The sequence below is a fragment of the Anopheles coustani genome, chromosome 3 (assembly GCF_943734705.1).
Source record: "Anopheles coustani chromosome 3, idAnoCousDA_361_x.2, whole genome shotgun sequence".
Taxonomy (NCBI): domain Eukaryota; kingdom Metazoa; phylum Arthropoda; class Insecta; order Diptera; family Culicidae; genus Anopheles; species Anopheles coustani.
Window position 1 is genome coordinate 46,234,074 of NC_071288.1, and position 144,179 is coordinate 46,378,252.

Genomic DNA, 144,179 nt, shown 5'->3' on the forward strand with positions numbered 1-144,179 from the left:
TCCTCGACGTTCAAATTTGCACAGCGTGAAGCATGTGTTCAAACGCAAGCTGACTTCCTGCTTGTGGAACCCGTTCTACACACCTGCAAACCACGAGGCCAAATGTCTCGAAGCTACCTCGCCAGTAACGTTGAGCGTTAAATGGCAAGAAAACAAAACAACCGGCACCAACCATTCCAACAACGACCGGAAAAACGGAACGGTTGTGTGTTCGAAAACCAAACCGAAGATATATGATACTTTTTTCGCAACTTTACAGCCATTCTTTCACGGCTATGTTTTTTTTTCTTGTTTGTGTACACGGTGCTCCTGAGTTCTGGGCTCAGATCGCTCACGGCGTACCCGCAGTTCTGGCCGCGCCAGAATGGTGTTAACGAATGTGTATTTTCACTTTTCCATCCGTACATTGTTTCACGACCGGAAAAAGGGCATTAAAATGTATTTGCTTTGCAATCAATTAAACCTCTTTAGTGGGGGAAGTTTTGTGGCTTTTAACGTTTCCTTTGCTGTGCCTGGTTCTCTGCATTAAACATTAGTGCTTGATGGATCAAACGTAGCTGAGGGCAGGGTTTTGCATCGTGGCATAGGAACGGTAAAACTCCTGCTTAAAAGACCATGGATGTCATTATTTTGTATACGTACGTCACGTTTGAGTGAACTGTTGTCTTACAACCTTTAAATGTATGCATACCGATCGTTTGTTGTTTTAGAGAATGAAGTTTGAAATAAAACTAATAATGAAAAAAACTTAATTATTTCCATTATTTCAAAACTATTTCATCAATTCTGATATGACATTTTTACTCACACATAAGATCCAAGTGTTTTCAAAAACAAACATTAAATAAAACAATGACGACAAACTAAGAGAAAAACATTAAAAAAATACAAACAAATGAGAAAAACCAGCCGTTGACTATTTCTTTTCAAAGTTCTAGGAAGTTGCTAGAAGTTGAAATAACAGAAAGCATCACAAAAGTGTTAGAACTTACCAACTTTCTTTTCGTGTCGAAAGCACACTCGAAGCTGCCACAGATGCGGGCAGGGCGTGTTTTCATGCAACAGGTTTTGGAAAGGATATTTTCACAGCCAAAAGTTGCAATGCAGTTCAGTTGAAGTGTTTTCGTTTGCAGTAAACCTAGTGCACATTGCTGTACATTGTCAAACATAAATTATGTATGTTTCCAGTCGTTCGTGTCGGACGTTGTGAGGAAGGTCCGGAAAATGATGAAAATCGTTCTACATGAAAATGAACTCAGGAGACTGTATGTTGGATAACTGATTGGCTTAAACGGAAACAATTGTTCGATTATGCAGGCCATAAGACACCGATTTCCAGTCTACTTCCCATTCGGTACAGGGGATTGTACTAATTGATGTTGGCTCTACCAAATAAGGCGAACAGGATGCGTTATTGTTGAAGCGCATTGGATGTAATATCGCACTCCATGATACGGAAGAAATCGAAGAAAAATGTTACTCAACTCGATACCTTGCTTTTAACTTAAAATTAGCCAACCTTCGTTAGCCATAAAAAGACAACAATGTGTATTTAATATTTGTACCTTTAAAACTGGTATTTTGCCTGTGAAACCTCAGCAGCTTGGAATGCAATCCTCAATCTGGCGTTGGCAGGCTACGAGTGTTTTTGATACTGTTAATTAAGCCAAGCATGTCGGTGTTGGGAAGGTACTTAGCCGATCCGACCCTCTGCTGGTTTATGCGGCTTCTTGCCCAAAACATACGGCAGTCTCTTTTCCTGCGTGCTGGCAGGTTCGTTCCTATCAGGCAAAGCCCCACCGTAGTCATCGAGAACATCCGGGCGTGTCGTACGAGATTGAACGTGTTGCTGCGGTCTGTTACCTCCGGCTTCCCTTTTCCAAACAACCGCGTCTCGTGAGGCTAAGCGCAGCTTTTGCAGGATAAGTTCTTTTCAAAATATCCTCTCATCTTCCCACCCGAAGCCTATCTCACAGCCCGTAACTGGTCCGCTAGACGGAATTAGTCTTCAAAGTTGGTGGTTTAAGCTACGGGAAACCAGAAATGCTGCATACGGGATGACAGAAAATGCTGCAAAAAAGCTTCCGATAAGTACCAAATATAACCACACAGAAACACAGAAAGGTTCCAGGTTGTTTACCCTATAGGTGAAGTGAACGATAAGTTTTAGATAACACTAAACCACTAAGACGATGCAAGAAGCAGAATTTGATTATTCGTACCACCAATCAGAGACTATAACGGTCTTTGATCTTTGATTTTACAGGTGGAATCTATTTGTTTTTTTTATGTGGCACGACATCCCCTAGTGGGATAAGGCCTCTCTCCGAAGAGAGTTTGTGTGACCGAAAGACGGTATATTATAGATCGGTGGTCAGCCGTTCGTAATACCGGAGGGTGGCAGACTCGAGATTCGATCCCACAACTGTGGTGTGGTGTTTCCTCGCGCTACCGCTGCGCCATGGACACCCCCAAATGGGTGGAATCTATAGTGTATCATATTCCCAGCCATTGTAGCAAATATGTGGATTCGAAGTTTTTTGAGAGATGGCTAAACCAATCCCAACATATTAGTACATTTTATCATATTAAAATCTTATAGTTGTTAACCTTAGAATACATTATTTTTTATTGCATGAGTTCTATTTGGTGTAAGTCACGCAGAACTATGATAAGTTGGTTGCACAAGTTACTACTTACTGTACCCCTTTCCATTCTCAACCATGTTTTAGGATTTACAAGTACATTTTTGAATTTCCCATGGGAGGAACAAAATGGAAAATGTGGTTGGAAATATTAAATTTTTCCTGGCTCACTTGCTGGATAAAACCGAACGAACAGTAGTTAACCCTTATTTTCTAGTACAAGCTAATCTGTTCCCAGCGGATGTGCAAAGGCTTCATTTTGGAAGGATAAACTAAACTGAAAAAAGAAGCGAAAAAACCTGTAACCAAAGTGTTTATTTCGCAAGCATTCCGTATTGAAAACGTTGCACAGTTTTCCCCAACGCGTTGAGGCTGTTCTAGATTTATTTGAAGCAACCTGTGCAACCTGATCTAGTCTCAAACGGAGAGTCAGTTCTAATAAAATCACCCCAGATAAGGCATCATTATTCATCCAGACGAGAGTTGCTAGGTGGCAGTCCTCCACCAAAACGGGCTGGGATGGGGATGGAAAATAAAAACCTCAAGCCTCACCCCACCACCACGCTGGGAGGGCCGGCTTGCGTAGAGCTGACGGTCTCATTTATCACGTTCTGTCGCGTGGATACCTTGTACCTGTCCAGTTTTGGAGCTTCGAAAGCGGTCGGCCCAAGACAGTTTAGTTCTGGCTGTCTGCCTCTGTGGCCGGCTTCGGTGCCAGAGCGGAAAAGTGAAACCCTTATCAAAACATCCGACCGAAACTGCGTCCTACCGCTGTAACACACGCACGCAAGCATGCACACACTTACATACGGCCCGTCCGGTTCGTGCTGTGAGGGCGTTTTGACGGGTGCCTTCCAACCCCATCTGCCGAGCTGTCCAAAAATCAGATATTCAAAAGTAAAAGCTCCACTTCATTGTACATAAAACTTCACCGCTTCACCCGACCCCGCCGTACCTGTCGTACCCAAATCCGCCGTGTAAATCCCTTGGAACAATAGCAACAAATTCATCCGCTCTAGAAAACCCACCCATATACACACACACACGTTGTGTCGGGGAGTCGTTGCAATGCCGACGAACGTTCGCTGAAATTGTCGTCGTTTGTTCCACCGTCGTCCGTTTGCCGGTGGAAGTGCGGGCCCGCCGTCGAATTCGTGCCCTTCGAATTGGCATCCCTGTTTTGGGGCTAATCTGTTTCACTTGTTTCGCGTTGGAGAGGGAAAGGAAGGTGCATCGGTAAGATGGAAATGGAAAAAAGGTAAAAATGGCGGGGAATGGTAGCCCTTGTTGGTAGAACGAATGCGATGAGCCTCACGTACTCGCCGTTCGTTTTCGCAAGGAATAGGTCGGCTGCACAGCGATCCGTGTTATTAACATTGTGTGCATATTAAAAATTAAGAACATTGAACATTGTTTGTTTGTAAGACCAATAACATAGAAATCCTTTTCATAATTTATCATCTAATTTTTCATGAAGTATTGTTTCACTTACAATCATAAGTAACCACATTTATTTCGTCCTAGTGTGCAAATTTTATGTTTATCAGCTTACTTATAATCATTAATTTATTTAGAAATTTAGGGGAAAAACAACTTCGAAAACCTGCTAAGCCCAATGTGCTACCGAAGTTGTGAAGCTTCCTCAGATTTGCTTTTCCTTGACTGGCATGGCTTCTATTTTCATTTCCCATCATTTTTACACTTTCAACCGTGACAAGGATGCTCGCTTGCTTCCATGCCGGGAGTCTGCCCCGTCGCCATCGCTAGCTCTTCCCGCCACGGATGCCCGTTTTCCTGCTTTCCATACTCGGAGCGCCTCTGGGCCATACCTTTTGGGCCGGTTAGAATTGCTTTGTTTTGGCGTCGATTCGGTTTGTGTGCGTTTTTCTTCTTCTTCTTCTTCTTCTTCTTCTTCTATGAATGCGAAATCGGACTTCACCGGGCTGAAAAGGCAGAATTAAATTCAAGTCTGCTTGCACAATGAACCCCGCGCGGTGGAGGAAAACCCCCGTGGAGGCTACCGGAATCGCATCAAGGACGACTGTAAGGAAGCCGGCCCACTTTTTTCGTCTGCGGTGGTGGTGGTGGTGGTGTAGGACAGCGTGCTGTGTGGGCTCGAAGGGACGGGAGGCAGACACGATAAGGATGCTGGGACCGGAGCCGGATAAATATTTCATTGAAATCTTCTTAGTGCGCAACGATTCCGGTCGGCTCGGCTTTTGTGCGATCTAAGGTTTTTCGTTCGCTCCCGCTCTCTGTTTCTCTTTGGGTCTGTTCCATTTCACCATGCACGCGGACGATGGTGGACTGGCGTTGGTGCTGCGGTGGAGGTGTATTTTCAAGGATGAAATGCTACCGAAACGAATGCCCGCACCACAAGTGACACAGTTGCTCGAGGCTTTAGGGAAAGGCTCAGCGAGAGATCGCCCGCGACGATGGGCCAAGAGTATGAAAGAGCATAATTCGTAATCCGATAATCTTCACACTGGGTGCGGGTGGATTAGTGAATATTGAATGTGGCCCGCTGGCAAAAGTGGACCGTAGTCGGTTTAGGGGAAGGTTGGGGAGGGGAGGCGGAGTGTCTAGTGGCTCCGAAGATCTTTGCTAGCGCCCCCGGGGCTGAGCCCACTTGTCATATCCCGTCCGCCCAGTTGCTCCCTTTCTCTTTTGCTCAGCTTCTAATCGCCTCAAACGATAGTTCCACAAGCTAGCATGAACCGAAAAGGCTGCGAATGTATTTCTGCTGGCATTTTCTGGCTTTTCCTGCGTTTCGCTTTTTTTTTACACAAGTTCGGTTCTGCTTTCCGGTGTATCGAACCACGTATTCACGACGACTCATGCAGCAATCGGATAGCTCTGAGTTTTGTACCCTGAAGCAGGGTGCGCACATTGTTTAAAATTAGTATTAAGGATATTCAAATCCGCCTGTTACGCTCTAGCTGATCGGTTTATCTTAAACGCGTTGTTTTTCGGTTTGTTTGTGAGAAGACATTCAGCTCGAAGTGTTTTTTTTTTAAATTCATCGGTTTGTCAACAAAATAAGAATTGATATTCCTAAAAAATAATCAAATAGTAAACATACATGATGAAATATAATTCAACACAGAAGTTAACAGTGTTTAAATGTTTTCCTATTCCTTGCCGCGTCAAATAGTAAAGTTTCCCAATCTTATTATCACCAATAAATCGGGCTCATTTCGGGCGCAATTGAAAATATTACTCTCATTCTGCCCGATTCCCATCGTCGATCGGTAAATCAGTGGAGATTTCTCAAACTATCGGCCGTACATGGTGCCGTAATGTTGTTGCCAGAAAATTGATGGCACATGGATAAGCATCTCCCTCGGAGCGGGCAGGATCCGATGCTGGAGTTGTTTGAGTTTTATTTTTGCTGCCCGCTAGCGCAGGAGTAAAAATAAATTAAGGTATTTTTCTTCCCCTCGCTGGCATATCCATTAGATTGGGGTCGATAGCACGACGGGGTTGACCTGCGTCGTTCCTTCCGTTCTGCTGGTCGAGCGTAACTTAAAGCTCACCGAAATTCGGAACCACCGGTCAGCTGTTTTCCGTGCTTTGTGTGTCCTAGTCCCATTCGTGCTAGCGTGTGTTGCAGAGGTGGAAATTTTTCTTTTGCTGGATCCTGCTGTACAACACTATAGCCTTCCACTTCTAGGGAATACATGGAGCCAGGGCAAAATCTCATTAACAAGCAAATAGTATCGGCTAGGGAGCAGTCAGTGCCTGTGCAAATCGTCTCTGGCGTCGATTGGCAAAAAGCAGTATCCGAACAGAGCCACCATTTTCCATCTCGTCCCTCAGCGACGGGCAATCGGTACGAGATGGAGCCGTGGGTCACGGAATCGACGTGAGAGTTCGATACGTATCAATTTTCCTTCCACAAATTCTCGTTACATGTATCCTGGAAGGTTCAAACGATCAACGTCGGTCCTTACTTCCAAAAATCGATGGACTTGAATGCCTGTATGTGTGTGAGTGAGTTTGCGGGCACTACCCCCAGGTGTGACTGTGTGAGTGGGACGCTCCTGGTAAGTTGAGTGCGAATTAAGTGAGTTGAAGTGCAGTTGATGATAGTAATTTATTTCATTAATTAAGATTTCATCGACCGTTCGGTGGCGTTTCGAGAATACGAGGGACGTAAAAACTAGTGGTTGGAAGTAGTTTTCGGTTGCTTTTTCCCATCCGAAGCAGACATTTGTCCAGCAGTCGACTTGCAAAACAGGGGGAGGTTTTCGGGATTAGAAGATTAAATTTGAGTACGAAACACGAGAAGAGAACTTTCTGGAACCGTTCCAAAAACTTTCTGGAAGCAGGAGAAAATAGGGACGAAGAAGCTTTGTGGAAAATAAGTATTGTTTGAAAACTTGTCTTCCTCCACAGAGATCTAATATTTATTAGATGTAACAACTTCAATAGCTTAACAACTCATAATAGTAATACTTTTTTGTGTTTATTTGAAGACACACATTGATTATTTGAACAGATTATAAGTCGTAAATGTGCTACGTCTTTTATTCGTTTCTGTTCATCAGATTAAAAGCAATATGAAAAAAAAACTATGGCGTCGTAAAAGTTCATAGCTTATGTCACGAGTTTTGCCCCCATATACCGCAATGAACTTAAATGAACCTGAGATAAGCTAAGCGTATCAAGAGCGGTAATTGGAAAAAGATGCCGTATCGATTGAGAATGATTCTTTCAATTCTTTTCCATCGATTGCATTTCCTAGGAATGACTAGACCATCTTCTACGTTTGGATTCGGAGTATAGGACATATTTTCTCACAGCAAATTGACACCTCGTAGCTCGAACCGAAGAAGGAAAGCGTCAAATTGTTGAGGATTTAAAACTGATACAGCCAGCAAGGGAAGGTGCGACCATAAACCATCTCGAAAAACCAATGCTAATCCCTGGCCTTCCACGCTACATTATTCATGAGGACATGGAAAGTTAATTATACTGCTCTTTCTTACTCCTCCCATTGAAGCACCGATACAAGGGGGCACCATCAGGGTTGATGTGGACGTTTTTCACGGTGTTGCAATGAACGGTGTATGAATAATTCAGCGTACTTTTCCCAGCTTAGATGCTGTCCTAGCGTATCCTGACGAATCGCCGTGATGGTAAACAGGTTTATTTTTTCATCGGTTAAGTTGCTGTTTTGATCGAAATCATTTCAATTACCGTCCGAATATTGAGTACCATGCAATTGATTGCTAACAGGGGTCATTTCTTCAAAACAGAAGTTACTAAACGGAGTGAAAAAATAAAGCAATTTACTTAAAACATAAGACTGCATTTATCAGAAATAAAGATTTTCTGCATTAGAATCTCAATCTACAAAAAATACTGGGAAGCTATTCACTAAGATCCCTAGAAATAAATGAACGCACATTTTTCAATTATAATGTTTATTTTCAATGTTAAATCTCATATTTGAATGAAACAAAATTGTATTAAAAATAAACTCTATGGCCCCTTGCGAACTGGAGTGCGTCAGCGCCCTTATCACGTTACTTTGCAGCGAGCACATGTAGAAAATGGATCGAAAACTCATTCTCTTCTATATTTATCCTCACGTGCTCTCACTCGTGGGGAGTCCATGCTGGCAGTCACTCAGAAGTGTCGGGCACGGAAAACCATTTATTCACATATTCTTCTGAACATCCATTTCCTTCGGCGCTGCGGAAAACAACAACAGCACGGGTATCCCCACATACGCACACTTGCACACTCATGCGAAAAAGAAAAACATTTCCCGCACAGCAGTTTCCATCTTCCAATATACGAACGTACGTAAAACTTTTCCGTTACTTGCTCGCGCGCGACGCTTATTGGTTGAAAATCGGTTTTCTCATCCCGTTCCGTGCCGGAACTTTGCTCGGCTACCGGAGCAATGTGGCCGCGTTGTGTTGTCTTGTAAAAGTTGAAAGGAAGATAAACTTTTCCTTTCGAAATCACTTTTCTAACCCAAACGCCCACACACATACCCATGCGCCGACAAAAAAGCACAACAATGAAGGAAAAAAACAAAAACCGAAAACTTTTCCCCGACAAGGAAAAAAAAAGAAAACTTCTCTGTTGCTCGAAGAGAAATGTTGTTTGGAATTGGCACCTACTCCAACCGATAGATGGGGTGTGTTGGCTTTCCCGCTGACTTACCACCAGCAAGCGGGTAGAACTTTGGCCGAGGACCGTGGCATCGTAAGCTGGCAGTAATACGGCACAGGAAAAGCTCAGGAAATGCGCGCAAGGAAATTTTGCCATGTTTTTCGCTAATGTTTCGTTCGAGATTAGAGAATGTTTGGTTTTTGCACAGTGCTAGCTTAAAGCACGGAGCAGGAAATAAGCAGGCAGTTGATGGAAAGTAAGCAAGATGAGAAATAATTTAACAAAAATAGTTTCACTGCAATAGAGTGCGCGAATTATATCCCAATAAATTTTAAATGATGGATTTTGTATATTCATTCTTTCGCAGTGTTTTTACTGTTAATTTCCACGACCAACTTTCTCTGTACCTTTTGACTTTTTATCGAGCGGCAGGCAGCTTTAGAAGAAAGTGCTTCGTTGAGCGTAAAAGTTTTCCACCGCTTTCGCGTTCTCGTCTCGTTCGCCCGCGGGATGAAAGTGAATGTGCAGAACGGTATAACCACAGTGCATCCCCGTTCGCTATTGAAATTCAACCCCCTATTCGCGCCACCCATCTTCTCCCCGTGGCCAATCGATGGAGATAGTGCAGGGGATCGCACCACATACCGAACACATCAGCTAGCCCAGGGCATTTTTCCGGCCCCGGTACGAACGCTTCGGGGTGAACGTTGAATGTCAAAATAAGCGCATAAATCATTCGATGGCCCATAATATTTCCTTATTGCTGCCAGTTCATGTAATAATAAATTTTTAATAAATTTATATGCGTTTCCCGCCAGGCGTGCGCGGGGAAAACCCAATGATCCGTGCCCACAGCCAGGGCACCCTCCCAACCGTCGATCTGCCTACCTTCCACCCTTCGTTCACAACCCCTTTTCGGTTCGGCGTGCATTTCAATCCCTCCCGGTTATCAACACATTTCTCTTGCATAAACTAAAAAAAAACAGTACATACAGTGGCAATGGTTGATTGATGAGCGCCGTAAACGGAGTGAAAATGATTTACTACGAGGGAATGGAATTTCAATTTGAAAAGGAAAAACATCACCCCTAAACGACCCTTTCGAGCGCTAGCAAGGCCGTTCGGGCGTATCGCTTAGCTTTGTTTGTTGACTTGATTGCTGTCACATTCAATTTTATTTGCGGGTGGACTGTTTCCAGCCCTTTTTTTCCATCGGCGCTGTTTTGAAGGGATTGAGCGACTGCGGCTGAGCGTGCTCCGTTTCTCACAAACTTTCCTTATCGCGCGGAAGTCAACGCTGCCTGTGGGATGTTTGTGTAGCTTTTCATTTTTTTTAACTTCCATTGAGGTATGTGTAGAATGTGTGCGTGCGTGGGTTCTACTTTTGTTTTGTTTCCTGCCTCCCTGCCATGGTCAGTGGAAAAACAATATTTTTCCATTCATTCCATAGTTTCTTACCGAACGCGCACTGCCAGCAAGTTTCCGCCATCGCTACTCATAAATCTCACCGTTATGCCACCTCATCATATCGTCCTGAGTGGGCAGTATATATCTTTTCTGTTTTTTTCGCCTTTCCTCCGCTTTTCCCCCTTCTTTGCGTTACCCTTCCTAATGCCCGACCAAAGAAGCCGACCCAGCGCTGTAACGAGCGAACGGAATACAAGTGGAAGTTAAATGGAAGTTCGAATATACCGATGGAAACACGTTCAACATAAACCAGGGGGAAAGTTGAGAGAAGTTGGTAGGGGAAAGACTTAAAAAAATAGTAAAAACATACGTGAGTGAGGGCGAGTAGACGAAATATGCTACTGTCAAGGCTAGCAACCGTGTCCTGTTTGGGGAAGTTTTTCCGTCCGGGTTTCGGCTGAAGATTGATATTTTTCCGTTCATGGATTACTTTTTCTCTGCACTTTTCCTGCCGTTGGGCCCTTTCGGCTGGTCAGTTATTGCACGTTTCACGTTCTCTTTTCCGGTGCCTTCCGGTGGCAGGAGCCGGAGGCAAACGATAACACCCGCCACGATGATGATGGCGGTGGCATTTGTAGCCGAGGATCGTGAAGAAAGTGAGCGCACCAAACCGGCAGGGATGTGGACCGGACGGAGATGATAAGTGTCACAAATGACTGTGGCCACCAGAGTCCCGGTGGGGACCGGCGCAAGATGGTGGCCGCTTGGTTGTGTTTGTGTGAGCTGGAAGAAGAAGAGAATGAGAAAATGTTCGCAAAACTGACCAAGGGTCATAAATTATCGGAAAATTTAATAAAATTAAAAGAAGTGAGTTATGTTCCCGTCAGACCACCGGGAGCCATAGACTAGGAACCGGACGTTTGGCTGGAGGGTGGGTTGATCGGTTGTTGGCCATTTAGAGGCTAGTCGAGACTAAGTGAGTGTGACCGAAGTATCTACATTTTTTTCTCTTTTCTATGTTCTATTCCTTTAGTCCACATTGTTTCTGGTTATAAGTTGATCAATAATGGCATGGCAGAGTTTTATTTTAGCAAACTTCACATGAAAAAGATTTATTTTAATAAACCACAAAGTTGAATTGATTAAAATCAGGTTGAAACTTGAAATAAAATTCGATTAGCCTACTTTGTACATGGAATCAATAACTGCAAATTTACCTCTTAATTTGTTAAAGTCTTTTTTACTACTAGTTTACACCCAGTTATGTTTAATGTTGATAAGTAATTCACACAATTTAAATCTTTCAAAACATGCGCAAATTTACACACACCATCAGTGCTCGGGAAATAATTCTTTGGGTCGAACAATTGTCACCGAGTAAGTAATTACATTCCAATAATACCAACCGGAAGTCTTACAAGTATTGTGTTCATGATCAATGGACACAATGTAACATCGAAAACTGGTGGTGTGAATTATTTCTCACAGCCTTTGTCGTGCCTTGTGACACGACATATACGATAAATTTCTGCCACAGTAACAATCCCGTCACATAAATCAATACGCCACAAACAAAATGGTGACAAGTTTATCATTTCCGCGAATGCTGCAGACGCTCACACACACACGTATATATCCCGCACCGATAAGCATTCAACCGTCTTTGTCTTATCGATTCGCATAAATTCCTTTCTTCTGTTTTAGGCACGTACAAGATCGTTTGTTAGGTAGGAAGCTATGTTCCCGGTAGGAGGGTTCCTGTGAGACACGCTTAAAGTAACGTAGAAAAGGAAATTCCAGTTGTTCACCTTTAAGCTGTTGAACGTTAAATTTATGATATAGATTGACTTCAAGTTAAGAAAATCTAGTCAAAGATATTAAAAATACCGTTATTTGTACGGTTAGCTTTAAGCAACGTGTATATACTTATTTTCATCTCGACACAAAATACAAATAATGTCGCTTTTAAATTATTCAAAGAAAATAGATTTGTTTACACTGGTTCTCTGAGGAGTATGTTTTCTTTTGCCACTTCATTTGCTTTTTTTTGCCCCTCCAAAACCCGGGCAATCAGGTCTGACGCGACGGCTCGGTACAATTTTCCAGCACGTCTCGTGAACCACCAGGCGCCTCCATGGCCGGGAAACGCCACGCCAAAATCAATCGATTGATCAATTTCACGCGCGGATCGAAATTCATTTTTAATCTCATTTGTCAATATTTACTCGTCTGTTGATGATCAGCTTCTATTTTGCTTCACGCTTGCTGTTTTGTTTGACTCGGCGCCCTGTGCTACGTACCAAGCACTTGTGCGCCAGCGGTAGTAGGGAGAAAGAAAATGCAAAGCCATTGGAAAAAGTCCAAAAAAAGAAAACAAAAAGCAAAACCTTCCAAAAGTTGGCAAAGCAACTCAGTTAGCTTGCTCGGAAGCCAGCAGCACCATGAGCTACCGTAACGGATCCAGCGACGTGATGCATTGAAATCAATCGACTCATCTTCATCTTTTCCAGCGCCGAAGCGCACGGTTTAATGCAAATAAAAAGAAATCCTATTATTATCCGTTGCTCCACCGGGTGATACGGTTGGGAAATATTGTTTTCTTTCACTTTACTCCACAGGATTTCGGAGCAGTACTGGCTCTCGGGTAGCGAAGGTTTCGGAATCATCGAGGATAAAAGAGGGATAGCGATGCACACATTGCTAACCTTATCCGCTTGTTGGGCATGTTTCGTTTGACTTTCACTCGTAACGCTTCAGCTCGACGGCAACGATCCCGTCTGTCTTTAACGGTTTCTCTTTGTACCAGTTTCATACCCATGCCAAAGGATATGTCCGAAAAAACTAGAGCAGAGCAAGTTGAAAAGAAATTGAGCCAACTGGAAGCAGGAGAAAAACGTTAGCAGGTTTAGGAACTCCTGGGAGTTGGCTTTTCGAGACCAAAGACGACATATGGCATAACGATGGTATGAACCTTTTATTGACCACGTGTGCTCGACGGTTCGGTTGAACCCGAACGTTATTGAATCTGTTTTCGATTCGACAATATGCATATTATTATATGAACGATACTTTTTTCTGCTTTGCATGTTGCTTAAGAATTCAAACAATAGACCATGAGGAAGAACATTTAAGAATATTCATAAAACCACAGAACTGCTAACGATACTAAAACTGTTGAAAGGTGAATAAACATATGTTTGAAAGATGATGATATGATTTGAAAGTAAGATGAGTGCATTTTACGTATGAATATGTTTATAATACTTTATTTCAGAATGCTGCTTACTGTTCAAAAACGAAACATTTAAAATTGCTATTGTAAATTCAGTTAATGATTAAATTAATCAGCTAACAGTTATGAATTAAAATCATAACAAAAACAATGTAAATTCTAAAGATGTTCTGAATCCTTAAGAAGAATGAAACCAAGTTCTGAACGCTAAATTGATTTTGTTATTTTTCCCAAAATGACGTTTATGTTTTTATGTCGTACAAGTTTGTAGTATTCATCAAATTGATGTCGTACAAGTTTTGAAGCAAATTATTTATACTCCGAGATAACTCCACAGATAAAAGAGAACATTTCTTTAGTTTTAATAAATGTTTAATTTTTTTGTTTATTGTTCTTTTGTTCACTTACTATTCCTATAATGTGAAATTTAAAAATAAAAATGCTTGTCATAACATATGGCGTGATACATAAACAAGTAGTTTTATTCCAAAACAAAAATTCACAATGCCATGGAAATATGCGACAATTGTTCAATTTGTCAACAATTCATGGAATGTGCATTACTAAAGACGTTATTACAATGAAATAAATATGGTTTTATGAATTTTCGATTTTCTGCTCGCACCTTGCGGTGCCTTGTAGTCCAAAGAAAGCGCTGGAATTTGTTCCGTACCTCAAGGAAAACCATTTTGAAGATACGGAACACTTGCCCAGGAATAGCTGAGTATCTTGCATTCTTCGGTAGGAGAGTTTTATGCCTTGTACATTCAAGTAATAGCGGCGCGTGGTGCGATAGGGACTGAAAGCCAGGTATCGAAACGATATCAATGCCTGAAAGTAAAAAAAAGCACTACAATGGTTTTTTGATTTTCCGTCCACCTCACGACGGATGCGCCAGATTTTTACCGTTCTCCTTCCCTTCGTCGATTGTGTCGCCTGCAACCAAAGCCATAGCGACTCCAGACACCCGCCGGGGCAATTTGTACGGGTTGGCATTGGCACAGATACCCGATTTTCCGGGAACTTCTTCGGCAACCGTCGCGAATCCACTGCCAATGGAAAGCCCTGCAAACTCCCGAAAATGGAGGACCAATTTCTTTGGATTGGATTTTTATTCTCTCGGCTGGCAGTTTTATTAACATAGTGAAAGCTATTGCGCTGGCTTTCCTTTATGCTTTTTTATGTATACGTCTCTCCGTTCCACTCTATCGTTGGATGTTTTTCCTCCCACATTCTAAAACGGAAGATGTTCGATAAGCCTCTCGAAAAGAATTCCGGTTCCGATGTTGGCGCTGCTTTCCGAGAGGGTTTGATCTTCGTGAAGGACCTACGTTCGACGTTTGGCGATGCGTGATCAATTGATTTGCATACTTTATGACTTTGATAGAGCCATTCTCGCAGCCTGTGCCGTTCTTTATGTGTCCAGTGTGTTCCACCCGAGTACGCTGCGTTTTCACATTAACTTTTTTCATCGTTCGCTGGCTAGCGTGGTTTTTGCGATTTTTTTTATATCGCAGCTATACTCCTCACACACCCATGCAACACTTCTCGGCACTATAATCGATCGGTGAATTTTACGATCGAAAACGCGATATTGAAGGGCTCTGCAGTTCCACTTTTTTCTCCACGGCTCCGACCAAAAAACCCTCCAAAACGAGTTCTTAGCGTGCTGTAAAAGGGCTTTGTCGCCACCCGGGCTTCCGCCGGTGATGGTTGGTGGACCTTCTAGGGTTTCCAGAATCCGTGACCGTGATCTCACGCCAGCACGTGCCCCCAATGAACAACCCTTTTTATGAATCACTTTGCGACCGTACCGTTTACGGCCGTTACATGCCGCCCCATCGATTTGTGTGTGTGTTTATGCGGAACGGGCTGTACGGTACACACACGCACACGTACACCGAAAGTCGAGTGTTTCCTCTTGCACGACCCTCGCCAATTTTCTACCGCAGTGCCCCAACGTTTGAAAAGGTTAAGGAGGGAAGAAAAAGTTCTGGCAAGGATTTTCCTATTAAAAATCGAATTTAATGGCAATGAAGTCACCATTTGCACGGTATAGAGCCACGGTAATGGCTTGCTTTCGGTTCGAGTGGCAATTGTACGACGGATGCTGTTGGCAGTTGGTTGGGATAAATGGCTTAATTCAGATCAAAATACTACGTTTATCTGGGAACAATCAAGACAAACTTCTTGTTTCATCAAGAATTCGATTATGTTCTGATATTTACCTTTTCATCATTGCTAGTTTAAAACATATTGAATCTTTTAATTTCTGTACAAATTTTTTGAATTTGAAATTGTTTCTGAAGAACGTTTTACGCTTGGTACGTAAACATTTGTATGAAACTTGTATTTAAAATGTTCGTGTTTATTTAAAATCAAACCAACAAATTTTCGCCGTTTAATCGAAATAAATTCATCAAAAGTGTTATTGAGACATTGCATTTTTATTTTTTCACCCATGTTTCGACGAGCTTCAAAATTTTGCAGTTATATAAATCGGCGTTTATTAATGTTTTACGTCAATTTCGTCTATTTTAAATTGTATGGTTGTACCACTATAGTGTACATACACTATAGTGTATGTACATACACTGTATACAAAATGATATTTAATATCATTCTTCTTCTTCTTCTTGGCGTAACGACCTCTTGGTCATGCCTGCCCGTTAAGGGCTTACGAGACTTGTTTCCCTGTCGTACGTGGATAGTCAGTCCTCTCGTACAGGGGGAGGTCCGGTCTCGGTTGGGATTCGAACCCACGCCGTCGAGGTGGTGAGCCCCGGCGCTCATGGGACGATTTTCTAACCGGCGCTACCGCTCGGCTGTCGCGGACCCCCAACATTTAATATCATTAAAAGATACAAAATACAAAATGATATTTAATTTTGCCAATTAGAAATTATTTTGAAAAAAATTACATGCATTCATTTGCCCTTTTTTTACTACTAAGTATTGAATAAACACAAAAATCATAAAATTATTCTTGATAGAAAATATCATTATTTTGCTACTAGGTTTAAGATCTGCACATACTCAAAGAACAGAAAATCTAAATGCAATAGCTAGAAGATAGCCTGTTCTACCACACTCGCAATATGGACGAGTGCGGGATAATGGTCACGTGTTCTTTTTAGATTTCCCATGGGCCATGTGAGAGGAAAATCATCCCGGAAGCGAACGGATAGCTGCAAACTTTTACGTACAATGTTCGCTCCAAGCCCAACTCCGACCGCCGAAGATCCACTTCTTGTAATGGAACTTGTAACAAAATCCTAAAACGAAAAGAAAGTAATAATCCTCCCACATGCTGCGTCACACCGAGGCCACTGAACCGGAAGAAAATGGATGTTCCTTTCCGGATGCCACGAGGTGGTATTGATTAAGGAGTGATGTGTGTAGTTGTGAACCGACAGCGATGGGGCTCAACAGGGCCGAGTGTGGCGCTTAAAGGGTGGGCGGGTTGGACATCCATATCCACAATTGGGTTCAGCAATATCGAGTGTCCATACTTTCCCATCGGACAAGCTGGACAAGCTGGTTCGTTTGTTCTCGGGCACACGTGCTACGCTCTAGGACAATAAAATTAGTATAAATATTGAAAAACTTTTGCTCGACCAGCTACCAGGTGCCATCCTGTTCGCATTCCATGCCACTCTGGTATGATCGTGTGGGGTGGGGGGGTTGTTCTTAGGTGACATCGGTATGAGATGGTTTGAGTGCACGTATCCAACGACGCGAACGAATGTATGAGTTCGAACGAACTTCTGAACCGGAAAAAGGTACTCAACCAAACGAACGAACACGTACTAATCCTTTCCGTTTGTTTTTCTCGCTTTTTTCTCTATCTTCCGTTGCAGAATAAACGTGTTGTCCAGCCGAAGGGAAGCACGGGGAACAATGTTACCCCGATGGAAAACCTTGCTGTTGGTCCTGACGATTGGCCTCCTGCTCGAACCATGTAAGTAATAAATTCTGCTTCCGTTTTCTCATCGTCATATCGTCCGCCGGTCGGGGCCGGAGACAATCTTCGAATCCGGCGTAGGTGGTCGACCTTCGCAGTCCTGCCGATGATGTGGGCTGCGGGGCAGCGAAGGTGGCCCGGCCGCAGAGAAAAATAGCATCCACGCTCGTTTGTTTCGCTCGTGACCAGTCTGCCAAGTGTCAAGTGGCAAACCACCACCTCCGTGAAACGTTCGTCGCCACCAACGCGCACCGCCACCCGAAGCGAGATGTTGCGGGCAAATGAAGTGACAGGTTTATTATTGCCATTGTTGCAGATCCTGAGCGGATCCCGAAGACGCTGCGTATGCTTCGACCACGAACAGCGGCTTAACCTTTCGCTGACAGATGCTGCAGGATGGGCGGGTGGTGGACGAACATTTTCTTCCCTTTGTCCAAAAATTGCCCAACAACTCGACAACCGGAACTGACACCGCAAGTTGTCTGGCGCGTTGGTTTGGCAGCTCGTCGGTTGCGCGGGCCGCAAACAGCGAACGCGCACCGGAGGTCAAAAGTCGTGTTTATTTGTTATGCTTTACTCAAGTCAAACTTGTTGTTGTTGGAGAGGAACGCCAAAGACGCTGGTGGGAGGGTGTGTTTGTCAGTATGTCATGGGGCTGCGGTTTCATTTTATTGTACGCCACCATCCCCGCCGCGCCGTTTTGGCATGACGAAAAGGGTCGTTCGCCGCAAACCCGGACCGTAACGGGGGCGGGGAAGAACCGAACCTGTTAAGAACGGGAAAAGGTGCATGTCATTCACGTGCTTGAATTATTTACTTTAGCTTCTTCGCTTCGCGCGCGTCCTCCCCGTAGCTGACGTCGGTCGCTTCCGAATGGGAGTGTATGTCACCTTTTTCATTTTTCCTCGGCCGTTAACGTGACGGGTGGCTCGGAAAACGAGTGGCTCCGGAGAATGGCTTCATGGTGGTCCTTAAAAGGAAAACCGTGGCGCTGGGACGGTGTGATTTGTGTGGCGTTGTTTGCACGAAGACTTCTTCCAACATTTCGAAGGAGCATCTTGGCTGTTCTTTCGACCTTGCCTCACCGCCGGTTGGCTTGTGAGGATATGAAGGTGTGTACAATGCGATTAGCTGAAGAGATTACTCGGTCATGACCTGGATGGCCAATGCAAGACTCACTGTTGAAGGTTTTTGATCGCAAGCATGAAATATAATAATAACTATTATTTGCTTGGATTTTGAAAAAGGATAGGATTGGGAAAAAATGAAGAAACATTTGATTTTAAAATGAGAACATAGTTATTTTAATTATTCAAATTGCTCAGTTGCTATCAAGTTGAAGATTTAAGGTTGTGTTAAACATCCTTTTATATCAAAATTGCAAAAATTGTTTTGTAAAATTTTTGATTAAAACCTTGTTATGCTCTTCTAAACCACCTTGTTTGCAATAAAACCAAACCTACAGCAAACATCCCTCGCAATAAAGCATTCATTTTCATTTGCATGCTACAGACAAATGCGGAGGCTAATAAAAATCCTCCATAAATTGACACCTAGCTCACGACGGGGTAGCTCCCGGGCACACGAGCCGTCGGCTGTTGGCAAACGGCAGAAAGTATTTCCCATTGTCACCGTTGCGCGAAATATTACCTCGTCGGTTTCTTCTTACCTAATGCGTCGTTTTGCTTTTCTGTAGCTTCTGTAGCCCGACCCAAAAGAGTTTCCGTAGATTGAAGGATCGCGCGTATTGCGTATGCCGCTCGAGATCCGCATCGTTTGTCGGCTGTTTCGGCAAATCCAATTTGTGAAAAAGTTGCTCCATCCTTCACGGTAGGCCACGGTCGGTGAAATCGGCCGTAGAGGGAAAGCGGTGGCTTTCCGTAGGACGAAGTTAGCCCCGGAAACATCCGCTGCACCCGTGGATTCTGATCTTCAGATTCTAGGCTCCGTTGGTTTCCGGTTAAAGGAATTTACATCGTTGAGCTCGGTGGTGTAATGTGAACTGTACGGACTCGAAGCTGCTCGAGAGGCATAATTCGATGGAACCGGTAAGTCTGCCCCGCTCTAGTTGGTCCTATTTCATCTTCAATGTATTACCGGCTTTCTGCGAGTTTCAGACTTTTTTGCTGAAATTTAATTTAACTTCTCTCCCGGATTCAAAAGTTACGTAAGCGCACTTTAATTTGTAAGAACATCGAAACACAAAACTACCTCATGTCACTCTCGTTCAGAGGTAAATTTACCTCGAAGTCGTACCTTTTAAGGCCCACCTCGACCCGAATAATTTTTCATGCGAAAGCACCTGCATTGGTTGGCTGAACTTTGCGAAACATTTTTCATACCATTGACAAACCGTAGAGAAAGTTTCATCATGGGTGAAATCTGTTTTTAAAAAATGGTTTTGAAAAAGAGTAAGGACATTATCGTTACACTTTTTGATGTATAATTTGTTCTACAGCTTCAACCAAAAATTATTCTGTTATAACAACGAAACATACGTGTTTTTAAATTTTATATAAAAACGAATGAATTATTCCAATCAGTTAAGGGTTGTATTTGTTTATGAAAAAGAAAAGAAATTTTTAAACATTCATGATTTAATGAAAACTCTAACAAAAGATAGTTTATCTTAAAATCTGGCTAAGAGTGGTTTGATTACAAGTATAGTTAGTGTGATAAAACAAACACATCTCTGTTTGAGATTTGGTATGTTGTTGAGCGCACGACAAAATTTGAAAAAAAAATCTCATATACCAGATTTTATCTTCCTTTAAATTCATTTAACTGTACTCCCTACAGAATTTGTGAAACAACCCAATGCTTATAAAAAGACAATCTGTGTTCGATGTTACCACTATGTTCCGCAGTATGATGTGGTATAAAAAAGTGGTATCACGAAACCAGGGGACCACAAGTCATGATCGAAGGAATAATCGAAACAGAAAACTTTCGATCGAATAGTCTAGCAGCCATCTGTCAAATCGGTTTTTCTTTTCAGGTTGTGGTTGCTGTGTTTTGTAAAATTGGTGTGTGCAGTAGCGTAAAAGTTAAACAAGATTTCTTCGACGTTCGTGATTATCAATGCTCAATTTTCAAAAGTAAATTCCATCGATCCATGGGGCAACATCGCAGAAATTTATGCAATTAAGTTTTAAGATTAAACAATTGATAATGGAACATATCCTATAAAACATGAAATAAATGTTTATACGCCTTCGTTGAATCACTTTACAAAAGGAAACATTTTTGCAAATGCACTTGCAATCGCTCTCGTTAAGCCCGGACCTGTCGAGATCATTTTGATCGAGAAAACGCTGTCGATGGTTTGACAACTTTTATACAACATGCTTTAGGATTTCTATCGCGATAGGCAGAAGGAAATGAAGGAAATAAACTTCAAATGAACACTTTTCGACAAGTTCATGCTTACGATTGAAATCGAAACCATTCACGATAGCAGCAAATGTTTCGCTTAACACGAACAAACAAATTCAACAGTCTGTAAATAATATGACCATGTTAAACGTCATATACAATAAATCACATCATATCGATTCAGTTCGTTCGACATGTATTGCGTTGCAGAACATTTGTTAACATTTTATTTTTATCAACAACCATTTTGAGCTCAGTCCGGTTTCCTGGTTGCTTCTTTATTTTCACTCCCCTCATGAGATTTCACTCTCCAACGTACCAAATTGGCACTGGTTCAAGTGACGCTACAGTAAGCCTGCGAATAGACGAAAAGAATTTTCCTCAGGCGAAAAACGATGGACATGACACGTCAACCGACAGCATCGTGCGGTGACGATGAAAATGATGTTGATGATGATAACCAGCATCGTGTAGATGGTCGTTCCAGTCCCGATGGGCTATCGCTGTGTGAACGCGTAACCGCTCTTTTTTCGGGTTTTTGAGGTTTTGGGTGTTTGTATCACTCTTCCTTTGTCCCGCTGTTCGCACTCTATTTAACGTCCAGTGGACACATGGAAAATGAGCATTCACTTTTGGTTGTACGTTTCCGGTAATGGGGGTAGAATTTCTTTAGTGTTATGTTGTTACCGGTTCATCTGAAATTGAGTCAAATTCGATGCAAAATGTGTTAGGTGGTGGAAGAAGTTTTTATTAATTTAAAAATATTTTTTTCAGCATTGAAAAATATATCCAACCAACCAGCTAAATCAAGTGTTTCACACCTACCTCCGGTTGGGAAAGCCATAAACTAAGTACCCAACTTTTGAAATATGATACCGAATTCTCAAGAAAAACCATATGTCAAAATGGTGCATCCACGGCCACGCGCTTGCTAGAGCTAAACAAAGCAAACAATAACAGTGACACAAATTGCAGAATTAAATTTAATTAAATCCCGCAACTTGCACCAACTGCTTCCGCCAACTTCATACTCTCCCACAAACACACACTCACATGGTGCTGAAAATATGAGAAATGCGCGTGGTTTTATGAACCCTACGTCATGCCAACGGTAGCCAGAGCATCCGGTACCGAGCAGCCAGCTGCCAGCCAAAATAATGTACCATTCGAAGGCACTGATGCATTTCGCCGTCCCACTACAATGCATGGGTAAGCGTATGTGGGTCCTGTAACAGTCGCTTTTAGTGGTTCCCCGGGTTTTTGACGTCCACCAGCCAACATCGCTTTCGCGGTGGGAATGTCGGCGCAATTTCGGCACTGAAAACGAAATGAAATACCCTCACTGTCCTGCCCGTGGTAGATCTCGCCATGAGAACGCAGTCATAAGCTGCCCGCTATCAGCTTTGTTGTTGGTTAGCGGGGCCATTTTAGCATTGGCTTACTCTTTGGCAACTCCATGGCAGCCAAATGGTGATTCCGCACGAACACACACGCTATGGCCCGGTTTTGAATGGGCAAACGATGGGCTTATACGTGTTTCTGCACCAAGTAGGAATGTAAATTTCAATTTCAATTTCAATTTCAATTTATTTTACATTGTTTGCCACGCGGGCTATACAAAGTATTTCTTAAACTATAGATACACTTAAAACAAGAAGACCAAGCACAAGAGGAGGAGAGGGATAGATTACATGAGGGAGTTGTTAAGACGTGAACGAAAGGAAGGGATGGAGACGTTGTAGTCAAACAGGTGACTAAAGCTATTGAAGGAAGACATGGCGCGGATAAAAGGATCATTTTGGGAGAAACGCGTACGGCGCGTGGGAATAAGGAGAGGAGGCCTTTCCCGAAGGTTATGGGAAGGGACATATAGAGGGATATGAGAGAGGAGTTCCGGAGCGTCAGTGGAGTGTAGGAGAAGTTGGGCGATGAAAATAGCCTGAGCGTTCCGGTGGCGAGTCTGAATCGTGGATAGCCCCAACAATTGACACCGCGACTCGTAAGGCGGGAGGGAGGAGGCATTGTAGCCGAGAAGACGCCTCACCGCCAGGCGCGTGAAGCGTCTCTGCACCCCCTCCAACCTTCCCAAGGCGGTGACACCTGCTGGGGTCCATACCACGGAAGCATACTCGAGGATCGGTCTGACCCAGCAGCAGTAAAGCGCCATCAAGCAGCGCGGGTCCCGCACTTCCGATGCCAGGCGAGAAATAATCCCTAACAAACGGTTGGCCTTGCACACCACCTGGTCAATCTGTACATGGAAGGACAAGGCAGCGTCAAGCCATACCCCGAGGTCCCTGACAACCGACACTCGCGACAACGCAACGCTACTAATGCAGTAGTCGAAGTGGGTCACCCCAGCGGAGCGACTGAAGGATATGACACAGCACTTGGATGTGCAGAGAGTCAATCCATTCGCGGAGCACCATTCAGAGAAGCGGTGGAGGGATTCTTGCAGGAGTAAGGAGTCGGAAGGAGAGGATATGGGAAGGAATAATTTGACATCGTCAGCATACAGCAAGTGCCCATTAGGAGGCAGCACACTGACACAGTCATTAAGGAAGAGAGAGAACAGGAGAGGGCTGAGGATGCTGCCCTGCGGAACACCAGACACCCCGATGTACGGATCAGAGAAGGTACCCTCCACTCGCACAGAGTAAGACCGTCCGCTAAGGAACGATCTGATCCAGGAGTAAAGAGGCTCCCCAATCCCCAGCCGCTCGAGTTTTGCCAGCAGTAAGCCATGAGGCAGGCTGTCAAATGCGGCCTTCAGATCGGTGTAAATGACGTCAACCTGACGCCCAGAGTCCAGATTGGGGTAAACCACGGACAGTAAGGTCATCAAATTGGTCACAGTCGAACGGCGAGGCATGAACCCGTGTTGATTCGGAGAAATGTACGGGCGCACGCAGGGGAGGATGGAGGAGTGTAGGATGGATTCGAGGACTTTGGAGGTGGCACAGAGGAGGGAGACGCCTCGATAGTTGGCGGGGGATAAGTGGCATCCCTTCTTGTGAATCGGGACAACCCAGGCCGATTTCCACAGCCCTGGAACCTCCCCTTCGCGGAGGCTGCGCGAAAATAGACGCGCCAGGATAGGGGCTAGGGAAGCCCCGCATCTGCGTAAAACAGACGCAGGGATGCCGTCAGGGCCAGGAGAGAAGGAAGGCTTCAACCTTGCTAGCGCGCCACAAACATCACCCTCGCTGATCTCCACCAGGTCGCAAGTGAGGACGTCAAGGGGGGTATGAGCAAGGCCCTCGGAGCCAGAGGCAGCCGACTGAGCCGGGTCAACGAAAACGCTCGAGAATTGCTTTGCAAAAAGTTTACAGATGCCATTAGGGGAGGAAGCTGTCTCTCCATTAAGAGACATGGAATGGGGAATGCGGGAGAAACCGCGCCGGGCGTTCATCAATCGCCAAAAAGATCTGGGATTAGTAGACAGTCGCGACTGAATACGTAGAACGTATGCCTGGTAACGAGCCCGATTGTATCCTCTGTAGGCAGAGGCTGCGAGCTTGTAGATATGCCTCCAGAAAGGAGAGCGATACCGACCATACATACGGATTGCGCGTTTCATGTCCGCCTTCAACACGCGAAGATGCCTGTCTGACCAAACGGGGATAGGAGGAGGGCGAGCAGGAGGACAACATAAAGGGAACATTGAACATAAAACGCTAGTAAACTTAATGACCGCTTCACTGCATGAGTCCTCCGAATCAATCACCGACCAGTCGTAGTCGATGATTAACCTATTTAACCTAACGAAATCCATTTTTAGGAAATTTAGCCTACGCGGCCGTGACGTTACCCTAACACCCTCATGAGGCTGAACACTCGAGATCATAACGGTCAGGGTGAGCTCAAGAGGGGGATGGTATGAATCAGCAGGGACTAGCGGAATCGGCGCCAAACCTACATGCGCACACGAATCTAATGCGGCCGAATTCACGAAAACTAAATCTAACTGTCGATTCAGCGAGTTAACCACCCCTGAAATTTGACGCATACCATTAAATGCCATACCATCGGTGAAGGAGATAGCATGCGACGGAACTCCTGCAGCGTTGTATGGATCAAAGTAATTAGGTACCGATGAGGGTACAGGGCGCCACGACAATCCTGGGAGATTGAAGTCACCGAAGAGAGCTAGTTGGTCGTCGGGCCTCATCTGCTCGGAGATCCGAGAGACGCTCTCGATCACTTCCTCCAGACAACGCACCGACGAGCTACGATCAGGGGGCAAGTAGCACACACCGATGTAGAAAGAGGGCCGTTGATGATGCACCCTAATCCATAGGAGCTCCAGCGATGGGAATGCGTGTGGAATACGGGACGACACCAGCTGGCTTGCGCAAGCGACGAGGACGCCGCCGCCACGAGAGTGCGTACTGTTGATCGAGCTGCGGTCGCAGCGATACACCTCGAAGCTATCCTCGAACAGCAATGAAGAGGGCAATGAGTCATCCAGCCTGGTTTCAGTGGCGATGATGACGTCATACAGCGAACCGGAGACTGCCTGACGAAAGTCGCTAATGGACGAAATGGGTTAGAAAAAACTTTAATGAATTAACTTCAGGTAGCAGAGTTTTGCAGATATACATTCAAAATTTGAATTGAAAATTCCGCAGTGGTAATTTTTGTCTCTGCAATGATGATCGGAAAATTTATCTAACGTATTTTCGAACCATTATTCCATTTAATGCTCTGTGAAAGAAAATTTATTGATTTTTTTTCAATTTTTTTTAGCAATAAATCAACAAACTTTCGTTCCAACATTATCATATAATTTGATTTGATTTGAAAATTTGGATTTTCTTAGAAAAGTATCCCTACATTGCTAAATTGTATCGAACGATCAGAATGGATAAAAAATCCAGTTTTGTCATCGCTTCCGTTGCGGGTATGTGTCACCCTTTCTTTACGTCCTTCACCTTGTACCGCTTAAACTAACTGAGTGGTTTCTAGGTTTCTCTGGTCTGGTAGCAGTCTGGCAATGAACTCATCCAAAAATGACCATAAAAAGGGAATGAAAACGGAGAAAGTTGGACGTTTTATTTATTCCCCCCTTTTCTATCCGGATTTTGGAATTTTCTCTTTTCCAAAAGTCCACGTTCCACCTCCGAAGTGGCCACTGATGCATGAGTAAAATTGCAAGGAACTTTCTCCTGCATCGAGTCCACCACCGAGACGCCGAAGAACGATCCAATTGAACGAAAGGTTCGGATTCTAATTTCCTGTCCTTCCGTTGCAGACATTCTCGGAGACCGATGAAGCAACGAAAGGGAGACGGATCAATTCTTTGAACTTTCCCACTGGCTAATGTCTGTGGCAGCTGCTTCGACATCGTTTGCTATCGATGGAAAATTTAAACTACATCTGAGTCGATAGCCGAGATGGAGGAAGAAAATGGAAATGTTAAAGTTTTCTTCATGATACAATTAGAGCAAACGGAACGAGCATTTAAAATTGCGTGCAATGAACCGTCCAACCGTGGGCCAATGTTTGCAGATTCCAGATGCACACAAATGATTAGTTAGAAGGTCATGTTTTGCAATTTCTACAACCAACTGTCAAAAAACAAAACGAATGAACCAAGCGGAGGGACAACTTGCAATCACTCGGAATTCATAGCATGCGTAACCTTCTATTACTGATTCATCGATCGTTTAATCTGGAGGCCGTAAATAATGTTCATCAATATTCATTAGGATTCGACTCGACGGAATTGCCCCAAGCAACTGACTACGTATGTGCCCAAGGTGGAACGTTTCATCCATTTCACGAACCCTCTTCCCTCACACGTCACGCATCGTCGAAATCGTTGCTTTAATTTGACCCAAACTCAGACACCCGATAAAGGAAGCTGACAACCTCGAATCGAACCATTGTGCGCGAATCCTTTCTTCTCAATGCCGACCTCGCTGACGAGTTGAGGTTTTTCATGGGAAACTTCAATCACTTCAGTGCTTTCACGAAATGTTTCAAGCATGGGCGAACGAGTTTTTTAAACGGAGAGAAAATGGAAGAAAAAGCACATCATTAGCACAATCCGAAGACAAACAGCAAACGGTGCGTAACGCACCGAACACCTTCGCAAAAGGTCCTGGAAGGCTCAAGGTAAACCTCCCCTCCACCCCCAGCCCCCACACCACCATACGCACCCCTAACGCATTGTTCATAGCTTAGCACGCCGTGGCTAATGGTTTCGCATGGGTTCCGGAAAATGGCAATCGTGACAGTAAAGTAAATAGAACGAAGACAAACGGAATCCATCTTGTCTCGAAGCCGTCGCACATGATGGCGCGCGCAGCAGAGGCAGCTTTGGGGGGGATGTCGAAAAAAACAACCGAAGCGAACAGACAAAACAACACGCTTTCGTAGATTTGAAACGTGTCATTCCGAATCGACAGACAGAAGATAAAAAGGCCAACCGTGTCATCGACGTATGGAAGGCCGAAAAATAAGAGAGCCCATCTTTTTGTTGCTTCACTCGCACACACGGTTTACCAGCAACCGAAAGGAACATCGTTCGAAACAAAGGATCGAGCAGAAAAGGAACAACAGATGGTTTTCCATCTTTTTTTAAGCACGTTTTCGCAAGGTCCTGATTTATCGATTAACTTCCCTTCTAGACTGTGCGAAACAGGATTTTTCCAGGTAACATTCTATTTTGTTTTGCTTAAAATGAAGAGTGTTCAACAAAAGGTTGTGAAAGTGTATGCATATGCCATAGTTAATTGATTAAAAATGATTTATTTACTATCATTTCAAGTATATGCTATGCACTCTCATTAAAATAAAAGCCGCAAGAGTGCAACACATCAACACATCAGCGCATCTCCTACGTGATAGCTCAACTATTTCATGCAGTTCTCAACAACAAACTACCAGTTACGACTTCGTAAAGGCAAGACAACAAACATCAGAAGTTCACACTAATCAGCTAAAAGGTGTACCAACTCTGTGCTACCCTGTAGTCCAAACTTTTCTTCGGTTCCGCTAAGCCGCTATTCTACCTTCACCGGCACTCCAGGTCACATTCAATTATCACCCGAGCCGTAAATTGGTGCGACGTTTTGTTTTTACGACAGCGCGAATGCCAACTCCCCTGAAACGATAAATTCTCACCAGCCTTTCCCAAGCGTGCGGGTCGGTACGGCGCGGTACGGGTGAAATGAGCCACCCGGACTGATTGGTTTTCCAGATCGATGTGTTGGTTCTGCCATAAAAGGGAGACTAGTCTCCGGGTAGGCGCAAGGTGCGCAAAAGTTATGGTCATGATTTGGTGAAGTTTATCCAGAAAATAATAACACGCTTCCTCCGGTCGCTCCTCGACGGCGGGAGACCAAACAAATGTGAACGGTGGGGAAAACCTTACCATGGGGAAAAATATGTTCTTCCGTTCCGTTTGCACGTTGGCTCGGGCTTCGAAAAAGTCTGGCCAGAGTCGCGAGGACGCCAGCCAACGTCAAATAATGTCACCCGCATGCCGGCAATCTGTCGCCGATCGTACACCGAAACTTTTGGCAGTAAACTTTTGCCATTAAACCCGACTCAGTGGCTCGTCATTGGGAAACATTTCGAGCCACCCTCGGAGGGTGTATTGATGCTCGGGTTGGAGCGTTGTATCGTGAGTGGCTCTTTTTCTCTGCGTGTTCGGTTCAATCATAAATATGTTAACAAACGTATGGCACAGGTGTCTGCGAGTCACCGTAAAACGTATGGTTCGTTTATTAGCGACATTACGGCCGGGTAATAGTTATTGTGGTGCTTGCCCGTGTCGTGTAGGTCGTTAGATAATGCCACAGTTGTCGTTATCATTAGCCCTTTTATTATTTATCTGTTTACTGCGGGGTTAACGATCAAACGTAGAGTAGCACTGGGTGGCACTGGAGAGGCTATTTTTACGGTAAGCTGAGAAGGGTAAAATTAATTCTCTCACAATAACACGTCATATTGGAAATTTTTTTTAGAAAAATACCATGCGCCTCCATGTCACAAGAAAACCACCGAGCGCCTCCATGTCGGAAGAAAACCACCGAGCGCCTCCATATGTCTAAAACAACTTAAATAGGCGCCAAACTTCTTTTGTTGGAACTAACTGAAAAATAAGAAAGTTTATGCATTGCCAATTATTCAATCAATTGTAGACAAATCTAACAATGCAAGAACCTTTTTTTGGTACACATCAATCATCATAACACCCATTCTCTTTCCCTCATCACTGGTATTCTGCACACAGATTGAATTTTTCCGCTTTCATAACGCATAGGTCAATTACACTCTATGCTTTAAACGGTTGGGGTTTTCTTACGATATCGTAACTGTTAGCAAAAAAGAGCATCAGCAGAGTTGCAATCGTCTATTTTTACCTTCCAAATCCCGTTTGCTCCGTAAAAGGATACCGCTTGATAGCGTTCCTGTGCGGTCCTTGGCATACATGGTATTTTAGCAGGGAACCCTACTTCGGTACGTTTGCTTCCGACGCCATGCCAGTCGGATGTGTTTATTCCGCATATTTACTCCAAATTTCCGGCCACACCCTGTCGATTCGCCGTCCGATCTTTTGGCAGGCAGGCAGCACCACTGCGAGGCACCCAATCTGGGGACGCTCTATTTCTTGTTTGGGAGGCCGACAAAGCGGGTACAATGGAAGCTGTTAGTGTTTGCCCCCTGCCAATTTCACAGGGCCCTCCATTGCGAAGAAGCCGGTGTATAGTGCTCTGCGGGAGAGCATTATACATTCGAGCTAATTCATTTGCATGCGAATGTTGTTCGAGCAGGGGTAACCGTTTTCCCGCCCAACCGGTGCTTCCGTCTGCGCTCAAATGGGCACACTGAGGCACGGGTTCCGGAGAAGACCATTTGTGCGGTTGGCTGAACGGTGCTAATGTGGTCACAGAGAGACGCTTATCATTGCAGCGGTGTATGGTTAATTTATTGGGATGTAAGGAAGGTGAATTGAATTAACTTTACAACGAAAATACTTTTCCTTGACTGAAAACATGTTGTTGCGTATTCAAATTGGGTTGCGCCGAAATGTAGGCAATCCCAGAATTAGTTAGATTAGTTTCGAAGTTCGAATTGGCACTTCGAAGTTCGAAGTGGCATTGATCCACGTACGTATGAATGGCAACGATACATGAATGGGACAGAACGAATGGCGAAGAGGTATAGCAAAAAAAGTATTGAATTGAACGGAGTAGTCCATTCAGGCCTTTTGCCAAGGGAACCGCAGTTAGACATCACTAATGCAACTCGTCGCCGATTAGGGTCGTTTCATTCAGAAATTTGAAAATAGATGGATTACTTGGAAAAGAAAAACATAAGTTTGTGTTATACTTTAAAAGCTTTAAGATCCTGTAAAGAGACCGACCCACGGTATCTCTTGTAGGACACCTTCTGGCACGCCAAGTTTTCTATCGTATAAGTTTTGGAGATTATTGGGAGACTGTGACCTGTTGGCATGCCCATCGGTCCCAGTCTGGCTAATACTCCACACTGAGTGTTGGTACCGTGCGTACCATCTCAGACGCGCACACTCCGGTCACAAGCGGTTGCGACCGACCTGACGGCAAGCTCGATCACATGTTATAAAAACAAAAACAAACTTTGATAAGCTCAAAATGAATCGAAAAGGCTTTTTTATATTCAAATCTTTAATTTTAAGAAGGGAAATTATCAGGAAATTACAGCAGCTAATAGGAAAAACAACACCCTCTAAGAAAACTCCTGCCTCGTATAAACTGGAATGTTTTCTTATTGTGTTATCTTCTCCCTTTGCAGCTTTACAACCTTTTCATGCTTATTTCAGTTTCAGGGAAACTTTTTTTGTACAACCTCATAAGAAATATTGGCAGGAAGAGCCGAAGAAAACTGAAAATAAAAAAAACAACCTCTTTAAAGGAAAACTTTTCCATTCAATTTGACGTCACGTCTTGCCTGTAACATGCATAGACCCTTATATACGGACCACCGTTATAGAGCGCTGGATTTTCCGACAACCAAACATCAAAAAACCTGGCGGGTTGAAGGTTGAAGAAAGTCTGCAGAGTAAAGCCGTTTTTGCTTGCTCGGAGGTTTGAGGAAGAAAACGGCTCTACTAACATTACTGTACGGTGTGGGTCGCCTCGCGATTGCTAGTAATAACATCCAGCCGTGGAAGTGAAAAATTCCTTCGCATAAATTGTTCGGTATGCGAAATATGGCTTTCTACATTCCTCCCGTCCCACTCGCATGTGTCATGCTCATACGTGTACGTATGTTTCTAATGGGACCCACTCAAGAAGGAGCTCCACAATCAAGCGTCAGTGTTCGTACTCCTGCCGAGAAGGAGTGCTACTTCGACATTTTTTTTCTGCTTCCCACTTGCGGATGTTTTCCGCGGCATCATTTACATGGGATCAAAGTTGGGCGCAAAAAATACTATGCGCCGTTGCAAATTACCTTCCGGCAAGGTGACCTTTTTTCACCAGGAACGACTCACCGTTTTTATGGTATTTTCAACTTGGAACGTTTGGCTCTCCGTGAAGTACCACTCCGTAGCAGAGCTAATTGTGTGCTTCGACGCACATTGGAGGATGCGCCATGCTCGACGTGCTACACAAATGTTCTTGAAGATGGTTTAGTACAGCCATCAGAAACTATATGGGACTGACTGGGAATTCTTTATCCTATTACGAGTCAGCATTCTTCGACTTAAATGTTTGCTATAACCGACGAGCATTCCATCTTCACATGCATAATTTTACCGCTTGGGCAGGTACATGAATCGTGTCACAAAATGAAAATGTGGAAAAATAATAAAGAGTGTTTTTTGTTTTACATTGAAAAACACTATTCCCAACTAGCACTGGCGTATCATAAAGTGTAATGTTGTTAACATGTGCAACGGAAAAATGAAACATAAATCATACCAAAGATTATTCCTGCATCACCCCGAGCGCCCTCTAAAGCTAAGTGGCACCGAAATAAACTGCATACAAAGTGATAAACGAAAGTAGAAAAGAACTCTACAGTGTCTACATCACGCCAAGCACTATCGAGCACAAGTGCAAACAAGTGGAATAAAATGGCAAGAAACAATACGCTTAAACACACGTTTTCTGTGCAGAGGATGTTTTTTCTGGACATAAAAATGGATGGAAAAAAAGGAAATAAAATATCGTACACACATGAGAGTGTGAAAAATGTTCAACCCCGTTACGTGCCACCTACGTGCCTGCGTTGAACTGCCAAACACCTCCAAACACTTCCGATGGAGGCGCCCAGTCATGGGTGGAGAGTTTCTTTTGAAGCGCTTCTTCTTTAATTTTGCCAGCCAACTGTTGAGAGTGGGGGAAAAAAAGAATTTAACACGTGGAAAATGCATACTTCCTCAAACTCTCACATGTCGGTAACGGCTGTGGCATATGGGAAATTTGTTCCTGTTTCACATGTCCGTTGGTCCGAATATTTCGAATACACTTACATTTTAAGTTCTTGTTGCGAAAAGATGGTGTCTTCAGGAAAATGTTTTTCTTTCTGATTTATAGTTGAAGTTAGTTTTTTGCACTTTCTGTTTCTGCGATAATGTCTCAACATGCGAAACAGTGCCAGCGACATGCGCTTAAAACTAATAAAAAAATATAAAATATCCATGAGCTCCAGCTCATTGTTTTTCACCGAGCGTGAAAGAAAATTAAAACCCGAGACAAAAGAACGTTACAGTAGAAGAAAATTGAAATACAGTGAAAACGAGGTGCAGTAAAGTTGGCATGACAACGAAGCATGAAATAAATAATATCCTTCGTTCAGTTTACGTTCATTATTTTGAAAGCAGATAAGTGAGAACTGCTGAGTCGATTTGTGTTGCATTGCAATATTTGTTATTTTTCTCTAGCATAATGTAGGTGCAATATGTTTTTCACACTGTGCCACTGTTGCAGGTTCTGCTTGTAGGTGTTGAAATAAAAAAAAGATAATTTTGCATTCCAAAAAGTTTATTTTCACAACAGTGTAAAACTTCAAAACAAAAGATCTAAGCTAAACTCCTCATTGTTTTGTCTCCAACCATTTAAAGGGTACAGGGTAGTCAATAACAAAAAAGTCATAAAAGAAGAAGAGATAGCTAGCGTAACCTTATTGGTACACAGCTAGCGTAACCTTATTGGTTAACAGAGCACAAAGTGGGGGTTTGGTTTTGAATATTGAAAAAGAAGTCAAGGAGTATACAATTCCGAGTTTATAATTTGTGCAAAGATTGTAGGGCATCGGTCTGCTAATAATTAGAAATTGTCTTTTTAATGCATACTAACGTTAAAAATGAAGATTTTGCTTTTAATATAAGATTGTATATGATTTTTGAAAAAATCATCAGTGAAGTATTGCATAGGTTACGCCTACACGAGACAACCTGAAGAATAAAAGTCATCTACGAATATCCACAGCGCAGACCAAAATTCTTTCCTCCTCGTTTGCTATCCCACTCGTATCGGGCAGCTTCACATGGTATTGATACAAATGATAATACTTTCCGCTTACACGAGCAAACCTCATTCCGAGCGCGGAAAGGATGGTAGCGACATTTATAAATGAGCTTGGATTTGATTTAGTTCGAACAAGGCCCACCTTTTTCGGCAATCCGTTCTCATATCCCTTCTAGTTCTCCACCATCCGTCCCATCAATTGGGTCGTTTCGCTAAAGAAGCGAACAAAGTACGAAGAACAGAAAGTGAGCTTTTGCATGGCCGCCATCACGATCCGCCCTCGGATTGATTCATGTGAGTCAGCCGGTGGAAAAATCATCCTCCCTTCCGCGCGACCCGTTCGACCGCGATCGTGGTGGAGAAAAATCGTCGGCCACCGGATGAATCGGCTAAAGCCAAACCGAAACATTAGGCCCGTTACGTTTCCCGGCCTGGTGCAAGATGAGGGCAAGATTTATAGCTTTTCGCTGCCACCGCCGTAGTGTGCCGTGAGGGTTGTGAATTGATTTAGGCAATGACTCTTCCGTAAGACGGAAGCGTGTAGGAACAAATTTTTGCACTCCCTTTTTCACCATCCGTCGTCGGCAGGAAGGATTCATATTAACGTGCAGTGAAACCCGTGTAACTTTCTTGCCGACATGGGTTTTCCTTTATCTCATAATGCTATTCATTTGTGTGTGTGCGTGTGTGTGTGCCCTTAAAATGGAGTTCTTACCGCTGTTTTGCGTGGCGGTATGTTTGGCGTAAAACCATAGACTGCACGTCTCTTTACAGCGTGTTCGTGCGAGAGTGGTTTTCTTTTTTCATTAAGAAAAAACATAAGCAGCTGCCATTTATGGCCTATAACGACTCAAAGTTACACCAAATTTTTATCACATTACCACCCCCTCGCCGGTTCAAGCTGGCGGCACCGGCCGATCCTAATATCGTTATGTCGCTCGAGCGTGCACGTGTCACATACAAATTGAACGTTGTTTTCGCTCCCGTTGGCACCGTTTACCACCTCGGGGTGCCGTGCACCCGGTAGCAGGTTTTCCACCATCCACGCGTCTAAACGGAACGCCCAACACCTTCCACATGCTCGAACGCCCGTGCCAACGTTCTGTAAATCAAATTCCGATTGGCCCAGTTGAAGTTGAGCGGGGCGCCGAAAAGAATCATTGCAAGAGGAACACCAACACAGACCAAACGTAGTAAAATAAAATAAAACCAATCTCGCCAGGTTCCCGCACCGTGGTGAGGGTGGCCACTTTCGTGCCCGAATGGGAACCAAAACTGCAATAACCATCTGTCATAATTTGGCTGAAATTAATTCTTCCCGCCTCCGGCTGAAGGGATTTTTGGCTCCCCCTCTTTATTTTTTCCTTCTCATTCAACCGTTTCGATGTTCTCGAGCCATTCACATGGTTTTGGCTTCGCTCTCGATGTTATCGTCAACATCATCATCATCATCATCATCATCGTCGGCATCGTGATCAGCACGATGATGAACCTTTTTTGGCACCGACGACTAGGACAGCGAAGGAATGTGTTCCCTTTTCGAGCACCTTTGCTTGGCTGAAAAAAGATTTGTGTTTTTCTTTTCACTTGGCTTTTTCTCTCACACAATTCCGCCCGCTGAAACCATATAGGGTAATAATAATACGATAATAATAATTGGCACCGGCACAGAACTAACCTCTTTCGCTCCTTCACCTTATCGTAATGTCTCCGTATTGAGCGCACACAGTCAACGATGAAACCGTACACGAACAGCATGCCAACCATCCTTGGTATCGTTTTTCGCAATCGCTACCATTCTCAACCACCTTCAGCATGATTTTGGCAAAGAATGGAGCCAATTCTCGCCCACTTCTTCGGCGGGGGAGATTGGAAGAATCCTGACTGTTCGTAGAGTTTGGTCGGTGGAGGGTTTGGAGAAGAATGTACCGAACGGTAACGTACATCGGAATCTACATGGAAATTGCTGCAAACACGTGGAGCGAAAAGATCCGAAGGTTGCAACACTCTAGTGATTTCAAACCACATTTATTTTTATTTTATTTCCACCCCCTTCCTCCGCCCCCTCTACCCTCGAGGGTCTTCGTACGGTGGTCTGAATAACATCCTGCGGCCTGAGGGTAGTGTGTGGAACACGTTGATCGCATACCAACTATCGGGTATTCGTGTAGGAAGTGTTTTCCATCCTAACCGACCCGTGTGCGGAGGGAACACAGGGAAATGTACACCATTTTTCACAAACAAAGCATACGGACGATCGATAACATTGTATACCTTTTGTGGGCAGAAGTGGAGGATGAAATCTCGACGAAAACGGTCGTCGGAAAGAGTGATACACCATTTATTTTTTGTACAGTGTGTTTTAGAATATTAATAATCATCGCTCAGTGCAACCACAACAAGGACGCATGACCGAACAGAGAACATTTTTCTTGAAATATTTTATTTCTTCTCTTTCTCAACGTGTACCACTGTTGTGACACATGTTTTTGATGTTTACTACTTGTTTTCAAAATAATTAATGATTTCATATGTAATATGATACTACAAAGGACAGTTACTCTTTGTACTGCTCAGTTCAAAATACAATGAGTTCAATAATTGAGCTCATTTCTGACCAATGATTTTGATTGAGTTGTTATCTTGAAGCGTTCACTACATCAAAGTAATAATTTATTCACAATATTTCATTTTTAATCATCAAACGTGAACGATTCATTGTTATACAAATTAATTGAATCCATCTCCTTGGAAGCGGTAAGCTTCTGGTTGCCGAACGTTGATTGGCAATAACACGAATATCGGTGTGCGCTAAAGCGGGAAATATTCACAATAAATGTATGCATTGACTTTTATTTGCCAATGAATTTCCTAGAATCAACTGAATAAGTATCGATCCAGCATCACAGGTATCGAGGCGCACACGAGCGGCAAAGCAAATCGTTTGATCTGCCAGTGACGCTTGTGGCCGAACGTGAGCATTTTGCGTGTAAAAAAAGTACCCAAGAAACATTTTCATTGGCATTCGGTGCGTGATGGCTCATCGGTTTGCAACGAACGTTCCTGGGAAAGCAACAAGCTTTCCTAGAACTGCAAGAAGCTTTCCTAGAATCTCCAACTTGTGAGAACGGAATTTTGTAGCCTATTAAAATGGACGATTGCAGAGGGGAATTCGTTTCCGGTTGGAATGTTTTGGAATATGTTATTCCTTACGTACCGCAATGTTATCGCAGGAATGTGGCAGGACAAACATGTTATCTGTGCCGAGTAAGCGGGCTGTCGTTTCTCCCTCCACAAAGCGAAGTTATCTTTTACGTAACCAGAATTTGCACCACTGCTTACCTGTCAGATGGTGGAACCGTAAATGCAAAATTATGGTGTCCTGCATATCCCGGGTCCCGGCTAGCTTCCGGTTGCGAAAGCGGACCAAGTCCACTTCCGATGGTGTCCTAATGAACGCCAGCCCTCTCTTCCGACCCACCCTAAACCCAACCAGTCACCTTTGGTCTGTCCATGGTTCTAGTTTAGTTGCAGTGAAAGATAAACCTGTTCCGAGGCGAAAAACTTACAAGACCTCGGGCAAAGTTTTGCTCGCACAACCGGCTCTCGAACACCGGCGTTAACTTTGATGAAGATTCTGTACACCCTTCCGCGCCTTCAAGAACCCAAATTTCACCCTCTTAGGTCGGTCTTGTAACCGGATGACGACCGAAGTAACAGCATCGCTCCGGCAAACTGTGAGTGAAGCAAGGAAAACTCTTCCTCAACCGGGACGTAGCTGACCGAGCGGGTGGGTCTAGTGTTTCATTCGGCTGGCAGCGTTTTCCTCAACCTGTTCTTGGCCGAATGTCGCCCAGCTGATACTCCCACCGGGGAACTCATGCACCGCTCATTCCACGCTGGAAAAAAAGCACACGGTGCACCGATGTGAGGCAGCTGGAGGAAAATTGCCATAATAAAAACATTCTACCCTCATCGTCGCCGACCGCTTGCATCTCCACCCGCTTTCAGCAGAGGATACCGTTTTTATTTCAGCTCGCAACCACCGAACAGGCTGCCAGCAAAACTCGTGCAATAGTGCCGCATAAAAGTTGTATTCTTTTTTTTCAATTTATTTTTCCATTACAAGCCGCACCAAACGAGAAGCAACATTTCGCCCAAAGTAATGTGCGCCCAAACTTCAAGGGCATAGTTTTTCGTGCAGCGGTGCTGAAGCCGAAGGAAAGAAATGTGTGAAGAAAAGTTCTGCCCTCTCACATATGGGCGCCGCGTAATGGGAGAGAAAATGGAAGGAAAACCTACCGCAATGCCGGATTGCTGGAAGCAATCAGAAAAGTTGCGGCATCGCTAATGTTGCAACAGCATTCGTCGGCGTCTTTCCATCCCCACGGGGCCATTATCGTTGTTGCATAGTTTTTGCAATGGATTCAGACGTACGAAAAAAAACTAGCATAAATGGCATGTAATCTGTTGAGGAAAACTGTCGTTTCTGGTGTAGTGAAAATAAATTCGCAGGGATTAAGCGCATCAGTCGAACGAGTGTGGAAATGAGAATCTTAAGTAAAATTCTTGCCATTAGTTGATACACGAAAAACATTTAATGTGCGATGTGCAACATAAGACGAATTGCGTAAGAAACTCGAATGACTTGAAAGCATTGAAATAGTTTGTTATGCTACGGGTAAGTTTGAAAGATATTCAGAGGGTGCAAATGCGCTATCTTCATGTTTAGTTTGCGCAAGCAATTTTATGATGCCATAAAGTATACGACCCACTAGCAAGGCCTTGGGCACGAACACATCTTCTCTCGCCTTCGGCTTCTTAAGCTATTCAATTGATTCACCGGCCGGCTGTGTTCGAGCGAAATTTAAACGATGCGTCGGCTTAGAACTTTCCAACAATCGACCAGATAAAGTTTATCGCCTTTTACCGGGCGTCATAAATAATAGAGCAAATTAGATTAGCCATAAAACACGTGTTAATACACACTCACGCGCACCGTTTGCGCTTTCCTTTTCCCCTCTGCTTTTCCAGGTCAGTGCAACCTGCCACCGATTTTCACCCAGGACATGAACAACCTGGCCCTGCCGGAGACGACGCCGGTCGGGTCGGTCGTGTACCGGCTCGAAGGCTACGACCCGGAAGGCGGTAACGTTTCGTTCGGTCTGATCGGTTCGGATAACTTCATCGCCGATCCCGTCTCCGGCGACGTGCAGGTGATCAAGGAGCTCGATCGTGAGGTAAGTAAGCGTGGCGGCCCATAAATAGTACCGTTTGCCAAGTGTTCTGCATGACTGGTAGAGATAGTGTGCCTGTGTATGTGTATGTGCGGAAGAGAGAGGGAGCTACCCTCGCAAATCGTTTTCTCCCGGAGGAAAATTGCCCGATTCACGCCATTGTAGTTGGCTCTCTCGGGCCAAACGCAGGGGTGACTTTTGCGCCAAGCAAAATGACGCCCAAACGCCGGCTAGCTAATGGCAAAAGACATAAATCTTGCGAGGACCCGTTTGACCCGTTGGCTTTTCTAGCGATGGTAGCTAGTTTGTCTCGTTCCCCGACAAACCCGCCCCCCAAACCGTTGGTAAGCTTTAGTGAAAATGATGCAAACATATGTCAACTCGTACACTTTCGAGCTCGTCTGTGAGGTGACGTGATAACAGTGTGAGTGGTTGCTGCCTACCGGTCGGTCGGACGATCTGTGCATGTTCAGGAGATAAATTTCCATCTACCACACGATTTCCACTTTATGTGTGTTTCTGTGTGACTTTTCGGAGGGCACGAGAGGGACATGACTTTTTTTTACACTTAAAAACACTTTTTATCATTTTCATAACAGTTTAAAAACCAAACAGAAGCATACTTTGGCTTGAATGAGGGAACATATTTATTTCCCTTCTTATAATTATGTTAATCACAACAAGTCCTGATTTTACACCTCATTCGACACTCTTTTATTCAAATGGTATAGTTCATGGTGATATAACATGGAGTTTATATTTACTTGTTGCCATAAAGCCGAGATAGATAAAATCACACGGTTGAATTTTCAAGCATGCAGCAGTTTATTAAAAACATTTGAAGAATGGAATGAAAGAAAGAGAGACTGTTTCGTATACATTTTTTTTTATAACTTTAAGACACTCCCAAAATAGAATAATCCCAAAGACATAACTGAATGTTATTATTGTTATTAAGCATCACTTTTAATTTAATTGCTTAGTGTTTACTAGCATCTCATTAATCGTGAACTAACACACACACTTAATACAAGAGACGTAATGTGCACTATTAAAATAGATCGTTTTGGCAATAACTCATGCCAATAAGTAATTAAAGCTAGCTCAAATATTATTTTAATAGAATTTATAAGAGGCTTAAACATAGATATTAAACTGTCATGAAAGCAGACATTTATTGCTCTTATTTTCTTATGACATTATATCCACAATAATCTTCAACTAATCAAAAATGTGAATGATATTTCATATTAATATAAAATTTTCTGGCGTTACAATTTCTATTCTGTTCACGTCCAAATTAATGATTTTATAGTAGGAATCATTTTTATAAGAAACTATTTCCCCCTATGAATGCTCGTTTTGAGAAACTTACTTTAAACTAAATCCTCCCCAATTATACTGTTCAATAATCCCACGCGTCTGCTGAAGCATAACTTAAAGAGTGCTCACGTGGAAGGGGTAAAACATCGTTCCTCTTCCGGTGCACAATCTCTTAAGACAGGAGAAATTCGCTTTTCACATGCCCTCCGACCGCACCGCTCCCATCGCCCATCGTCGCCCCTCCCGAGGTTGGCAAGCATGACGACGCAACCGCACAACATCGGCACACATGTGATTGCCTGTGTGATAACAATAATAATGGTAATTATATTCGCCAGCAAGTCCTGCACGCCCGAACGATTCCGCGCCGTCAAATCGCTTGCCCTATTGATGGGGCACTGGTGGTGCACAATACGGAACCGATGGGCTTATTCCTTCCACACACAGTGAAATGGAAAATCTGCCAAAAGCCATGGCCGTATCTACGCTGGCAGCTTTTCACTGTGCTCAACCCACCTACACACACACACACACACACCCACACACACATCGACGGTGAAATGCTTTTCCTGGGAGCTTAACGACTATCCAGCTCTCCGTGGTGCGTGTACACACGAATGGGCCACCGGAGATACGGGGCAACGAAAGGCTGGCTTAGGAATTTATTCCACCAGCAAGGGAGGAAGCAACAGCCAAGAAGTCAAGCTGCTGGAGGCAGGAAAAGTCAGCCCCGGAAAAGCTTACCCTAAGCGAACGCGAAGACGAAGCATCGTTGGCGGTCGGCTGGAAACAATCGGGAATTGAACCGGTGCAAAATACGCACGGGTTGGAGCTGTGTGCGAGATTGGAAGGCGAAGGAACAACCGGCCGGGCACCTGCTCCGGAAGCCCGCTAGGGCCCGGGTATGTTGAGCCATGGCACAATTTACGATTCAATTGTGCCCTGTTGAGTAGAACCGACCCCGTGCCATATCTTTGGCGCTGCTGTGTCTGCGTCCAACTTCTTCGACCCCTTTCGAAAGGCAAGGAAAAGAACTCTCGTTGATCCTTTGGCTTGAAATAACTTCTTATACAAACACTCACACACACACACAGACAGTACTGCTGGTCTCGTCAGGAGGGTGGGATTGGCCGTAGGATATTTTATGAATTCAAAATGGTTCATTAATTACGCTTCGGTCCGGGTACGACTTCAAGTGCAAAAATGGCAACAAGGCAGTCGTCAGCATACTCGCACACTGGTTTGCATTCGTTCCGCTTTTCATTCTCCCGCCTTAAGCCGGCACCGACATCTTGCTTCTCGCCTTACCGGGCGGGGTAAGCGGGGCAGCAGTTCCAGGCGATAAGAGCTATCAGATTGACAATAAAATGTAATCCTTATGGAAGTCTGCACTGATCCCAGCTTCCCATCCCCGGAACGTCGAGCGAGGCGAATGCCGCAAAGCGCAGACTGTCTTGGGTGGCCTTCGGAAACGGAAGTCCTCCGGTGGATAAACACACTCCCCATGCAGGCACGCACTCTGTCGGAATTTTCCCTTTCTTGCCGTATTCTTTTCCTCCGCCGTGGGGGGGAAATGGAAAGCGTTTAAGTATGGGACAATCAGCTGCGTTTTCAGCCGCCCACCCTGGGGCCGGGGTTAATGGCCGCTGGGATGGGAACCGTGGAGTGACGCCGTTGGCTATTGAGCGATCAAATCGGATTTTCTTTTGCGTAGCGATGTTTCCTCCGTCGTGCCGTAAACCATCTTAAATCCCTTTCGACGTAAGCGGGCTGGAATGGAGCTAATTGCGTTTGAGGAGCGTTTGCTTAAAATGATGGCAGGCTTTCTTTTTCCCCTTTTGCCCGAAACGCTTTTATCACTTCCATTCCGCTTGCGTGCGCTTTCGCAAATTAGCAGAAATAATATTCATCGTACGGCTCAAGGGAGCGCTTTCATCGCAGCTGGGGAAAGTGCATATATTTTCTTTCTCATGTAACAATGTTGCAATCTACGAAACAGCTTTTACTCGCACGGTAGAACAAATCAGAACACCATGTACGCGCTCGGAGCTAAGTAACTACCCATGTCGAATATCTCGTTTGTTGACGGAAAGGAGAGATAATATTGCAAAGCGGAATGCGTTACAAGTGCCGTCCAGGGCAAACATTAACCTTTGGCGCTCCCTCACATCCGTCCATCCGTCCTGCCCGTACACTTGGGGCCAGGTTGCCTTTCGTTATCATGTTTCTCCTCGGGAGCATCGGACGAGATTCGCAAATATGCTCCCGGGTTGACTTTGTGCAAACAGAACAACAAACAACGGCTGCATCCTTCGCCGGTGCTTAATGGCAATGCTGGCCGGCTAGCAGTTATGGCTTGCTTGGTGTGTAATTTCTAGAAACTTTCCAGGAGCCAGGGATGGCACACTACTACCTGTTAAACACTGTAAAAGTCATATCTTTTTGGAAGCAATCTTTCAGTTTGCTTTCAAAATGTAATGCATATTGCACCACAAACCATTGGTTTGAAACGGATGCTATTAAATGTTCTTCAAACATAATAATAATTTTATCCTGAAAGCTTCCTCGCTTCTCCAATGATGTAACATCTTTTTGTTATTTTTTTGTTTTATTTTAGTATTCTTCATTTCTCATGCATAATGATGTTTTGATTGAACTAAATTTACTCACTTTATCTAATTAATTTTTATTTAATTTAAATTTAAGTCAACCTTGAATGAAGAATAATGTGTAAACAGAGAAATATTTTATGGAGTAAGAGAACACTTTTTTTTTAATTAACTTGATGCGACAATCAAAAGTGCGCTCATTGACTGTAAATATTGGCAAATTCTTGTGCATAGTCTATGGATAGAAAAACTTATAATATAATAAGATTTTCTACAAAGCATTCGCCATCATTTGTTGAGGGTTTTTGGTACAATAGAGTATGCGCAAAGTGTTCAAGGATAATTTGGCTTATTGATACTAGTACATATTTTATACCAGGTGGTTCTTAATTACGTTCAAATATAGCCTGACAAGCCGTTCGGAAAAGGTTTTCCATCACTGTGCAGTTTAAAGATTGTTTTCAAGTCACTAAGACCTACCTTCGTCAACACCGTCTGCATTATACCCGCTGGCAAAACCGGCAAGACGACACTGGAAACATAAGATCGTCTTGTCGCAGCAGTCTCCAAGCTACACTTAGTCCTACACGGTTACCGACTATCGGAGTTGGCACACCTAGCGCAAAGTATGCCCCCTGCAGTTCTGCAGACAGAATGCAAACACAAACAGCACCGCATAAAATATTCATTATAATTTGCTTCGCCTGAAATGCGATGATAATATGCGTACTTTGAGTGTGGGTGAGCTCGAGCTCCCGTGTCGAGCGACTGCAAATGCTGCTCCGGAAGCGAAATGCGCAATCGGAACGATCTGCCGGCACATGTGCCTGGTTTGTGGAAGAAACCTACCATCACCGCCTGGCAGGAAGATGTAGCTTCGACTAACGTCAACAAACCTAGAATGCATTAAACGATTTTGCATGGCTGGACAAGTAACGTCTAAGGTGGTGTAAATACTAATGACTACAAGCTGTCGTTAGGAACGGAATGGATAGTGGTCGATGAATTTATTACTATTCTAGATATCTAGTACAAGGATGCGTTAGTATCAATAAGCAATGCCTCGTTCGTGCATGGAAAATATCGTCACAAACTCGAAGCCTTTCAGTGATATTAAACGATGTTTAATTATTGCTGCAAACGTTACCATACCACAGAATGCATTTATAGCTGTGTCAAGCAGTATCCTTTGAAATCTTTTCCATGAAATATACGAATGATTCTGGGAACTGTGCTGGCCAGAAGTAAACAAGCGTCCTCAATAATATTATGATTAAGTTGGTCAATATTCAGTAGCCAAAACCTTACAGTGAAGTTGACTTAAATTGCAATTATGCGGCCTGTATGTTGCATCTATTCGGTCTGACGTCATATTTGCTGGAACCTTTGACAACCCTTGATGGTGTAATACTTCCCGAAGGAACTTATCGTCCTGCATTCAATCGGAGAATGTTTCATCCCCAAAGACGTAACCGATCCCATTCCATTGAGCTTCTTCGAGGCAGAACTTTCATCTCCGTTGGATGAATCAGACCCTTCAACTAGAGTTGGTGAAATATCTCCTCTTTCCCCGAACCGCACATGGAACTTTCGATTCGTCGACGGTAAGATTCAAATTCAATTGTGAGAAAACTTTTGGGGCTTGATTATGGATCCGGAAGGAAGGGACTCACCATTCGTCGGTCGTTCCTTTGGGCTAACCTGCCAGTAGATGATTTAAATTCCCAACTGTGCCCCAAGGGTAGGTCGCTCCGAGTAAGCGTGGTCCGTGATCCTGATAGCCGGACGTCTGCCGGCGATAGGGAAAATGAGCGACGGAAGTGCATTTACCAGTTTCGTTTGACGCTTGATCTATATGCTAATTTTCGGTTTCCCATCACATGCTATAGGAGGCTCCCCCTTTACTCGTATGTGTATGTGTGCTGCTCGGCTGTAAAATACCTTCGGCAAAAACAGAGTATATACGAATGTGCCGATGTGACCTTACCAGCATGTGAATCCCGTGGGCTACCGGTTTGCAAATTAGGAATCCATTGAGAAGCAGAATCACCGTACATCCTGACAATCCTTCCCGGTTTGTGGTGGTTGATAGAAAAAAAAATCAAAGTTTTCCAAGCCATAACCGGGAAACTGCCATTGGTAGACCTCAGAAACCGGATAAGGAACTTTTGGGCGTAAAATGTTGTTACGCTCACGCAAACGGCTACGATTGAACCCATTTTAATGAGAAAGCCATGCGTATATGATATTCTACTGATAAAGGAATATTGAAAAACTTTCTTTTCACATGTTTAGCTCAACTCTTATTTCTATAGTTTGACTGATAAGAATGCCAAAACTAAATGCCAAACTGAATTTATTGTACACATTTCTCCATTCAACTAGAAAATATTAAATACATTCATCATTGAACATAAGATTTGCTACTTAAACTGGTTTTTAATTTTTCTACACGTATAAATTGTTATGTACGTATAAGACGTATAAATCGTATAATATCGTTATGTAAAAAAAAGTTATGTAATTTATGTTTATCCTATCATTTCTATTACACACATAAGCCACTCAACACAAAACGTTCGGTTCCACTGTTAACAGTGTTTTCTTTGCAATCGGCTTATCTATTATTTTCTCTCACACAAAATGAAACTTCCAACGTCTAAGAAAAATAAAGAATAACATTGAGAAAAACAAAGACTCGGCAATGTCGGATCCTAATCCTCGTCAGTGCTCTAGACGTAACACCTAATTACTCAACCGCAAATAACAAGCAGGATCATCATTCAAGGAAGGGAATCATTTAGAGCGGAAGTTAATCCTTCAATCCACTACAAGCGATCTCGGTCATCGATTGGCCACAATGGAAACCCTCGGGTCGTCTGCTGCGATGGTACGGCGGGAAAACGAAACACTACGGCTGGGACCAAGGGATGCGACCGAATGGTAGAATAATTGCCCTGCGTTAGTCCTTCGAGCCAACCATGCTTTTTTGATTCCCTAATGGAGCAAACGTTTTGCGGCTTGGGTACAGAGTTGTTCTAACAACGTTCGCTCTCCCATTCTCTTCGCGCCGTTGTTTACCATCCACACGCGCTCGCAGCAGTGTGCCAGACAAAGCACTAGTGCAACAATGATGAAAAAAGCTCCAAAATGGTGAAATATTTGCATACAAAAAAACAGAATTGCTGCCTTTTCCGCCGTTCCATGAAACGCTTCAGTATGCTCAATGTCGGATCTCTTAAGAGCCTCCCCGTCTCACCATCTTCTTAACGACGATAATCCCCAGCAAAGTGCATCTCGACGTATTTCGTTTTTCATCAGCGCTGACCAAGTGTGCGAAACAAAAGCTGCAACACGGAAGCGGAAAAAGCTTCCGAGAAACAATGGCAAATGGTTGGATGGTACACAGAAAACTCAAAATAGAACAAAACAGACTACCCGGGGGGTGAGTTGAAATAGCTCGCTTGATGCAACGAGCAGTGAGGAAAAAAACTTTTTTCCCAATCCGTTCGACTGAGGCTGCATTCCATTTGGAAGGGAAAAATTCTGAGAATCGATTGGAGGTGGGTAACAAGCAAATCTATTAAAAGAAGACGTTAAGAATAATTGCAGAAAGGCTGTGGACATTTGCCTCATATTTGAAATTAAAAAAAAAATACTTTATCTTAAAAGAATTTTTATAATTGATTTTCATTGCGTTTTATAACACGTCATGTTTTAAGCAAATGTTAAAGTATCCATTAAATAAATCAAATTGATCGTAGATTGATAAAATAAGCAAATGGGGCTAATTTCAAGTATCTATTTTCGATCAAATTCAATTTTAAACTTACATCAAGATGACAAAAATTTGATTAAAATAGGCATGAATTTTATGAAGTTAAAAAAAATGCTTTTTAAATTTAACAAAATAAGAGAAAATTTATTCGTAGCGAGAATGAAAATTAATATTTAAGGATGCTACTTAAATTTACTTTCAAAGCATAACATTGCTGAAAATTTGATATATGATGCTCATTTTCTGGCATAAACCATTCAAAATTAAATCTTTACTGAACAACACCATCTTTGTAAAATTATTCTATGGTGGCTGATTAAATCAGAGTAATAAAAATATCATCCTTTCCATCGATTTAACTTATGCTTTCGATTGCTCCAGCAATTCATCGTATGAATATTATCCATAGCAATCCCGTCATTTTCAACCACCGTCTTAAAGTTCCCTGCTTCCGTTCACTTACAACCAGATGAAGATAAAAACTAATACAAATGGGCCCCGAGGCTTGTGGTCGTCCAGCGCGCCACTCGTCGTGAATGTAGAACGAGGCTTACCTACGAACGGGGGCGACAGGAGCACATTCCGATGCACGATCCGCCCCGCTCCGAGAAGAAGAAAAATAACATGGATCTTCTCGTGCGTGACCGTGTGTATGTGTGTATGGGTGCGGCCGGGTACCGGGTGGGTTGTGTTGCCGAAAACGAGATTCTTGTAGGATGAAAACGAGATTTACGTGGTAATTCTTCTTCCCGAATCACGAACGGAATGTTGTCGATCCTTTTTTTTTCCTTCTTCGTCCTTTTTTCTTCTGCGCTTCTTTGACGTATCTAGAATTGCTTTTCATCGTTCAGACCCGAGTACCCGGAATTCTTGCAGGAACCTTGCCAGCGACCCGGTGGACACGGGGACACGGGGAATCGTTTACAAAGAAAATTGGAGGAAGTCTCAACCACTAAGCACACGGACAGCCTCGGGTGGCACATACCGAAGCGACCATCCCCGTAACCTCTTCCCTCTTTACCGCAGATCCACGGCTGAATGGAATGGAGAGGGAACTGAGAAAAAGTAGTTCATCGGCACGGATGAATTCGATTTCGGCTATCGACAAAAAAGCGGGATCAATAAATTGGAAAATAAAATTAATATCGACAACTCAACAGCGCTCGTTCTACCCCCGAGCTGTTCTAGGCTGCGCTGGAATCATGCGAGGGCATGCCAGTGCGCTGTGCTATCGTCTGACATGTGTAGTTTTTTTCCACCCCGTGAACTCCCCCATCCGGAAGCTTGAAGCAGAATGGTAGTATCAGAAGCGTCGGAGAAATCGGTCGATTTTTTCTTTGAAATCGGGATGGCAAAAATCCACATACATGACCAACTCTACATTCCTCTTTCGCCATACGCTGCTCTCGAGTCTAGAACAAGTTTTTCTTCGGCTTGGCCTGCGTTCTTGCCCATCCGGATGGCATGACAGATCGGAGAATTCTATTCCGAGCCGTTGGCCAAATTAGATCACCATGACGCGCATCGCCATAGGTGGTAGAGAGGTGTGTGTGTTTGATGTAAGTTTATAAAATTGATTAAATGGCTCACGGCTTAGAATTCTGTTCATATCGTTTTTATGTTTTCAAAGCCCTTTCGGTGGGTATTCTACTCAAAAAGACACGAAAGATCGAGAAACTAATTTGACACTAGCGCTATTTCGGACGGTTGTTCGGTGGTAGTACATCCTTCCGTTTGGCAAGTTACGGCGTCTGCCAAGCGTATACGAACATATAATCGAGTGATTGAGCGAAGGTAATTAAGTTATTGGTCGGACCAGCACCGTCGCCGCGCGTCCTGTTGAGCGTAGCTTTCATGTTCATCGTTCGATCGATACGTAGTTGGTTTATAACCGGGGAGTATGCTGTCAAAAATCGACCGGAGGTCGAGCTGGTAGATGTTTTTTTTTTGTAGAAAAGGAAACGCCAACCAGGATACCGAGACCGTACCACCTTCTATTTGGGAGCGTTGCGGAGTCGTGGTTTGTTTGTTCGTAGCCAATGGACCGCCACGCTAAGTCGTAAAGTTGAGTGGAAATTCAATATTAGAGAGGGATAAATTTATTTAACACCGTAACGATTGACGCCATCCATGATCGGGCGCTTCCGAGGGTTTTCCAAAACTTTCTATGGTGCGAAATCGAACCACTATCGCTGGAACACCTTCGTTAATATTCTACGAATTCTAGTGTGCTATAAAAAATGTCATCTAAAGGACGATGTTGTGCATATTTGGGTACAGTTCTTCATGCACACGTACACGCACATAAAGTGAAAAAGCAAAAACGTCATCGGAACACGAGCTCGTCGGTATCATCTCGTGCTCGACGGGAACGCACCGTGCGCTTTCAACCCAAACTAAGCTAAATTTGATTTTTCAAACCGACAAGCACCGATACTGGCCGGAACATCGAACACGGAAAGGGAAACATCGAATGTCCTGCGTAAGTCAACATGCACGCGGAAAAAAAAATCTAATAAGAGCAGGTGCATCACCAAAATCAAAACAGCGGAACAGGGCATATCGGAGATAAGGGAGGCCGAACATCCCCTACGAGTTCCATTAACGTGCTCTGGGCTGCCTCTTTTGCGTGTTTGGCGGATGCAAACGCCAGCGAATTCAATTGCACTTCGCAAATGCATTCACACACAGTACACTGTCCCGTGTGATATCCTTGCATCCCTCACACATGTATGGAATGATATAGGGTAGGTGTCCTTTTTCCGGTTGTTTTTTTTATAAACCTATTCCCTGTTTTTGTTTGAGCGCTCCGCTCGAACGATATGATTATTTTTTCCACTTTCCTTTCTTAATGTCACGTCCTTCCTGTCGGCAAATGTGAATAAAGTTGCCACGGCTCGTCGCGGACGGGGACAGACTGCCAAGCCATCAAGCCGAATCGATTTTCCTGACGGTGCACGGGAGGCTCCCTAGGCTGCGGACCGGTGGCATCGTGCGTGACTTCCACAACAAGCTGGCTACGGTGGCATAATGATGCGCTTTATTTTTCATCATCCAGCCCTGACCTATCCCGATGCTCTCTCGGTAGGATGTGAATTTCTTTCTCGGACGCCGACAACGCGAACGACGCAGGATGGAAAAACAACCACGTCCCTGCACGGGGATTGGTGTGGGAACATTATGGAAAACCCTATCGAAGGCAATACGCCCGGATGGCATCCGTCATTTGCTTGCACGCATGTTTTTTTTGCAGCGTCCGAGGCACCGAAGAAAACAAATAGAAATAAAAGAAGAACCCCAGAGCCACACAAAAATGTGCCCACATCCCTGCAGGATCATACACACACACACACACACGCACAGGGGCAATTGCGTACAGCAAAAATATTCGCCATGCATAAACAGAATTATTCATTCTGTTTGCATCTTCCGCTCGGCCGTGAACAACAACCGCGTATCGTAACATTTCGGTTTTTCGTTTCCCACTGCCTCAGGTTAGTCGGTTCCTTCACCTCCAACCACCCCCCCCCACCCCCTTCCCCTTCTCGTGCTGTCTTTGTTTATCCGATCGGCTGTTCACTTTTCCTACCTGGCTATGTTGATTTTCCCGATCGCCCTCATGTCGCCGAGAGCGGCCCAAAGCCGTTGGGGACACGGGTGGGTCGAATAAAAAGCTGCAAACAAAAACGCTCCCACAGACACAGAAAATCAACAAAAAGCGAACATAAATAAATACCCACCGTCGCGCACAAACAACCGTCACATCAAACGGATGTAGAAATCAATATCCGCTGGTCGCACGAACGGCGGATAAAAACGGGAAAAGAAGGTATGGGAGTGTGGAAAAACTTTAGCGAAAAACGTCGATGTCGATCAGAACCGATGGAAATCATTTGGACCGTTTGGAGAAAAAGCGCTCCAATTGGCAAGCGTAACAACGAACACGGAATGGAAATGTTAGCGAAGTCATAAAGCAAAGACGCATCCCGGAGCTTGCTTTCGCTTCGAGAGGGGGCTTATTTGTTGCAAAAAGAATACAATATTTTGACTCGACTTGAACGCAATCGATTGATATCAGTCTTGTTAAAACGACACATAGGAAATCAAACAAGAAAATGTGAGAGAGAGTGCGACATACCAAATGGACGAAAAGTCGTACTTGTAATAAAAGCACTGTTATCACCAGAAGGTTTTAGTTGAAATGGTTGTTTACTTTGCAGCTCACTGTCCTTTTTTTCTTTTTTTTTCAGGCACAAGATACACTCTCTTTTTCCGTCTCCATCCGGGACCGGGTCAGTCCGACCGGTATCGAGTCCGAAAATGACAACATCGTCAACGTACCGATCACCATTATTGTGCTGGACGAGAACGACAATCCTCCCGAGTTTCAGAACGTAAGTACAAATTGGGTGTTTGTTGCCGAAAATAGAAAAAATCGTTTTCAGACTGCGCGCTCCGGATGCCGTATGCTCTATGAACGGCGTGAACGAATCGCGCTGTAATTAAGTTTTTGATAGGTTTGACAAGGGTATAAGAGCGGTACAGGTCATGCAGTTCCGACGCAATAAGGGTCGTCCAGAAAGACTCGAAACGGTGGAACGGATTCCTATTACTATAAAGAATGCGTTTGATGATTTCGGGTACAAAATTGAAGTACAGCAATATAGAAACGTGTAACCTTCTAAGTTATTAGGTTCGAGATGCAATGCTACAAACACTTTACTTTTTTAGCATTTGAAAGTGATGTTTAACAGATCAAATTTTATGCCCATGTTTTCTATCATGTTTCAGCCCGAATATTCTATTTTGTTGATTGGTAGTTTTTGTTTATACCTTTTTTTTTTTATTCTGTCGATTTAGTTTTTGAACTATATTAGCAGTAAAAATAATATCCACACTTCTGAAATATGAATTGGTATTTTAACTCAAACTCGCTTCATTTCGGCTGTACTTCTCTATAGTTATACTTGAGCAGTGTTTGAGCTTTTAATGGGAGTCCGCATCCATGATTCCTTATTTATAACACTAATTATCTCTATTGTCTCTTACTAATAGCAATAAGTGCTTGTTTCAGTGTATTTTTGGATAAGGCTATTTATTTAAAAACTCCATTTTTAATTTAATGTTATTATTATACAAAGTAATTTCGTCAAACTTATATTGTTTCACTAGACTAACTTGTACATAGAAAAGAAAAACCCTCCGAGCAGTTTTGAACGACCGATGTTCAACAAAAGTATGTTACCTCATTATCGTTCGTTCGTTGGCAGCTAAGTTTACGTTTGTTTAAACACTTTATCATTATGCAGCTTCATTAAACTAATGCAAAAAAAAAAACAAGACGTCAATCGGCGAAGTACATCAACACGAATCCCCATTCGCTGAACTATGAGCGAAAGGGGAATGTTTATTATGCTGTAAATTGTGAAAACTTTTCCTCCAGGGTTGCCACCTTTCGCCGTGGGGTGTTGCACCTTGTCATCAAAGATTCCTTCCGAGCCCGTTGGAGGTCAGGGTGATTGCATACCATCTACTTCCGGAACGGATCGTCTCGTTTTATGTTTTACGCTTCTTTCGCTCCCCTCTTTAGTTGCTGGTTTGATATTGTTTCCATTCGCGAACTACTAGTGAATTCTACGTGCTCCTAGTGATGCGACGATGTTTTGTTAAATTCCTGGAAATTTGTGTCCCTCTCATTGCTATTTTTCCTATTTTGTCATCGTAACTTTCATGGTTGTTGCAAGCTCGGAGAACAGCAAAAACAGCTTTCCGTGCGCACGTTCGTTAGAGAAAACCAACCATGAAAGCAACGTGCGAGCAAGTGGACGGTAAAAGGGTGATGGACGGGCAAAGGCCATGTGGAAAGCCACCCTGGTACGGTGACGAAAACGAATACCGCGACAACAACGAGCACTCCGCCAACTGTGACGGTGAACTCATTGAAGTGAAATTAGTTTCGTGTTGCAATAATAAATAGGAAAAGTTTCTCATTTTAAACAATTTCAATAAACTCGCCCGATTCGGTGGAGCCCTTTTTTATGTTTCCTTTAACAGGGTTTATGCTCTTTTTCTCATGTACCCTGCTGGTGTTCGTCCTATGGCTGCCCACCACTCTTTTGCGGTTATGTCCTCTTCGCTTCGGAAGTGTGGTATCGAACCGTCACGTGGCAGTTTCACTGGATGGTACATTAGGACCGTGAAAGAAAACGGGGTGGTAAATTGTGCATCCAGTGTGCGCTCCAACCTCGGCTACTGCGGTTGGGAATGATTAATCTGTTTTTCCCCCCGAACCTGTTTGCGCTGGTTGTGCATAACGATTTTCCTGCGGAACGTATCGAACGAGGGACACTGCTGTCCGTTCGGGTGTTTCGAACTAATTTAAACTTTGGAAATGCAAACATTTTATACTCCAGCGGGATCGGACGTTCGATTTGAACCCTCGGTTCGATGGACGGCCCTGGGCAGCGGTGGGACCGGTGGTGTGTAATAGTCGGTGCAGTTGATATTACCATCGAAAGAAAGAGGGAAACGGGTCACCAATTAAGAACGCAAAGGGAAATTTGCGGATTGAAATGTAATTTGCCAGGGACAATACTTACAGCTTTGTAGCAACTGGGATCATTGTTTCATTTGTTTTATATTGATTTGCTTTTCACTTACTTCTTCCCCCTACTGTAGATTCCGTACGAAACGGAAGTGCTCGAAAACGCCCGACCCGGTACGACGGTGTTCGACGGCATCCTCGTCACGGACCGGGACACCGTCGGGGAGGATCTGGACGTCGTGTGCATTCCGCAGCCACAAAATCCGGATGCATGCGAAAAGTTCTCGATCGAGGTGACGAAAAGCGAGCAGGACCGGCTGACCGCGGCGGTGGTGCTGAAGGAACCGCTAGACTACAACGATCGCATGATCTACCAAGTGCTGCTCGATGCGAGCGACGGCCTGTTTAACGCCAGCGCGGGTCTGGAGATTCACGTGCGGGACGTACAGAATGCGGCACCGGTCTTCCAGGGATCGCTGGCGGCCGTCATCAACGAGGACAGCCCGATCGGCACGCTGGTAATGGTGATCCACGCACGGGACGGTGACCGTGGCCAACCCCGGAAGATCGTGTACGAGCTGGTGACGAGTAAGTACAAAAACATTGAAAGGAATTTTAACGATTGCACATTTTTCCTTTTATTAGTTCAGATGGTTATGATGAGGTTTTAAAAACAAAAGTAAATGAAAAATATGTTTATTTATTTATTTGTGTCAATTTGTTCAAGAGACTTTTTAGTTCGATTGAACTTACAATTAGCATGTAAGTCTATGTTTACAATCTTCATTAAAAACAACAATAAAAAAATCATAAACTTAACAAGTCTTCTTTAAGATAGTGCTAGACATCCATCCTAAAAGTATGGCATTTGTTAAACTTGTTGTAGTAACGTTAAAATCATGGGAGTCGCAAAATACATTAAATATTTTGCACATTTAAATAATTGTTGCATTACTCGCACATACGCTTGTATTTGGAATTCTAATAGCTCTCTGAATATTAGGGTCCTTTCAGGCACAGAAATATTTTGTTTTTCTAATAGTACTCGAACTTCAATTTCATTATTTCATACTTTTTCCACGAACGTTGCTTGGGTAACATTTCGTCTATGGGATAGATGTTGTGACCCTAAATGTGAACAACGATCACAATAGCATATTCGATTAGCATAAGTTACTAGTACAGTCGGAATAAACTAACAGAATACCATAAGCGTTGGTTTATATATCACTGCAAAGATGTAGTTTTTTTTTATTTTAAGCAGATACATTATTTAAATCTTCCTCATAAGTTAGATACGTGTTTGAAGAACGATGATAATTTTTACTCTTATACTCTTTCAAACAGAATGAAACTATCCTTTTCCACTTTAATGTCACCTTCATAATGTGTTTCTATTCTCTTTCGAACTCGTCGTGTAGATCCAATGGATTACTTTCTGCTTGATAAACACACCGGAGAGCTCCGGACGGCAAAGCCATTGGACAAGGAAGCCCTACCGGACGACACGGGCCTGATCATACTGACCGTGAAGGCGCGCGAGGTAGTGGACGGAGTTCCAGGCAATGACAACCTCACCGTCGCCACGACCCAAGCGTCGATCACGATCCGCGACGTGAACGACTCGCCACCGATGTTCAACAAAACCGAATACTTCGTGTCGCTGTCGGAGAACACGGCCCCGGGAACGCCGCTGCCGCTGGAGATCACCGTGCGCGATCCGGACGTGGGCGAGAACGCGGAGTTTGCGCTTCGCCTCAACGACGTCTCCAACGTGTTCGACGTCGAGCCGAAGCTGGTGTCCGGTTCGTCCCAGATCAGCATCCGGGTGGCGAACGGGTCGCTCGATTACGAGAATCCCAACCAGCGCAAGTTCATCGTGCTGCTGGTGGCGGAAGAAACGAAGACAAACCCCCGGCTATCGTCCACCGCCACGCTCACCGTATCGATTACGGACGCGAACGATAACCGGCCACTGTTCGAGCAGGACTCGTACTCAACCAGCGTGTCCGAAACGGCGCACGCGGGACAGCTAATTACGACGATCACGGCGAAGGATCTGGATTCGGGACTTTTCGGTGATCAGGGCATCCGCTACTCGCTGTCCGGCACCGGATCGGAGTTGTTCCACGTGGACGCACTCACCGGCGCCATTTCGGTGGCTGATTGTCCTGCCAACCCCGCTGACCAAGCTCATCTGAGTGCGGTTCGAAGACGTCGCCGGCAGGTACCCGCCCGGGCGAACCTACGCCACGAGTATGCCGATGTGAACCACCTGAACGCATCCACTTCCGGAGGAAGCAGCGTAGAGTACATGACGTACCGCATTGTTAATAACGGAGAGTCGAACGAATTCCACGACGTGAGTGTGGTCGCGCCACCCACCATCTCCAAGCTGTACGAGGGTCAGGAATCGGAGGAACGCTCCACGACGACGACGACGATGCCAGACCAGTCGACGTCGGACGAGTCCGACCACGGTCTTCCGACGACGGTCCGCATTGAGCCACTGCAGACAAACGATATCCACCAGCATCCGCTGCGGACCGTATCGGAGGCCGCCGGGCCTGGCCGAGCGCCCTGCTTGGACTACGAATCGCAATCGGTGTACTACCTTTCCTATCGCGCCACCGACGACGAGGGTCGCGGCCAAACGTCCGTGGTATCGGTTCGCATCAGCCTGCTCGATGCCAACGACTCTCCACCGGTCTGCGAGAGTCCACTCTATCGGGCGTCAGTTGATGAAGGTGCCACCTTATTCGAACCACCACTCATTATAAAGGCTCGCGATCCGGATGTTGTGTCCGAAATCAACTACCGGTAAGTGGTAGCGTTCTCTCTAGCGCAACGAACGGGTTTCACTGCAATTCGTTTCCTTCCTCTTCCTTTTCGACAGCATCATCGGAAACGAGGCCGTCACACGCCACTTCGAAATCGATAAGCGCACCGGTCAGCTGACGATATCGAAATCGGTCGCCCTGGACGTCAACCATCTGAAGTCGGAAAATGTGTTCTTCGGCGTGGAGGTAAGCCACGGTTTTGGGGCCGGTGTGACTCCCACCTGAAAATCCAATCTATTCCGGTATGGCCACACCGCCGTCCACAATATCGTCGCAGGAAGGCGTTACTTTATCTAATTAGAAATTCCTCTTGATAACCATTTTCCTTCCGAGCTCGTTGTGGAACAAATCGAACTACCAGTGTGTCACCGAGCGCCTTCTCCAGGCGCTAGAAAATGTCAATGATTTTCCGAGAAACCCCTTATGCCACTATTTTCATCTCAACTCCTTTCTTAACGCTTCCCGACAGGCCACCGATGGACTCTACACGACGCTGTGCAGCGTGAACATTACCATCCGGGACGTGAACAACCATGCGCCCCTGTTTGCTCGGGAACACTATCTCACCTCGATTGAGGAAAACCTACCAATCGGTAAGTGGGGCGGTGTGGGAAACACCGACGAGCGCCTCCCGTAACGACGGTGACGATGATGATAACACTGACGGTGACGATAAAACAAAGCCACCCCGACTCGTCGGGTCGTTTGGCATCCTTAAAGCTCGAGCTCGTTGGTTCCGATTTCGATTGAACCGTTCGTTGGCTTTGTCCGGAGCCACCGGCAAGGAAGGGGCGCACAAGCGCTTGTTTTACAGTCAAGCTAACGAATGCGACTCTAGCTAACCGTTCGTACGCCAAGGATTCTCTCTTCTGACGTACCAGTAGTAAAGAGCGGCTCTGTTGGATAGACAATGGCTGAGTCTTGGTTTGAGGAACTGTATCGAGTGTCAACCCGACAAAGGCGAACGCTCGTGGGCACGGGGCGTCCCATCCCCGAAGTGGTTAGAATTAGTGGTGGCAGTGGCCCAACCCCCGCTGCCACTTAGTTGGCTAACAGTTTTAAGGAGCGCTGGTTGGGAATTCGGCCTCGGGATCCATTGACGGTACAATATATTGCTCGCCCGCCTATCAAACAACTCATCAAAAGATATTAGTCTCACCGAACTTTGGAGGACGGCTTTGGAGGACGGTTCTGGCTGGCGTTTACCTTTCCGCCCACAGCTATCGATCGGGGTTTTACGGCTCTCCCAACAACTGGGCCAATGCTGGAATCAATTTCATCCTCGTTGCTCCTCGCATCCCCTGCCGGCTCGCGTGACCGCAGCCTCTTGATGCTAACGAGCGAGTCAAGACTATTTAGTCTCAATGTTATGAATATTGCTTCGGACGAACGGATCGGTATCGGATTCCCCAAACGCTTGCACGTCCCAATCAGATAGTCACCGTCGCCGGGGTTATGTGTTTTGTAAAGCCGTTCTCATGAATGATGATAGTTTGACGTAAGGATAACAAGGATTTCATTGGTAGAAAAGTCTTTATGGTAGTTTTAAATATCAAACATTCAGTCTAGCAAGACGTAGCTTCTTTTTACATTCTACTTTTCGTTCTTTTCTTTTACTTCATCGAAGCTCGATGAAATATCGAGCTTAGTCTTATGAAGACTATATGTGTTAATGTTGGAAAAGGTTGATGTCAATATGTGCTATCATCTCAACGCTCTTCTGGTTTTACAGTTTCTGTAGATAGTTTAATAACATTTTACCTTGTGTAGAAGTTGAAATCTTTGCAATTCAATAGGTTTATCAGTTTGTAATTGTTTGAGAGTTAATGTTTGAGAGTACACAATTTAACACGTTGACTGCCAAGCGTTTTTAGCATACTTTTTTAGTACAATCTTTTTAAATAAATTTTGTTTATAACCTTTGTGCAACTGACGGTTTTTGAAGGCCAAGCAAAGACTTTGCTTCCCAAAGAACTTGTATTTTATATTACTATAGTTTTTGTTTTGATTTTCATTTATTTATAGGCCAACAACTTTTTAGAACTAATTGCTGCTCTCACCCACTTTTGGGTGATATGGCAGTCAACGAGTTAAATATCTTATTCGATAAAAATAATGACAAATAATAATTAATCATACTCTACAGTCAACCCCGCAATTCAATGCTTTATTTTATTTTCATTTTTTTCAAAATTCATTTAATTTCAAATTTGACTAAGCTATTGCCATTAGTGTTATTCACCAAAAAATAAAAGAAAAGCAACGAAATTGCATCAGAAAAATACTTTTCCACACCACAAAATCTCGTGTTGGATAATTATATAGACTTGCTAAAAACTAAAAAAGTCTCAACCTCACTTTCCGGATACAACCAATGCTTATACTCTTTCCATTTCTCTTCTCTTCGCTGCTGTGCAACAATCAATTTTCCAGGCACTGAAGTGGAACGGCTGCAGGCGATCGATTTGGACACGGGAATCAATGCAGACATCAGGTAAATTTAAAACTTAGTTTACATTACGTGCGCCGTGTGCCCACAGCATCCGGTGGAAGGAAAACGAAAACCCTAACCCTCGGCCAACCTGGTCTCCGTAACTGATTTTCGATCGGCCCTAAATTCAACCCTCTTCCCCGCCGTCCGCCTGCAGGTACTGCCACCAAGATAAGGAAGGCCATATACATTGGTTGTAGGGCCGTAAAAATAAATTTTTAGAATAACTTGATTATTTCCCCTGTTTTACCAGTGTTTTTCTCGCCCGGTTCAGATTTCGCCTGAACCCTTGCTGGTAAATTGGAGGTTCGGGGCGGCAAGGCAGAAGAAAAAGCATCGGGTCGCATATAACCATTATGGAGAGTGCTGAAAACAGATACATACACACACGTACACCTATTCACAATTTCCTAAAGGAAAGCGCTCGATCATGCACGGAAGCGATCCAATCTCCCGAGCCTCCGGAGCACGGAACGGTCGTCCCGTAAATGCGAATATATGACCTAAACCTTTCCTTGTTTTACCTTTATTTATTCATCCACCATTCCCCCATCCCCACTCACACACACACACACACACACATCGACAGTGCCTTGAGCCTTGCCGATGATATTGGTCGATGGTTCAATATCCACTTTTCAATTTCTCATACCCTCCTATCCCCATCACCACCAACGCGTCCCGGTACGTGCCCGAAGCTCGGGTGGTTTCGCTTGCAAAACGACCATTAATGTCCATTTTATTCCCTTTACTTCCGCCCGTCTGCCGATGTAATCCTGGGTGATGTTGTGGCTGCCGGGGGGCCAAGGAAAAAACGAAAAGGTCAGGAGCATGCCGGAAAACTTGGCCACGGGCCGCTGCAGGGAACACGACAATCCGGGGCGATGGTGATGGCGACGATGATGACGATGATGATGGTTGTTTTGATGAAGACGATGACGATGATGATGATGTTTATTGCAAATGGAAAAGTTCATGGAATTATTGACAATAATGGGTTGAGGAAGAAGAGATCAGAAAAATAAAGCGGTAATTCAGGGGACATGTAACCGTTTTATGATGTAGCAGCGAGGATCCCATTTTCTAAAGTATATTTATCAGTGTATGTAAATGATTTTGCTTTTTCATAAAGAAAAGCTCACAAATTAGTGCACACAATCAACAGGGATGTGAATCGGCTATTTTATGCTCATCGAGTTTTTATAATCTTCCTTTTAAAAAAAAACCGTGACCGGTGTACGTATGCAGCATCGCTGAACAACCCCGGGAAAGCCAACGTTAAACATACCCGGTGTACAAATTGTCACATAAATTTTCTGATTAGCTTTGACCGGAGCGACTCCAAGTCTGGGTGATTTCGCCAAAATGTTTCGACATGTTTCATCCACCGAGCACCACCACCCACTTTTCAACGTTATCCAAATGGGGTGGAAACTGGCACCGCTGCCAATGTATGTGCAGCCACCCCGGCCAATTTCTGACCAGCGGACTGGTGCGTGGTCGCAGCACGGCCAACCCAGTCGCTGTACAACCAATAACCGGTGAAAAGCGACCATGAAAAATCCATCCCTAACCACCCAAAACCGTCCTGATAAAACGAACGGAAAATCGAAACATCAGCGGTAAGAGGGTGCGTTTGTGTGTGTGGGTGTGCGCGCTGCCAAAACAAGAGAACAAATGTACGAACGACAACCGTCGAAGGAGTGGCGACAGAAGTGGGGCCAAAAAAAATAAATAGTGCCCCAGTGCCGGAGCGCAACATAATTGAGTGGGGCAATCATCCGTTGGAAGCGAGGTTGAACGGGGGAAGGATTTGGTCGCAGCTGGCAGGATAACTCGCTCGTCTACGGAGTCGAACCCGCCCGAGGGAGGGGCTTACCGGTGGTCGGCTTTGGGAGCCAAGCGAACGGAAGGTGTGCTCGCATAAATTACGTTAAAATTTAATCAAATTCTTGTTTAGATTTACGAGAAACGGAACGGATTGAACGCCGGCGGGATCCGCCGGCCGACAGGACCAAAATCGGTAGCCCCGTTGGCGTCGGTGCGTTGCATCGGAGGGAGGGAAGGGCGAGCGAACCGGGTCCGAACGCTAAGGAACCCAAATTGCTGGGTTAAATAGGATTAAGGGGTCACGGTGAGCGAGCGAATGGGCAAACGGTTGCGTTAACCAAGCATTGGGCATGCCGTGAGTGAGAATACAGAGCGGGCGCTAACTCACCCATTTGGAACTAAGGAAACCGTTCGCCAGCTTTTCAAGCTTCTTAGACTTTTCCAGAATGTAAGCCAAACGATAGGAATTTCTACTCCTCGATTAGTGAAAACAGACATTAACAAGCTCGTCCTGTTGAAGATATCGAATAAGTATGGCTGAGGCTCGGCACTTGACGAACGACGTGAGCAAGTGATAAAGTTTTGATTGTCTCATTATTTCCTGTCCTATGAAATATTGAGCGCGATTGCAAAACGCGTCAATGGTAATCTCGGATCCTCGTTTCTACAAATAAAAAATAAATGACGCTGAGCATAAAAAGCGGAGTGGTTGAATTCGGACTTGCGGCCACATGGCCGGAAAATCGTTGCTACCGGTGAATAACAATGCCCGGCCAGTGGCGCTTTTTTCGTCAGAAAGGCCGCACTGGATCATTAATTACACGGGATTAGCCACATTCTTGCCCGTTTGCGTGGCGGACGGATGGAAGTGCGCCGTTGAATTTAAATCCGAACTTTTTGGAGGGGCTAGCAGCTCATTAAATATGCAAAAGAGTTTGGCGGCTTCGGGAGACGATTTGAAATTAGCACCACGCTTCCACCAACGGTCTCGATTGGTCGGCTTCAGTCTGGCAATTTGGCGTAATTGCATTTTGTTTAATGCTCCAAGAGGTGGCTTTTTTGTAATTCCAAGATTTCGATAAGATTTACCAGCTTGAGGGCCCATCCGGGGATTCCAGGTAGAATTGGAAGTGAAAAACAAAGATAATAATTTCAATGAAAATCTTATTAAATCTCGACCGGTGCTTAGCTAATTCTAATACGAAGGCGCCAATCAATGTACCAAGGCGTGCTAGGAGAAATATATACTCAATTAATAAATCGGATTAATTGCCATAAACTCATCATCAGGATTGATCCGCATTACCCACAATGGTTTATTTTCGCCATTTGTAATCTTATTAGGTTAATGATGAATGGAAAACAATTTCAAACTATACCTCTTGATTTCATTTTCATTTGAAAGCATACTAAGAATTGACAAATTGAACCGAACTTTTGTATATCATTGCTATCTTCCGGATCAGAAAGAATAATTTTTGTAACTAAAGAAAACAAAAATGCATTGAATTAGAACTAGCAAGCCGTTCAAATTTTATAGGCGGTATTGCTGCACCTGGTGCGGCAAGACGCTTTCTTTCCCCCGCCAAGAAGAACTTTCACAGCAATTTCTTGAACGCGACGAATTTTATTTATCGGTTAAAAAAATTAACACTGCACTTCTACTCTCCTTGACGGTTGCGATAAGAAAGTGCGATCGCTCTTACAGCCACCAACGTTTTCGGTTGCACCACAGGTCGTTTACCCGATCAGCTGGTCTGCACCGGAATCAACGACCTGTGGTAGCCCAGGCGGTGGAGTGAGAGCGACCGATCTTCGTTTCTTCCCTTCCATCCATGCATACGCCATCTAACGGGATTAGAACGGACCCAACTTGTCATCGAACCGTTACCTGATCGTTATCGCTGTGCGTTATCAATAATGCAAATTTTTGATAACCCACACAACAAACGACGATCAAGTGACAGGCGGATAGGTGTTATCTCGGAAAATAACTTAATAGTTGTTTTTAGTAGATAGCTCAAATGTCCTTCTATATTTCACCAAATTTCATCAAGCTACATCGAAAAACCTCCATCAAAACTAAAAAAAATACTATTACTACAACTTCTTCTCTCAAAGTCTTGCCTGCAACTGCCCTATTTCTTTTCTAACCTCTTCCATGTCATTTAACTAAGCCTTCTTTGATTATATTTTCCTATATTTTTTCTGGCAGCGCTAACAAGTGGAGTTTTTCGAAGTTGTTCTTAAGTTGCTAAAAGTATTTTTCAAATTATCTAGGTTATAAGATTATACAAACTCTTCAATGGTATCGAATGTCAAGTTTAAACATTAAATTTTATTTTGTAACAAATATCCTGTTACTCTGTACACATAGATTTATTCCAAATATACCAAAGCGGTTTGTGGTTGGCTATGCTAATAAATACTCATAATTCGTTGCACATTCAATTTCTCCAACTCCAGATACCGCATCCAGCAAGGCAGCTTTGACGACTTCGCGATTGACAACAAAACTGGCGACGTAACGATCGCCCGCAAGCTGGACTACGATCGGCGCAACACGTACCAGATGGAGATCGTGGCGGCGGATCTGGGCACACCGAGTCTCTCCGGCACCGCAATGCTCATCGTCAGCATCATCAACAGCAACGACAAGGCGCCGTACTTCACGCCCACCACCCAGCGGGCGGAGGTGAGCGAGGACGCCCCGATCGGTACGCTGGTGCACACCCTAGTGGCCGTCGACCCGGACGTCGCGTCGAGCGAGTCGCTGGATTACGCTGCCACCGAGCCCATCACGGCGGTGGACAAGAACGGTAAGGAGGTCGGCGAGATGGAGGACTTCAAGGACATGTTCCGGATCGATCGGTCCGGGAAGGTGTTCGTGAACCGACGGCTCCAGCGGGACAGCTTTGCGGTAAGCCTTGCAAACACTCAAGCGAGCGGTCGAGTGCTAATGTCTCTTCATTTCCCGCTCGCCAAACCAGGTCATCCGGATAAAGGTACTGGTGACGGACACAACGGCACCTTCAATACAGCAAGGCGAAGGGCTGCTCATCATCACGATTACGGATGTTAATGAAGAGCCACCGGTGAGTGTACTTGTTTGTTTTTCACAGATTTCCTTTCTCCACCGTATCTAGCGCGTAGTGAACATCATCTTCGTCCTTGAGTGAAGAATCCATTTTGAATATTAAAAGTAACTCTCCGTTCTTCTGCTTCTCCCGGTACTTTGCGCGTGATGTTTGATGCGAATCCATGCGATTTTCTATTTTCACAACAAAGAAACACCCCGCCACTGGAGATCTCCCTCGTTTGGCGAAGTTTGATGGCGTATTCCTTGGCAACCATTCTACCCAGGTGTGACGGAGCTTAATGTGAGCACTGTTGCGAATGGGGATAAAATCGCAACACTACCAGGGAAGAGCTTCCTTAGTATGTGAACGAACCCATTTGTGCCACTAGTTTCCCCATTCGTTTCGTCTGCGTGGATCACGATGCCGTGGAGTGCATTAATTCACCGATATGATGTCAGGCGCGATGATCGATATGCTAGAAAATGCACAATAACACCCACCTCATCTACCTGCCAAACCGATTTTTGCCACATATTCCTATGCTCGTCGGTAATAACCGTGAGTAACCCACGGGCATCCACCATCCGGTGTATGCAGCGTCATAAATAGTTTCCTTGCGATTCGATCCATTCGAACCGTGCCTACGTATGTGTTCCGGAAGCTAGCACACAATTTACACACTCGATTGCAACATCAAGCGAACGGTTCCCGTGAGAGCGTTCTAAAAGCTTTCGATAAAAGTAAAACGAGCGTGAAAAACTCGAAGAATGCTTGCTAGCACTCGCTAATGGGATCTATGGGGAATGAAAAAAATAACTAAAATTCTGCAGCCCGACAGCGTACAGGGAGAAGAACATGGATCACTCGCGGCTGCATGCGTAATCATATGAACGTAATTTTTCCACTCGCGATGGATGCCGTTGGACCATGAAGTCGATTAATGTTATCCATCCGTTCGCATTGCGCCATTACCGTACCGGAAGAGTGAACGATCTGTTGCGAATTGCATGCCGACTGCAGGACGACAAACGTCGGAAGCTGGGAATTTTGATCCAGGGAGGGTGAACAACAGCACAAGCGAAAAAAAAACTCACATTCGTTGTGAAAAGCAGATTAAAATGGTTGGAAAATTATTGGTAAAACGTTTGCGAAACGTTCCGTCCGTACCATTCTTCCTTCGCTCCATTCGCACTGCACTCTATTGCAGCTCGCTGCGTTTCGAAACAATACAACATGATGCTCGCTTCCTGGAGTTCATCACGGATGCATTTTTATGCCATCCGGTTTTTCCGGACGGTAGCTTTCTTTTGCTCAATGAACGAGAAGATTGTTTTGTCAGTCGCAATGAATCGTTTGGCTGTTTTTTGCGTTTCCAGCAGAGGCAGGATGCTTTTGCGGAATATTTTTCAGATACAACAGGATCAGAGTTTTGATACTAAGTGAACGTTTTTTACCTTTTTTTGTTTGTAAAACATTCACGTCCACATTGAATTAGTAGAAAAACATTGAACAGTTGATGGAGTGATCCTTCCTTAATCCAAATGAATAGAAAAGTGAGCATGTTTTATGAAGGCAACATAAGTATACGTAGAATTTCACAAATTATTTGATTTCATCTCCGATTTCAGAATGAACGAACATGATTGCTCTAAATCTTCATAATCTTATGTGATCGTGATGAAAAAAAAAACAAGAGTATCCAAATGTTGAATAAAACTATGTTCACTGGTTAATTTTGTTTTGAATATCATTTAGTTTAGGATTTATCGATTCAAACGACCTTCAACGTTCCGTTATTCCAACATACAAACCAAACGAAAAACTTAATTGAAAAGCTAGCATTTCAATCTACGCTCTCCTCTGGCTCAGCTCGTGTTTATTAATTTACCTACTTTTACTACACTAATAAGACTTTAAAGTTCCGTTTTTGCGGCGCCACTAAATTCCCCTCATCAAAATGTGCATCAAACCAAGAGGGAGATCTAAAGTTACGATGAATCAACCCGGTAAGCAGTGGAGTTTGTTTGCCCCGACTGTCGGTGTATGTGTGAGTGTCTGTGTATGGGGCGGTTTTTTTCTGTTTTTCTTTCCCTATCTTTATCTTCAAGCACGTCAAACCTGACTAGAAGTTCACGCAAAGCCACGCGAGATCACACGAAAAAGGAGGTGAACTAAAATTTTGGAAAAAAATACTGAACAGCTTCACATAATGAAGCAATTTATTCCCAACGCAGCAGGTCGGCGCTTTTCGCCGCTGCTGCCCGCTTTTTTCCCGCGGCATTGGGTTGCTTGTTTTTTTTCCTTCTCATTTTTCATTTCACTAACACCGTTTGAGGATCTGCTGCCAACATGGTTGGGAAGAAAAATGGCAACGTTTTTCGCGTTCTTTCATCGCGCCTGGTTTTCGCTCGCTGTTGGTTCGCTTTGGGTGTGAGCCGTTGCATGTGTGGGTGCGTGTGTGTGTGTGTGTGTGCTTCTTGAGACCATATCATACGCATTCCCAAGGCGTAAGTAGCTTTAACCGTGTTTCGTTACGTTGCACGAAGACTTCCTTTGGCCGGCCACGGATACCTCGACGTCAACGGATTATGAGAAAATATCTTCAGAAGGTTTCGCAAACTCCATGTATCTTTTAATACACTCAATCTACTGCTTTCACTCTTTGAGGCCAGCCCTGTTGCAGATTATACTGCCCGCCTTTCTTGTGACTGGCGTGGCCTGTTGGTGGAAAGTTTACGGTACTCGTTCGAGCGCTGGCTTAAAAAAGCGCTCCACAAACTGACGCTCCTATTACGGCTGTATCAAGACAAATCGCACCGACCGCGTCCACTCCAAATGGTCCAACCTCCCCAGGCGTAATCATCCCGGATTCAAAGCGAAACGAGCAATGCAACCCAATATAAAAAAGGGGCCCCGCGTTGACCTACAACTGCAACCGGGACCTGCAGGGCGCACCGATTATACGCGCCGCAGTGCAAGCAGTGCATCCATTAAAGTGGAACGTGATAGCGCATACGGGAGCTTTTCCATTGGATTTCCCATCTCATCTCCTCGGGGAGCTTTTTTTCACCCGGCGCTGGCTTTTCTGTTCGTTCCGAGCGGGTCGACTTTTCACGCCCGATTCCGACGGTTCGCCGCTATCCGGCGGGTTTTGTTTGCCGAACCACAATTTCTCACCTTTGGCTTCACGGTGCGCTTTTTTTGTTTTCCTTTTTTATACCGATTTTTTTTCACTCATTTTCTGCCGCCTCCCGGAACCGAAGAGGCTCAACCTCGGCATCTGCTAAGTGACTCTCGAGAGAAGCTTTACTGGCTTGCTGGCTTGGCCTAACTTCACTTCCGTTAATTACTATTCCGGTTGGAGAAACGGCAGGGTACGAGTTTATTTATATTTTTTCTTCACATTTTGTATTTTCTCAGCCAAAATTGTGCAGTGAGTTGTTGAATGTACGTATGGTCGTGGCTTATCAGCGAAAGTGAGAACATGAGCTTGATTTTGCTTCCCAAAGTTCCTCCTTCATCCCGCAAGGATCATCTCTTAGGGAGGATAAAACGAAACCTGCTAAAACGGTCTATTCCCACCGGAGTTTCGGTACGCGCTGGGAGTTGTGAGGTGAATTTTACCGTCAGTTAAAAGCCTCTCTGGTCTCAGGATGACGCACGCTACTTACACATGATGCCCTTTTCGATTCAATCCGCAAGATACAACCGGTAGCAACAGCATTGCGCAACGGGATTGTGTTGATATTAACAAAAGCACTTCCGGAACAACACGGTATGGAACCTGATCCAAGTGCATCCGGTGGGAACGGTGGAGTGTAAAGCATTCTCCTACACACCCACCAGCTCGAGCAAAGATGCCTTATTCATGTCGTATTACGAATCCATCCCGCTGAAAGGTGGTTCTTTGATCGGCAGCCTAGTATTTGTGTGTATGTGTGTGCAAAACAACATCAAGATCCTTCATCGCGATAGAGCACATGCCAAATGCTATCATCGGCTTGAGCATGCACCGGAAGGTGTATTGCATCGCGATAATGTTTCGTCGCCTTCGATGGGAAATTCTCCGTATCAGACACCAAAGAACGTTGCTAACAATGTGATTCGGAGAAAATTAGGATTAGAGTGCTCTGAGAATTCAACACAAATCGCAGAACTGTGCAACTGAGACACGTCCAGGTCTGGTTCCGCTTCAGCAAAATCGGAATCCAATTACAACTTACGTAAGTCATGAGAAACTTTCAGAAGAACTAATATTTCTCATCCCGTAGGTTCTTTCATCGACAGTTTGTAATTAATTCTAGCAAAAATCCTTTGAGAGCAATCCCTTCCTCATCTTCTGAGCCGACACACGCACTACCGGTCGACTTATGTCGCTGCGTGTACGTGTGCGTGTGTGTGTGTGTGTGTGTGTGTGTGTGTGATCCCTAGTGAAAACACAAATTCAAAAGTCCAAGCAGTGCCCGGCGGACGGAGAATGAATAACGTCTCCGTTCGGGTTTTGTGGTTCTGTAGAAAAGCGATCCCAAAAATGGAGGAAATCGGTCGGCCCTCATCCGGTCTGCTGGTTGTCAGTGATCCGGGCACCTACTACCCTCAGGCACTCCCCTAGGCCCTTGTGGCTCGGAAAGCGGCTGATAGTGCGATTGAAAAGCCTCCGTTGATCGCCAACACAAAAGCTTGTAAGATGAGGGCATTTTAATTATAATACGATTATGGGCTTTACCATTTGCCTGCGTCCATTTGGGCCGAGGGTTTTTCCATGCCATGGAAAACATTTGCCCATCCGTCCCGTTCTCCGGGGTTACCTTTCAACGGAAACGGAGTGGCTTCTGCAGCCGGCAGCTCGACTGTTTTGGGAAATTTTAATCGATCTCCCAAAGCCAAACACAATTCCCCTAGTTGGAGTGTATATGAGCCATGTTCGGGTGTGCGCTGGAGGGTGGAAGAGAAAATGTGCCCATTTGGGGTGGGGCCTGTATGTTGAATAATTAATTTTCTCCTTCACATCCTTGCGGCATCCAACCCGAAGGGTTCGGACGAGAGCTCGGGGATTGGATTCCGTCGGTTCGTTACCATCGCACAATCGGTTTAAACAACAATACACGTACGTCGCAAGGCACGAGCGTAGGAGCTGGGTGGTGAAACTGATTCCACCCACATCACCGGAAGAAAAATGAACAGTGGTTAGGTGTGTGGCGATGCACGAAATATCGTTTCCGTTTGTTTGCCGTATCTCATCGCTTGGAATCCGGTTTTAATTTGCCTACCTTAGCAACGTGCATTGGAACGAGCCACGGGGGGTGAAATATTAATCTGCGACCCTTCACCCCCATCCATTGCCATGCATACATCCATCCGGAAAACGTGCTACCGGTGAAACACGCAGCCGCTAAAGCAGCACATTAATAATCATGAAATCATCTCCCGGGAGACGCTTTTCGCAGCTAATCCAGTTAGAATTAGTAGCGATAAAAGGCAAATATGCACGGCATCCTCCGGAGGGAAGAGAATCGCTCAAGCAAATGCGAAGGTGGGAGGCACACGCTCGAGTTTTTGACGTAAATGTCTTGAGCGTGCTCCGCGGCAGCGGATCGACCGAGAGGACAACCCTTCGCTTGTTGGCAGGAATATTTGATGAACTCTCGGTGAACAGTGAACTGTGTGTGGAGACGTCAGGTTTCCGTGTGTTTCATTCTGACGCAGCACACCGACGGGTTAATGACACGAGTGGTAGAAAGCCGTTTGAATCCTGCTACAAATCCTCCACAAAGAAACGCTTTCAAACGCGACTGTTCGGTGCGGCCGCAAGGCTTCTCGCTTCTTCCGAGCCCGTTCTGCAGCACGATGCTACCTAAAAGCACAGTCTAAAAACGTTCGGCTCACTTTGAGCAATAAGTGAGTTAATATATTTCACGGAACGTTCGCGTCCTGCAGCGCCGCGTGTATCATTTGCATAAATGATAAGGCAATTATCAGTGTTTAACAGCGCTGACTAGCAAACTCTCACGAACTGACTTCTCCTTCCCGCGGGACCACAGTGACGGGTTCGGAACTGGCAGGTCGCTCCGCGTGACTTTCGAGCGAACAATAGACGGACACGTGTTTGGGTGAAGGTGCGTGCGGCTCGATGCTTCCAGCGGTGGTTCGATCGGTACTAAACTATCATAAGCGGCGGGCCAATTTGGGTCCCATCACTCGTGCCAGTCGCTCCCAAAGGGTGGGAGCCAATGTGCTAATTAGAGGACTACTTTATGACTGGAACAGCACAGTAGCTAACACTGAGTGGCTCGGTTGATCGTCAGAGACCGGGCGTCTCCATCGCGTGCATACAGGAACCGTTCACTCGGACAGTATTGCTCTCTTATTCCAACACAAAAGGGCATCCAACACAAACAGGCATCATCATAACACAACGATTTATAAACAAATTTGGTAAAATTTTCAGGGAAAATAATAAAGAAAAGGAAGGATTTAGTCCTCTTTTAGAAAATCAATTCTGAGCACATTGAATCCAGACTATTTTGCAATATGTTGAACGCCCCGGCGATGCTCGGAGAAGAAGAGATTGAGAAAAGAGTTATTATTTTGAATCTTTAAATGAGGGTTGGGTTTTAATTTAATTGTTAAAATAACAGTAAATTCAAAATGTTTGTCAATTCATCGATTTAACCGTGTTCTATAAACCCTGTGGTATAACTTTGGATACACCTGGATGGATGGATACACCTTGACACATGTGCTTGTTTTGTTTGCGTTAGTAAAACTGGATTTCAATTGGTAAAATTTAGTTGGTTTTATCAAAACATCGTGATCAAATAAATCTTCAACAACATCTGCAGTGCTTGAGCTTAATGTGTGGAAAGTTTCGACGGTTCAATATTGATCGAGTTTTTAGTGTACACAAAACTCCATAAATAAAAAAGCTCAAATATATATGTAATAGATAGTTTCACCCCACAATCAAGTATTTTTCTTGCTTTTCCGTTTATTTGACAGTCTTGTTGGCCATATTTTGTCGAATTTAACTTTTCACGTGAGATTTTTGGAAAATAAAATATATTTTTCTCAATTTTCGAATAATAGAAGCGATTCATGCGAGTTGTTTCTGTTCTGGAAAAGTCATTCAGCCGAAGTGAAAAACGTTGTTCTCTAAAATTCTATTGAATACCACACACAAAATACCCTTCATACCCTTTTCTAGCACCATCTGTCGATGGCGAAATTCGACATTTCCGCAAAACACAAACCCAATTCGTCCATAAAATCGGTCCAAACGCCATTCCGACAAATCGCTCCGATGATTTACTTCCGCTGCAAATGCAAATCACAATTCTGTCAATTCAGGCCAGGAAAAACAAAATGTGCTGTCGTTACCTACAAGTCATGTTTCCTGCCATAGAACCCGATCAGAGATGGTTGGGGGGAAGGAGGTTTGATAGAAAACCCGGCGCACTCTATGTAGGGCCATATCTCGTCGTCCATTTGTGCGCTCCCGTCTCAGATGCTCACTTCGTTGTTTTACACTCTAGTCTATTTTTTCTACCCCTGGAAAACTGTGTACAATGCCAGTCCCACGCTCGAAGGAAGGAAGGCGCCCGGGAAATGTTTGCATATTTGCCGTCATACCGGCCGTCTCCGCTCGGAAGCTTGACGAAAGTGAAAGACAAGCACTCGCCCTCGTTCGATTGGACCTTCGCTTGTACTTGCTTGTGTCAACCTATTTCCTCTGAGCAGCAGCACTCGGTTGGAATTGTAGTTCAGTGACGACGACGACAATGACGATGGTGATGAATTGTGAAAAAGAGTTCTTCTCGTTCCCTTTTGCCAAGGGAATGCGAGCGATCCGGAAACGTGTTGTTTGAGAAACCGGCCGGCTGGTAGTGGTTGGACGAGGGTGGCAATGAGCATTCCTTCTTTCCATTATGGGTGGCCTGGTTTTGGCGAGTTCGGAAACGATGTCTTCAATCAAATCAAGTCCAGTACGCCCAAAGCGAAAAAGAGGTCAGTTCATCGAGACGCCGTCTCAAGTGCGCTGGAAGCGATGCAGCATGGATTCTTTTGATCTAGAAAACAATCGCTCAGCCATCGTTTTCCTCCTCTTGCGTCACAGTGGCTTATGATAAAAGCATCCATTCGAGGGTCACCAATAACATGTTTGCTGCACTTTGTTTAGAAAGGATTTGATGAAACATTTAAACGGTTCACAGTAGAGCGCCCTTCGTCAAACGAGCCGAAGAACAATCAGACCCCGATCTTCGTAACCATTCTGCAACGGAGATAGTAGAATGCATCTTGGGGTCGCTTGAGCTGCCTTAAAAGAAGCCAACAGCTCCTCCGGGGATGCATTTCGTTTCGTGGTCAAAGGCCACAGACACCTAACATTCCACGAACGGGATCGGGTTGTAGGAAATGTCTTGGTTGAAAAGCCACCGTAGAATGTAAAATGGCAACCCCCGGGCTACACTTGAGGCAGGTTTCACAATGCATTCCAGTCAACTGGGCCGTGCTGCTCCTTGATTTATGCTGTCAGTTGTGCTCGTTTATTTGTGCTACCTTGCGCCTGGCTCCAGTTCGGGTGGCTACATGGGCGGTGCGTGTGTGATTTTGTGTCGAACATGGTGGTCGCATCGATGCTCTGCATTCTCGAACCGGCTGAGAGATGGTTCGGTAGATTCTCATTCTTTTTTTTTTTTTGGTTAAGTTTCCTTGTTCACCGCAAGGCTGCGGTGCCTTCCGGGGCACGTCGTAACTTATGGCTCGAATGGCGTCTTGCAAGTCACCACCACCGACGCCGTTTCTAGCTGCTCGGTGACCCGGTTACCGCAGACTGCTTGATGGCTTTTCCGAGCCATTATTCACAGTTTATTGCTGTCAGCAGGAGGACAATGATGACAACGTTCGTCCCGAAGGGCGCCCGGACCGTTGGCCCATGTGAGTGAGGCTGAGCAGATTCTACAAATTCCATCCTCCAGCGTTGTGGTCCTTCTCAGCTGCCTGGGCATAAATTGGGCACAAAATTTATAATATTACTCAAAGGTGACACCGAGCGCCTCAACCATTTGTCAATCCATCTTCGTGCATTTTATCGCCACACATCCTCGTGCCACGCTTCTCATATTCTCGGTTTTCCCGCCCCTGTACAGATCTTTGCTCCGCCATGGACCCCGGACAGTCCCACCTATCACTTCCAGGTGGTTGAGGAACAACCGGTCGGGACGATCCTGACGACGATCCAAGCAACAGATGCCGACTCGACGATTGCCGAGTACCGGATGACAGAGAACGGCTTTTTCGAGATCAACAACGCGACAGGTAGGTTCTCTCCATCGGCATGGTGCAAACAGATGCACCGTCCCGGATGCACCAGCACTTTATTGATTACTGGCAGCTTCGGCATCTGTCGGCTCGGCGGAAGTCCTCGACCTCGACCGTACACAGTTCCCGCACGAGGAAGCGAACTTAAACGTGCTCCATAGCTACTTTCCGACGAACTATTTATCGATTATTTATTCAATGCTATCAAGATTCCGACCCGGAATGGGCAAGCCATCGCTCATTCCGTTCAGCGTGCGGGTCTCGTTATCATCATTATGGGTCGTCCATAAATGGGCGAACTGTAGGCTGGGGATGACGGGACGCTGCCATAACGTTTGCATCCATCATTGTTCTTGCGTCGTGGTATTTGGTGCGCATTTGGAAGTTCCACTAATATGGATCAATATTTTAGCCATGCTAGGCATAATCCAAAACCATACGGTCGCACGTACGAGCCCGGTTAATCGCGATAATTAGTTCCGGTCCGGGTTCGCAGAGCGCCCGCGATTCGGCTGTTTGTCACCTCGCAAACTCGGTTAGCTGAACGGCTTTGGTCTGATTAGGCTTTCTAGCGTTTCCAGCCACACCCCAACGCATATGAAGGGGCAGTTAAGGTTGCGATATGTATGCTACACAACTAGTTTTGTGGGGAAACATCATCTTTCATGTTCATTTCATCTTCGCTATGTCTTTAAGTAATCTGCATAAATCTTGGAAAGTGTAATGTTTTTACTCATCTCTAACTTTTCTGTTCTTATCTGAAATTTGCATTTCGATAAACAGTTATGACTCAAAAAACATGGCCCAAACTCATATAAATCTATTGGTACATATATGTAGAGGCGGATTAATTGTTCTAGAGGCCCCAAGCAGCTACAAGTAGGCCCCAAAAACATACATTCCAAAATTTTTAAAATTTCAACTACAACTTTCAAATTTTCCTCAATATAATCCCATGTTTTAAATGCCAAAAGCCTTATTTTCAAATCCATACTTACATACAAATGCGAAATCATTTTTGCGAACTTTCCAGGAGAATAATTTTTCACGAAAAAAATTTCCTATTTGATGAGTAATTTCATTTTTTCTAATCTAATTCTAATTAGTTATTGAGTCTCTTGACAAAAACCAAGTGAGTTTTGTGTTTGAGAAAATTCGAAAAGAAAAGGTTAGTACAATGCAAAGCATTGAAACTGTTGGAAATGTGCAGGGCATTTACTTTTCCTAATCCATGTCCATTATCCTCAAATTGTTCTGAGAATTTTCCTCTTCTGTTAAATAATCTTTACACTTATCGCTTTTATATAAGATAGTGCATCAGTATTTTATATTTTGACTTCAAAAAACCAAAAAAAATGTGACGTTTGGTGACCTTCAAATCAAACACAATTAATTTGCAAATTTATCACGCATTTGATAAGACATGCAACTTTTTTGAAAAATAATAAAATTATTGCAACATTAAAATTTAAAAACAAATGAGCAAGCGGACTTGGTAACCCTCGATAACTCGGGCCCCAAGTAGCTACTTAGTTTTTTTATCTTATTATCCGCCTCTGCATATATGTAGCATTAGCATTATCCGAAATTTTTGAACCAATGAAACAAAGTTTAATTTTATAAAATTAATCGTTTATTAAATATGTAGTGTGTTCACTAGTCTACCCACTAGTTGATTTATCCAAAAATAATATAGGTTTAATTAAATAATCGATGTTTTACCAGGGAAACTATCAGTGGAAATGTATTCGGCCCAGTTATTCGAAGTATTCAACAAAGCTTCATTTTCACCGAAAGAATTTTAATTGGTTGTTGAAATACCATAATTGGTCAGAATTTACCAAGAGCAGAATTTACGCATTAATTAATTCACAAGTAAATCATGGCTTTCTATGAGTTGCAGCCTCGGTATTATTTCTAAACTTATGAGTTAAGGGTTACTAAATGTTATTGAAACCATTGTCCTTTTCTCATTATTTCATGTTTTTGTGGAGTTTGTAGATGGAGTAAACATGTTACAGAATGTGAAGGTTCAGTGGGTCCACTTCCCATTTCGTTCCCTTGACAAGGCAACCGATTCTACGAAAGATCCGAATGAACACCCCCTAATCAGATGCACCATAGATGAATTAACACCGAGCCTGTCCGATGCAACACCTCGCAATTGTTGCTACGATGTAGCTTCGGTTCGAACGAAGCAAAACGGTTGTTATTTAATCATTCTAACCTTATCATAGGCGCCCAACAATTGGCAAATTCACGCTGCACCAGTCATTCTGAATGCAAATACCAGCTGTCACCAGGGAGCGACTCCCTGTCGAGTGTTCTGCTGGCATGGTTAGCTCGTGTCAATGGTTTCAAAATAATCCTCTGAAAGAGCAACGGTGTTGGACCAGGGGAGTGTCTGTGGAGGCTCACTGAAAGCAAGACATAAATGGAGCCGATAATTTATGATATTTCATTGCCTACCAAGCACCACTGGTTATTATTGGGCAATGCAAGCCGGATCCAAACAGGCGTTAATAATCGACGAAATCGTTTCGACGTTTCTCATTTCTGCGAACAAATTGTGGCCCTGTCGTTTATCGCTCCCGGGTGAGGAAACATAAAGAGGTGTGCGGGGTCGGGCAAATTTGACATTCTAATTACGTGGCGTGAAAAATTAACGCACGGCTTGGCGCACCGTTTCCACTCGTTCATTGTTTCATTGTTCGGTCGCTCACAGGACTCATCCAGACGAGGACGCGCATCGACTACGAGGCGGTGCCAGTGGTGCAGTTCAACGTGACCGTGGTCGATACGGGCGTCCCGCAGCTCACCTCCACCGCCCAGATCACGGTGGACGTCGTCAACACGAACGATAACGATCCGGTGTTCGAGCAGCCCGAGTACTCCATGCAGGTGCGTGAAAACAGCCCCGTCGGCACGCTGGTCGGGGTGGTGCGGGCGAACGATGCCGACGCCGGTCAGTACGGCCAGCTGACGTACGCGATCGTGGGCGACCACAGCGGGAACTTTGCGATCGATCCGGATACTGGCGCCATCACGGTGCACAATGCGTCCGCGCTGGATCGGGAGGTGGAACAGGAGGCAAGCCTGACGGCGATAGCGACGGATCGAGCCCCGGAAGCGACGAGACGATCCACCACCGTCCCTGTGCAGATCGCGATCCTCGACGAGAACGACAACGAGCCAACGTTTTCCCAGCAGATCTATTACGCGACGGTTGCGGAAAATGCAGCGTTGCATCCGCCGGCGGCCATCTTGCAGGTAAGTGCTGCGTCCTAAAATGGAATAAAATTATACCAACATTTTAGTACAACGTTTTTTCATGTCCTTTTTTCGTTGGAAATTGTATCGTCAAACAAATGAAAAACAACTTATTGAAATAGAATACTATAGAACAGAAAATCATAGAATTTCAATAGAAAACATGTAGGAAGCCACAAAACTAAATAGTTTTGTGTCGACATAGATTATTACTACCATGTTTATGTTACACATAAAATGTATTCAGGCTTTTTGAATATTCCTGTTTTTTTTTAATTAGTTATGAATTGTTTAATTACGAATGTATCATTACTACATTCTCTAGAATTCTTTGCATCTTCAAACTTTTCCGTTCCACGGTAGTGTTTTCAATGTTTTTTCGTGCTTACCCTATTTAAGTAAAAATGGGGAAAACATATCACACAATTTGGTATTACTAAATTCAAGGTGTTTTTGCAACGCAATGAGTTGAACAATACCCTTATAGAAGATAGTCATCAGGAGAATCTAATGAGAACCTTGAGTCGTCGGATACTTAAAATTAACATTTACACCATTTGTAAAATATAGTTTTGAGTAAATTTATTGAATCCTCATGTTCAAATTATTATTTTCCTATATCTAGGAATAATCATATGCCAATAATAGAATAGTTACTAAATGTTTCCTTGTCTGCTTATCATTCAATTTCAACCACATCGTTTGGTTATTATCTACGAAAAAACATACACTTTCCATTAATGGAATCTGTATTCAATTCCCTCCCGTCAATAGGTCACGGCGACAGATCCGGACGAGGGCGCCGCAGGAGACGTCAAGTACGCCATACTATCCGACACCGTCGGGGGCATCTTCCGGCTCGATGCAAACTCGGGCATACTCTATCCCGGTGCCAGCTTAATTGGAAAAAGCGGTAAGTTAATGGAATGCTCGCGCTCGTTAAACAACGGCCGTGCCTAAAATGGCCGCAGAGTCCGTTGGAAACGGAAAAAATAACGTTAAAACATCGGAAAACAAAGTGACAGAGCAGCACGGGACGCATCACGGCAAATGTGTCACGTGTTGCGAAGATCGATGACACCGGCGATGCGCGACGATGGACGTGTTTATATCAATTGATTAGCCTATGATGAAACGGGATGTCACTGCGCCATCGGCGAGCGCGATTCCGCCCTCTCTCTCCCGCCCATCGCTAACCGCACACGAGTCCTTCTTCTTCTTCTCCTTCCGCAGGTCAGTACCGCATCGAAATTGAGGCGCGAGATGGACTCGGTTCCGGACCGCACAGCGACACCGCCACCATAATGATCGAAATCCAGAGTATCAATCAGCATCGGCCCGTGTTCATCATGCCGGCGCTCTCCAACGCCACCGTCGAGATACCGGAGGTAACGAAACCCAACAAACTCGCCGTTAGAGCCAAAGCCTATGAAAGGGGTAACGATGCATACGAGAAGGGGTGGGGAGGAAGAGGGAGGGGAGGGGGATGTATCAATGCAAGGAGGTGGGGAAATTCGCGCCGAGCATTGGCTTGATACGCTCTCTGTCCGGCACGGAAAACGGTGCGTGCTCCGGACCGGCTTACCCTAGGCTTCCGTGTTTAATTGAGTTTTTCATTAAAATTCTATTGGAAACCGTCACCCTCCACGTGTACCCAAACTCACCGCCCCCATCACCCACATCCGAGGCAACGGGCGGGGGAATGGGCGAAGGACCAACCCGAAAATGGTAATATCGTATCGTGTTGCGCCACACGCGCACACACCAGCGGATGCGAAGCTAACGGTCGGTGTCGATATCGGGTGGTATAAATTAAAACGTCCGATTCTGTCGTTCACGTGGGGTTTTATCTTCTCCGTCACCCTTTGCACCCGGTCCCGAACCGTTGCAGTAGAATTGCACAGCCTTTCCCACTCGCGGCCACCCCGCGGATGCATTGGCATGGCGCTTTGAATGTTTGATATGCCACATCCCAACGCGGACGGTATTAGCGGTCGGACCGAGGGCCTTTTTTTGCAGCCCCGAAGGCTTTGCGCGAAAGTGGGTGACACAGTTCCATGCAGAATATTACCATTGTCAACGGGTAATGTTCGCGGTGTTGCATTCCAACCAGCTTAGGCACAGTTGGGAGAAGGAATGCGATTGAATTATAAATCTCCTGGGGATGCGTGCTGTTTTGAAACCGAGATGCAATTAAAAGCATTTTAATTTTATTACAACAGTTCAATTTTTACAGTTTTTTTTTCTATAAGAATAACAAATTAGCAGTGTACTGTTTGTACTTTGATATTGCATTTCAATTGATAAACGAAATTACATTTGTTTCAGTAAAGTCTCATAATGAATTTTAACTGTTTTCATTTTATTTACAACCACGTTTCTTTAAAAGCAATATTGTAAATAATGTTTATTTGGTGCCTTTTTCGAAAAAAAACTTGTGTTTGTTTTTACTTCCATTCTATAGGTTGTTACTTTTCATTATTGTTACATTGTCGTTTTGAATGCTCCTAACATAATATTGGACGAGGACTTTAACTTTCACCTTTCACCACAATTTTACTGTCAAATCGCATTCGACAACAGCATTCTTTCTTCAAAATCGGAACCGAGCATGCTCCGTTTTGCTTTTGACTGGTAGTTTTGTGTCAAAGTGGCGTTTTGCCTATTTTTTGCTATGTTACTTGCAACATGCTTTGTTCATTACTCTAAGCTGAACAATACGCCAAATTCAAACATAAAAATGTTCAAATGACTGCAAAATGAATTTGGTAGAACTTTGTTTTAATTTGGTTATTACTCGAGCGTGCAGAATTTTTATGTCAAATGCCCTGCCAGAACCTATTTTGTGAAATTCTGAACAAAAATGGCAGTAAAAGTCCTCGTCAAATAAGGGTATAGCTGGCAACCAACTGTATAAACGTATCGTACCAAATTAAACTGCAAGCCATCGGGCAATATTCAATGACACTTCCTCACGGGATAAAAGCCACTCATTACCTCGACTTTATTTCCCACCCACCTAGAACCTGGCCACCACCGACTATCTCGTAATGACCGTCAAGGCAACCGATAACGATTCCGGCGCCAACGGCAAGGTGCTGTACTATCTACAGGTATGTCGGTCGAATCTGCAATGCGGTTGCGGCCCGAACGTTCATAACTGAGCTTCGCCTCTCTTTGCCTCTCATCCCATTTCGCCCAGGTGAACAACCAGAACGTGCAGGAAACGGAAGAGTTCAGCGTGAACGAGATGTCCGGCGAGCTGCGTATTCGCCGGCAGCTCGAGCGGAAGCGCCAGTCGCGCTACGAGCTGATACTGGTCGCCCGGGACCAGGGGACGCCGGCCTGGTTCGAGACGTTGCGCTTCCTCACGGTGCTGCTGGTGGACGTGAACGAGAACTATCCGGAGTTTCCGGACGCCTCGAACCCGTACAAGTTCTTCATCACAGAGAACAGTGCGCGCGACATACGCATCGGTAAGATACAGGCCTTCCTGGATGGGCCGAGCCCACCCATCTTCTACTACATGCTGCTCGGCAACGAGGACGGTGCGTTCTACGTGGACAAAACGAGCGGCGACCTGTACACGAACCGCTCGGTTGACCGCGAGGAGCACGACGAGTACATGCTGTACATTCTGGCCAGCAAGCAACCGGATCTGTACGTGAGCGAGCACGAGCGTGTCCTGCTCGCGACGGAGCAGCTGGAGCGGAACGCGACCGTGGCCAAAGTGTGGGTGCACGTGCTGGACGTGAACGACAATGCGCCCGTCTTCGGGCGCGACCTCTACCGGGCCGGTATCAGCGCGAAGGCCTCCATCAACGAGCTGGTGGCGATCGTGAACGCCACCGACCGGGACCTGGGGGTGAACGCGACGCTGGACCTCTTTATCCGCGGCACCTTCCTGTACAAGGACGGTGCGAGCAAAACCACCGGCAGCATCGTGCCGAGCCCGTTCGCCATCTCGAAGGATGGGCGCGTGGTGACGGCGAACTATATGGCCGAGTACAACCAGGATCGGTTCGTGCTGGAGATCGTGGCGAAGGAGGTGGAATCGCCCGAACGGGAGGCGACCGCCCGCGTCCACGTGTGGGTGTTCAATCCGGAGCAGCTGGTGCGCATGATTCTTTCGCGACCGCCGGCCGAGGTCCACCAGGACCGGGAGGAGATTGTGTCCGAGCTGGGAAACGCGACGCAGCGGCTGATCATCGTGGACGAGATACGCTACCACGTGGACAGCCTCGGGCGCATACGGATGGATTGGTGCGATATGTACTTCCACGCGGTCGACACGACGACGCAGATGATTGTCCCGGTGGAGGAGATCCTCCGGGAGATCGATGCCAAGTATGACTTCCTTCAGGTATGTCTCCGTTTATGGACTCTCCTCGAAAGTGGTTTCTTATCGACTTGAACTGCTTATCTTTTAGGACTACAATGCGGGATTCTCCATCATGAATGTTGTCCCGGCGTACGCCACTACGGCGCAGGACAACTTCGACCTAGCGCTGGCCGCACTGATCGCCCTGCTTATCGTACTCTTCGTTGGAGCGGTTAGCTTTATCGTTCTCTGCTGTTGCCTAAAGCATTGGTAAGCCTCCTGTCGGTGACGTGGGCTTTCAACAACCATTTTGTTTACATGAATTTCCGATGTTCTTACTTCCAGGACTATTACGATACCGAGCGAAACACGGCGTAAAGATGCACTGATCAAGAAGCAGATCATAGAGGACTTAAACACAACGGAAAATCCTCTTTGGATCGAGCAGTAAGTACAATATCGGTGCTCCGTGACCAGAATGAATAATGGAATGCTGTCACCCTTTTATCCCAGGAAGCTTAAGCTGTACGAAGAGCAGGAGCTGACGATGCAGGTGTTTTCCGAGCCGGAAATGTCCCAGCAGCAGTCGATGAACAACTCCAACAGCTCGCAGGACCCATCCTCGCAGCTTTCGCTCACGCTTGGGCTCGAGCATCAGCTGCACCATCCGGCGTCGGTTCCGCTCGGCCACCGGAGGGACTCGTACGACATGTCACAGGCCGGTGACAACACGTACGCCACCATACAGCCGCGAAACTACGGTCCCAGCAATCTCAGTACGGTGCTGGGCAGTGGCCTAACACCGACACCGGCCGGGGTGACCGGCACGAGTGCGACCAGCTCGAGCGAAGTCGCGGACTACGCCACGTTACGCAACAACCGAGCGCCATCGGTAAGCGGAATCTAAGGTTATGAAACTAGAGCTCCTCCTAACGATTGTTTTCCTCGTCTTGCTACTTCCTCTAGCAACTGTTCGAGTTCCGGGGCTCCACGTTCCAGGTGCAGCAGCCCGGTGGAGGTGAACAGCCAGACTACGTCACGGAGCTCATGTAGGACGAACCATGTCACCGCACCCGGCAGCGACGACATCCACCAACCAGCATGGAAGTAATACGTAGTGATTAGTTAAGCTAGGATAAGCTAGGATCGGGGTTTTTTCAAGTCTATGTAGGGGTTATTTTTAAGCGAGAACATTTGACAAACTTTCACATTCCGGCAAGTCGTCGTCGGCTGCTCGACGGACACATTACTCAAGGAGCGACGGGATTGAAACACACGCTGGACGGGTTAGCGCGTTCGGTAGATGTAGAGTTTTATTTGTACTTTTATTCTAGCAAATACGGAAATCGATCGGAATTGGGAACGGCTGCTCAAATGCTGCTTCCCGAGATCTGGCAAACAGATTGCAACTATGAAAACACAAGACTTTGAAGGGAGGGCGAAGCAATTTTCAGCAGAGTGGCGGAACCCCCGGACGGTATGTGAGGACGGCTCAGCAGACGGGCCGTAGTTATGAGATTACATGATAGAGACAATAAATAGGTTTTACTGAAAAAAATCATCGCATACTCACAGCACCGCACTCGATGTGATGTACCCGAGCAGTATCAGTGTCACCTAGGGGACACAAACTGGAACGTTTTCGCTGCACCATACAACGGTTTGCCATTCGCTTGACCCCATGCCCTTGGCGTGCACCTTTACTTTAACACGTTTGCGACTAACGGTGAAAACGATACGTTCACCAATTAATTTATTCTCAATCATTTGCGCGCCCCAAAGCTGTCCTCTTTTTCCCTCGTCCAACGTCGAGGGCCTGTTTTAATCCAACATTATGCAACATTATTGTTATACATGATGAAAAAACAACACTCCCCGGTCACATACACGCATCCACACATCGGACAGTGCAACACGTCAACCTTTAGCCGCTCGATTGGTGGTCAATTCATTAGTCGCCCGCAATTTTATGCTTCACGCTCATTATTCTCTTTGGTGTATTTTTTCATCCCCGGGACTTATCGCGCTCGGGCTCAAAACCTCAGGGAACGGGAAGCTCCATTTTGGCGTTTGGTTTCCGATCCTACCCGGTTAATCATTTCCGATCCCACCGGTCCGCCCCTTGCAGGGAAGGACGCAATTTAAGCCGCGTTAACTTTAACCTCATTTTCATTCATTATTATTATTTTCGCCGCAGTTTTTAATTGAAACATCGCATTTTATGTATTCAATTGAACAAACGTTGGGAGAGAGGAAAACACAATGAAAAAAAACGTATAGCCTCGTAATTGTATGCGGACTTCTCATCTCTGCAGTTCACCAGAGTCGGACAGTTCATTCATCATTCGTGGCCTTTCGATTGGGATTGATGAACGGTTTAATGTTGATGTACCAACTTTTATATTGTGTTGTACGATGTTGATAAATACACATCTGCGGTTTTTTTTTCGGTAAAATTACATCCCAATGGAGTGATAAAATTGGCAAATGTTCTTTCCCCAGTGAAAAGATACTGTCAAATTACGAATGCATTTGATACACCCTCTCTGCGTGCTATATAATAATGCATCTCAAACTCACCGACAATTTTATGCTCAGCACTAGGGGACACGGTACCGGGTAAGCGAATGGCAATCGGTGCATGGCAAGCAGATTGTATATAATTACATTAATGATTGAAAATGTTTAAAAATGATTTTAAATCAATTACACGGTCCAGTGGTCGCAATCTTGTTGAGGACCGAATCAAGCCTGTAGGGAAGCGCGGAAAAATGGAAACGAACGGCGTACGAAAGTCAAACAGCACAGCGAGAAGCAAGTGAAGAATAAATTATCGCCAGGAATGGAATTTATGATTTTCAGTGTTGAACGACCGTAAACAACGGCTTACAACGGTATTGGACATCAAAATTGAATTGCATGTTGAGAACAATGTACAAAGTAGCAAGGACACAGAAATTATAATAACAGCACTCAAGCTAGAGAAACTTGTTTCGTTATGTAAAAGTTGTACTCTACGTTGCATTCGAGCGAGAAAAGTGAAATCAGTGTTACGTTAATCGACACAACTAACGAGTAGGTTGTGTTGTGCGTTATCTCCTCTTTTCAACTAAGTGCGGGGTTATCGAAACTGTTCCCTTGAGGTCGGTTATTTTCGTTACATTTTCTTTTATTCTAATAGAAAAATAGTTATTAGAACAGAAGTATTCTTCTCTGTGCATTCTTAATGATAAAGAACCGTGAACCATGGTTTCTGTACAGGACACGAAGTATGTTGTGTGGCGAGGGAAAAAAAAAACAAAAATCTGTGCTAAAGTATCGAATAACAAATTTGTTGTAAGAAACTGTCATCAGTATATCAAAAACGACGAAAAATAGCACGCACACACGTACACCAGAGTAAAAATGGTAACAAAACATTTAGGGAAAATACAAGTTTTTACACAAATTGTGGTCCATTGTTTTACAGAATGGGATTCGTTTAATGCGTTATTCCGAGTTAATATCACAAAATGTTTTTATCAGTGGCTAATTCGAATGTATGATTTGTTTGGAATTTTAAGTAAAAATTAGATTGTACTTACCATTTATGCTACCTTCATTTTCTTAAGCTTTAACTTCTTTACAGATATACATTGAAACGAGAACAACGAGAGTCGAGAAAATAAATGGTAAGAACTAAAGGCTGTTGAGCGAATTGTACTCTATTTGCAATGCGACGATATCAAACCCAAATTAAACTACATTTACGTATTTCACGAATCATATTTGTTAACTCTTTTTGTCAAATTGAAGTGAATTTTAGTTTGTAACAAAAATTGTAACATTCATACCTCATATATTTTTGCATATTTGTTATATTCTTCGCTAACTTATCTAAAACGATTAGATGGTTTTGTTATACTTTTACTAATTTTATTAATCATATCAAAATTCTCATTGTGGTCGCCTTCGGATGCGATCCGAAAATAAACGGAAGTGTGAAAAATTCACATGAAAATTACTGGGCCAAACACGAGAAGCAACATATTTTGAGAAGATTGGAGGAAGAGAATAGATAAAGGTACGCTTACCTCATTCCACCCTATCTTCTCGCGGGCCCTTTCTGCCTTTTTTAACCCCACTGCTGCCAGTTTTCACTTTCAAGCAGGTTAAACCGCAAACTGTTTGAATTTATACCCGAATGTCATCGGTTGTAACATAATTTAGCTTTTCAATCCGAGTCCGAAAGCCGAACCGGGTGTGCGCGGCGGAGAAGACGCGATCAAAGAATGCCAACATCGGGAGGTTGGCCATAGAGGCCTTCCAATGGAAAACAGCAAAGAAACGTAAACGAACAAACGAAACTCAGCGCCAAGATCGATACTGTGACAATTGGAACGGTATTCAGCGTTCATTCAATCGCCGATGATATTTTGCCTGTCAACTGAACCGTCGTCCGGCCCAACCTTCCAGCCTGCCCGATAATCGGTCGCGGTTGCAAAGGGACGATCGGGAGATCGTTCTGTTCGATCTGCGCCAGCCACGAGATTTACCACGCGAATTCGCGCACTGCTTGAACCCTTTCTCGGCGTTGTGGTGAGCGTTGCTTTTCTCTTTTCTCCTAACGACGGTTGAGGTAACGGTAGCGTGTTATTTCATTGGTTATTCGTTTGAATTCAATCGGTTCGATTTCTTTTCCAATGACAAGCCTTCGCAAGACGGGGGACAAATGTTTAAAAATAAATTTTCTTCCAAACAAAAACCAAAGTAAATAAATCTTATCATATGGAAACCGGGACGCTTGGGTGCTCTTGGCTACTTCTTCTTTTTCTCCCTGTCGCATTGCTATCTTTCGTCTTTCAACAAACCGGGATTGTTCCAGCAAAAGGTAAAAAGGAAAATATCGACCTAAGGTAGACCGAATCGCTTTGGCAAAATAAACTCCTGGAGGAAATTCCTGCCGAACTTGCCCTTTTCAATGAATCGGCAGGATGAAGGCGAGTGGAAAAGTGCAGGGTGAACTGCTGCGGAGCGGGTCATGGGAAGGTTGTATGTAAAAATAAAGAGCAAATATGTTTATGCACCGAGACCCCTCTACCAGGCTGCTGCTGTGACCGCCGGCATCACATCCATTGAACATTTGGATATTTTATTTTGTACTTCCCAATGGTTATGCTGCTTTCATTATGCTTGCATAATTTTCTACATGCATATCCTAATTTTGCGTTTTGGTTTAATTCAATTAAGTTTTGGTGATAAATAGATCATTAAAATTTTAAATAAGATAAACAAATTAAGATATATAATTAAGATAAATAGTTAAGATAAAAACATTAAATAAAACACTTTTGTAAGTGCGATTTCTTATTTTTAAGTTTAAATCCCATTTTATAATATGGAAAAATAACTTAATTTTTCTAATAAACTCTTAATTTGAATCCAGCAAGTCTACTGTTATAATAACGCATTTGCTGCCATGCATAATGGAATTAAAATTAAAATACCGAAGGAAATCAGCTCCGAGAATAATTCCAAAACGAATACTTCCTGAACGAACTCGTAAATAACGTACCCAAACGGAAAGGAAAAGTTAATGACCCCATGCTGAAGCATGCACCCGGAATTCCGATAAGCAGCTACAACCGATCAAACAGAAAAAAAGGAAGAGAAACGCAAAGCACGCCAATTCCAGATGTCGCGCGAAGGTTTTCAATTTCGAAAGGATTCGTGCGAAACGAAAGGCAAACGAAGAGTTTTTTTTTAAAACAAACCAAGAGCTAACCGAAACAGCAAATCTACACAAACACGCACATTGAAAATGTATCACCGAGGAGTACAGAAGGTTTACGGTAAATTCGTGTGAAATAAAAATGATAAAACAACACATGGAACGAAGGTGAGGACGATATGAACCACACAGAGATTCCAATCGTTCATGGTGAAAAATGCGACAAATATGTTACGTAAAAAAAAAAAAAATGGGTGTACAAAATTCGACACCCTCCCCCGAAAATGGACATCCTTCGGAAACGTGTTGAAGGAAACCGAAATCCAAATGGGCAGGATTGTTTCGATCTGCTTCCCGATCACCCTAGAGGTATCCAGATCACTGATAGTGATGGAACATTCAGTCGTTCGTGCACGAAACCTACTTCTGATCGGGACCCGAGAATAATGTCTCACTGTCAAGGATATTGGATATTTTTACTTGTTTGCCAACTATTGTTTGTTTGAGCTATGGAATTTCCCAGCCGAATTCAAGTTTGTTGTTAGAACATATGCAACTAAATGTTAGGGATAAGATGCCACCAATTGATTATCGAATACTATCTCGGTCGGTGGTTCAAAGCCCGCCTCAACGATAGTAAAAACGGTGGTAAACAAAGTAGAGAGAGTTTAAGGAAGAAAAACATGTGGAGGAGCCGTTCGGACCGAAATCAATTTCTTCGACAATGTTTGCGCGCGCTAATGGGAGCCCGTTTGCGGGTGACGGCACGGACCGGCGGACGGTAATGATCGGTTCGGTGTTCGACAACTGCTTCATCATTTCGCAGGAGGCGAAAGGCAAATATATGGGTAAATTAATTTCCTCCAGCCACGACCCCTATCCCTTCGCCCATTTGGGGATGGTTTGTCCACCGTGCACTTTTGGTTGAAAGCCTTGCGCAAATGTGAGGAAACTGTTCGTTTTGCGCCCTCGAGGGATATGTGCGGCTTTCGCTGGCCACACGAGCCACGGCCTTTCCGTGGCCGGATCCCGCAGCCCCGGCGGACCGGCAGCCGGTAGATTACCGTGTTTTGAGACAGTTTTGGTTATGAAATGAAAATGCAATCAACGTGCAAGCCCGCGTTCGGCTCGAGGTGCCCTCGGATGTTGACTTTTTCCGCATCGGTGCCGAACGAAAAACATGGGACCTCAACAGAACACTTCACCGATGGAGGCTGAGAAAGGCCCACACGGGAGGAATAAATCATTAATCCGCTTGTCCCTCCTCGGCGGAGGCTTCCACCGCGTGCCCATATCGATTATCGTGGTCTGGCTCTGGAGCCTTTGCTCCAGTTCTTGATGGGAGACATTTTTTTTCGCACAAAGACAGTAGGCGAGATCGCGAACGCGATCGTTGCCCGTGGGCAGAATGGCGGGGGCTGTGTGTGTGTGTGTATATGTATGTATGGATGGTTTTTTGCCGCGGCCTCGGTGCAATTATGAGCATACCCAGTCACTTGAACACGCGGGTTTTGGATACTAAATTGGATATTACACATAGAAAAATTGGATATCCAATTAAGCCCCTAAATAATCGCCAAATTCAAGATTTTTGGGTGTCGCGGTCGAAGCGCGCCGCGTTATACACACACATGAGCACTTGCCATCACCCGATTTTTGCGGTGTTGCGGTGTGTTTAGGGTGATGCCGGATTGATGACGTCACAAACGCGTTGCATAAAAAAAAAAATCGGTGTCGTATTTGTTTTGCCCGTGTTCTTTCTCTCTTCTATTATTTCTCCTGCTTTGTTCTTTAGCTCCGTGCTCCGTGCTGACTCAGAGAGTGTAGACAGCTGTCTGCTTCTCGTTTGCTCTTACACGCGCGGGTATATCGTGGCTGTGGGCCTGTGGCGGTGGCGTGAAAGGAAGCGTCATATCATATTATTCTAATTGAAGAGCTAACTTTTTACGGTGCAATTGTTCCTGAAAGAAGGCAAGTAAGAATTGATTATCGTTATTTGATGGTTTATATTTACCCATGGAACGAAGTGTTTTCCAGTTGTGCTATCGGCTGCTCTTCTGCACGACCAGTTGGTGATTCAATATAAATAACGAAATGTTTGAATGTAAGCATAATTCAGTTAACACCTTAAAGTGCTACGCAATCTACTATCTAATAATTTTTCGAATCTAGTGCCATTACATCGATTCGTGCTTTCTTTTCCGCTTTGTGTAAAAAGTTCTCCACATTTAAATTGACAATAATTTTACTAGAGGTCGTTCTCAAATCCACCAACCAATTCGGATTTGTCACAGGTCGTTGACTTGTATCAGCTGATACCAGTGCAACCTGGTGCATCCTCAATAACTTGTCTATATACCAGATAGTAGAGTGAGAACGACTGCTCCTGATTCTCTCATCCTTATCAGGAGTTTCCCTCTAGCGGCAATTTGTTCGACTCATCATCGAACTGTCATCGAACCGTTCGTGATCGATCAAGCAGCATCCAAGATCGATTAAATTACATTATTTTCATTATTATTTGTTTATTCAAACCTTGCTCTTCATTTCCATCATCATCACCATTAAACTATCCTGAAGCAATGGATCCAAAAGCAATGGAGTTATTTGTGTTTCTTTTTTATATTTGTTTGTTTTACAGCTGTGTAAATTAATAAGCAGAATGTTATTGTTAAGGAGAAACACAATTCATTTGCTTTACCTACCCACACCTTGTGCTCTACACAAAATCCAATTAGAATGGACAACAATACAACAATGCAAACGCGGCCTTAGGCCGCGTCCACACGGCATCGTAGCGTAGCGATTTTGACACTCCGTCGTAGTGTCAACTATTTTTTATGGCCGTGGCTAAGGCCTCTCGGCCAACATTTACACTACGGCGGAGTGTCAAAATCCCTACGCTACTATGCCGTGTGGACGCGGGGTAATAAATCTTGTCAAATCTATGTCTGAAAAATTTGAAGAGAAGTTCACTAAACTAGAAAATCAGAATAAAGAACTTCGACTTCAAAATGAGAGGCTCGAAGCCAAACTGGATTTAGTTCTGCGCAACACTGCGCCTACGAATGTCACTTTGAACACGATGGTGGCAGTCAGTCGGCCTAGAGAAGGCCTCATCCGTAAGTAGACGGATTTTGAATTTTCTCCTATATCTAGCACAGAAGAACTTTTGAAGCTTGAAGATGACCTAACAAACGTTCAATACAAAAGAAAACTGTTGGCTTGGTTGCAAAGTCAAGTCACGCGCGCAGAACCTTCCAATTGTATGCACGATTCTATTGATATTATTTTTGCTAAGCCATTTTTTGCAAGTATTAATTGGTTGGGGGTCCGCGACAGCCGTGCGGTAGCGCCGGTTAGAAAATCGGTCCATGAGCGCCGGGGCTCACCACCTCGACGGCGTGGCTTCGAATCCCAACCGAGACCGGACCCTCCCCCTGTACGAGAGGACTGACTATCCACGTACAACAGGGAAACAAGTCTCGTAAGCCCTTGAAGGGCAGGCATGACCAAGAGGTCGTTACGCCAAGAAGAAGAAGAAGAATTGATCGGGTATCAGTAGGAAACCTAGGCAAGCAACGACAGGTTTGATTAATTTTAAAGAGGTGGTGAGTCTTTTTAAGGAAGTAGGCAGTAACGAGCATTAAAATAGTAGCTGACAAACATGTTGCTAACTTTTTGATGAAGAAACTTCAACATGCTGCAGCCAGAGTGCATATAAAATATAACAAGAGCACATCCTGTCATACTAATAGAACTCGTTTCTAAATAATCCGTTAATTTCGGATCTTCGGAATGAATGGATCCTTCTCCTTGATGCTCTTGTGGTTCAGATGGCATATCGGTACTATCCTAAGGATTAACGGCATGTAATTGTTGTGACACTGGAAAATAAAGCTTTAACACTAATTCAATATTACTAAATCATTATTTTCACTCACTCAATCCACTTGACACTGCTTCTTCATCGACTGGTAAATCCATCTTCAGGTACTTTGCGACCCTACGACTGAAATTGCCAGTTTTTTTCATTTTATCAAGATCGGACATTTTGGTCCAATGCAAATTATAATTTTGCACTTTATAAACACTGGAAAACTTTGTTCACTTGTAATCAACGCAAATATGGTTTTAAATCTACCGCAAGTGATAACTAAAATCGTATTTAACAAATGCAATGTGACGTCACTTCATAGTTTTGGCGCGAAGCCAAATGATGAGCAAAAGAGAAAATAAGCGCAAAAAAGACAGAAAGCGATTTAAAACGACAGCCGCAGGGCAACGACCGCGGGGCATGAAGAATGGAGGAAACGAACCATGCAAGTTCGTGGGACCCAAAGGGGAGATGCGTGATGCGGGGAGTAAATTCATGCATGGCTCACGCATACACTCGCAGCTCGGTGCCGCGGCAGAAAGTGGTTGCATACCCTTGTGCGAGAGGAAGCAAGAGAGAAAGTGCAGATTTAGAGTGAGAGGTCCGAACAGTATCCGATTTTTGCGATTGGGTATATGCTCGGTTATGTGAGCACCGTCTGCCGGATGGGCTTTTGGCCTTTTGTTTCTTTATTTGTCTACCGTTGTGCGGCCCCGGATGTGTCGCAGGGAGGGTCTTGTGGGCCGTTGTTACGATGCGCGTCTGTTGGCCTAATTGTGAGATCGTTGCCTCCTTTTCGGACGGAAGAAGAGAGCCGGGGTGCTTCTTGAAACGTCCTTCGCAACGAACCGTGCCAGGGCATTCACTTCAAGTTCACTGGATGCATGTGGGAAGTGAAAGTGAAATTCTTGTCAAGCAAGTTTTTTTGCAGACGTTCTTCATTCTCTCAGTCTCTCTGGTTCTCTCGCAGCTGAATCTCTGAAATGTTCGATAAAAGTTTACAAATAGTATTTTAGAACCTTTAATCTTATATACAAAAACTTAAAACATTCGATACAGAAAAACAATATAAATTAAATAATGTAAATAAAAATTCAAGAAGATTCATATCAAGGGTATTCATAAAATTCAGAGCATTGGTAAGAAAGGGTTGGATTTGAATGACATATTGACATTGTTGTAGATTATCTTTAAAAAGTGAAAACAAATTTGTTATTTTTTTAACATTATTATTATGACTTTTAAAAACACCTCCACAGGCTATATTCAATCAAAAATCATCGAATAACTTAAATGTAATATGTAAACAATAATTATACAACTAAAAAGTGTTTATGAGAATAATAAGAAATTTGTATAGTGAATTTTTTACAGCAAAACGCAAAGCAAACATTTTCCAACGGCTTCGTTTGTCATTTTCAATTGTCTTTAACAATTTTGATGACCTTCAGATGTCACATGCAATTTTTTCAAGTTCAAGAGCATGCGCAATGCATTCTTGATGTCGCGATGTAAACAACCCAACTTGCCCACACAGTAAAAACTAAGCATCTAATATTAAAGAACAGACCACAGGTCTGTGTTGTTGTAGCCTGCGTTTTAAACATAAACCTTTCTGGTGCCATTAATTAAAACCGTTTAATTTATCCGACTCTTTCTGCGCGGTTCCGCGTAACGTTACTCGAACAGTTCAGTTTGACCGTAAGGGCAACGAATATTTCCCTAGATATCACTTTACCATTCCATTTAGTGAGAATCGTAAATTATTTCCACAGTTCAAAACCAGTTTCAACGAATGGAAACATTCCTCACTCGTACGTCTCCAATTTGAAGGACAGACGACCATTAAATGGTTCTAACGCAAGCATTCGGGTCGTGAGCTGCATTTATTTGGCCGACCGTGCTGCCATCGGACCCGGCAACCTGTCCGGCGTATCTTATCGCCATAGGTTGGTGGTTCGTTGACAGCTTCTTAAAAAAAATACACAGCACGCCAGCACAATCTACCGGCCGGCTCTTGAAGGAACGGTGTGTTTGTGTCCATATGGGCCCATCCCATCACACGCTATTCCCATCAACATCATCATCATCACAGTCATTATCATTATTTCGTTGTTAGTCTTTGTGCTACAGGCATCAGTCTTTGGGACGCACATTTGGCAAATCAACAAGCGACGTTCGCTTCGTTTCGGAACATTAGACCGGCGTTTCAGTCTTGTGGTGAAGTTCTAGCGAGCAGCTTCATTTCGTTGGTAACCTCTCGTCTGCCGTCTGCCGGTCCAAAATGGCGAACCCGAATCAGGAAATCAAATACACCAAAGTAAGTATCGAACCGACGCCGTTTGGCTACCCTAGCGCCAGTGAAAGTGTATTTTTAGTGTGTTTTACGTTGGCCTTCGTGCTGTGATCTGTGATTGCGGGGGAGTTCTGTGTCTGATTTATTTCGTGAAGATCACTGACCTTCAGGATGGTCGCTGTGTGTTATGCTGTGGCGAAGGGTACATTCCAACATAACGCTATAAATAAGAACAACGAAATTGATTGCGAAGCAACAATCTTATGGCTTCTTCTTAGATTCCCAACTTTAAGTGGTTCTCCACCTTAAAGCCACTTGTTGGACGCATTAATTAAAAGAAAGATAAGACTGACTGACATACCTGTTTGAAGAGATTCACTTGGTGAAAAGAGCGACCGTCCCGATAAGGTATCTCTTAGCAAGAGCTCTAAAATGGAGCTCTTTTTATGGCTCGCATATAAAAATCGATGGCTTTATTCGGTATTATTTCTCGAAGCGGACGTAAACAGTATCTGCATATTTCAATTTTACACCGGGAATAAATGTTCGATCAAAATTTAACTACAGATTTCCGCCCGGCGCTCGATACGAACCTAATGACCCAATTTCCCAAAAGCCACTTGCTGACCTTAAACCCCTTTTCTCAAACACTCCGAACGTTTGTGTGCTCAAACGTGACTCCCGCTTGTTTAAGAAGCTAATCCATGCTTCCAAAATCAATCAAAACTGGCCGTCATCGAGTAACGGGCACTTTCCGGCGGAAAACCGGCCAACCGTGTTCGATGTCCGCGATTCTGATCCGTGCCACATCTTCGACGCCCAGTTTCGATACCTCCGATCATTATCGGCTAATTGCTCGGGACTGGCCACTATGATCGCTTATCCTTGAACCAAAACGGGTTGGCTTTTTCGACGGCAAACTCTGACGTCCGGACGGTTTCGTGTTGTCTCGCTCGCAAGAGACTGGTATTTATTTTTATTTTTTTTTTTTTTTCACTCGCCCGACGGATCAATTTCTATCGCACCGACGATCTGTTCCGCACGACGCGAAGGCAATAAAGGCATGCTTCACTTTTCGGTGGCCATTTGTGCCGGCCCGATTTTCGGTGGTTTTGAGCGCGAGTCCAAATGTCCGCATGCTCCAAAAGCAAACAACAAAAAAGGGAAGCCCCGGGAGAGTGTGTGACGTAAATGAACCGCTTTCCCTTTTCGCTCCAAGAAGTGGTCCGAGCTCGACACGAATGCCGGTGCAGTACGTAGTCGGTGTCGCTTGGGTTAACCCGAGAGCGATCTCTGATCTGTCATCGCAGACCTGGGACCCGATTAGATAGTGAATCTGTCACCGGAGCGATAAATGTTGTTGCCGCCCGGTCTCGGTGTGGACTTTCACAAGCCCAACCCCGGGCGTGTTATCGGTGAGTTGAGAACGTTTGATCGATCGAGGCGAAAAAGGGCGAATGAATTAATGATAATTTGGGCTTACGCCTCGGTTCCCGATCGAAGCGTACAAAAGCCTCTGCTTATCGCGACCGATAAGTGTGGCTACAAAATGGACGAAGGTACGGGCCCGATAATATCGCACCATTTGCCCGGCTTAATTGAGCGTTATGTTGTGTTAAGTGGCGTGAAAATCAACTACCTGACAACAGCCGGACAGGCGTCGGACAGGCTTATCTGATGGCTTCATTTATGGTTTACCGTTGGTAAACCGTGTGTGTGTGTGTATGTGTATGAGTATGTGAGCTCAGTTGTGTGTCATTAAATGGCCATAACTACCATCCCCCCTCGTGTGTATCGAATCCATTGCCAAAAGCATCCCCAGCGTCTTCAGTGTCCCAAGTCGTCACCTCGCAAAACCCGTGATCTTTTCGCGAGGTGCAATCGCGATTTGTTGCCCGCCTTATTGCTTACGATCGGGGCGAAGAGTTCATCCACCGTGAACTCTCCATTTGTTTCCAGCCGCTGCACAAATCGTCCCTTCCCGAACCCGCCCGGATGGCGAGTAGAGCACGTTTCTGGTTTGGTTATGATGTTATTTCCAGCTTTACAACGCTCGTGCGCCCTTTTCGACTGGAATAATTACTCTTTCGGTTTGGTTGCGCCGCGCTTTCCGGCCGCCAGGGAGTTACGTAAGCCCGGCCCAGCGAGTTCTTAAATACATCTTTTGTTCAAAGCAACTTGCCAACTCTTTGGCATATTGTTTTCCCTGTTGTTTTTCGTTTTTTCGCCAGGCCTTTTTGTTCCTATGATGAAACAAAGTTTTCTGAAAAGGGCACGAGACAATAAATAAAGCTGGGAGCTTGGCTAACGAGTACGTCGATATCTGAATCCGTACGAGAGACCTGACGAAAGGGAATGTCCTTAAATTGAATCAATTTATCACCTCACAGTGGAGCAATGATCGAACTTTAAATGTAAAATTGAAAGTATCGATTTGGATGAACTTAAAAATAAAAACCACGATGACACGAAAATGAGTGAATGAAATGTCGTTCAAATGAAATAATCTGTTTCAACTGTTAAATTTGGAGAAAATGTTAAAATTTTAATTATTTCTTCCCTCAAATAAATACAGTGTCCATATTGGATGTCCGTATTAAATGATGGTGATATGAGGATGAGACTTTAATAAGTTAGTGTGGTGTTTTTGGTTTTCAATAGCGATTTACATGGGGGGACATTTTTTTTATTTTTAACCTTCTGCAAATTGTAATTTTTCTAGTCATTTTGCTTTTCTCATGTTATCGTTCAATTGATTAACTTTAAATCGATGGAAAAGAAGTTTTAAGCTCACATTCTCACAAGCCGTGTCTGATTGGGATTATCAATAAATCATTTTCTTTGCATCTTAACCTCGTATTACTTCAAAAAAACAAGCCTTGGCTCGACTGGTAAAAGGATACTCTGAGCTCCCAAAACATACCCGATGACAGCATTGGCCTAGTAACATCATCGACAGTGAGGCATAATTTAACTTTTCAACACCGATACCGGAGGAAGAACATGGCCGGAGAAATGCTGAAAAAATGTCAACCAAATCTACGTCTCACATGTAAACGCGCCCATGTACGCACAACCCAAACGGGATGCATAAACAATTTAAAATTTAATGTCCCTCGCCCGGGTCCAGGGTGGAGCGGTCGGAGCGAACGATGGTTCAGCTTCACCGGCCAGAAGCACCGGGAAACGTGGATTGCGTGTTTGCGCGACGCACCGAAGTCACGCATCGCAAATCAGCGCGCGGCGCACATGGTCATAAGTTTAACTTTGGCATGCATCGCTATCGCGTTATATCGTATCGCATTACTTAAGTCGTTTATCTTTTCTGCTTTCTTTACCCCACCCTCCGACCCACCATGTTACCTTCTCCGGCTCGACTAAGATTCCCGCTTCCACCTTGCATCGCTTCTTACATCTGACCCTAAATGGATAGCTCACCCAAGGCAGACGGTTCGGCTCGGTGATGTGATTTGTCTTCCGTTCGGCCTTCCGTTTGCCACCAACTGATAGAGAAAAAAAACCTCAAAAACCATGCATAAGACACTAAAATTTACGCATTCTTGTACCCTTCCGCGCGGCGTAAATGGCCATCGAAAACGGAACGGAGTGGTGATACATCGAACAAACCGGGCGCGTTCGAAATGCGCGTGTGGCCCTACGGTAACGGATTTTGGCTTCTGTGCAGACCCAGAGGTATCTCTTCGGAAGCGCACGCGTGCAAGCCACGGTCCCGACTGGACGGCACATCCCTGTGATCCTTGTGACATGGAGCATCTGCGGGCCCGCCCGGCGAGCGTAAGAAGTTGCGGCTAAAAATTAATTATTATTATCTCGTGACCGTTGGTCATCCCGTTTGGTTGGCCGGTGCGAGAGGATGGCCTCACATAAATTGTGCTGGGTAGCGAAAAGTGATTTCAGGCGGGCCACCTTTTGCCGCCCGCAACGCAAATCCGGCCGATAGGAAGCCGACGAGCGTGGAAAATTGAAAAATTATGGGTCTGTGCTAATTTCTTTCCCTCAACTTTTGGCACGTCCTTTGGTTGGTCAGGATGTTTACTCGTAGTAATGTGTGTTGAAATTCCATTACAGGAATGTCTGGTAATAATTTTATTTCTGACGTTTTAATCGTTCGTGGTGTGATTTATTTTAGTTTGTTGCATGATTATGCATATTTATTTTAATAACAAAATTAATTGATAACCATATTTTACGTCCACGTCTCTTGATAATAAAATAAACTATTATAGAATTGCTAAATCATAACTGTGGAAGCACAGTACATAATACACACGCGTAGATCAGTGGTTTTAACAATGGGTTTTGTTGTCCGTTAGCAACTTCTTTTGAGCAATTTCGTGGTCCTTCGATCGATAATTTTGTTTTGATTTAGGTATTATTTTTTACATTTTCCGTCTCATAATTTTTGCGGTACTTATTACAAAATACAATCAGCATATTAAGCAGGCTAAACAGGCTAAACAATTTCAATTGGTTGATACAAAAAATTGAAATAGTGACCTACCAAGATTCGGTTTTTCCTATTTCTTAGTTTCGGTGTTCGTTTTTTTCTATTGCAAAAACAAGAAAATTGAAATTTTTTGTTACAAAACATAACTTGAGAATGAGATTTGGTTGGGAAGAAAAAAGACATTTATAGCTTCACGAAAACGGGAATTGGAAACGCATTTTTGTAATGCAAACAATATATTGAAGAGTGAACCGGAAACACGAGTTCATTCGACACTATTAAAGCTGAATATATGTACATTCCTCAGTGTATGACATCACGAAACAGCATACTTGTCGCACCTCCGGCATTCCAGCCCCGCCGAAATACCAGCCCCCGTGTAACCGCAGGTTCCTAGGTTCGGCTGCACACTGACCCATTTTTCCCACCGTATCCCATATTCATCACGCAGCACGAAACCATCGACCTCATCCACCGTTACATCACCCACCTCCTGCACGCTGCGCCCTCCGATACGCGAGTGACAGAGAATGCTACGGCAAAGGGTGTGAGGGCAAAGGTCACCCCGCCAAATGGGGAGCTGCATCCCGAAAGTGAACTGGAAAAAGCGTCCAGGGGTGGGAAGGGAAAGCGACAACGGCGGGGTGGAAAAAAATTGCACACTGTGCCAAAGCAATTAACTAGAACATGCATCGGCGCGACCACGGTGTCGCCGCATTGTCCGACGCACACAAGCACACACACGCACCGTGCCAGAGTAAAGCTGCTTGACCCCAAAAAGGCCGAAACCATCCCATCGATGCCTGGGCCTGAGCCTGAGTCCTGGGGTTGGATGGGCGCCGGCGCGGGGTCTCCAAGGGGTCACCGTTAAAAATGTCGCCAGTGAAATTGTAAAATGGGCGAAGAAAACCACCGCCGGAGGGTGGTGGGTGGCAATCAGGAAGAAAGTATCGGCAAGAGAAGAGGACACCGTGTATCGACCCCCAGGTAAGCCGAGCCCGTGGCGCGATTGTTCTCGTTGTGGGACAGGATATAGCACGCATTCCCCACGGAACGCAACAGTGCGAGTCGAGCCTTACCTAACGAACCAAAGGCCACCCCGACGGGGCTCTGGAGACCGCTCAGCCTTAAAATAAACACGGAACGCACGGTCGATTGGTGACAATGGTAGCAGAAGCACATGGCGTGGCGAGTGTGGGAAGAGGTGAGGGAAACACGCTGTCGCCATAGCCATCGTTGCGCTACATGCGGTTTTCCGCTTCATAAATCTCCCGACTTAATAACTTAATTTCATAATTTTTATTATTATCGTCGACGCTCGCTGGCGAGGATGGCGAACCAGGACACGCCGGGACAGTAGGGGTTCATGCGGTGGACATGCCGAAAAATACACATACACACTAAAGGAGGCTTAACGATTCGGGTGGCACGATTGGGTTGATTATTTATGTTTGTCACACCTCCTCGGGATTTGGCCTCGGGAGGCGATTTTGGCTTTCGGCGCTACCAGGATGTCGACCGTCGAACATCGGCTTTTTTTCCTCGGGATGTGGGGACATAAATCATGCTGCTCGTATTGGGCGACGTGTGTAATCGCACCCTAAGAAGACTTTGGGCAGGAATGTGCAATTTATCCAAACTCACAACCATTTTTTCCGCTTTCTTTCCAAACCATCCTTGCAGCTTTTCATCAACAACCAGTTCGTGGATGCCAAGAGTGGCAAAAAGTTCGCCACCCTCAACCCGGCCACCGAGAAGCCCATCGTCGAGGTCGCCGAGGGCGATAAGGAGGATGTGGAGGTGGCTGTCCGTGCGGCCAAGGCGGCCTTCGCTCGCAGCGCCCCCTGGCGCCAGATGGACGCTTCGGGCCGCGGTCGACTCCTGAATCGGCTGGCCGATCTGATGCTGCGCGATATCGACACGCTCGCCAACCTGGAGTCGCTGGACAACGGCAAGACGTTCGGGGACTCGGTGTTCGATATCAACTGCGCGATCGACACGTTCCGCTACTATGCCGGTTGGGCGGACAAGATCCACGGCGCGACCGTACCCTCAGACGGGCCCGTCCTCAGCTACATCCGCAAGGAACCGGTCGGTGTGGTCGGACAGATTATTCCCTGGAACTACCCGATCCTGATGCTGACGTGGAAGTGGGCCCCAGCGCTAGCTGCCGGCTGCACACTGGTGCTGAAACCGGCTGAGCAGACGCCACTGAGTGCGCTGCATATGGCGGCGTTGTCGCAGGAGGCCGGCTTCCCGGATGGGGTGATCAATGTCGTGAACGGATTCGGCCCGACGGTCGGTGCCGCCATTGTTGCTCATCCGGAGATCCGCAAGGTGGCCTTCACCGGATCGGTCGAGACGGGACGCATCATCCTGAACGGTGCATCCACATCGAACCTGAAGAAGGTCTCGCTCGAGCTCGGCGGAAAGAGCCCATTGGTCATCTTCAACGATGCCGACCGTAAGTAGCGCTCTCGAGGTGTCAACGATCACTTGTATGTATTGTTCGAGACCGTTGAACTGTCCTTCATGACTCAGTCAAAAAAGCTCAGATATTTTAGAGCATGGGTCGGTGTACATTTCCCAAAAAGGGCTAGATTAATAAGAAACCGAAAGCGCCGGCCGGATACCATCAACGATGACTTAATGTTTTCAAAGTAGTATTATTTTGAATGGAGTATCAACTTCCTTAATAGTAACTTTACACAAAAAATGGCAAAAGATAAACTATTTGAAAATTTATCGTTAAACATTTTTAAACATTTTCATACTTATTTTTGTCAAATTTTGAGTTTTTCAACACATTGATTTTGGTTTGTTGTACTGTTAAGTAATTTATTTAATTGTACTTGAAATTAATCTTGTACTCAAATTATTTTAATGTATGTTGGTTCTACTGTCGTACTCTCAGTAATTAAAATAACTCAGTTTCGAGAAGTTTTCAATTTTGTGAGCTTTTACAATGGGATTCAAAATTTTATTTATTGAATGTAGCTATTTTGTATGCAAAGTAAACAAGTTATTCCCGCCGGATGTTGTATGAGACTCACGAGACTAGGAACAAAAAGTCACCTGGTATTGAACACCTTGTTCAACAATTTAATCTTCATTTTTGGGATGTAAACAAACAAGACATCATGAACACATACGATAAAAATTTGTTTGAAGCATTAAAATTTTCTTTTTAAATTCGAATTTGGCAACTCTAGAACATACTTAATATGTTTAAGGATCAATATTTTTGCCTTCTATTTGAGCTTCAATTATCTATTGACCAGTAGGTAATGTGACTATTTACTATATGAGATATGAAGTTGACCAGTGTGTCTTATCTTATTAGGAATTGATTCCAAATACCTTTCGTGGAGCTAGTCATTTTAAAGACGTGTTCTATGAAGCTATCAAATTTATCATTTTCCTCCTCTCCGATCGACAGTCGATGAAGCCGTCGAGATTGCACACAACGCCATCTTCGCCAACCACGGCCAGAACTGCTGCGCCGGAAGCCGCACGTTCGTCCAGGAGGGCATCTACGACGCGTTCGTCGCCAAGGCGGCCGAGATGGCGCGCAACCGGAAGGTGGGCGATGCGTTCCAGGACGGCATCCAGCAGGGTCCGCAGGTGGACGACGAGCAGTTCCGCAAGGTGCTCGGATACATTGAGTCGGGCAAGCAGGAGGGCGCTAAGCTGCAGGCGGGCGGTAAGCGTTCCGGCACCGTCGGCTACTTCGTCGAGCCGACCGTCTTCTCGGAGGTCACCGATGGCATGAAGATTGCGCGCGAGGAAATCTTTGGCCCGGTGCAGAGCATCCTGAAATTCGCCACCCTCGACGAGGTGATCGAGCGGGCCAACAGCACCGAGTACGGGCTGGCGGCCGGCGTCGTTACCAAGGACATCAACACGGCCATCACCTTCACGAACGCGGTCGAAGCTGGTTCCGTTTGGTAAGGAAAATGGAGCCCCTTTTTTCGCTTTTCCACTGTCACTTACCGTATGCTTTTTTTCCCAAATTTGCCTTCGTTCAGGGTCAACTGCTACGACTACGTCGTGCCGACGACTCCCTTCGGTGGCTACAAGCAGTCCGGAAGTGGCCGCGAGCTCGGTTACAGCGGCATCGAACTGTACCTGGAGACGAAGTCCGTCACGATCAAGCTGCCCGCCAAGGTGTGAAAAACTGCTCCAAAGGTGCGGCTCCGGCGTCGTGAGTGCAATAAAGAACCCGAAACGACTGGGCTGGCATATCCCTGTCGTTCGAACACAATCACATACTGTAGAAGTCTAAAAAACAACAAAATCAAGACGAAGAATATACGGTCCATCAATCTCTTAACACCCATTTCCCTTCTCTGCAGTCATCGAGAGCCGTAGAAAGTGTTGAAAGAAATCGAAACTTCATTTTCGAAAGTGAAAAGGATCACGAAATAGTTTTCGCACGCGAAGCTGCACGGCACTCGTTATCTTTTGTCTTAGAGAGTAGTGATGGCAAACAGTTGTTTAAATTGGGTAACGATGGCCAATATATTTCAACTCATTTTAAGTACTACCTTTTTCATTTTATTTCTAATATCAACATTTTAACCGTTTACAATAAATTTATGAAAGCTTTTCTTTGTGAATCTCCTTGACTGAAATAAGTTCTCCATCTCTGCCTTGGAGGTGGAATATAGGGTCGGATGCACATCCCCGGCGATCAATCGATCGACTCCGTGCAGATATCCGAAAGGGTGATCGTGACAGCCATCGTGACAGCGATTGCTCTCCGGAAGGGAAGTGTTTTTGCAATTAATTTAACTTTCGGGCAGTCGTCACTGACAAACTGCCATCGCTCTATCCTTTCCTCCGCCTTGTTTCCGTGGCCATCGAGAAGAGAAAGTAATTAATAAGAAAGTCCTATATGCGATATAGTTTCAAGGCCCGCGACCGACCGATTATCCGTGCGAACATGCGCGCTGCGTGTGCCTTTCGGATGGGTTTCGAATTTCACCCGGTTCGTCCGCGTGCCCGTATTCGTTTTGTTTTCCAATTTTTCCGATCCATCGATCCCGTTGCGGACGAGGAATTTGCGTTCCAAAAATCGATTATTCTTTCAACGGTTTCGCTTCCCACGTCAGGACGGGGTGACGCGTTGGATGGGGTGGCGAGTGTGGCGAATGAATGCGGCGCGTTCCGATCGGTAAATCCGATCATCTTCCTGCGAGCGCCGTTCCGAGGACTGTGTGCATATGCAGTTCTCATGGTATTCTTTTTTTTTCCTGTTCGCCCGACAAGACGATTAATTGAAGAACCAGCGGAGAGTGAAAAAGAGATGCCTCGGAAACACGAATTCCGAATGCAGAAACAACCGTTACCCGGGAAATGCACCGTAGCGGATGGGTGCATTATAAATCTGCCTGGCCCGAAGTGCGCCGACCCGGACGAAAGGAAGTCGAAATCGCGTTCGATAAGTCGCAGGATACGGCCGGGTGACGGTTTCGACAGCGCCCCCAAACGACGCCCTCAGAGAGCGGTGACAGACCGATGCCGGAAAGCCCGTTAGGAGCAGCATCTTTCAGCGGTCGTCTTGCGGCAAAGGGTTGCGCTTCGAGTGCATCGATTTGTCTTCTATCGATGCGGGCCCAGGGAATGGACCAGAATGAGAAGTTGATTTTTCTCGCCTCGGGAAACCCCGCGGATCGTATCGATGTTCCGCATGGCGGGCGAGTGATTGTTTTAGATTAAGAATATTGCACATCATTGAGAAACGGAGCCTGGTACGTTTGCAGAAAGATCACCTCGCTCGGTGATCGCGTTGTTCCGCACCGGGTTGGACAGGTATCAATAACAGTCCCGTTGACGGCCCATGGTGTGTGGCTGTACGAAACGAATTTTCTTGCCAGGCTCTCGAATCTGCCTCTCGAGAAGTTAATCGCCCTCATCGCGACAGAACACCTCCGTCGGTCAACGAGCGGAGTTTATTTTAATTTTGTTTATCCACAGGACACCGCGTGAAACATGAACATGAAGGAGAAAAAGAAGCAAACCCTACAACAACCGACATCGCGGTGATCCAGACGCTGCGTGACCTTTCTCTCGAGCACTCGCGAGAAAAAAGTAATTGTAAAAGCTTAAGTACCTCACGGCGGAAGACGAGGTGTGATGGCTAGACATGCATATGGTCCGGCGAGGTAAACGAAATCATCTCCTGGCTTATTCCGGGGCGCTTTCGTTTTTCACGCTGGTCTTTCACACGTCACGCTGGCGTTTCCGCGTGTCACTTTGTCGTTCTTCATTTGCCACTGAAGGGTGGCCAAGGGCCGGGGAGAGTTGTGGAAGTATTCGCCACTACGAGTAAGATCAATCTTCTTTTGTACTTAATCCTTCAACTAGAATGTTCAATTATTATTTAAAAAATTTTATTATTTACACTCAAGAAGAAGCATTTTGATTTTATTATTCAAAGTTATTATACAGGAAAACCATGTTTATTGATTAATGCATTTCACTTCACAAGCCTGCCGATGTTTATATAGGATCGAATAATTTATTGTAGAGAACTAAAATACAACATCATGACACAAAACTTTTAAACGGACGTATTTTTGTAGATCTTTAAAAACCGTTAAAGTTTATGCAGTACACCTAAGGGTTAATGCATCTCCATCTCACATGTGTCACTCCGAAGTGCACCAGAACGACGAAAACGATCGGCGCAATTTCTGACAGTAACCGATCGGTGCACCGTCCCCTCGCAGAAGGTGTCAAGTTATGACCGCCGTTGTTCTTAAAGCACACTTGTGCTGGCTGCATCGCATCAGGTTTACTGCCGGCAGGTGATCTTGCGGCTTACGGCCATCGTCAAAGTAAATAGCCCATTTAGCAAACATCCTGGATCGGTGTCTGCACCGATCGCCACCCAGCGCCGATGCTTCACAGGTGTGTAGGGGTAAGCTTGATTGAAAGTAAGCCGTGGACATCGTGGAAGCCTTCGATGCAAAGCAAACAGTGCAGACTGGTTTCCTTCCTTGTGTACCGTTGCCTTTCCACCTAGGATTTACAGGACCACAGGTATGAGCGAACCCGACTTCCGACGCGAATCGTCATCCTTTGAGCCGAGCGAAACGCACGTTGCAAGGCTAATCAAAACGCACGGAAATGCAGAAACATTTGCATCTTAATTGAATATCGCCAAATCTAATAACATAGTGTACAGATTGCTGGTGGAACTGTTGCACTAGTCATCAGATTGCTGGTGGAACTGTTGCACTAGTCATCAGTTTTATTTTTTTTTTTTTTACTTTCTATGAAACAGTACGGTAGATACAATCGCAACGAACGCGTCGATAATGACACTCCCGGACTGATGGCATTCCTGAGCCAAGGCGATCCTATTAAACCCCTCCCGTTGGAATCCAGTTTGAAGCCCGACCGTATCGATTGGACTTTACGTTATGCTATCACCCAGTTCGGTCTGCATGGATTATGCAATCGGTCTGGACCGTAATTTCTTGGATTGGTGCGTATTAGATAGGTTCCGTAGTAATGCCACCAGAAGTAAATAGCTTCAAATGAAATGACAAAACAAAAAATTGAAATGAACATTACTGGAAGCAGATAATTAAAATATTTGCTTATTGATAAAAGAAAGGAAGCACTATCGTTTGAAGCAGGTAATATTTTTTAGAAAAAGTATACTATTCATTATTTTATTGTAATATGTTTGCAGTGTTGTATAATACCAGCCTGAAATATTTAACTCATTTCGATAATAAACCATTTTCATTACAATTCTTTTATCGAGAGATTTCGTTAATTTTAAAAAATACGTTTATCAGTTCATTTAAAATTAATAAAATCTCGTTTGGTTCCAACTAGGTTTTAATTCCATTGTAATAATTCGTATGTTACATGAAAATATACAAAATATATTAGAAATTTAGATGAAGTTGTTTAATGTCCTTCTTTGTAGTGAAAACGAAAAGAGATTCCACACACGAAAAAAAGATTCATCCAAAGGTATTTCCGTAATTGGTACTAAAAACTTGAAGTAATATACACTAAACCATATAGGTACACTAAAAGTATAACTCCAAACATACTATTAGAATCAATGAAATGAATAAAAAAAAGTGGTGCTGTATACTGGATGAAAAATTCCATTCAACAAAACTGAATCATCACAAGCAATGAAGTTTGATTAAAAGGAGATTTCACTTGATCATGTTTCATAATTTCTACAACAAACCAAACACCTTTGAAAAAGTAAAATCTCTTCGAAAAACGAAGTGATCGCAACGAAGAATTTAATAGTGATGCAAAAATTCACACCTTAATTCTCACGTACTTGCAACTTATAATTTTCTTCCAGTAATCATCTCACAACCTGCGGCAAACAACATCTCACTGCGCACGATCGATCATATAGGTTTTGCAGAAGATGCATTAAAATGATTAGCAGCAAGGATCTGCTTGATGTGCATCTGATTTGCATCCATCTCCCAGAAGGTGTTAACGGAAAGTTTCATTAGGTTCGGCCCGGCATCATAACGATCTCCCGAGGCCCTCGGAGAAGTATATGCTGGATAATCAACAACCATAAGCACGGGTACCAAGCCAACGCACATAATAAACATCCATGCATCATCCCGGTGCACTCCCCTTGGCGTTTGACATTGAATCGATCACTAGCGAATCCACGCCAACGGAGAATATCCCCTACCGAACAAAGGCCAAGGAACTAATCTTTCCGAAATGGCTCAGAAGAAAGGGCGTACATTTCGCTAGGACCGATTGCATCATCAATGGTTCCATATGACGCTTCGCCGTTCGGTCGTCGTGGACAAATCGAGAAAGGAAAGGCGGTGGAAGAAAGCGACCCACGAATGCAAAATAGAAACCGAAACCGTTGGATCGTTTTACGATGGCACGCGGTGAAAAGTGAACTTCCAACTTCCAATTCCAACATCGGCGCAAAAAGCGCTCCCCGGGGCGATGACACGGCTGGACGATACAATCTCGGTCTTTTCGATTTTTCTTTCTTTGCTTTGCTTCTCTTGGAGCGCGACGATCGACTTCACTGCGACGTGAGTGTCCACGAGTGTGATCTGTTCCGATTGCATAATTGCACGGCATCATAACTTCCGTTTGTGTTGGTGTGTGTATTTTTTTTCCCCCCGGCCCAACCCGATCCACCCATTTTCTTCAAACACTTTCTATCATTGCCCGGTAAGTAAGCAAAAACCTTTCAAAAATTTTTAAAGCTAATAGGCGCTTGAATGATTTCGAACGGGATCGCGCCGTGGTGAAGTGTTTCGCGTGAAATAAAATCGAATGACGAGGAGTGGTGAGGGTGGTGGGCACCCGGGAGGGTGAGCAGGCGGTCCAATAGACACGTCTATCATTTCATCCCGCAATTCCATCGCATGCTGGCGGACACCGTCCGTGGGCTTACTCATAAATCATCATGCAGTCACGTCTTGGAAGATGTCGTTCGGGGACGGGAAAAACCGCGCTGGTAGCCATAACAAATCAGCATAACGCTGTCGGCCGGTTATTGCACGGCCACGAACCGAGCCAGGCGCGCCTTCGCTGAAGTCACTTCCATTTTGCGCCTCAAACGTGAATAAAAAAATCCACTCAAAATACAACGCCAAGTCGCGCAAAAAACAAAAACCGAAAACTACGACCCGGTTCCCAGTGTGGCCACACGGGCTACTCCTCGGGCGAACAACGATCGCTCTTTGCGGTGCTGATGAAGACACATTTCGCCCGCTCGAAAGGGAAGAAAAAGTGCGAGCTGACGAGCAAAACAAAGCAGCGCGCATAGCATAACATATCTCGGCGACCCTTCCCTCGCCAACGCGATCGATCGGAAAGGAAAACGACGACACAAAACCAAACATACACGCGGAAAGGGCGAACGACTTTGCTGACGCACCCCGCCAACAAGTGTCCGGTGTCCAGTTTCGGTTTGAAGAATTGGCAAACCAGACAAAAACCCGTCGCTGATGGTGTAATTTGTGATCGGCAGAGGGACACCGATCCGGAAAAGGTGGGTGTTTGATGTTGAAGGGTCGCAACGATGAATCCTATTTAGGAAATATGTTGGTTAAGGAATTTAAATAGTAACACTTTACTCGAAACATAATGCATCATTAACGAAGATTTTCATTTCTTCGAGTCTCTTCAATACCGAAATTTATAACGCAGAATTTCTTTAAAAAACAAACATCAACCAGTTCATTCCATCGAAATTCCAAATTTGCAGACGCTTCTGCAACGAAACAAAACGTAATCGCTATTATGTGATGTGATGGTGGGCGTTTTTGGCAAAATGCAAGCTGCAATTATGTTACGGTCATTGTGACAGCATCGAGAGACGCATCACAAAATCTCAAACCCGGTAAACCGCCTTCCGCACATTTTGATTCATCTCTCAGACCAATTTCGGGCGGAGGAAGTCGGGCAAACATTGCGTTATTTGAGCACGGCCCTACCCTTACCCTCCATTTTGCCACCATCATCGCCATCTGCATCATCATCATCACCATGATCACCGTCGGTCGGTCGAGATTATGACGGATGGAAACACCACCGAGAAATTGTGCAGCGTCGCGCGCGATTATGAAACTGCAACCGGATGGAGTTTTTCGTTGGGCCGTGAGAAAGTTTACCTAACTCGTCCATCGAAACATTCAAGGGTTCTCGAATTTCCGACTCCGGGACGTAGGTTTGAGGGAATCATCGCGTTAAGATTGATGACCAGGCACGATGAAGTTGGCTAAAAAAAGTGTAACTTTTAAATATTTTTTACTTAGTTAGACATGTCGTTACCTCGTTTGCTAAACACAAGATTTAATTTTTAAAAGGTGTTTTCAAATGTTTCTTCTTCTGTAGAGAACAACGAAGAATTTGTGAGGCGCAATTTATCAATACGTCATTTGGAAGACACGGTCCAGTAAAAACAACCCGGTGCCCTGTAATCATGCGAGTTAGGAACATACTCCAATAATTAAACCCACTCCGCATGGCGCTCAATGGGGGGAACCATGTTCTACACAAAACCCATAACCCACATACGGCCCGCCACAAAACCCCGGACAATAATCACGCGATCACTCTCGCACTAATGACTAGCGAACTACCGCCCGGAGCGATAAACATTTACGACTGCATTTTTCCCGAAAATTCACTTACATGTCCGTCTGTTTGCGCATTTAAGGTGCGCGCGCAAGAACACCGATCTTCAGCTTTACATGCGTTCCCGGTGCATCTTGCTCGATGTTGCGATGTTGGAGAGTTGCTTGAGGAGCGGTGGCACCGTAAACCCGGGCAAGAAAAATGGCCCATTCACTCAAAACATAACGCTTATAAACGCGCTGGCATTAGCTTTTTATTGCTGCGATTTTGTTTTTATTTTCAAACCCCGCTCGAGAACGAGCGTCTGCGAGCGAAACCATTAGAACGGCGAAGATTATCGACATTGCGCAGAACGCAGCATGCTGTCCGGCCGTGGTTCGTGGCGTGATGCGATGTTCCGGTTTTTGGTTTTCTTCTCTCGCAGTTTCCCAACGGTTGGGAAACGTGCGCGGTCGCTCCTGGGAAAAATATAAACTAAAATAAAACGCTACATCTACGCGCGTAATGTTTCCCAAATGTCCGTTTCCCTGCGGGTCCCGGGTCGCGGGTTCCTGCGCCGTATTTCCCGGAGGACAACAAATTACACGTTACCCGTCGTTCGGGGTTGCGCATAATGGGCCACGGCAGCAGCATCCGCCAGAACAACGCCAGCTGCCCCGCGATGGATGCCGCGTGTTGCAATTCAATGTCAGCAATTTGTTAGAAAAATCCGCCAGAATCTACAAGCCGCAATGGTTCGGGCGCCCGAATAGGGAACGGGATGGCCCCGTCGGCCGATTACATCGCTACAGAGTATCGGATGGACCGATGTTAGATGCACTCGCTCGGTGCATGCTACCTGTGAGACCTGTCCCATTGTTTCTATTAATTGTAGCCATTTTGTAGCCTAATAGCCGATCGATGGATGCTTGCACGTACGCTCGTAGGTCGTGGGGGCTTCCTGCCCTCAACCCCTGTATCCCCGTAAGAGACGAACCCCTTTGCGTCTGGCGTGTCCTATTGCGATACTGCGTCTGCGCACGTGGGTTCTCGCCGCAAGAACACATGAGCTTCCCCGGAACATGGACAGTCGAGAGGGAGGGGTTACCAAGAAGACAACCACAAACACAGGCAAGTCACAAATTACCACCGTTGCACCTTGTTGCGTTTGAGCAAGAATCAGGTGGATCATGTTTCGGGCGGGGGAAGCGGGTAGCAGCCCAGACATCCCACGCCATTGCATCGTGCCGGCCCACGGCACCTGGGGAACTGGTTTCACGCGACGGCGGATGTCGAATGTTCCACCGACCGGTGCACCGTCTTGACCCTCGCGCGCTTTCCGCGAGGATGCGTGACATCGTTTTGCTGCGGTGGTCACGGCCAATTACACGTGCGTTCCCTCCGTTCGGTTCACTATCTGCTGCAGCGCCGTATGCACGACGATCGCATCACTTCCTCCAAGGCTGGCCTCGGAGAACGCTATGGTTTGCCTCTGCTCGGAACTCCGGGGTAGAATCTGTGGACCGGCTGCATACGGTTGTGGTTAGTTTGATCGGGTGGAGGTTTTATTAGATGAATTTAATATCGATTACTAATACACCAACGTTGTGCAGCGTGCGGTGAGGCACTCCGTTTCCTTGTTACTGTTGTGTTATCACTATTCAGCCCAGTTTCCCTTGCATATATTGGTTGCAGCCGACGATAGATTGTCAAATTATAATCTTAAATTATCGATCGGTATTTTCTCTTCTTCTTCTTGGCGTAACGACCTTGTTGGTCATGCCTGCCCCGTTAAGGGCTTACAAGACTTGTTTCCCTGTTGTACGTGGATAGTCAGTCCTCTCGTACAGGGGAGGGTCCGGTCTCGGTTGGGATTCGAACCCACGCCGTCGAGGTGGTGAGCCCCGGCGCTCATGGGCCGATTTTCTAACCGGCGCTACCGCTCGGCTGTCGCGGATCCCCCCGATCGGTATTTTAGAAATAGTTTTTAAAACACCAGAAATATAAAAATTATCAGAAATGTATTTGCGACAACGAACTCATAGAAAAGTATCTAAAAATAATTTTAAGCTTTTGAATTTAAAGCTCACGTTACCGAATTTAAATGAATTGATACTCAATGCGTAAAAAAACAGAGGCCATCCATAGCATTTTAAAATCAGAAAGTAAAAATGTTTAAAATGATACTCTCTCTTTCTCTTTTTTTCTCTCTCTCTCTTTATGGCATCAAATAATTCGCAATGATCTCGCGGAAAAAGGAATCGGGATTAGAATGCGTGCGGTAACTGGCACTGTAATAATGGCATATTATTCATTGCCAATCGATATATAATTGCTTTTCGCACTGCAAGCACTCTGCACGGGGCCTCCGGTCACATATTTGTAAGCATCAAACGGATTTGGTAGTTTCGGTAATTGCATGCCCTCAGGCACTGCTCACGTGATCCCCAAAGTTACCCGTGGGCGTACGCAAAAAAAAACGAGCAGCACAAAGAAAAGCAACCAGTCAAAATGTACGCCACGCTAAACCGTTGTTGCATCTGGTCTGGTGCTCCACTGGCGAGAGTCCTGTGGAACGAGAAGGTTAGATCCACCACCATCAGCGGAGCATAATTGCATATTTGTTACCGCGTTATGTTGGGCACATGTTTCGAGGAGGTTAGCTAAATGTACTTCGCCCTCTCACATGGCCACCGGGAGGTAGTTTGGCTTCTTAGGGCTCCGTTGGATACATAATCGCCTACATCAATGATCGTTAGGTTGCTGGAAGTACTATAATTTAGTCCTACATATGAATCTTCTCTTTATCTTTCATAAACTTAACTGTGGAACATGTTTCTCATTCCATGCATACTGAAATGTTTTTGCAATCGAAAATGTTTTTATTAAAGAAAATATATTTTAAAAGTATCAACTAAGTTGCAAAATGCGCTGTTGATGCAAAATAAAATATTACCCTCACTAGCCTGAAAAATAGTTCATCACAAAACACACTTGAAATTTAATGATATTCTTTGTAAACCTCACTCTCGCGATTTCTTAAAATTATTCGTCCAAGACGACAATGATAGCAACAACGGATGAAGTTTGTTCTCGCGAGATTACAGGCTTTGGGTAACACAAAATGTTGCCATCCTTCTGCTCGTACCTCTCGCCACCGCCGGTTTCCACTGAGTGTCCCGCCATTTCTCCCATGCACGCCACCTCGCAGCAAACCTCGACCACGAACCTTTTACCTCGTGGTGGGACGAACCCCGTGTGGTTGACTCGTGCTGCAGCAGCCGCAGCGGGCGCGCAACCTGCGTTCAGTACACGTTTCGTTCGCTTCGGTTTCGGTTCGTCGTCTGCTGCGTTGCTCAAGTCACGCGCGCGTGCGCGCCAGAAACATTCGCTCGCGTTTGAAGTTCGATTTCCTCCTGGCGTTGGTCAGGGATTTGTGTTTAGCTTGTGGCTCCACTGTTTAGGTGATCTTTCGCTTTACCGTATCGGTGCGTGCCGGCCAAGGGTTGTTTGTGTGTGTGTTTGTGTTGTGGAGGAGCGATCGTTCCGGAGCGGTGTGGAATTTCGCGAACCGGAATTCGTTGTGCCGTGCGGAAAAAGTGATCGTTCACTGTCGCACGACGACGAAAGGGTGCAATATCAGGACCGGTCAAGACCAGCTGAGGTTAGAGAGCAAAACCGTTTGCTTGACGGTACTGACAGCGGGCGAGTCCTGTGTCTTTTTTTACTCTCCCACCCCGCCTGTCCAACGTTCGTCGAACTTTCGGACTTTCATCCGGTCCGGTCGTGGTGTCCCGTTCCATCTCCATCTACAACCGCCACGCTCTCCAAAGCTCAAGTTCGGGGTCTTACCGAGTCACGATCACGGTTCCCCCCGTCGATCTCGGCAGGACAGGCGATCCCCCGTAACCTTCCCCCGCCGGCGGACTGCGGGCGACGATCCCGCGCGAATATGAAAGTTTAAACGGCAACGCGCACCGTTTGGCGGCCACCAGAAGACAAAGACGTACCGGATCGGTGATTCAAGTGCGCCTCGGTCCACCCGTTCGTAGGTGGCTTAGCGGGTACATCGCCCAGGCGCAGCTAAATCGTATGGAACCTATTTACACGTGTTAGAAATTCGAACACAAGTCTCAGGATTACTACGCGAGGGAGTGTGGATTGTGTGTACGACATTGGCGAAAGTGTTTTCGGATGACTAGTAATTTAGAGTAAACAAGACGAACGAGCTCGTTGGACCAGGCCAGGACAAGCAAGGGTTGAGAGAAAAACACATCGCACATTCGACGACGTCGGTCGCCATTCTCCAGCGGTAAGTTGGAAAAGACTCATGCACCCTCAGCGAGCCTGGGCATGCCAAAGGAAAAACACAATTTCATTCATCCAGGAAAGCCGGCCCATATTCGGAACTCGATGGCCGACGGTGTTCGGGTAAAGGGCTAGCTCGGGAGGTTCAGTGTCCACCACCCGTGTCAGGTGTGTATTTCGTGCGCCATGCTGACCAACATCGATCGAAATCGTCGTGACCTTTGCGTCGTTCGGGCTACCTGTTCGTGTGAAACCGCCAACCTGACCAGCCCCCGGTCGAGCGTTGTGAACGAGTTTCGGTGATTAAGATCTCAGATAAGCCACGTTGGATAGGATTAAATGTTGTGAATGAGGTGAACGGTGAGGGGGTTCGTTCTGTTTGACCGAGGGACGAGAAACGGTGTTCACCGTGAGCATTGCTTTGAACTACAAGGAGAGGTCAGAGGTGTTGACTTTGGGAGATTGAAAAAGGATTAAAGTTTGTTTTCATTAAACGTAACAGAGTGGTATGAAGTACTGCATCTACTCCATGTCGAAAAAGTTGTTTAAAATGGCTCTTCGAACACGTTACTATATAAACCACATGAAGTCGATTGTTTAAAACCAGTTTTCGTTTCTAGGTTTAACTATTCTAGAAATGAATTGCATTTAAATCGAAACTACCTAAAATTTAACGGCAATATTTAAAGTTGCTGTTGCATTGACATGTACACTAAAATGTTTTAATAAATCTTCTACAACTCAGAAACAAACATTCAATGATTGGCAAAACATTAAGTTCAAGTATTTCAGCTTACTCTTAATGAAAATAGATTAGTTTTGCTATCCTTCTTAGAATAATCTTTTGTTTAAATTAAATTAGGGAAGATGAACTTTAAATGTACGATATTGATAACTATGAGGTATCATGAATGCTCTTTCATGTATATGTTAACAAAATGAAGCATGCTATCATTTTATTTTCATTTGTTAAAATATACAAAATTAAGTAGCACATTCATTGAACAGCGTTTGATAAATATTTATTGTTAACAAATTTTAAACTTATGGTACACCACAAAGCTTTCTCAGCGAGCTTGTGTTCGTGTTCAAATGCAATGCCATAAACCTCTCTATTGATTGCAACACCTCTTGATTACCGACTTGAGATGAAAAATGATGCTTATTCAATCCGGAGCAAAATCAATACGACTTTCACCGGGGAAGCCGATAGTGAAAAGCGAAATGACACTTATAAATGCTAACCCTACTTCCTGTGGCCGCTAACCAAACCTGTCCACCGCGGCGGGCTGCGTGGGACAATTATTTAGGGCTCATAATTAATATTAAGCAAACAATCGCTGCGGCCCATGTTCGCTACTGCCCGGGAGCCTCAAAGGTCGCCATTCATATCCACCTCGGAAGCTGCGCGAGTAAGTTGTTGAAAAACAATTTCATTTTACGGCGTTCGCTTCCCTACCCCAAAAGCCCTCCCTCCGGGGCTCCAGCGGCCGGGCTAAAAAGATCACAAGTGAAAGGCTTAGAATGACCACCATCATTAACCGACTGTCGGCAGCCGCGTAATCCATTGACGCCCCCGTACTTTTTGGTTTTTGTTTGTCTGCCCACGGACGCAGGCGGTCGTCGGAAACCGGTGGGCTTTGGGTGAACGTTCGCGATGGCTACCAGCCCACATATCCGTCATACCCATTTGGAGACCCTTTCGGGAACCCCGGCCGAATGTAACGACACTCGGGTGCGCACTGTTATGACACATTACGGCATTTTGCGGAGGTTTTAGGAGGATCTCCATCGGCGACTCTGATTGGAGTGCAACGAAAAAGAAAAGCAGCCGGTCACCCAAACGAGACCCCAAAGGGCAAGGACCTACCAAGGGTGGCCGGGGGTATACCAAACAGTGTGCATTTACTAACACTTTCACCTACGCACACCATAAAGGCTACTATTGTAGAGCGCGTTCATGCCGGGATGGTGCGAAACGACCCTTTAAACCTTCCGCATCAATCTCGGAAAAACTCCCACCACCCAACGTATGTAATAAAAGGAGTGAAACCATCTCCGTTTGAGGGTGTAATTGCAAATTTTCATCTCATCATTATCGCGGACGTTTCGGGCTGGTCGTTCATAACTTGCGAACTCCGACCGGCGGAAACCGAAGCAAGAAAGTTCGGTTTATGTATTGGGATGGAGAAGTAAAACGGGCTCCACGAAAAGACCACCTTCATCGCAGGTGATGATGCAGAAAGATGACTGAACCCGACATTACCCGTTAGCTTCAGCGTAAACCATGCCCTCCCAGGGATGGACATCTCTTCCTCGTTAGATCGCATGTGTGTGTGTGTGTGCGAGAGACAACCGCGATAGAAATAGACCCTCGTCCCAAGTGCAATTGCAATGGTCTTTCATCTACATCGCGTGCACTCGCGCGAAAAGCATTACCGCACGCCGTACGCATGGCGTGGGAAATGTTAAATTTCTAATGGCTCTATTGGCCACCTAACGATAAAGGAATTTTTAACTGCCATCCGGCAATGTGGCACGGGGTGGGAGGGCTGACAAATCGGTATGGCAGAGGAACATGCAAAGGTTCAGTTTGGTGTCAGCTGTGTCTCTTGCGTACATTTTCTTCACAAACCTGTAGGAAAGCTGCCTGGAGAGCAGTTGTAGACGATATTTATTAACTATTGTTCTTGAGAACAAACCTCCACAGAAACATGAATGAAAGCACGCAATAAGGAGTATAACTTAACTCACAAATTAAAGTTTTTTTAAAAGCAATTTGTTCGATACGAGAATGCTTATACTCTCCAGTTTTCAATTATTTCGAAATACCTGCAGTTGACCTTTCTGCCCTAACGGAAAAGAGCAGTTGCGTTGCAGCAAAGCGAAAGAAAGGGTAGTCCACGCTGTTTCAATCTTCAAAATTCAATTGAAACCTCATCAAACGGATCCCCATTCATCGCGAACAACGAAGGGAAAGTAGAATCCCAATCACTCCCTTCCCCGTTCGCTCGATGATTGCAAATCTAGGCGAGACTTTTTAAAAACAATCATTAATATGAAAATAGCATCATCAGCGGAAACCTGCGGCTCGCCAGTGTGGATCAAGCTGCCGTTAGATGCCGTAGCAGGGTAGTGCACTTTCTGTTTAGCTTTGCGGAACACAACACATCGGCCGAAGAAGATTGATGCAAAAAAAAAATGGAAATCCTAACCGAACGCTCCGGTGAAAGATGACGCATCAGATAACTCGATCAATTTCGCTTTCGCACGGAACGGTTTCCACTCGGCCGGCGTGGATGTTCGCGTTCGAAGACGAGCGAGCAGCAGACGGTAAACCGAAGCGACAGGAACAGGAAAATCACCTCCGGAAGGATGCCTACGATGCCGACGATGCCGATGCCGGTGCGATGTGCAAATATAGCGATCGGACTGGACCGTTCGTATCCCAAATTTTGAACCATCCATGAGGAGCGGGCCCGGTCAAAGCATCACTCTAATGTTTTGATGCGAATAAAAAACAAAACAACAGTGAGGTTGCACATCCTGGCGGTCGTACGCCCGGTTTCAGTTTCAGCGAAGAACTATACACAAAACAGGCAGATGATAACGCTCTAGGAAGAGAGAAAACGGAAGAAAACTTTGCCTCTGGCGAGACGGGTTTATCATTCACGATCTTCCAAAAGGTGAGCGGCTGCAAATATGCTAAGGGGAAAAAAGAGAAAAAAGGACACAACACGGGCCAAAAAATAATATTAAATCCACCGTGGGATTTTATAGAAACAAGAAAGTGCAAGATGGCTTGTGAAACGAGAAATGTTGATTTATAACACACAAAACAAAACCATCAAATTGGCTATTAATTACAACACACAAACTGAGAGCAATTTTAAACAAACTTATTGAAAAAGTTGCGGTACGTAGCAGAAAGGTAGTTCAAAGAAGTTTGAAAATAATATCAAAATGTCAATTAAACTTCGACCAGACGCTTTAAACAAATTAAGAAAAATAGAAATTTTGCAATTTAAAATTATCATTATTTGATTGATAATAATTTTATTATTCCTTATGTTTCACAGAAGTATCAGTTATTTAAATACATTTCTGCTATTTTATGAGCATTTCAAGTGATTTATTCTAAGAAATCTATTATCTCTGAGCTAAACGATAAAATTAATTATAGTACAATATTGAAGATCATAAACCTTAAAATTGTACGAAAAAGTGCAAAGGAGAATTCGTCAAGGGAGCTATTTTATAACTCAACAATTAATTAAATACATTCATACAAAGGAAGGATGAGAATAAAATCATTGAATTGATAAAGTAAACATTCATACAAACTATGTTGGGTAACACGTGGGGCATCAACACACTTCATAGGGTTAAACACACTTAAAAAACCTAAGTTAAAAATACCATCGCTTTCTTCGTTATTTCTTTCGAGAATGGTAAATACCCAAACCTGCTCAAGCGATCATCCGACGATCCGAGTGATCCGAAAGCCGCACACGCTCACCAAGGTAGACAATCGCAAATTAGAAACGACGTAATGGACGCCCGGAGATCGGTAACGGATACGTTTAGCTGCCCATCCGTCCATCCGTCCGTCCGTTCGCGCGTCCATCCGACTCACCACTTATCCATTAAATGGCTCTCGTACCGTTGCATCCGCCGCTTGCGGGTGAAGAAGGGCGGAAGCGGTGCTCTAGCGCCATTTCAAACGCCTTTCGAAGCCGCTGGCAAAGGAAGGAAGGGTGAAGGGATGGGATGCTCGTCACTTTTCCTCTCTTTTCGAACGGTTTTGCCCCCAAAACACTCTCCTATCACAAGATCGGTAATGTGCCAAACCGATGTGCATTGAGTTCACTGTTTTTGGGCGCTAATTTTCGGCCGGCGTTGTTGGAATTTAACGGAGAATATCACCTGGGCAGGAGATCAACCTGATTGAACCAACAATGAAGGGTTTGGAGTGTTCCATTTTACTTTCGCTTCGCGACGGAATTTTAATTTTCATGCCTTGCTTGAAAACGATGCATTAAAGATGAACCAGCATTTGGTAAGAACGTAGTCGGAGTACTGTTGAAGACGCATTGAGTTCGGGCAGTGTTGGTCATTAAAAATTACATGCCCAATTTTATTTCGATAAGAGAAATTTATGAAAAAGATTCGTCACGCCTCACAAAGAAACAGCTTTATCAGATTGAACCAGAGTTCTCTTCTCGTTTGAACCATTCTGAAGTGAATGTGTTTGGCATAATTATACCGTGATAGATGACGCTTGTAAAAGGAATACTCTTCATAACGCTCATCCGATCACCGATCAGGATGTCATTGGTATTTATCCCTGATGGAAGCAACGGTACATTTCGCAACGTCGACGATTAAAGAGACTTGTCTTTCTCTCTCTCTCTCTCTGTATCTGCATTCTCAACCAAACTAATCCGACACTAATCCGTGGCTTCTGGATGCGATCGCAACCAAATCCACCCACTTGCTGCTGCACCCGGTTCAAGTCGCGGGGCGTTAATGTCGTTCGGTTGTGAAGAAACCAGAATCAAAAGAAAAGGACCGCGGGTCGACTTTCAAAAATTAACTCATCCATCTTCGACACCAGCGCGAACGGTGTAAACCGAAATAACGACAGAGAAGAAGGTAACGGAGCGGCCACCGAAACATAATCTTCGTTGTAATTCTTTCGCCATTACACATTCACCGTGACACCGGCTGTCCCGGTGGAGGTCAAACCGTGGGTGGATGGATGATGGCCCGGCGGCAGCGGGAGGGTTGGCGGGATCGGAAAGGAGGTTCTCGGCGCGAGCGAAAGGCAAATTCCTCCACTCTGGGGTTCTGCCTTGGGAAAGGCGAACAACACGCGACTAATCGGAATGGTGATTTGATGGTGGTTTGTAAGTCGTGCAACATAAATCACCGGGAAGCGGCGGCGGCGGCGGCGCCGTTCACCATCACCAACACGATAGTGGCCATGTGTAGATCATGACCAGTTCCCTGCCCCTCCCGGGAACCCGAGGTTAGATGGGTTTAGAACTTTCTGCAAGCGAACGGTCCCAAATGGGTTGAGCATTCCGCGTTTTTCCATCGTGGAAATGTATTCCCCAGACAGGCGGGGAAAATTAAAGTCGATCGCGGTGAAACAAACTCGTGTCTCCCAGCTTTAAGGCCCTCACCTCAATCACTACCTCTTCCCTCTTTCGCCCGAAACGAACGCGTGTAGATTTCGTCCGATCGCACCGATCGTGGCGTTTCAAATGACTCTAACCTCAAAACGTCAAAAGCCGTACACCGATAGCGGCACCGAGTCACGTGGTTTATTCTGAACGTTCCGAACATCCCGAGGCCGAGGGTTCTAGGGTGGGGGGTAGAACGATCGGTGTTCTCCTAGGAAACCGAGCTGGGAAGTCGAGAACCACCTCCCATTCGGGACATTCGGGGGCGAAACAATCAACGATACGCTCCGCTCCATTAGCGTTCGATCCTGTGAAACTATGCGGTCGTGACATTCCGTGTACGCCCTTTCCCCTACGCCGACCCCACCGATGGGGGTTGAAAGGCTGATGCACAGCGAATGCAACTTCATCCCGCCCGGTCGTTACCGTCGTTGGCTTTGTTTTCGTCCCGGTTTCGCTCGCCCGGTGGCCGGGAAAGTTTCTGGTGGGCGACATTTGCCGGGGTTACACCCGCCGTGTAACCAGTTCGCATACGCCCGGCCGGGCCAACGATCTTTCGCAAGGTTTTGCCCATGCGACCTGCTACTGCCGCCACATGCAGGCGAATGCAGTCGTGATGCACCTTGGTTGCCTTTTCTTTACTTGTCCCCGATGTCCCCACAGCTGGAGGTTGCTGGGTTCGGAAAAAAAGGTATGCGCAGGTTAAAACCGTACCGTTTTGCAACTGCCCCATGTTTAACATGGGCGTGATTAATGTTTTGGCATCCTGCCGTGATTTTTGGTAACAACCCAAAATCGGATCAAAACACTATGCATCCGTGAACTCGCCAGGACGAAGGGAGTGGAAAGGCAAAGGAGTAACATATTAATGGTACCACGACAACCCTCCCGGGACGAGGCAAGGCAGTGGACATTGCCAATGTGCACTGGAAAATGTGACCCTTGCCATCATCAATCATGTCCCGAGCAAAACGAGGACTCTCTTTCATAGAAAGGTCATTGAACTGGTGGGTGGGTGAAAGCAGTTGCAAGCTTAAGATGGCCAATTTATAAAATAAAAACAGAAATCATACAGATCGTTACATTGTATTTAAAATAACCTGTTATTAATGGATACAATTGAATTTAATGGATTACTTTTACAACCTAGATCTGAGTAGAAACTCCATTTCATTATATTTCAAGTTACTTATATTTTACATTTTACCAATTCGTATATTTCCAAAATCGTCCGCAAAACTAGCATATCAAATATAATCTTGTCAAGACAAAAAATTAAAACACATAACTTTTTGTAACAAACGTCAGATGCTTTTCCATGTTTCTCTGCCAATAAAAGCAAGTTGTTGAGATTCACATATCTTATTCTAGAATGAAATATCGTATCCGTTATTTATCAATCAATATGTTATTATTTTCGTTCTATTTTGAAATACATTACATTACAGTAAGCTTAAATTAGTTTTCTTCTTATCTAGGACCATCCCAGATAAATTTAAACAACTTTACTCTGGGACCTGATCCAAGGGTATTTGCTTAATTTGCTCATAGATCTCTTCTCCTCTATTATGATGTCGTACCCTCGTTTCATTCACAATTAATTGAGGGTATGGAAAAAAATATTCCTATTAACTTTGTAGAAAGCCATTGAACCTGAATCATAATGATAAATATAATTCTTAAAGGTATGCAAAACTTTCAAACAATTTGTCTTGCATACTGCTTTACAGAAATCGCTTGACACATAACATCAACGTGCAGCCCTACAAAGAAGCTGTAAATCTCTCTTAAAAATTGTATCCAGTTTGGTGGCACGCACAATCCACGCGCGGTTTCAATTGAATAGAAACTTATTGCGGGAATTCCGTATACCAGACAAGACATGATTGCGCGCACTGCGGCTAATCGAGTGTCATTCAGCAGCGACGAGCCAGGATAGGCCCCGGTGCAACCACCTTACCTTACGCACATCAGACTGCGGTCGAGGCCACTCGAACGCCCAAGGGAACCGCCAGGAGAGCCCTTACTAGTATGTTGCCAGCGCTAGAAAGCCCGATCGGAGAGTGCGATCGCGGAAGAACCGCTTTGATGTTGGCCCCGTCGGTTGAATGGATTCTATTCATCACCTGCGTGACAGTACAGATTTGACCTGTCACGCCGATCGCCGAACTCCCCCGGCTGTATCTTCCACCGCCGGGTTGAACTTTCGAACTGTCCGCTTGCTAACGGACCGAAGACCCACGGGACCCGTTCCCTTCACGGTGGCGCAGACGGTTGGGGTTTCGAACGGGCGGAACAATCCACGGAAGGTGCACTCTCACTTCCCATCCGTGCGGTTGGTCGATCGCCGACGTTCTTTCGGTGCCTAATGCAGCGCGGTCGTGGCGATCAAGATAGATGGTTCGTTTCGGTGCCGAAGCCGGAGGCAATGCTCATCGCGCGATGCAGCACCTGGTTCGCGGCTCCACAGGGGAAAACCTCCGCATCGAACGAGAACGTGGGGCGGATCACGGCAAGAATGGGGCACAAGCGTGAAGATGGCGATGGTGTGATGGCGATGATGATGATGCATTATCATCATGCAAATGCTGTTCGAGTATGCGCTAAACAACGCGATGTGTGCGATAAGCAGACAGGCCGGCGTGTAGGAGGCGTCCCGACACGCAAGCCTGCGGGCGTACGGCGCGCTGGACAGCCTGCTGATGCACCGGGAAGCGTGTGCAGAAGGTAGTTTACGCGCATCGTCACAACGTGCGAACGACAAGAAATTAGACAGGTCCCGGGGAACGGCCTGTTGAGTCGCTTGGCGATGCGCGTGCAGACGCCGGACGTTGGACATGGGGTGCGATCGTGCGAACAAGTTGCTTGGAACACACCGGTCTGCACTTCGATGACGATCTGGCCACACAAAGAACAGATTGAACTTGTTTGTGAGTTTTCGAAATTGTATTACAATATGCAAAAATAAAAATTAAATGCCAGCTCACGTTATATGAATGGATTTAATGATTTACCGGCAGTAAACCTGATTCAGAAGACCTTTCATATTAACAACCTCACAAAACGGTATTTTTGAAAAGTACTGTAAACATTCTTGAAAAGAATCTTGTATGTATTATGTTATTTTGGTGGTTGCATTATCATATCATACAAATGGGATGTTACCTGAACCCAAATCAAAATTGCATTAAAGCTGTTTTAAGATGTTTTTTGACAAGATAATGCATTATCGTATTTCGTTTTGCCTTTTTCAATAGATATAATTAAGTGGAAAACGCGATATGAGAGCAAATTTAAGAAATATACTAATTTGATTTTACCCTACGGCTTTGAATAGAAGAAGATGTAAGTTTTATTGTTTTGAAAACCCATCCATCAGAGCAAAATTTAATTAAATTAGGATGGAATATCCAATCTTTTTCCCGTATCTTCATAGTTCTATTTGAGATTTTCGTGCATGTTTTAAAATGCCGTATTTTTCCGTGTACAACGATCTCCTTTTAGTTCAAAAATGGCCAAAGCCAGATTTAGGGGGTCGTTATACACGGGTAGTAATTTTTACGTGTTGAGACTTTTTTGAAAACTTAGTGTATAGATTTGTTGATATCTGAATTATTTTTTATTAATTTTTGGTATTCAAAATCGAGCAAATCAACCAACATGCTACCAGCAAAGAGAGTTTCGCATAAATCCAGTTTAAAGTTTACAGTGATTGAATCCGCGAAAGTGAATGGAAATAATGCAACAGAGAAGCATTTTGGATGATCTCCAAGCAGATCTACGATCATAGAGTGGAGGTTAAAACAGGAAAAAAAAAATTGTTAAAACTGGTTAAAAAGAGAAAAAAAATGTTTTTCATTTGCATTGAATAATTTTTTAGGGGGGTCGTTATGCACGGAAAAATACGGGAGTTGGTGAGTAGTTGTATACGTTCCTGATGACTAGCGTAAGTATTTTATTAACGTACTATCAACATCCAACAATTTTGTCCAACTGTCGTACCACTGTCCCACCAGCCAGCGTCGGAAGCGTCAGGCCCTTCTAAAGCACCACAGTTTGTCCAGCGCTGGCGCATGTTCGAGCGCGTCACGTTTACTGTCGGGCCCGTCGCGGACCGTCCACTGGCGAGACCGAACGGTCCGACGACCTGGCCAGTGTTTGGAGGCTAATGTTTCACTTTAAACAAGACAAGAAGACAGAAGGTGTTAAAATGTGAATTAGATAATCACGCTACGGTCGCGCCGGGCGAAGGAAAGTCGCACGAATTAATCAAACGTCGTTCGCAAGGAGTAACTCCAGCTGTGTTTGCGTGTGTATTTGTGTGTGTGTATGAGTTGGTGTTTCGTCTCTCTGCACCATCGTCAGCAAGGGAAGCAGGGAGCTTTGGGGGTTGGCTTGGGCACTACTCGAGACGAAGACGCAGCGTCTTCTTTGGCGCTTCGTTGAACGGTTCAACGGTGAAAGGCTGTGCTTTCGGTTCACCGACCAAACAAAAAACCCAAACGAGCTGCAAACGCAAAAAAGAAGAAACTCCACTCGTACGGCAGACTCCGAGCCCGGACGTACCGGGGTGGGGAACGAAAAAGCTAACGCAATAACGGGCGGGCAAGAAAGTGCGACCCGAGGAGGCCCTTGTGGCCAGGGCACAAGGTTCAGATTACGCAAATTATCGCCACCCCGGGCCGCGGGCGGGAAGCGAAACCCAATCGAGCCGTTGCTTTACGACGCTTATCGCTCACCGACGTGCGTTTGCGCAATCGTCAGAAGCGCGAGGCTTACCGTCGCTCTTCGCAAGACCTCCATTTTTGCCACTCGCCGCGCCGAACGTCGAAGGTAATGCGCCCGGCGCATGATTATTCTCGACACGCATCAAGACAAATCACGGCGCGCAACGCGAGGCAAATGAATCAAAACGCTCGAATGAAAATGTACACCCCAATCACCCCAAAAACGCATTTTGCGGGGTGATTTCGATTTTGCGAAATTTGTAAACTTTCGTAACGACCGAACGTGATGCGCCGGGTACCGTTCGTTTACGATTCCTTTGGGCGCTTCCTGTCGAGAACTGCCGAAGAATACTGCCGTCGGAAAGGCGAAGACGCGCGTTACGGTAGAATTCGTGCAATGGCCGCTGGCGTTCCAAGGCCTGCACTTGCCCTGCGCACCATATTTTGCGTTTCGCCTTTTCCCCGGCTTTATGACTGTGGAGCACATTTTGCTCTCGGCTCTGGACGAAACGACGGTCCAGCCCAATTTTGCATAATAATGTAAGTACCCGTACCGACGATGGCGATGGCGACGTGCGAAACTAACCCGAAACGCCTCCAGACCCTCCATTATGCGTCGTGGTGCGATGGCTGTTCTGCCGGGACAGCCCGCAAGATCCAGCTGCATTTTGGTTGCTGGCTCAGCACCTGTCATTAGGCGAACGCGTTTGGCAGAGCGCATGACGGATTAAATTGTCCCGGAAGCGATCACGATCCCGGTCCCGGTGTCATCGCAGAATGGATCGTCGAATTTAATGAGAAACAAGTGTATTTTTGTGTTCGTGTGAAATTGCACTTCCAGAAAATATGCGTTGTTCTGTATGCGAACATGTTATTGGGACAAGTACGTTGTTTCATTAAATTCTTATCATTCCCTCAACTCAAGTAGGGTTTTGTCAAATTTTTTATAAAAAAGCTTACCAATTATTTTTCGATTTGGGCTTTAGATCAATCATGCAGACAGTTTGAAAAAGCATTTGTCCCGTTTTGATCGACTTAGCTTCATACCATTGCTTTTAAACGTTCTTCAACAAAGAGCAAGAAACTGTTTTCAAGTTCATTATCAGCGCTACCACTAGCATCGCAAAACGAAGGTGAAACAACAACGGAGATAATTTGTCCGACGGGCTACGATAAATCCCGGTCTCGTTGAGGCGTCAAAACAACGACAGGACGTGACAGAATGCAATTCCTCGTTGTCGATCGGGGAAAACTGGGAGAATGATCGGCGAAAAGAAAATTGGCTGAAAATGCATATTGTGATCATCATTAAAATATTTCTTATTTTAAAGTAAATGCCCGTTGGAGCGAAAACCTTGTCAACCTATCAGCCGGCGCTTGGACGGGTCGGTCGAAATTGAGGGAGGAAAAGGGTGTCCATCGAGGCAACCGAACCCTTCGCCCCGGCATTTCCCTCCGCCCGCAGGCTGGGGATGCAAATATGAGCACGAAAACAAAACGCCAGATAACCAAACGTAAGCACGTGAGAAGAAAGGCATGAAACCTCGAACGGGGCGGAAATGAGGGAAAAAGATAAAAAAAAGGTACATGTGAACGCCACCGACCCGGGCGGCTGCACGTGGTGTCCCGCGAAACCCGATCCGCCCGGACGTCTCGTCATACACATTAACGCGATAATTTTACACATGAATATTGCATTAAATTTTAATAAATTAAATTAAATCGCACCGGGGTTTTCGCTTCTGGTTTCGGCAGCGCTGACTCCGCGTGTATTTATCATTTTATCACCGCAAAGCTAGCGGTCTGCGGGGCGCAACACCGACGAGCACACCAACCTTCCACTTTTGGGGCGGGCGAGACGCTTGGAAGCGACCGGGAAAGGAGTTTACGAAGGTGAGATAAAACCCGGGCATCCACCCACTGGACAAGGCGGTGGGGAGGTGGACAACATCTTCCAACCAACAGTGTGGAAAACAATCCTCGACCTCACTGCCACCAATGGTCGAAACGGAAAAACAGAAAGCTTTCCAGCTGGAACGGTTCGTCGAACGATCAGATTTCTGTCGCCTGTCGCATTTAATGTTGCTCGGCTTAAGCTCGGTTCCTTGAGTGTGTCGCTTGTTTGTTTTCATTATAATTCGATTAAAGTGCAGTCAAAAGTGCAGCCGAAAAAACCCCACGTGGCGCAAGCGTCGATCCACGCGATCGGTACCGTTCTGGTGGCAGGCGTGCGCCAAACGTTTGGATGAAAAATTAATTCAAAAACCAACGGATAAACCTTCTGGTTAGATAAGGAGCAAGCGGGAAGAAAAAATGCACCCCCTTGTGGAACGCGACACGCGTCCACCGTGTGCGGTTCAATGCAAGAGACGAGAAATAAAAACATTAGCACCAGCGCACAAACAGAAAGAGCTAACCCCCTTTCTAATCCGATCCGAGCCGCGGTGGACACACCGAGCTGTAAAATGCTCTCACGCGGCGGGAAATCAAGAAATATAAAACGGATTAAAATTAATTAATGCCATTAAAAGAATCACGCCGTGGCGCTCGAGCCGTCCTTTGAAGCGACCGTCGGGTAGAAGGTGCATTTTCGGACCAGGCTGTGAAGCCCAACACAGATCGAAGCGGTGGAAAAGGATGAAGCCGGCAGCCACGCCACCGAAGAATGGCGGCTGCATTTGCATGCATGCCAGCATGCAAGCAACGACTTCGGCGGCCCCGATTCGTGCACTAACAATAAAGCTAATAATAAAACTGGCGCTGCAACGCTGGCGCGACGGCGCGGAGCAGCCAAACACGAAAGCTAACAGATTTGATTTCGTTTTTCTTCTGTTTTCGAGCCCCAAATTCCTGTCTGTTGTAATATTCTGCGAACCAGCGGTGGAGCCGCCTGGAGGCCCCCGGGGGGGAAAGCGGAACGAGCAACTCCAGACAAACGTCGTGCTTTGAGAGACGACCCGGAGAAGGAACAGAATTAGAATGTAGGTTTGGAGGATCGTTATTTTGCGTTTTTCTTTCGTTTCTGTCCCTAATTGGAAGGTGTTTCTGCAAGAACATCTGTCGACCCACTGCCGTACTGCCGTTCGGCAGACACAGCTGCTGCAAGATCAGAAGATCGAGAAGCCTTTTCGCAGTAGTTTTACTGGTTGGCTTCGATGACTCATAAGAACCAACTTGGGTTTCGTTTGGAGAATTTTGAAGCACATCGAAAAGCAGAATGTTTAAAAAGTTATAAAGCCATTGCTGATTGTACGGATGAGAAATTGTTTTAACTGAGCATTTCACAAAATTGTAACAGTCTTTTACGGCACTCTTTAGATAAATTAAGTTAAGTAGATTCTTCATATTAATCAAGTAGATTCGCTCTAAAACTTTATATGTAGTTTTTTTTAGCGTTTCTAGTCTTTTTATAAGAATTTTTATTAACTTTTAACGTTAGATCATTACCTTTGAACGTTGAGAGTTATATTTTCTTTATATCAGCTATTTTATTGTCCTGATTCTACATTTCAGAAAACTATAAGAAACAAAGAAATAGAGTTCACCAGAATTAAAAACAATTATTTTTAAAAAATATTTCGGTTGAAAAATGGACTTTAAAATTCAAAAAGTTCTAGAAAAAGTAAAATTGCAAGATGCAAAACAATGCATGTAAGGAAAATGAAAAAAGTAAGGAAAGAATAAAAATCTATTCATATGGAAAGGAATATCACATTACCACTTTGTGTAAGAATTGATTGCTCACATCATGTAAAAGAAACTCAAGAACCTACACTAGTGTGTCACGCGCAAATGATAAAGTGGTTATCGCTGACTGAACAAAGCGCAGCGTTCGCATGAAACACGTAAAGAAGATTGTCGTAATAAATACAAGTCAACGGCGGAAGCACTCGGCGGTCGATCATGGACATTTTAGCGAATCGAAGAACCCAATTCGGCGAGAAAACTCAAACAACTGCAACGGAGCCTAACGCTGACGTAATTAAAAGACAACGGTCCACAGGGACTATGTCAGACAAGTGTCGAAGGCCCATTTTGGCTCGTAGCCACCGGTTGACATTTGTGGTCGTTTGCCCAGTGTCATTGGGGATCCCGGTTTCTTCTTCCAGCTTGCCTTCCTTTCGCTAGTTCCACGGTAAAAGTGTAGTTGTTCGACTTCGACGCCGTAGATTTGTCTACTCGCTCGGCTGTTAACATTGAGGCGCGCTAAAGAGCGTATCATATTACATCGGCAACCGGGCCGGGTTGCCCCATCCACTTCCATACGCGCGCATCGGGAAGGGAAGTCACGGAACTGGAGTCGTCCGGGCCAGAAAAGCAAATGTTCAGGCTGGGTCGTCCCATCTGCCGCTCGTTTTGGGGCGGCGAGCATTTGAGGCGGGTACGGTGAAGCCGTTTCCCGACTGCTGTCGTCATTTCCGTGAAGTTTTCAGTATTTTATAGACCCCTTTTTTCTGCTGATGAACCGTTGCGACAAATTGCGCCCGAACCGATGCGGAGGGGATTGCGGTTTGGAACCCGTTTCGATGGAAGGAAACGACACTTCACTCGAACAGTGGGAATGGGATGTGGGAGGAGTTGGTGCAGGTGGCTGAGCCATCATATGAAGGAGAGCCAGACCTCGTGGTGACTCAAGGGTGGAGGGAAACTGTCCGTAAAGTGAGCAAAGCGTGTAACCGGACCTACAATTAAACACAACATTATGACAAATTTACATCCGCGCGGGTGAGTTCCAGGATTGGAGTCGAGGGTAGTGTGGAACGGATAATAACTTTGAATGGACGACACCAAACAGCATACACTCGGTGAAGATAGAGCATTATCTCATGAGAAAAATGTTGATTAGTAATAACAAAACTGGTGAGGAATACTTTAAGCATAAATGTCTAAATTTATCTTTTCACAAATTACTGCCTTCAAATCTACGATCTCAAAACTCATCCCCAAAACTTTGTTCCTAAAATGCCAAAGAAAACGCCCAAAAACATCCTGTTGATCCAGCCGGCTGCTGCTCAATAATGCGATAATAATTGCCATCCGGTCAATTGTCACCAGGTCCCGCACCTGAGCCCCACTGCTTGGCACCCCAGTTCAATCGCCCAAGTTGTCATGAAGCTCCTCCCCGAACAAATCGTTGGCCGCAGAGGTGATCGTCACGGGAACTCCTTCGAGCGGTGGTAGTTGCTTCCTGTTGGTAATTAATCAAATTTGGGCCCCCGTAAATCAACGACCTCGGCCTGAGGGGGCTGTCAATGTTACGTTTCATAATTGCCCCAAGCATGAACGTGGTGAAGTGCAATCTACACGGACACACACGAACACACTCACACCTTTGGTCACACTTTTCGGAAAGTCGATCGTGATGCTGGCGCATTACATTTGTAGAGTGTTTATTTCCACCATTTTAACAATAAAATAGAATCTGAACATCGTTTCTTTCCTGAACTCCCCCACTGTGCAGCTAGTTCCAATATTTCGCTAGAAATTCTCGCCTTGTTAAATGGCCTACGATGAAAACCATTGGGGGCTACCTTTTAATCAAATTAAATTATCGACTTTCACGAGGGCAGTTAATAACTGCTGCTGCGGCCAACTTCGACGCCGGTCAACATAAGGTGAGGAAGGCAACGGGGCCTTAGAGAAGGCCGCCAACAGTCGCGGGAGTGGTCTTTAAATCAATTCTCCCCTGCAATCACAAACACGCACACACGATCTGTGATACACCCACCGACCGGGGAAGTCGGTGACCAGAAAACCGGGTTCCGATCCCGCCACTCCCGAGGTCCCGTTTCGCCGAGGGATGAAGAAAAACTAGCGGCCCATCGAGGGAACACCTCCGCAGTCTTCTGCCATGTGGGTCGCTCGGTGGCGTCTACCGCCTTTCAACAAAACGATCACTTTGGACGACATGCGACAAACATGTGTAAACAGTTTGTACATATTATTAATCGCTCCCGCTTTCGCGCTGGCGTGTGGTGAAAACAAAGGAAAATTAGCTGTCACCAACGAGAACGGCTGGACGGTCTAAGAAAGGCACAAAGAGTTCTCCGGTTTCGCTTCTCGGTGGGAGCGTTTGCGGTGGACCATAGATTCTACGGTTGCATGAGACGGGTTTTCCGTAAATCTTTAAGCACTACCCGTTGCATCCTAGCTGTGAATCAATTGGTCACCGCAGGTGGCTCCGATTGGGAATTCGTGATGGCTAATGCTGGCTGAATTAGCTTCACAAGTACATTGCACTAGACGTTAGTGTATCATACAAACACGTATGGCCCAACTTAGGGCCATATTCGTTGGAAAAAACAACTGCTTGTGATTGTTTCTTGTTTTCCTTTTTTCACAATTTCCATCAGTTGTTGTCGTCACATACTAATAATTAAGTTGTTTTTTCTGTACCAAAATACGTCTCGTAACTGTGATATTTCTATAAAATATTCTACGTTTTAGTGAAGCTTTATTAAATACAGTTGTTGTTTGAGCGTGTTTATGATCTTTGAAGAATTTATAAAAATTCTTCTCTTTTTGCGTTTTGCTATGATTCTTTCTCCTGATCGGTTCACTCCAACCGATCCGGCTAATGAACGTGGTTATTTACTAGTAATCGCCATAAGCTAGGGACTAATAACAATATTTGTGAGTAGTTCCTGATATTAGAAGTGTTGAAAATAAACCAATATTCAAAAACTCATCCATCCTCCTGTTGAGCTGCCTCACCGTGCGAAAGCAGCTGAAGAAAACCAATCTATCGAGCAAATGAATTGGATTTAATTAACCGATAAACGGGTACAAATGGTCCATTCATGCGTTCATAATCAATTATCGGCAAGCGCTGGAGGTGATCGCATTACGTCGACGGTTACGATGGCTGCACGAAGGTAATGTTTCCATTTTGGAAGGGATTTTCTCTGGTTAGCCGTACTCGGGTTAGCAAATACGAGCGCTCCGATAAGCCTGGGGCGGGATTTTCATCTCTTGGAGTCACTTTTCCTCTCTACTCGATGCCCCGGTGCAGTGCCAACCTCACGTTTCTACCGTTTCCGCGCCAAGGTCCGTTCCGAACGTTGAAGGTAGCGTAATTGAATTGCAATTGTATGATTCGCCCTGACGAACGGACGGACGGACGAGGCCCTCTCGTTTGAAAGGGTCTTAACGATAAACTTCGTGCCCTAGTCCCATTTTTCTACCCTCCGACTGACATTTGACATTTCGTGTGCCGAAAGCCGGCACACGAAAGCCACTGCGAAACGAGTCCGCGCAAATCGGAGCCGCCGTTTGCTTGGAAAATGGTTTCCCCGATAACGGACGTGGCCGTGGGGACCTTTAACACGCCGGCTGGCGAGTGACAGCGGAGAAACCTATGCCTAGGAAGCAGCGTTAATGGAAGGAAATCAATTTTCATTTTATCACCAGCTGCAGTTCAACATTTTTGTTCACGGTGTTGAGGGTCCGAATGACGCATATTCCGCAACTGAGACTGAGCTGTCCGATATATATTTTTGAAAATCATGTTCATAAGACGTATTAAAATATGCACTTAGTAAAATTTGCTTTTCTACCTGATATTCAAAACCTTAGTTCTCCTGTTCCAATGTTTGAAAAAATATAATAAATTGAAAAATAATTGTAAATAAAACGAATGTTTAACGAAATGTCTTAAATTATATATATATTATATTATATATTAAACAATTAAAAAAAACGTATAACAATTTAATGTTTCGTTACTCTTTTTCGGCAATTTTATTTCTTGACATTTCAATCTGTTTTTATCGGTTTTGTGATACTAGAATTGATTGTAGTTTTATGTGTGATGCAGATCACTTTAGCGAGAAGAAGTTTTGCATATTTTGCCTATTTGTCCTTATTATTATTATTATTTGTCGTTATTAAAATAATTTATCATTTTATTTTATCAAATATTAAAGTTTTATACTTTCATCTTGTTTTGACATATTTCACTTCTCACTAACAACGACTTGTAACTTTTACGAAGTTTAAACTGCTTCCGTGTTTATTTCCACCCAAATATTCTTTATAAATAGCTACAAAATACCTTAGATAAAACATAGCGGAAACAACCGACAACATTGTAACGCATTCATGGTGCGCGTAAAATTACGTTTTCAAAGGGTGCTCCTTCACACAGGCCCCACCAATCCTAACCGAGGAACGAGTCTGGACTACAAGTGCCCGGAATGCACCGAGCCCTGCGTACGGTAATGCCACAGCGGGCGGCGGGAATTCACAGCGATGCGAACGTCACATTTAGCGAACTCACGCCGCTCCGGAGAGATGCGATACTAATGGCGCCAGCCGTGGAAGGCTAAAAATTGTAATCATATCAATGATTAATCTTACTTTTCGCACCGTTAATGCTCACTCCGCCGTACCGGTGCCGTTTCCGCTAACCGGCCGGCATAAGGTACGCGCAGTGCAATAAGTCGTGGGCAAAGACAAACCGGCACGAACCAACGGAGCGATCCGCGAACCGTGTGGAATTTCGCGTTTATGCGCACGAGCATGTGAACACTTTTGCAGCTTCTCAAAAATAAAAAAAAATAAAGGCACACCGCACCGGAGGCCGGTTTTGTTGCTGGTCGATACTGGAAACTGTGCACGAGATTCCTATACCAATATTTATCGCCACAATTTGATACCCAAGTGTCCCGCGCGTCGTCCTCCGCTTCGGTTTCCCTTTCTCCGCGAACCCTGTGCTCGCACGCAACTATTTCGTTTCGGGCAGAAATAATCATTAAAACAACGTCAGCCTTTTTTTCCTTACCTCTGCTCGCTGTGGGAGATTTAAGAAATAAAACAGTGCAAGTATGAAATATTCGCGGAATCGATTGCAAGAATTTGGTTTCGATGTGGCGCTTCGCTTTCCACGAGGGGACGTATCTTGATGCCTCAATTTCTGGTGCTTTCTCGCTCCCAAAGCCACCCAAAGCGGCATTGGGACATGACGACCATCGGAGGGTTACCTTTATGGCTATGGTATATTTACGAGTTTTCGAAGATTTTTACGCCCGGCACGACGGACCCCACAGCGAGCATTAGCTTCCGCGTAAATCGCTCACGATCTGAGGCTCACGGAGATGAAGGATTTTATTTGTGCTGCATTTCATAAATCTCTCATTTTGGCAAAGATTGACCTTTTTTTGTGTCCACCAAACACCCAACCGTTCGTCGTCCTCGTTGTGTACACTAACGGGAGTTTTGGAATTATGAGTTTTATTATGTATTTTTCCTACATAGCGAACGGTGGTTTTTAGTTTCCGACACACGAAGCAAAATCACACACCATCCAAGGTGCCGCCACTATCTAATCCGTGTGAACTACTTTCACCGGGGCGGCAGGATCAGTGGTGCGTTTCGGGCGGGGACACAATAATCCACCCGAACCCTATACCCGGGCCCCTCTCCGTACCCAAGCCCTGAACAGGGCCCTAGGGATTGTCTGTTTTGCTGCTCGTATTTATTTCTTTGAAATGCAAATTAGAACCGGTTCCCGGGGCTTCGGAACCTCGGCTCCTGCGCGCGCGAGGGATTGTCGCTTGTGCTGGTCGTGCCCGTGTGAACGGCCATTTATTTGCGGCGGAACACCGGCTCACCCACTAGCCCCGAAAAAGTAACAGGACGCTCTGGAAGGCGACGAAGTGGAGGTTGCTGAAAAGCGATTCGTTGAGCTGTAAATTATTTTATCTTCCCCGGCGTGCACCCAAATCTCAAACAAATCGGTTAAATTTATTAACGGAAGAGAAAGAGTTGGCATTGGACAAAAAAGAGGGCCGCTGTGCTTAGTTACTCCGCGGGGGTTGGATTTGGATGGTGACAACTTCATAAAGGCTTATCGGAACATGTGTTCCCAGATTACATCAGGCCAAAAACTGTTTGAGTACATCTTTTCACAGCAGGTTTATGAAATGACAAACGACGCATAACAACAACTTTATTTTTAACTGAAATTTGGAGGGACCGAGGATGGCGAGTAGAAATTTCCATATGCCCTTTTCGGAAACATTATCATTTTGTGTTATTTTTATGGTTGCCGTACACTAATTAGCCATGGTTTACAAGATAAAATGTCCTATAGAAAGGGCACACCGAAAAAGGCACACAGACACACACACACAAACCATGAAAAATCGCTCCATTTGCTCCATTTTCTCTCGCGGTTTTACGCCATACGTTGGCCTAGTAGTAAACGGGAACCATAATTCACCCTACATTGTTTTACCACGCACGGGACGTTGAGCCCAGCCGTTAAGCGGGAGAGACCGCGGAGGGATGTTGTTTGTTTTCGGGACCCAATCCGCCCGGGCGCCCAACCAAAAGCCCAAGGGGCCGAAATTACTGCGCGCGCCACTCCACATTAAACGATCGTAACGGACAAAACTGTCTCATTAGTGCATATCAACACCGGTGTCTTATTCAGCGTGGCCCCGTCCCGAGATTCGACTGCCGGGTCGGAAGGGACTGAGGGCAAGACTGGGAGGAGTGCGTGAGGACGATGGATAATTTCGCGACGAAAGACCTCAAATTACTGCAACATAAGTAAACAGTGGTCCCTTCGGCAGGCCCTCCGGTCATTCACGGCGATGCGGCGTGGGATTGCTGCTTCGCGGGAGCGCCGCCAGTTTTTCTCCACCTTTTATGCGATTTTCTTCCCTTGCACGAGTTTTTTATTGCTACGAATGGCCAGCGACGGCGCGCTATGACGATGATTATCCAACACGACGCGATACTAGTGCCGGGACGTCATCTTCCAGGTTCGCAATAATTAGTGGTCGCGGATTCACCGACGGTGGTCGCGCGGTAATGGCGACGTTCGGAGCCGGACCCGGCATGATGGATTGTGCATCATTTTCGTTTACCTTCTTTCTGGTTACACAGATCAGACTCATCGCATCTTCGCGCGCTTTCGCAGACTCGCGTGGTACGAGCAACGCTACCAAATCAACGTTCGGGTGGCTAATGCGTGCCCCGTGAAAGCTTTCATAACACCCAGCGGAGCAATCTGCAGCGACCCGCGTGTGCTGCTGACTGGATGGCGGGAAATGTCTACCCTTGGTACCGGTGGGAAGTGAGAAATAAAAAATTATACGACTCTTTCCGCACTCTTGCGTCGCCTCGCAGAGACGCCAAGAGTTGTGAGTGCGAGATGAAATACGAACCGAATGGACAGAAGGTATTCACATCTATTCGAAACCAAGCTTCCCCAGGAGTGAAAGAAAGTTCAACACCGAATTGAAGAGTATAGCATTTGAACCACTTCAACGAGCGAAATATAAAGTCTTTTACTTTTACTTTCCATACCAAAAAACTTACTGTTATTTTTAAAAGCAATATTTGTTGTTATAACAATAAGAATAGTTATTGATGTCCTATGCATTGTCATAATACTAAAGAAAAAGAAAAATACTTTTGATAGGCATTTAAAATTTCTCTGTTTTCATTTCATGAATTTGTTTTTTCGTAATCTACATGCTTTACTATTATTCATATTGTAAATGCCATTTAAATTGTACTTTACGAAGACTTTACGAGACACTTATTTAACAAATCTTACAAATCTCAAACAGTAAGTTTCTATAACTTATTTTATGTTAAACGAATTTTATTTTGGTATATTCATAATTTTTCCATTAGTCCGCCCATATCTTTTTCTTCTTCTTCTTCTTCTGTGGTGAGCCCCGACGCTCATGGACCGATTTTCTAACCGGCGCTACCGCTCGGCTGTCGCGGTCCACCCATATCTGTTTCATATTTTTGTTTCGAATTCTTTTACATAGGCTCGCAAAACAGGTTACTTTTTCAATGGACGATTTCGATGGGGGAATGATTACATTTTTTATTAATTTTAATATACCTATTTAATATACCTATAATAAGAATTTTCTAAAGCTATCGTAGCCTATGCACCTTAATTAAACCTCATTTTTGCAAAGCTCGTTCGATGCATTATTAGCTTTAAAACCATTTAAAATATTATTTTTGTTTTGTTCTTGATAAATCTTTAAGCGCTCTGATACCTTAATATAACATTGAAAAAAAGCATTGAAGATTGTATCATTTCCTTCTTATTCCCCAAAAAACGCTGAATCGCGGATTTATGGGACGCCTGGAAAAGTATTATTTAACGATTTGTTTGTTTGTTCATTGCATAAATAGATTTCGCGAATTCGCTGATCGTCGAAAAAACACTTTGCTGACTCATTAGGACTTGCTGCTAGCATTCAAATTTCAGAAAACCAAACATGAATTTGCAACATTTAGAAAGAGAAGCAATGAAAACATAAGGAAAGCCTTGCGATCTCTCGATCGCTCGATCACCATTCCATCCTAATCTCTCGCTGTTCTCTCTGCCGCGCTTCTTTTCTCTTTAAATCTCTATTTATGCTGCTCTTCCCTTAACATTTCCGTTCGTATCGAAGAAAACTGTGTGCGTTCCACTCCAGATCTCTCGTAGGACCACTTTGCCTCTCTTCGCGGCTCGATGTTGTTTTTCCGCGAGCTGCAACACAACATCGCGTTCCAGCAAACGTTCGTTCGCGGGTCAGTTCTGCGTTGTTCGCGGATCCTGGTGGACGTGTTTCTCGATATCGCTATTAGGTTTCCGCGTCTCGATCATACGATCGTGTAGCATATAAACTCCCCCATATTAAAAAGAAAAACGTTCACGCGGGCCGAAGAGTGATCGAGGCACTGTGCAGTATAGCTTCCGATGCAGCTTCCGATTCCGCCAGCACTGCTGGTAGCTCCACACGGGCCGAAGTGAAAAGGTATTTTATTTTACATTCGACTAGCGAAAGGAATCCATTCGACTGTTGCTTGCGGAATTCGCTGGCTTGGATTCGAATGCCAAATACAAAACCGGCAAGAAGCAAACGTGTGTGACGTTAAACAAGGGTGGTTTTTGGAGTGACCGAGAGTGTGCGTTTAGTGTGAGTGCTCGTTTTAATAGTAGTAATCAAGAAGTGTTAAGCAAAAAGCAGGTGCACCAGATGCTACTGCATCAACTAGGTCACAATTAGAGAAAAACAAACAGTGAGAAAAAGCGGCAAAAGTGACTCAGTATTCGGTAACCAAAAACGTAACGGACGTACTCGAAAACATCTAACGGCGTCGCACCATCTCAACTCATCAGCAATGCGGTCATCTTTCTCCGCCATCGAACCTCCTTGGTGAGCGTTAAATTTGATGCCATTTTTCCTCCTTTGCAAATCTTCCGTAAACTCATCACCTGCCCCGGATGTGCACGACACGACCGGAGCGCATCGTTGTTAGGCGAAGCGTATCCATTCGTGCGACGAATATGCGCCAACGGCGACAGGGATGTGTTTTAGTTTTATGTGTCTCTTAAAATGCATACACAAAAACCTAACGCGACACCGGGTGTTGTTTTATTTTTCCCCGACACTTCTTGTTTTGTTTCACTTCCCCCACGGCAATGCCATTTCCTTTGTGCGTGCCCAAGGGATGGAAGCATTGTTTTTGTTTTTGCGATGCCCCAAAAGGCCTGCGTACAGAGAGTGCAAAAGCAGACCAGAGTGCGCCAACAAATTGGTCATGTGAGACTAGACCCTGGCACTGCAAAACCCCCCATTTTCGTGGCAAACATGTGGCGGAGTAGCTCTGTAGGTCACCAGATTCACAAGACATGGTCCCTCGAGAGGTCAGCTTGTGACCATCAAATGTGCGTGCTGGAAATGCTTTGGTGACAAGTGTGTGTTCCGGAACAGGTGACTTTAAAGGTGAAGGATAAAAAATATTTAGTATAGGATACTGGCTGTTTCCTCCCCACTTGTGCTATTTTTCCAAAATATGTCTTGCAAATACAAATTAAAATACAAATAAATGTGAACTAATTAGTCCACTATACATCGCACTAGTAATTCAAAATGGAAACGCTTAAATTGATCAATTTTTAACTGGCATCATTAAACAAACATTTTAAAGCAGTTGAAAAACACTCAATCTTTAACGTACGTAGCAAAGCATGGCCTAGCAGGAAGTAATGAATTCCCGTGTCAAGCCACCCCTGCTGTCCGTAATTGGAGCTCGTCCGAGGCTCGCCTAGAGTGGCGCAAAATAGAATGGGACCGTGTAACTCGAACTTTCCGCCTACGAGCCAAACCGTAGAACAATGGCCATTAACTCTGGCCACCCCCCCCCCCCCCCCCCCCCCCCCCCCCGCAAAAGGAAGTGATCATTAAGAATCGTCCCGTTCTGGCGAACTTCAACGCCATGTGACCGTAAACCCGCGTGGCGGTTCAAGTCCTCCCGAAACGGCGTTCCCTCCCCGGATCTGCATAGATTCGAGTTCAGAGTAAGGGAGAAAAAATGAGAGACAGGGCAAGGGGCCCGCAGCTATACGCAACTGGACACTCGGACACTCGAAGTCGATCGTTTGTGGAGCACGCGGACACGGAAAACGGATGAGATCGAGACAAAACGTGGCGCCAGGCATATCCGTGCCGTCGCTTGGGCAGGCTCCGGGAAAATATGAGGAAATATCCAATCGAAATTCCACACCGCCGTAAGTGCGTGCCGTTGGCGCTTGTGGCCATTGGAAGGCGGTGGTGGTGGCGATGAAGCTGGAGATCGTTGGTCGGTGAGTGCACATTTAATCGCACGATCACCATCAGCCGGGGCGCGCGTGTTTGTCATGTGCACCCTTTTCCTGGGCGCCACAGAGCGGGAGGAAAAGGTGGCCGGGGCGACGAGAAAAGGCGCGCTTTCTTACCCACGGCCAAGACTTGGCGATTTTGCGGTGGTGGTGGCGCGTGCGGTTCCGCTCCTTCCGCGTGTCCGCTAATCGGTGCGATTTGTCTGCGCGTTTGAGCGTGCGCCCGCGCGAGACGAGACAAGATTACGATTTCACCCTCGCGACGAGTCGACGGATGGTCAGCGAAGGAAAGCAATAAAGTAGAATCAAAACAAAACACCGCGGGAACATTGCGAGCGGTGGGAACGATCTAAGCCAACTCTCCGATCCGGAAATGTACCGAATAGTTGGATGCGACGAGAATGTGTAGCATCTGGCGGACGATCTTGATCTTGAAACGGAAGCTGACTCAAGCAAAAGCAGTTTGTAGTGAACAGAGGTCGTTAGGCGAATCTCATCAAACGGTTTAAACATATTTACTACACGATTGATGCCCCGGCGATACTCAGTGTTTGAGAACAGGGTTATGGTTTCAACTCTATACCTGAGAGTTATGTTTTAATTTAATAGTTACAATAACGGCTTATTTAAAATGGTTGATATTTCATTGATTTCCCAGTGTTTTATAAACCTTGTTGTACAACTTGGGTGGATACACCTTGGCATATGTGTACATGCTTGTTTTGTTTGTGTTAATAAAACTCAGTTTCAATTGTAAAATTTAGATAGTTTCACCAAAAATAAACTCAAATCGTCAACAACATCTCTATTTCTCAAACTTAGGTGTCACAGAACTCCATACAAAACACAGAACTTCATACAAAAAAAACTAAATATCTAGAGTGGCGTTAAGTTTTTTAACTGTACGACTGAAAGTTTCTGAGAGCCTAATTTGAATATAATATAAATAAAATAGGGTTTGATACAAGATTAGATTGTTCAACTTAAATTTCTACATGGATAACCAGTATTTCAATAAAAATGGATTTAACGAATCAAGTAAGAAATATTTTCAAACATGTTTACATTGCTTGAAGTATGCATTAAAAAATAATCTTTTTTAAGTTTTCTCCACTGATTTTAATATGTTCAGACTCCTACAAAGTTTAAGTTAACCACCCCAGTATCTGTAGGAACGGTTTTTTCATTTTTCAAGTAAAGAGTCTCTTATGCCGGCAGCAAAGTGTTTCCCGTAAGAAACACGATCACGATTGCCCTCGCTCTAGACGCCGCACAGCGATATCACTGGAAAAGGTGCACGCATCGTGTGAACCGTAAGCGGCAGAAATCAAAAGAAAGATATATCATACCCAGCGCATCTAGAATGCAATCGCATTACGCTCACCCACTTGCCACTTTCACCGGGGACGATCTTGTGGATGCAAAATTACGGTAGGCTTCGTAATGAACCATTTCCCTCGCGGTCGAACGAACGTCGCTGGTCAGCTTCCCGCTGGGTGGATAATTGAGAATTTTTAATGTAGCTTCACCGACCGGCGTGGCTTTGAAATGTTTCGGTTTTCGATCCAATTACCAAATGACCCTACCGGCCTGCTGCTGCTGGTGCGGTAGCATTCTACCTCCTGCTCTGCCGCCAGAAGAGGAGGCAGAATGAACGATAAAGCGGGAAAATAAACCCTGCGCCGGCGGCAGCTGACGAAGTGCGTGAAATTGAGATGTGCCTCGAACGCAATCGCACGCAACCGACGAGAAGAAAGCCACAAATGCCGCAAGCACGAGGCACGTACCACCAGAAGTGACTTTCCTTGGCCCTCCCTCCGAATGAGCATCCAACTCTCCTCCATCCACCTCCCTCCTTTTGGTACCTTCGAGTCTACTCTGCAGCCCGCCGCCGCTCGATCGTTTGTCGATCGTCTTGAAACGTGGGCAGTCCGCGTGTGATGCGTGTTTACAACCGATGCGCTGCCAGTTTGACGTTACAAATTCCCCCTTCAAAACCGCATCGGGACCCAGGTGACAAAATTGACGGTTATTTTTGAAAAATGCAGTGAAATTGCCCTAAATCCCACCGATGTTTGAATGTATGGGTGCGGAATTTCGTATCGCCGTGTACATACACGGACTGATGAATGTTTTCTTCTTGAACATTTTTCGAAGCTGGCTGTGCATCAGTTTTGAGCTGTCATTGGTGTTTTCATTTGGTAATGCGACTGTGCATCGTGCGGACTTGTTCAGCGTAAATAAAAAATGATAATCTTTATTAATCACACATGTTTTCACGGAATAACAAGAAAAGAGGTAAGAGAAGCCTTTTTCCGGAAACATATGTTAATATATATTAAGCATCATCATCAACGTCGGTCGAATGTAGGTGTTGAATGAAAAAACGTCAACAAACCAGAGGTTTGTTTCAAAACTTGTTGACACGGCGGGAGTGAATAAATCACAACCGTTGAAGGAAGTTTAGTTTAAAATGTTCCATCTCTTGAACTTCATATTCGATATAGGGTTTTTTGAGAAGTAGAACTTCGCACAACGAACTTGGTGGCTTCGGGAATTCTCTACAAACTCGCAACAAATAAGGAGAATGTGCTGATGAACGATGTGATCGCCATCGTCAGTTCGCTGCTGCAATAGTGCAACCAGCGGATATTCGACGAAAAGGTGCCAATAGCTTTCGAATTGCTGATCGAAGCGATTCAAAACGAGATGTCCCTGGGTAACATAAAGCTACTGCATAAGCTGCTGCGGAATCGGGTGTTTAACTTCCAGATCGGGGTGAAATTCTGGGCACATACAATACATCAGTACGATTATCAAGGACGGTCGGAAGTACTGTCGGCGTTACGTCAGTAGATGTTAGACGTGGTACAGGAGAATTTCGCGATAGGTACGACACTTCCGCCGCAGGATACCAAAATGGTACTGGAGTCACTGTTGACAAACGTGAAGTGTTACATCCGAAAAGAGTTTAACATTGAAAAGGTTCGTAAGATTCAGGGGACAAGCTTATTCATTTTCCTATTTTTCTCGTTTTGGATTTCATTCGGGCTCACCCTTACCACCACAACGAAGCACGAGGCTACGGTTGATGACACTTTGGCGCCGAGGAAGCTGATCAAGTTCATTACCGCTAAACACGAAGCGAAATTCGAGCAAAAAAATGCTGTCCTGCGATTCTACGATCCATCACTTGAGTGCCACAACCTTTAATCGGGGTTGTTTTCCTTCACGCTGCCGTTCGAGCTGGAGCCGCACGTTATTTTGGGTTTGCGGGATCTCGACCTTGGGTCCGACACCGAGATGGGATACGGCGGGGCACTCTGTTTGATTTATCACACCAATCTGGCCAAACTGTCACTGAAGCTTGAAAATGCGCGACGGTTGATGACCAACACTTTTACCAAACCGAAAGCTCCGCAGATGATCACGAAACAGATTGGCTGGCAGGAGTCGATTGCTCGATTGTTGAACAAAAAGCGGATGGAAAACCGCGTCCACGGAGGCGCGAGGGAGCAAAAGCAGGGTAATATTTTGATCGACATGGATGAGGTGGTCAAACGTGAAAGTGAATCGTCGGCGATCAATGGTGCTGGAGACGATCTGATGCGTACACGTACACGACGGTGGCGGTAAGCATGGACCGAAATCGTTCATGTCTGAGGAGGCAATGGTGATCAAGGAGCAGGAGGATACGGTGTAAGATGCGGTGGTGAAGAATATCACCTCTTCGATCACTTCCGTCTACTTGGTGACATACAGGACGCGATCGGTTCGCTAACGTTCGCTAAGTCGTAAGAAAAACTCGTCGCTCAGCAGCAGCAGCGAGGAGAATGTTTCCTCTCAATAATCGGGTAGGTCGGTGATGAAAGATGTTACTTTCACAAAGCGTAGTGAAAAGTTGGATAGCAGCGCTGGAAACAGTGTCGAGTCGCCGGGTGTGAAGTACGCTGAAGAAAATGACGCAGATAACCTCTTGTGCCTTGTAACGAGCAGTTTGTGGCTAGGTCAGACTGCATTAGCTTAACCATGCTCGCATCGTAGTTTGCGCTTGCATTCTCGAGATGGGTATTTAGGCTGGACTGATCGATCTTACTTGTCCTGCGGCACCGATAGAACGTAGCCCAATTGCCCTCTGGCATAGTATTCTATGAAGCTACACGACGGAGTGATTTCGCTGCACTGTCATGGTACTCCTGCACAGCATCAGCAATGACTGGACTGAAATGTCCCACCTGCGTCTCGGTCTGCGAATAACATATTTCCACATCTCTCTCGATTCAGCCGTTTGCACTGTACCAAAAACAACATTGTGGTTCGAAGATAAACAGAGATGCGACTCTAATTTTCTCGATCAGAAGGTGGATTAAACAGCGAGTGGATCAGCAGTATGAAAGCCAACAACACGTTTACCCAGGGCCAAGCAAGATTGTGATGAGGCAGTTTATCGATTATGGTAAGTTTATTGATTTATTTGCGTTATCGCTTCAGCACTCGATAATTTTTATTTGGAAAGTATTATTTGCAACCGTCCAGCAGGTTTCAACAACAAAGGCCGGAAGGTTTCTGCATTGCTCGTATTGACCGTTCTGCATTGCTCGTATTGAACTTTATGCAATGATGATGCAGACGCTCTGTTCGCCGCAAGATGCAGCTGACCCTGTAATACAGGACGAGCAGCAAGCTAGGAAGCAGGTTTACTCCATGGTAGCTCGATACATGCAGTGTTTGCGATTTTTTTGCATTCGAGTTCGTCGGGGAAGATTATCCTGTTTGCAAGCAAATGTAAACAGGTAATTTTTTGTATATTTGTACTTTTCTATATTTACCTTTTCGTCTTTTTCGTTTCATGACTACGAATTGCAACTAGACGGTTTTTGGAACACGCGAAGAAACTATTCCAGAAAAACTGCTGAGATTGTTAAAATAAATCCTCTGTTTGAATTCGAATTTATATTTTGTTTTGATTTGATGGCTTTGAGCTGTCAGTTCCGGAGTTGGGATGGAAGGGTTCAATTTATAATAGTAAGGATCGGATCAGTGCACCCACGGTGGGTTCATTTTTCACGCACACACTTGCAATTTTGGCTTAATAAGACTGCTATTAATCTTCTATGCAGCCCCTTTCTAAGCCTGGCGAAAATTATCTAAATCGTGTTTTCTGTCACTTGGGGATCCTCCACCACCCCGTGCGCCATCCCACCGCCCAAGATCACCGGATCCAGCACCGGTGGTTTGGCTTTCGATGATTATTTATACTTCTCGGACAAGCACCACTCAGCGAGCACGAGCGGTTCGATTCGCGGCGCAATCTGCCTCCGGATCGGCGGCCCGGGATGCCGATTGCCGTGGGCGAATGCGGTCGGTAGACCGTTTTCGATCCCGCCCGGCCATAACGACGGTCGCCAATAAACCTCACACCACGTGAGTTCTACCACCACGATTCAAAAACCCACACCGTGGGCGATTTTGTCGAGCGGCGCAGTTCCCCGTTTTCGCTCCGCCAGCATCTTACGCCGGGCGGCGACGAACCGTTGACCGCGGGGGCGACCCAAGAACTCTGCTGGCACGCCAGATTTGGAAGCATTACCAGCTCCAGTTTGTTTCTGTTCGTGTTCTGATTCTGTTTTGACAGCGAACTCTTTGTCTATTTGTCTTTTTAGATTGTTACTTTTTTTTACTTTTCTGTCCCGGCCACCGAGTTTGATTGTTGCAACATCTCAGTTGAACTAAAAAAATGGAAGAAAAGTCCAGAGGGCAATAACCTGTTTCCATGCCACACGATCGACGTCTTTTGCGTTCAGCACTTCCTGCTTCACAGCGGGATGGTTTATAATCTTCTTTTCGTAGCCGAAATGGAGGACGGTCGTAAAGTAATTTTGATCAAAGAGGAAATGGAGCGAATTCATTATCGGGCTCATTGGGGCATTCAAATGAAGGCGACGTATTTAGCAAGTTCACTTTCCATAAGCTGCCAACGACTTGGTTTCAAGGATATGGTTCGATGATGAATTAAAAACAACCGTTATTATTTCCTGCAAATTATCAATTCAACACAAGGATTCAATAAAATTGGATCGCCTTTAAAGTTGTTAACGCCTAGCCTAAATCATATTAGAATTGATGTAGTGTATGATCAATTACTTCTTTGAATTCATTACTTTTTATTTTCCAATAACTTCACTTGCTGATAACAAAATTCTGATTTTTTTATATAGAGATCTTTATTGATATTAAGCAAACTTTGCTAGTCGCAACATCATATATAACGTATCATTTGACCCATTCTTAGGATATGTTTTAGAGACACTTCTGTTTATAAAATTATAGTTCTCAAATTTCCTTGTTTCCTTTTTTTCTTAGATAGATTAAAGTCCACTTTTCCACACGATTTTAATATTTGTTGGGCAAAACCCCCGACTTTATTCATTACCATGACTTGTGGCGTAAGATTTTCTTGTTTTATACATATTAATTTACATATCTATACAGCAACATTTGCAAGAGTAATGAAAACAATTCCTTACAATAATAATCTAATCTCTTTCTAATAGTCTATATCAGCTAAATTTTTGGATTCTTTTCGTAAGTGTCAAAATGCAGATGTTTATTAGTATTAATTGCAATTTATTCCACCGGTGCATATTGTCCCACTTTCCTCTGCCAATATTTCGTAAGCAAGAAGTAGTAACTCCGATCGGCTAAACAAATGGCTGAATGTAGTAGGACGTAAAATAGAAAGCAAACCGTTCTGCTGCCAAATGTCATCCTGTGCACTCTGGCAAGTGTATCGCCCAAAACCGTAGCTATAACTCGCCGGTACAGGCAAGCAAACCGTACGTCTGCCATTTAAATTATTGGTCCACATGACACGGCGGTTGACGCAGGGATGGCTCCGTGAACGAGCGCAGGGGGCTTGAACGAGCGTTCACTCTAATTTATGGTGTGTCAAATTGCCGCGAACTTTGCAGAAGCAATCAAGTGGGTGCTGTACTCGGGTGCATCGGGTGCAAATA

At 44.9% G+C, this 144,179-nt stretch overlaps 2 protein-coding genes across 2 annotated transcripts; both read left to right on the plus strand.

Annotated features, from left to right (window-relative positions):
* The first annotated feature begins 17,313 nt into the window (after positions 1 to 17,313).
* LOC131259006 (cadherin-87A) lies at positions 17,314 to 80,954 on the plus strand. The gene is made up of 20 exons (XM_058260415.1): positions 17,314 to 17,374; positions 38,257 to 38,462; positions 50,420 to 50,563; positions 52,848 to 53,301; positions 54,135 to 55,533; positions 55,610 to 55,739; positions 56,023 to 56,146; positions 57,987 to 58,047; positions 62,341 to 62,794; positions 62,865 to 62,969; positions 72,101 to 72,269; positions 74,998 to 75,542; positions 76,317 to 76,455; positions 76,776 to 76,930; positions 78,566 to 78,655; positions 78,745 to 79,905; positions 79,973 to 80,133; positions 80,209 to 80,310; positions 80,377 to 80,755; positions 80,830 to 80,954. The coding sequence occupies exons 1-20, from the start codon at positions 17,314 to 17,316 to the stop codon at positions 80,914 to 80,916; spliced, it is 6,126 nt and encodes a 2,041-aa protein (XP_058116398.1). The 3' UTR covers positions 80,917 to 80,954.
* A 10,673-nt stretch (positions 80,955 to 91,627) lies between these two features.
* On the plus strand, positions 91,628 to 100,547 carry LOC131259010 (aldehyde dehydrogenase 1A1-like). Its single transcript, XM_058260420.1, has 4 exons — positions 91,628 to 91,770; positions 97,898 to 98,678; positions 99,654 to 100,161; positions 100,243 to 100,547. Exons 1-4 carry the CDS (start codon positions 91,735 to 91,737, stop codon positions 100,385 to 100,387), a joined length of 1,470 nt encoding a protein of 489 aa, XP_058116403.1. The 5' UTR covers positions 91,628 to 91,734; the 3' UTR covers positions 100,388 to 100,547.
* The last annotated feature ends 43,632 nt before the right edge of the window (positions 100,548 to 144,179 follow it).

Coding starts and splice junctions, on each gene's coding strand:
- LOC131259006 (XM_058260415.1), top strand. CDS start 17,314: ATGTTACCCCGATGGAAAACCTTGCTGTTGGTCCTGACGATTGGCCTC. Junction 56,147..57,986: donor TGAGGAAAACCTACCAATCG/GTAAGTGGGGCG, acceptor TCAATTTTCCAG/GCACTGAAGTGGAACGGCTG. Junction 76,456..76,775: donor CAGCTTAATTGGAAAAAGCG/GTAAGTTAATGG, acceptor CTCCTTCCGCAG/GTCAGTACCGCATCGAAATT.
- LOC131259010 (XM_058260420.1), top strand. CDS start 91,735: ATGGCGAACCCGAATCAGGAAATCAAATACACCAAA. Junction 91,771..97,897: donor AGGAAATCAAATACACCAAA/GTAAGTATCGAA, acceptor CCATCCTTGCAG/CTTTTCATCAACAACCAGTT. Junction 98,679..99,653: donor CATCTTCAACGATGCCGACC/GTAAGTAGCGCT, acceptor TCCGATCGACAG/TCGATGAAGCCGTCGAGATT.